The sequence below is a fragment of the Oncorhynchus keta genome, chromosome 32 (genome assembly GCF_023373465.1).
Source record: "Oncorhynchus keta strain PuntledgeMale-10-30-2019 chromosome 32, Oket_V2, whole genome shotgun sequence".
Classification (NCBI taxonomy): domain Eukaryota; kingdom Metazoa; phylum Chordata; class Actinopteri; order Salmoniformes; family Salmonidae; genus Oncorhynchus; species Oncorhynchus keta.
Genome location: NC_068452.1, coordinates 17,629,492 through 17,773,670, shown reverse-complemented (window position 1 = coordinate 17,773,670; position 144,179 = coordinate 17,629,492). Strand labels below are relative to the sequence as shown.

The window sequence follows — 144,179 nt, the reverse complement described above, 5'->3', positions numbered from 1 at the left end:
AGCCAGTGGAGAGAGCGGAGGAGCGGGGTGACGTGAGAGAACTTGGGAAGGTTGAACACCAGACGGGCTGCGGCGTTCTGGATGAGTTGTAGGGGTTTAATGGCACAGGCAGGGCGCCCAGCCAACAGCGAGTTGCAGTAATCCAGACGGGAGATGACAAGTGCCTGGATTAGGACCTGCGCCGCTTCCTGTGTGAGGCAGGGTCGTACTCTGCGGATGTTGTAGAGCATGAACCTACAGGAACGGGCCACCGCCTTGATGTTAGTTGACAACATATACATATATATATACACATCATGACTAAAAGTATGTGGACACCTGCTCATTCGAACATCTCATTCCAAGATCATGGGCATTAATATGGAGTTGGTCCCCCCGTTTGCTGCTATAAAAGCCTCCACTCTTCTGGGAAAGCTTCCACTAGATGTTGGAACATTTCTATGGGAACATGCTTCCAATCAGCCACAAGGTCATTAGTGAGGTCGTACACTAATGTTGGGTGATTTAGAACTGGCTTGCAGTCGGCGTTCCAATTCATCCCAAAGGTGTTCGATGGTGTTGAGGTCAGGGCTCTGTGCAGGCTAGTCAAGTTCATCCACACCGATCTCGACATAGCATTTCTGTATGGACCTCGCTTTGTGCACAGGGGAATTCAAAAATATATATAAATATTTGAACCTTGATTTAACGAGGCAAGTCCGTTAAGAACAAATTCTTATTTACAATGATGGCCTACCCGGGGTGACCCTGGGCCAATTGTGCGCCGCCCTATGGCACTCCCAATCACGGATGGTTGTGATGGCAAAACGTGGGATGGTAAAACATGATTCATCACTCCAGAGACCACGTTTCCACTGCTCCGGAGTCCAATGTTGTCGAGCTTTACACCAATCCAGCTTGACTCTCTACATAGCGCGTGGTGATCTGCGGTGTGCGTGCGGCCATGGAAACCCATTTCATAAAGCTCCCGACAAACGGTTATTGTGCTGAAGTTGCTTCCAGAGGCAGTTTGGAAATTGGTAGTGAAAGTTACAACTGAGGACAGAAGATTTGTGTCCGTTACGCGCTTCAGCACTCAGCGGTCCCCTTCTGTGAGCTTGTGTGGCCTACCACTTCGCGGCTGAGCCATTGTTCGTTTCCACTTCACAATAACAGCACTTACATTTGACCAGGGGCAGCTCTAGCAAGGCAGAAATTTGACGAACTGACTTGTTGGAACGGTGGCAGACTATGACAGTACTACGTTGAAAGTCACTGAGCTCTTCAGTACGGGCCATTTTACTGCCAATGTTTATCTATGGAGATTGCCTGGCTGTGTGCTCGACGTTATACACCTGTCAACAACGTGTGTGGCTGAAATAGCCCGAATCCACTCATTTGAAGGGGTGTCCACATACTTTTGTATATATAGTGTACATGTCATTTCAGATTGTCTAGACAGGTGTACTAATGTCAGACAGTGACCTTCCCAGGTGTGAAGTGGGTACTCCCAAAGAATCACGTGCTAAAGGAAAGTACCATACAATCCTAATACATAAACAACGTTGAATACAGTCCTTATGGACTCTACACCTCAGTTTCACAGTTTCAGTGTTGACTTTGAGTCTGCAATTCTAGATGTTATGGATTTTCTACAGAAATAAATCAATATCGGTAAATAAATATTTAATGACTTCACCATTTCAAAAACCAGATGTTTACTAGATGTAAACATACATTGATTGATTGGTGTTTATTGTCCGTCAAGAGGAAATTCTTTCCACAGCTCACCACAAGCCTACATACACAACAAGAAAAGAAACATCCCTGATTCCTTACATGTAAACATATGTAATTGTGCCCTGTCACTTCTTGGGTTTCACTGGGTGCTGAACGCTTGGCATCCCATGGTCCATTACCATGGCACTCCCAACTTGACCACAGCTAGTCATTTCCATGTCAACAAACCTATACTAGGCTGGGTAGGGGGGAGAGGGGGTTGTTTTTACTGGGTGAGAGGTCGAGGGAGAGGGGCTTTCTAAGAAGAGAGATCAGATTACTCGGCCAATCTTTGCCAAGCAAGATGCGATTAATAAGTGTTCGCCAATTTACAATCTATTAACACATGGTTATTCATGTCGTATTAATATATTAATACCGGTTATTAATACCTGTTTCTGTTCGTCAGCTAATTTGACGATTAAACGTGTTGAAATGTGTGCTCTTAGAGTGCTGAGTGATGCACTGTGAGAAGGATCTTTCCAAGGAACAGACGTTTGGACAAATTGGGCAAGACCCGTCTCATCTCATTTGACATTATTTCCTGTTAACCCTGGTCCAGTACAACACTGTTTCTACAGCAAGAGGAGGGTGAAGGACCATGATGAAGGACCAGGAAGATGATTGCCATGGGTTTATTTTATTTTATTTTTTACATTCATGACTAATAAAAGTGATCTAATCTAACGGGTCATCAGACGTCCGTAGTACTAGCTATTTCTACTTAAAACAGCTAATATATTTATATATGTAATCTGTATTACTATGTGATGTCTTTTAAAAACGGTTGAAATGACCATCTACAAAAATTTTATTTCGATAGTGTATATAGCATAGAACGTCTGGAGTCAATGCGTCTGAACCGTTGCTTCACCTGAATGCCGTGTGGCCTGTGGTGTAACGCATAGCGATCTAATCGGCCTGATGCTAGCGAAAAGCTAGTTAATACACTCCGCCTAGTTTATCCAATCGACTGTTCACTCAGATCTAATGTTTTTGTCACCCCCCCCCCCTGCAGGCCACGGGTAAAGCAACAGGTTGGTTGGTGCATTGCTTGTTGGCCTGGAAAAGCGAGTAACCATTGACTGGCAGTGGGCCATTGTGCTATGTGCTTACACAGCATTTCAGTCTGAGGGCATTAGGCAGCTAGCACTCTCTGTACTGATATATACTGTGCTATGTAATCAACATATTCCTATCTCTCTCTCTTGTTTGGGCCCAGAACAATGTAACCTAATTGAGCAACATTGTGTATATTGCACTGTATATTTCCTTGAATTTTGGCCTTCTTTAGTGTATATATGACACCACTGGTGAACTTTAGACAGTTAGGATACTATTGTAGTACCAGGCTACACAGTTTGCACACTAGTAGGCTATACAGCGAACACTGTCAAAGCAGCAGAGCAGTATACTATTCCCTGCACAAGGTTCACCGACCCCACCAATACCAAGATGGAATCCAACGGATCGTTATATAATTCTGTACTTTGAGCGCGGTCCCTCATGTCTACTGGTCCGATTAACTGGATCACTGCCCTGTGTTTATAGTACACCACCACAACAACTAATCATTCCAAATCACACATGACCCTTCAACTCAGACTCTTCCTCTCCTTGTCTCTCTGTCTGATCACGTCCCTTCACAAGCCAGCCAATGAGTAAACACTGGTATGTAAAAGCTACATTAAAAGACAGGTGCTGGTCAACTGGATTTACTGTGCCCTCTTGTCTACATGCTGAATTAGCATGAATCATCAACATCACTACGAACCCTCTGCCTCTGGTATAAGCAGCCCACTCTAACCATTTGATTCCCTTCCCTCACTGCTGCTGTTGTCATTGACCATCAACCCAACCAAGCCTGTTCTCCCTCTCTCTCCCTATCTATTCCCTCTATCTATGTTCTGTACCGTGCCTCACCTTGTTGATGGAAACGCATGCTCTGTCATGTCTATATTGTGATCTTAACCTTGTTATGGAAACACAGTGGCACGCCCACTCCAACTCTCACCTCGTTGTGAATGAACACCATAAAAGGATTATGGTGGCGTGTTTACTACTATAGCATACAACGGCACCACTTGATTTTTACTGTCCTGTCTTAGATGGTATTGTCTGAGGGAACATATTTTCTAGATGGTATAACAAGCAGGAAGAAAAACAATAACTTTCCAGTTATGTACTTCATCATTTTTTGTTGTTGTTGCAAAAAGACTGAAATTCCTTTTGAAATTTTCTGCATGGCCTAGTTCACCAGACATGTATGCTTGTTGTTGTTTTGTTTACCCCTCTCTGACCTGAATGGAGGTGTGAATGGAAGCTGAGTGAAGCTCAGTGCTCCTTGACCAAGTATTGATACCATTAATGTAAACATGTAAAGTATTTTTGTGTGTCGGACCCCATGAAGACTAGTTGTCTGTTAATGGGGATCCAAATCAAACAAGTTACCATGTTGTTGTTTTTTTTTGGGGGGGTTGGACTTGGAATGTGAAAATATTGAAATGAACTATCAATTATAATAAAATTACCTATGCCCTGCATTCACAGTAACATTCAGATTGAGCCCTTGTTTTCTGGACAGCAGTAGGCTACCATCCCTGAACGTCACCTTGTTGAGGTTGTCAACCGCATAACAGAGATTATTTCCAGACAGACGTAGACTACAAGTAGGTTCATTTTGGTTATGTAAATTAGAGATGGCACACACAATCTGTCAACACCATCATCATGCCCCTGTTGGGTTGTTGACTATGTCTTGTGTGTGGGGGGTTCCTAGCACTGCGCACTGACCGCCCACTCTCATTGGCCAGCCCTGCGCATAAAGCAACGCTATTGGCTGGAGAAGTCTACTTCAGGACAACTCCAACTATCGCAATCTTCAGAAAATCAACATTGAACGTAAACACTCGAGACAGACCTAAACTGACAGGAGCTATACATCTTGTGTTCTGACCGGACATTTCGATTTTTCTTGACGATTTTGAATTGCCTTGCATAATGAAGTTTGTCAGATTCCTGATGAAGAACGCTGCTTTGGCCAACGTGCCAAAGCATATAGATCATTTCTCTAAATTCTCACCATCACCTTTGTCTATGAAGCAATTCTTGGATTTCGGTGAGTAGAATACAAACTCAACGGCATCATTTTGAATTCCAATGCCATGATGTTGCTCAGCAAATAATTCGAGCGCACAATGTTTCAATATTCATTTCAACGTCGTGCACACTGATAGAGGGATATCATTGTATGTTTTGTAGGCTTGCAGAGTAACAACACATGGTAGGAAATGTAAAGAAAATGGTAATTAAACCATACCAGACACAAGGGTATAATCTAAATCTAAACTACAACACTGACTATGGTAATTAGATATCATTTTTCAATATTTTTACACTGACTTGTCCCATGTGCAAACAATACTACCTACGGATGTCGGCTGGTTCAAGTTTGACCACAAGCAGCAGTCGCATGTACTGAACATGTTTATGTAAGGAAACGTGGTTGTTCCAGCTATTATTATTACACAATTGCTTTGATATATCCTCGAGCACTTTTGCTCTAGCTTATCTAACTTTGACACCGACCATCTCCAGGTTCTACAAATGCCTGCGAGAAGACATCCTTCGCCTTCCTCAGACAAGAACTCCCCGTCCGGTTGTCCAACATCATGAAAGAGCTCAACCTCTTGCCGGACCGGTTGTTGACTACACCATCGGTGCAGCTGGTGCAACGCTGGTAAGAGACAGCTAGAGCAATCAGGAACCTATCCGAAAACGTATACTTTTAACGGGACAGTAGCATATATTGTCGTCCTCTATATACTATAATCGGGATATGTTGTGCCACAGTGTCAGCACAAACGTGTTTATTGTTTGCAGCATAGCGCACATACCCGGGGTTTGATTAAGCAACGTTGTTGTCATGGTCATTTGGCCAATGCATAGCTCTAGTGTCCCAGCTGTGCGCCACTCACTCGCGCTGTGAACTTTGTCCCAGTTCCCTCCCTCCCCTCGTTTTTGACTCAGTGTTGTCTTGGCAGGAACAGTTGAGTTCATCGTGGCCTTTACGTCTCTGACCGCTCCGCGCACTCCAGAGTGCGAAAGGGGAACTTCAAGTGCAAACTGTACCATTGCACTTGTGTAATAGCCAACGGAAGTATATTGCACTTTGGGTTTTGATGAAGGAAGTCACAAAATACCTTTACAGAAAAAAAATAAACTGCAGAAATCTGATGTTTTAGAATGTGCATTGGATTGCCATAACTCAATTTGATCATGTTATTGCACTTCTACGGTATAACATGATTTGAATCCGTATGGTATTATTTTGTGTATTTTCTTGGTATGACTGAGTTTTATGACCAAAAGTGTCCACCGATAACACATCGGGCGTGTACGTAGCTCTGTAGGATGTTTATGCTAATGGTCTGAATGATGAAAAGTGTCTCCAGTTTGCGCGCCCCGGCTACAAACGGGAAGATGTTTTTCTTGCACGTGGCTGCGGGAGCACAAGTTCCAAAAGTAGCTGTGTACTGCGGTGATTGTAACGATCTGCCTCTGGTGGAGTCGGGAAGACGTCAAATGAACGTTGCTGTGAGCAGGGAACATCACACTGAAACCTGAGAAAGACATTCAAATGAAGAAAAAACACACTTCCCTTATTCCTGAGGTGAAAATTTGATTTAGTGGCCATAGTTAGATCACCATTACAATGCACATTTACACATAGCTCTAATTACACATCTAGTCAATGGGATTGATCATCTAATAATCTAACAGCTGTGTAGCAAACGGGTAATATAATGTGTTGTGTCAATTTGAACTGCCATCATTAATATGATAACTGGCACATGATAGATAGTAGGTTCCCGCTATATAAAGAAGACATGGTACGCTGCCCTGATATGTAATCTTGTTTTCCCTTGTAGGCAGGTAAAGGAAGTGGTTGGAGCTGGGGGTGGAATGTTCTTGGCATACTGCCCTCTGATTGGTGGAGGAGAGGGGCTGGGACTGCAGAGTTCCCATCTCTTGTTGTGTGGAGGTCAGATAGGGGTGGCAAAAAAATGTTCCCCGACACACAAACAGGAGTGAGCCACACCCAAAGTGACAGGGACAGGGATGCAGGAATGGCACCTAGCTGGTCCAAAAGCCAACTGGAAAATTACCCGTGCAAAAGTACCTTCCCTATCTACTAACAGTCTCTTTTGACAGAGCCTGCGACCCAATAGCCTTTTGCATTACTATTGCGAGTCAATGTTTTTTTTTTTCCATCTCAGTATTTAAACAAATGTTGACGATGGCTGTTTGATTGTAATGTGGCAATACTAAGGTCACCTAATCAACTCTTCCTTCTCTCTCTCCTAGGTACATCAAAATACTAAGATCACCTAATTAACCCTTCCTTCTCTCTCTCCTAGGTACATCCAAATACTAAGGTCACCTAATCAACTCTTCCTTCTCTCTCTCCTAGGTACATCCAAATACTAAGGTCACCTAATCAACTCTTCCTTCTCTCTCTCCTAGGTACATCCAAATACTAAGGTCACCTAATCAACTCTTCCTTCTCTCTCTCCTAGGTACATCCAAATACTAAGGTCACCTAATCAACTCTTCCTTCTCTCTCTCCTAGGTACATCCAAATTCCAAGGTCACCTAATTAACTCTTCCTTCTCTCTCTCCTAGGTACATACAAAGCCTTATGGAGATCTTGGACTTCCTCGACAAGAGCCCAGACGACCACAGTGTCTTGGAATCGTAAGTTTGCACCTCCATATTGTGGTCCTGCGTGGCTCAGTCGGTAGAGCAGTATAGCATGGCATTTGCAATGCCAAGATGGATGAAGGGTTTGATTCCCACTGGGGCCATCCGTACATGAAATGTATGACCTGACTGTAAGTCGCTTTGGATAAAAGCGTCTTCTAAATAGCATATATTAATAATCTAATACTAACTCTGAAAACCTAGCTGGTTATTTTTGTATTTTCTTTGGGGGGGGATTGTTAAAGACTCAGATTGACAGCCCCCTTTCTCTCCCTCTCTCCAGGTTTGTTGAGTCCCTGGAGACCATTAGGAACAGGCACAATGATGTGGTGCCCACTATGGCGCAGGGCGTCATCGAGTACAAAGACGCCTTCGGCCAGGACCCGGTCACGAGCCTGAACATCCAGTACTTCCTGGACCGATTCTACATGAGCCGTATCTCCATCCGCATGCTCATCAACCAGCACAGTAAGTCCCGCCTCTGAGGTCACAGGCATTCCACATGGATTAGTTCAAAACAAGCTTGTCAGTTAAAGCGATCTGTTTATTTTCTAACATAGTTTAGGGGATGTGTTTTTGGGACTTGCCAACCTCTCACCAATTCCAGGGGAGCAATTCTTAGAAAATAGCTGTTGCTGATGGTTGACAGGGATTCGCCTATATCAGTTTGGCCTTGACCAATCCAGTTCCCCTTAACTGAACCTGCAACTCAAGCAGAAGGCAATGCAACAATTTGGCCCTGGCATTGAACAAGCCGTTTGAAGCTAAGATTAATGCTTACACTGTTAGTCTTGACACACATCCAAGTAGTGTTCTAATTGTGCTGGCAACTAGTTATACAAGGGTTGTAATGGAAAGACTGGCAGAGATGCTTGCACATGCTGAGGTAGATTTTTTTGACAGTCTCAGCCCAGAGGCTTGACTATAAGACAGGAAATAGGGTTCTTAAGAGAATAAAGAACTCATTTTACTCGTTTTTGCCTCTAGAATTTTCCAACTGTAGTAGGATAAGTAGTGTCCATGCTGTGCTATGGGTACAGCGTTTTGTGTTGTCAGCTCTTATGCAACCAATGAAGAACAGGTTCAAACTGCTCTTAGAGTTTGGACCACTTTTTTTCCACTCCACCCACCTCAGCCCTATTTGTCCAAGGTCATTCAAACAGAACTGGGCCTTGCCAGTACTCTCCTGCCCAGTCTTTTCCTTTTTCAATCACTCACCGAAACATTTTGGACTTGGTCCACCACATGTAACAGTCTAACTCTTCCCCCCCTTTTCCTCTCCTCCTCCCCTTGTCCCCGTTTTCTCTGCAGCACTTGTTTTTGACGGGAACACCAACCCAGCCCACCCCAACACCATCGGGTGCATTGACTCCCTGTGTGATGTCACTGAAGTGATTCGAGGTTAGAGAACCTTTGGGGCATTGGGGCTTGCTCATTAAATTGGTCTAAGGTGAAAATGAGGTGTTAGGGTGATAGAAAGACCCAGTTTTTGAAGTGCTTACCGGTAATTCTGTTTATTTGAAGCCGATAACTCACAAAGAGTGGCTCTGTCTACATTTGGCCATCATGTTCATTTTTGTTTGCGGAGTGACAGCTGGAAACAGCTAATCACATTTCTTTCTTTCTTTCCTCCTCCTCTCTTTCTCTCCAGATGCGTTTGAGAGCGCCAAGATGCTCTGTGAGCAGTACTACCTCGGGGCCCCTGAGCTGGAGCTAAGGGAGATGAACTGTAAGCCCAACACACCCACACCCTTAATGTGAATTTGAAAGAAAAATAAAACTCACAGATTATCTTAAAAGCTAAATAGCGTTAATAGGGAAATAAACCGACGCAACTATGGGGATTTCATAGTCTTATCATTTCCCTTTTCAGCCAACAATGTCAGAGATCCAATCCAGATCTCTTATATCCCCTCCCATCTCTACCACATGCTGTTTGAACTCTTCAAGGTGAGTCCGTGTAATGATATCTTAAAACTCAAAGTGGATGATGGGGAGAACATTGGCTGCATGACTTTAGGGCAGTAATATCAAATTATGATGGCGTGTGGTCAGATGTCATGTGTTGACAAGTACCTGAACGGTCTCTTTTGATGTCCCCCAGAATGCCATGAGAGCTACAATTGAGACCAATGAAGTCAGCAACAACCTCCCACCCATCAGAGTCATGGTGGCCCTTGGCGGAGAGGATCTGTCAATCAAGGTGAGCGGCAGGGCAGACATCCAATCACAGCGCTCATCTAGCCTTGCAGGAATTAGAATCAAGATTTATAAAATTTGACCTTTATTTAACTCGGCAAGTCAGTTAAGAACAAATTCTATTTTCAATGACGGCCTAGGAACAACTGCCTTGTTCAGGGGCAGAACGACAGATTTGTACCGTGTCAGCTCGGGGGTTTGAACTTGCAACTTTCCGGTTACTAGTCCAACGATCTAACCACTAGGCTACCCTGCCACCCCAAGATGATGAGAGAACTGGGGACAAAGTGTAGAACTGTTGGAAACTCGGTTTAAAAAAAGTGAACGTTTCTAATCCAGTTAAACTCCATGAAACCGCAAAACAACAAACCCAAAACGCCTGTGTGACCTCTAACCGTAAACCCAATCCTGTTATTCAATTGAACTCCCTCATTGTGTAACCACTACAAATCCTTATTTGAAACAACCCAACGGTTTGTAAGAGAAAGAGGATGCTGGCTGTAATGTTGTGCCACAGCTTAGCTCTCCTCTATTGTGCCCACCGCCTAGTTCACCCCCGAGTACAGCCTTGATTGAGTTATCCATGGCATCATTCTCATCAAGAGCCACTTAAGCCATGCTCTCATTAACAGGATTGGTCAAAGTATGTTTAGCCATATTTAGTAAGGGATGAACTACAGCTGCTATTGGTTGATGTCGTTAACCTTTCCCCCAATTAGAATCTTAGCAGTGGTGAATGTGAAACTTTGGCTGTCTCAATGAATTTGAGCTAAATCCTCTCATGATCTACCTCCACCAGGTCCATCTGCTCACCTCTGCACTAGATGCCTTGATTATTTCTAATGATTTTAGCATTTTCTCCTCTCTGGCATTTGTGTTCATGTATTCTTTCCCCAATATATAGTGTTAATCAGTGATAACTCTACTTAAATGGACCCAGATTGTCAATAAATGGGTGTGAGCGTAATCTGTGTGTAATCTCGCTCTCTTTCTCTCTCTTTTTAGGTGATGGATAGGGGTGGTGGTGTCCCCTTAAGAAAGATTGAGACGCTCTTCAGCTACATGTACTCCACAGCTCCCAGACCCGACTTCGGTGACAATCAGCGGGCCCCACTGGTGCGTGATACATACACATCTACTTATATAACCTCACAGAACCTAAAAACGCACAGAAGCCATACTTACGAATAGATGACCTTGTTTCTTGTTGCAGTATTTCTGTACCTTGAGACCAAGGATCCTATTTATTTAACCGTGCTAATAGTTCCAACTATGTCAATGTATTTTCATTAGCCGTAACATTTCCCCTGTTGTGTGTCCCTCCAGGCTGGTTTTGGATATGGGCTTCCCATTTCACGCCTCTATGCGCGTTACTTCCAAGGAGACCTGCAGTTATACTCAATGGAGGGTCATGGTACCGACGCTGTCATTCACATGAAGGTAAGAGGCAACGACCTACTACCTCCGTATACATCTCGGATACTAATAACCTGTCAAGTTGTCACATTCCTAGACATGCTAATTGCTAACTCTATCTTCTATCCCCCGCTCTCTCCCTCAGGCATTGTCCACAGATTCAGTGGAGAGGCTTCCTGTGTTCAACAAGACAGCTCTGAAACACTACAAAGTCAACTTGGAGGCAGATGACTGGTGTGTTCCCAGTAAAGAACCGCTGGACCTGGCCATATACAGAGTCGCCAAGTGAACTTTGACCTTTCAATTACCTTAAGCCCTAAGGAGAGAGAAAAAGGGCCAAATCTCAATGGGACCTAATGTTGATGTGGTGGTGGGGGGAAAGACATCACGACCAATCCTGGAGATCTAGAAGAGAGGAAGCTTCTGATTGCACAGCTTTAAAACCCCTAGTGGTTTCCTGTTTCAGGAAGTGGGTAAACCCACTCACTTCCTGTCCCCACTAATGTTGTGTTCCTAGGAAGGGGGGGTTCAGGGAGAGGGGACCGAACCAGTTGCCTTAGAATGGCCATCTTCCAAAGTGCAAGTGATTGTCCATCTCAAATTAAACTGCTCCCTAAATACGAGTAGTCTGATCTGTATGCTCCATCCCACACCAAGGCCCTTAGCGGGAGCCTCCTGCCCCGCTTACAACACCTGGATTTGGGGTTGACAGTGGAGGGGAGCATGAACGTGAAGGAGCGGTGGCGGAGAAGGAGAAAAACCAAGGCGGAAGTGGGAGATCTTGTCATTCCGGTAGAACATGGGATCGACCATTTCAGAGTTGAGAAGGTTTAGGTGAAGTACGTGGTCATGACGGTATTCACTGTGAAGAATAGCCACTTCATTTGAGTGTTGTTTCAGTGGAGGTCGCATCATTTCAAATCCTTATCAGAGTATGGAGAACACACAAAAAGGGGGTGTTACTTATCAGTTATCAGTGTTGTAAAGCACGCTGACAGCCAGCGACTGGTTAGCCTTGTTGGCACCTCCCTTTGTTAGTCAGATCAGCCATGTCCGGTTATAACCTGTTATGAAGGTTGAAGTTGTAGCAACATAACTACTCGACTGTATCACATAGTATGTGAAACGTGTGTTAAGTTTCATGAGTGCCTATTGCCAAGTGGCCCACATTTCAAACATCAAACATTCTAATGTCCTTGATAAGTGCCTATGAATGCAGACAGAACAGATTGGGCACAAATATTAGCCAATTGGACATTGTTTTCCTGGTATAAAAATCCTTTATTGTATATGGACCTACTTTTGTTTGGATTGGTCAGTGAGAAAAATGTATACGCAACATTGTTTCCATTAGCTTGAACAAAATGTCCAAAACGCGAGCAAGTGCAGATGGCCGACTGTAGTTTGTAATTGTGTTTGATGGAATTCCTTGCCTGTGTGAATAGCTTGAGGTAGAAGGAAAATGTGGAGATGTATTTCCTAAGATGGACGACTGCACTATAGAAGTTTGTTAATGGTACCACCGTAGTGACAGTTTGTCCTGCTTTGCAATAGCATGAAAACTATTGGTCCAGGTGTGTGTGCATCCCTAATTGTAGCTGACCCAGTCCACTGATTATCTTCTAATCAAGCCAAAACACCAGTTTGGTTTGCATTATACTTGAATTGAACAAAATGTACATTTCAAATGTCTTATTTTTAGGAATAAAGTGATTATGTAAAATAAATTGTCAAATAATGAAGTTATTTTTCTTGTCTTGATTAAATAACAAACACATGAATGAACAACAACTGTGGCAGTAGTTCGATGCTGTACTTCACAGCTAAGTCAGTCATATCTGCTAAATAAGCAGCCTTTAGGCCAGCGTAAACATTTATGACTGAGTTAAGGTCAACGCTGTGCTGATCCAGAGTCAGTCTCAGCATTTCAGCTCTACTGCCTGATCTTCCTCGAACAGTTAAACATATGCATACTATCAAAGAACAAGGGGCCGGTATGGAGAGAGCCTGCTGCAGGAAGCAATCAATCTTAACCCGTCAGGCGGCGCCCTTGGAACCAATCAGAGAGGAGAGCACAGCCCAGCTTTATGTAACTGTCTCTTCAAGAGAGAACAACAAGTGTAGGAGCCAGGAGCCAACCATTCATGGAGATATAGACCTGAGTTATGCCAAGTACTGTTTTTCTGAGGTCGGCCACTGCCTTCAAAGGCACCTTTGTGGGACTCACTACAAATCTACAGAATTTGAATTTTGGGCCTCAGTTGTTGCTGATACACTATACAGTATATATATATATATAGTATGTACAGTACAAAATGAAATCACCTTATCACATTTTTTTACATCGCTTCGTGTGAGATTTCAACTCCGGGTAACTTGGGATGGTTTCATAATGCGTTTCTTCTGCAGATGTTTATTCCATCACTGTCAAACCGATTTCCCCTTCTTGGAAAGAGTACATTCCTGGAAAGTGTGTATGGGTGTGCCTTTGTCCGTGAGTGCGAGTCTGCGCACTGAGTCCAACTGCTGTGCTCCTCTCATTTTAGAACATTTTGTACAGCAGCCGTTTGTGGACGTGGTTGGTCAGGCCTATATGTTATTTGAGTCGGCGGTGAACACAATGCCTGCGCCAGTCATGACGCTCGATCAGGGAAGTGATTCAAAATATGATGAACCTCTGCAGTCTTCTTGGAACCCTTTTTCTAAGAGTGTGGGGGACTATCTTGTCCCACAGATGGTCGTCAGTGTAAGATCGATGAGTTGACGTTCAATTCGGACAACATTCCCTTTTCTATGCTTTTATAGCGCAATGGTTCTCAATTTTCTAATGACAATGATACAAGGAATCCAAACTAAAAAGATGGGTCAAAACAACTTAGCATAGCAACTGTAACAACAAACTTAGTTGTACATAGGAACCTAATACTCATGCATAGTATAACTAGGCTAATGTGTTCTAACCTAGCTAAAAACAAGCATATACAAGCAAATTATCTTCCACATTGCCACCTCCCTGTATTTACGACCGGTGTTGTGAAAAGTACCCAGTTGTCATACTTGAGTAAAAGTAAAGATACCTTAATGGAAAATGACTCAAGTAAAAGTGAAAGTCACCCAGTAAAATACTATTTGAGTGACAATAGAAAAGTATTTCGTTTTAAATATACTTAAGTATCAAAGGTAAAGGTAATTGCTAAAATATTTGTGAATAGGACAGTTTTCCTGTCCTGCTAAGCATTCAAAATGTAACAAGTACTTTTGGGTGTCAGTGAAAATGCATTGAAGTAAAAGTTGCCAAGAATATTAGTAGTAAAGTACAGATACCCCCCCAAAAAACTACCTCAGTAGTACTTTAAATATTTTTCCTTAAGTACTTTACACGACTGTTTACGACCTGCTATAGGAAAATGAGGTAGAAGACTAGAGAGAGGTGGGGTGCATAGGGGACTTTCTGGAGACTTTGCCCACCATGCAGGGTGCTTGTGGGGACTTTGGCAGCATTAGGTCTTTATGACTGCAAACATCCACCCGTGTCCATGTCTGGTACACTGACACACCTCAGTGAGATAAGAGCTGAGTGGGCAGACTGGAAACGAGGGAAGAATAAACAGACGGGTAGAGGCAGAGGAACTCTGACGCACAGACAGACAGGTTACATAAAGCCCTGGTGAATCTAGTGTGGGCAGACTGGTTGGGGTGAAGGTTGGGTATGCGAAGCACCCGAGTCTTTGCCAATGGCTCATAGCACCGCTGTGTTAATGTAATTTCCCCCGGCTCCTGTTCATCAGTACTGTATGAATGGACCAAGCACCTGTCTTGAGAATGACTGAGTGGTGGGTGTCCCAAAGTAGTAAACCATATCTGGACAGTAAAGGCCCCACACTTAAATGGTTGAGTTTTAGAAGGCTATATCAATGGGTTGACCACGTTTCGATAACATCTTGACTAACTTCTGATCACAAAACGCCTAAATGACATGTGTGTCCTTTCAGCTGTATGCCATGTAAAATCTCATTGATGGCTTTATATAAATATACAATCCATACTGCAATAGGACTCTAAGGTGAGGACATAGCCACTGGAAGTAGAGGTGCGAAGGGTAATGCACCCCCTGATAAAAAAAAATACATACAGTATATACAGTGCATTCGGAAAGTATTCAGACCCCTTGACTTTTTCCACGTTTTGTTATGTCACAGCCTTATTCTAAAATTGAAGAACGGAAGAAATGAAAGACATTTGGAACCACCAAGGCTCTTCCTAGAGCTGGCCACCCAGCCAAACTGAGCAATCTGGGGAGAAGGGCTTTGGTCAGGGAGGTGACCAAGGACATGATGGTCACTCTGACAGAGCTCCAGAGTTTCTCTGTGGAGATGGGAGAACCTTCCAGAAGGACAACCATCTCTGCAGGACTCCACCAATCAGGCATTTATGGTAGATTGGTCAAACAGAACCACTCCTCAGTAAAAGGCCCATGACAGACCGCTTGGAGTTTGCCAAAAGGCACCTAAAGGACACTCAGACCATGAGAAACGAGATTCACTGGTCTGATGAAACCAAGATTAAACACTTTAGCCTGAATGCCAAGTGTCACGTCTGGAGGAAACCTGGCACCAACCCTATGGTGAAGCATGGTGGTGGCAGCATCATGCTGTGGGGATGTTTTTCAGCAGCAGGGACTGGGACACTAGTCAGGATTGAGGGAAAGATAAACAGAGCAAAGTACAGAGAGATACTTGATGAAAACCTGCTCCAGAGTGCTCAGGACCTCAGACTGTGGCGATTGTTCATCTGCCAACAGGACAATGACCCTAAGCACACAGCCAAGACAATGCAGGAGTGGCTTCGGGACAAGTCTCTGAATGTCCTTGAGTGGCCCTGCCGAAGAACTCTGGAGAGCTGAAAGTAGCTGTACAGCGATATTCCCCATCCAAACTGACAGAGCTTGAAAGGGAGAAACTTCCCAAATACAGGTGAGGTTTAAAATAAGATTTGATGACTTTGTGGCTGTGCCAGCTAGTACCACTCTGAAAAGCTGCCTCCAAAACAAGAATCATGACAAAAAGCGCAAACCTGCATCTGGGGCGCCGTGCAGCCTAGTGTCAGCTGCTGATGACTCGGCAAAGGCTATTTGCTGAGAACGCACACAAAAAGGGAAGGGAAGAGGGCTGCCTGTTCTCTGACTCCAGACAGTGTGTGTGTGTGTGTGTGTGTGTGTGTGTGTGTGTGTGTGTGTGTGTGTGTGTGTGTGTGTGTGTGTGTGTGTGTGTGTGTGTGTGTGTGTGTGTGTGTGCGTTCATGCGTGTCAGTGACCTCTTTTCCTCAACACTAAAGCACACCATGGCTTGCATCACAAACTGCCTCTCGTTGTTCATATACACTTGCGTTCTCTCTGCTTGAGTATCTGGGTTTTTAAAGATCAGTATCAGCGTTTTCTGATTGTGTCCCTGACTTCACGGAGCCTGACTATGTACCCAGGTGGTAACCAAGTCTGTATGTGTAAGAGACATGCCATTTAATACACCGGGTGTGGTGGACATGATTGGGGCTAGCATCACTGTTTTAGTTCAAACCAAAGTTCAACAAGACTTCTATCTATAGTAGCCTATCACACGGAATATTGCAAAAAACACAACTTTATGTGAGTAGTGACCTGGATGTGACATAACCTGTTTTGGAGACTGGATTGTGTTCGGAATTTCGGATGACATTCCCAAAGTAAACTGCCTTTACTCAGGCCCAGAAGCTAGGATATGCATATATTCGGTAGCATTGGATAGAAAACACTCACAACTATTAAAATAATGTCTGTGTATAGCAGAACTGATATGGCAGGCGAAAACCTGAGGAAAATCTATCCGTAAATTGCAAAAAACACAACTTCCTGTGAGTAATGACCTGAATGTGACATAACTAAAACACATACTGTACACATTAGATTAGATGAGTTTATTAGTCATGTGCACAGGGTCGCAGATGTAATCGCAGAGTACAGTAAAAAAATCCTTATGCTCCAACAGTGCAGGTTAAAAAGGAGGAAAATAATACAATTATATATACAAATGTACAATTGTAGCAGTGTAGAATGTCCATAGTGGAAGCAGCGCGGGGGGTGAATGAAAGGTGAGAAGTGAATAAAAATTATAATTTAAAAATAGCAAATATATTTACAGCTGTAACAATGATAAATGTCCATTGGGGTGTGGGGCAATGTAAATGTGGGTGGGGGGGTGGAATATCCATATGGGGAGCAGCAAGTGGGGGGAGGGTAGTCTGACAATTTTTGCCGTGATGTAGCCAGGTACGGAAACTCAGTATGCTCCTGTAGAACACTGTGAGGGTCCTTGGGAACAGGCCACATTTCTTCAGCCTCCTGAGGTTTTATTTTTTTATTTTTTATTTCACCTTTATTTAACCAGGTAGGCTAGTTGAGAACAAGTTCTCATTTGCAACTGCGACCTGGCCAAGATAAAGCATAGCAGTGTGAACAGACAACACAGAGTTACACATGGAGTAAACAATTAGCAAGTCAATAACACAGTAGAAAAAAATGGGCAGTCTATATACAATGTGTGCAAAAGGCATGAGGAGGTAGGCGAATAATACAATTTTGCAGATTAACACTGGAGTGATAAATGATCAGATGGGCATGTACAGGTAGAGATATTGGTGTGCAAAGAGCAGAAAAGTAAATAAATAAAAACAGTATAAAAACAGTATGGGAATGAGGTAGGTGAAAAAGGGTGAGCTATTTACCTATAGACTATGTACAGCTGCAGCGATCGGTTAGCTGCTCGGATAGCTGATGTTTGAAGTTGGTGAGGAGATAAAAGTCTCCAACTTCAGCGATTTTTGCAATTCGTTCCAGTCACAGGCAGCAGAGTACTGGAACGAAAGGCGGCCAAATGAGGTGTTGGCTTTAGGGATGATCAGTGAGATACACCTGCTGGAGCGCGTGCTACGGATGGGTGTTGCCATCGTGACCAGTGAACTGAGATAAGGCGGAGCTTTACCTAGCATGGACTTGTAGATGACCTGGAGCCAGTGGGTCTGGCGACGAATATGTAGTGAGGGCCAGCCGACTAGAGCATACAAGTCGCAGTGGTGGGTGGTATAAGGTGCTTTAGTGACAAAACGGATGGCACTGTGATAGACTGCATCCAGTTTGCTGAGTAGAGTGTTGGAAGCCATTTTGTAGATGACATCGCCGAAGTCGAGGATCGGTAGGATAGTCAGTTTTACTAGGGTAAGCGTGCCTTCTTCACCACGGTGTCCGGCCCACTTGATGAGGATATACCCAACCGGGTTCCTTCTGAAGTCCACAATCAGCTCATTTGTTTTGCTGACGTTGAGGGAGAGCTTGCTTACCTGGCACCACGCAGTCAGAGTGCCTACCTCCTCTCTGTAGGCCGTCTCGTCGGTAATCAGGCCTACTACTCTCGGCCTACTACTATCAGGCCTACTATGCCAATTTATGCTGCAATGATACATCTGCCTCTCCCTTTTCAGGATGATCGGGCTTCTGATCTCTATCAAAAGATAGCAGCTATGTCAGAGATGGGAGGATGAATCCTTTTTTGTCTGTAAAGAGATGGTGTAGCTTCATTGGAAGGTGCAGTCCTCCGACCCACTAACAGTAACAGAACCCATATTGATTAAGGGATTGATTGGATGAATCTTTGTACTAGACTAGAACAACATTGAATTATTATCCAATGGTATTCATTGCAAGCTCAGTGGAAGAAAGGAGGGCTGCTTTGGTGACATCTGTTGAGTGTAATGGCATGTCTCACATGCCTATTATTTAGCTTTAAAGTGACGATTTTAGTTAAAAGACTGTCCGTACCAAATGAGGCTAACACTTCCCTTTGGGACATGTGACAAAAAGGACACCTGTAACATTTTAATTACACGGGCTGTCACAGTTTTACATGTCAATTCAAGGAAAAGCATCTACTGAAGTATCTATTCCTGTCAGCTTGATGTTAAAGTCACTATCGTAGTATTTACGGAACCCTTAGGGTGGATTCAAAAGATACAGTGCCATAAATATCACTTCCTTGATGGGTTGACAGGAAAGGGCAAAGGGATTCCAGGAATACAGCGTTGGGTCCCGTACTTGCCTCTCGACATAAGACAATCTCTGGAAACTACCAGGTCTGTGCTGTCAATAAGGGGACATTCTATGCGGTATCTTTCCATTGCTACTGGGAGGACATGGTGCGGTGAAAATAGATGTTCCCTGATTATTTCCACCACTCTACATAAGGCTTGTCGGGCAAGTGTTTACTGCAACGCTGGACCAACTTGTCAAGGGAATTTTTCGGAAGGCCCCGCGAGGTGTGCCAACGGTGTACCCAGAGCATGTGTCCCTTTCATCCAGTTGGCTGAGACACTGATGACCTCAAAGACGCACGTCACTTTGTCACTATGCCGACAGCTACACTGTAACAGAATACCTGGACCGGATCACTCCATGTGGTGTCATGTGCAGGTTGGGTTGGGTGCTAAAAGTAGCATCTGAGCCTTGTAGCCTATCGTGGTTAGCCAGGCAAAGAAAACCCACCAGATTTAGATTCAGATCAACTTTAGTATCCCACCAGGGGGAAATTCATGTGGTCATGTGCTTATACCAACAGGGATAGGAAAAACTATGTACTAACAGGCCTACTCTTCATGACATCATTGCATAATTGTTCCTTTGCCTTTTCAACACGTTGCAGGGAGAGACAGGGGCAGGTTGTTAGTAGGTGGGAACACTTAGTCCTGTTGACTTGATTTGGGGTGCTAATAAAAATTCAGATTGATTTTAATTTAATTTTCACCATTCATGGGAATGCAGTATGAACAGCACCCATAATTAAATCCAATACCTTTAACACATACGCTTCATACTGTACATTGTACATTACATCAGGTCCTACGGGTAATTTATCACTAAGTAAGTTTTGAAATGTTTCTAGTGATTTGCACGTAATTGACAGCAAAAGTAAATCGGACCATGAGTATTGCAAGCGTTGATTATCAAAAGTGTTTATTACTTGTTGTTGTTACTCAAAGTTAATCAACTCATCCCTGGTCATACAAAGAGTAAATCCTGTTTAGTCAAACCTTTAAAGTAAGAGGGAAAGAGTCAACTTTCACAATACTTTACTGTATTATAGAGGTTCCCATTGACCCTCAGTCACCAACTGGTGAAAGAACGTAGATATTCTATTCACCTGCAATGCATGGACCCTGGCAATTATGAGGGGGTGGCACACTCATGTGGCTGTGATCTAGAATTGCAGAAACATTTTCTGATTGCCACGTAACATTACTATCCAGGGGCCATGGATAAGGCATTATATTAAGAAACAGTAAGTGAGGGGATGGAAATATTATGGGGACATTATGGGAATATTAGAGGGGTGTTATGGAGACGATATGGGGATGCTATGGTGATATTGGGGGACCTTGTATGGATATTAGGGCGACTTTATACTGATACTAAAGGGGAGGTCATTCCCAAGCTGAAAAGCCACATGAATGTTCTTCTATGCATTTATGAGTGTTGACTTATTACATTTGAGAGACATGTTGTTGAGTCCATGCCTAAGATATTAGAAAGACACACGATAAAATGGAATGCAATAATAATATGACCTTTAGTTAAAGAGTCGAGTGAATTAGATGGTCTTGCTGGAGAACTGCTTGCATGTGTTCTGCAGGCCTTAGTTGATGGCGGAAAGCATCCTCACAAAGCGGGTGAATTTGTGTGGTTTCGTCTGTGGTTGAGGTAGATGGAAAATCCTCCTCTAGCGGCGACATGGCAGATGGCGAAACGACGCGGGGTGCTGAAGACAGAACAGTGAGATTGACATGAACGCGATTGTGTCCATCAAAGTTTTTCACTTCTACTTTTCCATTTACTGCAATTGAGTATCCATGTTGAGGCATTGAATATACACAGTGATGTGCAGTCAGGGTAGATAGTGCACACCCTTGTAATAGTCTAATACAATAAAATTACATTGTCAATGATTCTGGTGGTTTTTATGCTCAAAATCAAAAGAGTGTGCTAAAACTGCATCAACCAGGGTATGCATGCCCATCCATTCAAATCATTGACCTGCACGACCGTTTATGAATCCAGTCACTATCTATGGACAAGGTCAGTCAGTATAAGCTTTGCCTAACATCATTCGTTGCATTGAGACAATTTCATATTTTGCGCATGCGTATTGCCTAAACATATTGCGTGGGTAAGCCTGGGGTAAACTCTGCACATTTGGACGTGTCGACAAATACTGAGCCGAAATATAAACGCAACATGTAAAGTGTTGGTCCCATGTTTCATGAGCTGAAATAAAATATTAAAGAAATGTTCCATAGGCACAAAAAGCTTATTTCTCTCAAACTTTGTGCACAAATTAGTTTACATACCTTTTAGTGAGCATTTCTCCTTGGCGAAGATAATCCAGACAGGTGTGGCATATCAAGAAGCTGACTAAACAGCATGATCATTACACAGGTGTACCTTGTGCTGGGGACAATAAACGGTCACTAAAATGTGTTGTTTTGTCACACAACACACTGCCACAGATGCCTCAAGTTGAGGGAGCATGTAATTGACATGCTGAATGCAGGAATGTCCACCAGAGCTGTTGCCACATAATTTAATGTTCATTTAGCTACCATAAGCCGCTTCCAATGTTGTTTTAGAGAAATGGCAGTACGTCAAACCAGCATCACAACCACGGCCCACGTGTAACCATGCCAGCCCAGGAACCACATCTGGCTTCTTCACGTTCGGGATTATCTGATTGGCTGTGCATGGTTCCCCAGTGGATTGTCTTTGTTCCCAAGTGGATAGGCTTATGCCCTCCCAGCCCCACCCATGGCTGTGCCCCTGCCCAGTCATGTGTAATCCATAGATTAGGGCCTAGTGTATTTATTTCAATTGATTGATTTCCTTATATAAACTGTAACTCACATCTTTGAAATTGTTGCAGGTTGTGTTTATATTTTTGTTCAGGATAATTTGGCGCTCACATCCCTGGAACAGAATTGAACTAGCTAGCTAGAAAAAACAACCTGACAAATGGACTGCACCTCAAACAATATTCCAAGAAAACTTGGTATAATTTACAGAGGGAGACCAACACCTGCCCTTCCTGACCTTCATCAGAGGAAGGGACAGAAAATCATCCGATCGGGACAACGACACGCTGCTGATGGCCTCCGGATATGATACCTGACTGTCAGATCCTTCGACCTGCTTTCTGCTGATGGTCGATGGGAAGATTTTCAGAGAAAATTATGTACTCTTTTGTGTTCTCCAGAATAAAATAAATGGACATGGGGTTCCTCTGTTTACGGTTCAGCAAAACAATAATGGCACGAGACAAGACTGACACTTTCTATGATCAGTTTGAGGAGAAATGCACCACACTCGAACTGTCAGACAGAGTAACCCGAGGGAGACAGCCGATGAGAGGAATGTTTTTCAACATTTTGGACAATCTCAGTGTTCAAATGAAAGCCAGGCTTGATTATTTTGTCATCCTTGCCCCTCATGTCAATCGAGACAGACTTTTCAAACTCAAAAGGAATAAAGAAAATGTCTACAACGTTGTCACCGAAAGGTTCATCCTGAAGGACAGATGAATGGACTTCATTTACAAGTAAAGGTTGGCCTAAATGCATTTTCCTTTGCAATTTGCAGCTTATGCTACTGTTGAATGAACAAGAGAATATACATCATCTCTTTGGAGCATTTGAATTATCAAGCTCTAATTTTGTTTTGATGAGGCACTTTTATGACGTTTTGAACTGCATTTTCCAGTCATTTAAATTCTTGATATGGACATTTCAACCTCAATTTATTATACACACTGAGTATACCAAACATTAGGAACACCTTCCCCCCTTTTGCCTTCATAACAGTCTCAATTCATTGGGGCATGGACTCTACAAGGTGTGGAAAGCACTCGACAGGGATGCTGGCTCATGTTGACTCCAATGCTTCCCACAGTTGTGTCAAGTTGGCTGTATGTTCTGAGTGGTGGACCATTCTTGATACACAAAGGAAACTGTTGAGCATCAAACACCCAGCAGCGTTGTGTTTCTGACACAAACCGTTGTGCATGGCACCTACTACCATATCCCGTTCAAAGGCACTTCAATCTTTTGTCTTGCCCATTCACCCACTGAACGGCACACATACACGATCTGTGTCTTTTTAAAATTTTATTTCACTTTTATTTAACCAGGTAGGCCAGTTCCGAACAAGTTCTCATTTACAACTGCGACCTGGCCAAGATAAAAAAAAAGCAGTGCGACACAAACAACACAGAGTTACACATAGGATAAATAAAAGTACAGTCAATAACTCAATAGAAAAAATCTATATACAGTGTGTGCAAATGGAATAAGGAGGTAAGGCAGTAAATAGGTCATAGTAGCAAAGTAACTACAATTGAGCAAATTAACACTGAAGTGATAGATGTGCAGATGATGATGTGTAAGTAGAAATACTGGTGTGCAAAAGAGCAACAAAAAAAAATATGGGGATGAGGTAGGTAGTTGTGTGGGCTATGTACAGACAGCTGCAGCGATCAGTAAGCTGCTCAGATAGTTGATACTTAAAGTTAGTGAGGGAGATATAAGTCTCCAGTGTCAGCGATTTTTGCAATTCGTTCCAGTCATTGGCAGCAGAGAACTGGAAGGAAAGGCGGCCAAAGTGGGCGTTGGCTTTGGGGATGACCAGTGAGATATACCTGCTGGAGCGCGTGCTACGGGTGGATGTTGTTATGGTGACCAGTGAGATGTGATAAGGCAGAGCTTTATCTAGCAAAGACATACAGTGGGGAGAACAAGTATTTGATAACCTGAAAACTCGGCAGTGTTTCCTCAGAATGTAGAGGTCTGTAATTTTTATCATAGGTACACTTCAACTGTAATTTGCATTTTATTGCATGGCATAAGTATTTGATCATCTACCAACCAGTCAGAATTCCAGCTCTCACAGACCTGTTAGTTTTTCTTTAAGAAGCTCTCCTGTTCTCCACTCATTACCTGTATTAACTGCACCTGTTTGAACTCGTTACCTGTATAAAAGACACCTGCCCACACACTCAAACAGACTCCAACCTCTCCACACTGGCCAAGACCAGAGAGGGTGTAAGGACATCAGGGATAACATTGTAGACCTGCACAAGGCTGGGATGGGCTACAGGACAATAGGCAAGCAGCTTGGTGAGAAGGCAACAACTGTTGGTGCAATTATTAGAAAATGGAAGAAGTTCAAGATGACAGTCAATCACCCTCGGTCTGGGGCTCCATGCAAGATCTCACCTCGTGGGGCATCAATGATCATGAGGCAGGTGAGGGATCATCCCAGAACTATCATCCCAGAACTTAAAGGAATGAGGAGAGCCAGAGTATTGTAATGTTTTGGTGCACCGTAGAGTCAGGGCCTACATTATTGCTGGTGTTTTCTGCTGCAGATGTGTCTTCCAGATCCCTTTGGTGATGACAAAATGCAGACTTCTTAATGCAAGTTCTTGAAGCAAGTTCCTAGGCCGTCATTGAAAATAAGAATTTGTTCTTAACTGACTTGCCTAGATAAATAAAGGTAATTATATATATATATATATATTTTTCAAAGTTCTTGGTTTCCAGATGTGTTGCTGCATCCTCCCATTGTGTCAACAATGACTGCCAGGACCTGTCGTTGATCAAGGAATGACTCAATGTCTGGATCGGGTTCACAAGGAGTGAGTGATCTTGCCTTTCGTCACTGCCTCTTCAATCTTCTGCATTGTGTCAGAGATTACCTTCTCAGCAACCGCCATGGCATACTGCTTTTCACTCATCAGTGGGGAAGAATTCCCTGAAGGTGAATTGGAGAGGACTACTAAGAGGGAAGAGTTAAGTTGATGCACAGCCTCCCCCACGAGAGCTCTGGTCAATTCACGTGAGCTACAAGTCACCCAGTGACTGCAAAGTTGTGTCCTCTGTGACCCAAAGATGTCTTTTAGGGGCTCAGTGATTGGAGCCTTTCCTTCATGCGCCCTTTTCAATGAGATCTAGGAACTTTAAAGCATTGATCTCTGATTAATTCTCTCATTTTACAATTAATTATAATTTCCAAACGGTGTTAATATTTCTGGTTACTGTCTCCTTTTCTGGACATAATAATTTCAATGAGGGCAGTTTTCTTGCCCTTAGAATTTGTATACAGTGAGTATTTGTCTGATTTAGGATGATTTTGTAAAAAACAAAAACATTTTGCGTAGTTGAAAACTTGGTCTCATCAGTACATTTATTTAAAAACATATGTTTAGAAATGTGATAAGAATGTGTGAGATAGACACACAAATCATACAGTAAATACAGTAACCATTGATAAAGGTATGGAAATGAGTTTGTGGGACCTATAGCAGTGTGCATTGGTGCCACCCTTTCACATCTCCCTGGACAGGTGGTTGAATTCCTGCATCAAGCCCACCATCTTCTGCTAAAAAGCAGCCTCCTGTTCCTCAAAGTTTCAGGTCAAGCTAAAGAATGTGTGCAAGGGTTGGAAGGAGAATGTGTAATGCTATAACAGAAACCACTTCTCTTTGGCAGAGTCTGACAAACTGTACTCTGGTCATCTGTGTTAAACAAAACTAGTGCATAATGTGTTTTTTGAAGTTGTGATGTCAAATGTTTTATATAATGAACAAAGTAACATTTACATTTACATTTAAGTCATTTAGCAGACGCTCTTATCCAGAGCGACTTACAAATTGGTGCATTCACCTTATGACATCCAGTGGAACAGCCACTTTACAATAGTGCATCTAAATATTTTAAGGGGGGGTGAGAAGGATTACTTTATCCTATCCTAAGTATTCCTTAAAGAGGTGGGGTTTCAGGTGTCTCCGGAAGGTGGTGATTGACTCCGCTGCCCTGGCGTCGTGAGGGAGTTTGTTCCACCATTGGGGGGCCAGAGCAGCGAACAGTTTTGACTGGGCTGAGCGGGAACTGTACTTCCTCAGTGGTAGGGAGGCGAGCAGGCCAGAGGTGGATGAACGCAGTGCCCTTGTTTGGGTGTAGGGCCCGATCAGAGCCTGGAGGTACTGAGGTGCCGTTCCCCTCACAGCTCCGTAGGCAAGCACCATGGTCTTGTAGCGGATGCGAGCTTCAACTGGAAGCCAGTGGAGAGAGCGGAGGAGCGGGGTGACGTGAGAGAACTTGGGAAGGTTGAACACCAGACGGGCTGCGGCGTTCTGGATGAGTTGTAGGGGTTTAATGGCACAGGCAGGGAGCCCAGTCAACAGCGAGTTGCAGTAATCCAGACGGGAGATGACAAGTGCCTGGATTAGGACCTGCGCCGCTTCCTGTGTGAGGCAGGGTCGTACTCTGCGGATGTTGTAGAGCATGAACCTACAGGAACGGGCCACCGCCTTGATGTTAGTTGAGAACGACAGGGTGTTGTCCAGGATCACGCCAAGGTTCTTAGCGCTCTGGGAGGAGGACACAATGGAGTTGTCAACCGTGATGGCGAGATCATGGAACGGGCAGTCCTTCCCGGGAGGAAGAGCAGCTCCGTCTTGCCGAGGTTCAGCTTGAGGTGGTGATCCGTCATCCACACTGATATGTCTGCCAGACATGCAGAGATGCGATTCGCCACCTGGTCATCAGAAGGGGAAAGGAGAAGATTAATTGTGTGTCGTCTGCATAGCAATGATAGGAGAGACCATGTGAGGTTATGACAGAGCCAAGTGACTTGGTGTATAGCGAGAATAGGAGAGGGCCTAGAACCGAGCCCTGCGGGACACCAGTGGTGAGAGCGCGTGGTGAGGAGACAGATTCTCGCCACGCCACCTGGTAGGAGCGACCTGTCAGGTAGGACGCAATCCAAGCGTGGGCCGCGCCGGAGATGCCCAACTCGGAGAGGGTGGAGAGGAGGATCTGATGGTTCACAGTATCGAAGGCAGCCGATAGGTCAAGAAGGATGAGAGCAGAGGAGAGAGAGTTAGCTTTAGCAGTGCGGAGCGCCTCCGTGATACAGAGAAGAGCAGTCTCAGTTGAATGACTAGTCTTGAAACCTGACTGATTTGGATCAAGAAGGTCATTCTGAGAGAGATAGTGGGAGAGCTGGCCAAGGACGGCACGTTCAAGAGTTTTGGAGAGAAAAGAAAGAAGGGATACTGGTCTGTAGTTGTTGACATCGGAGGGATCGAGTGTAGGTTTTTTCCGAAGGGGTGCAACTCTCGCTCTCTTGAAGACGGAAGGGACGTAGCCAGCGGTCAGGGATGAGTTGATGAGCGAGGTGAGGTAAGGAGAAGGTCTCTGGAAATGGTCTGGAGAAGAGGGGATAGGGTCAAGCGGGCAGGTTGTTGGGCGGCCGGCCGTCACAAGACGCAAGATTTCATCTGGAGAGAGAGGGAGAAAGAGGTCAGAGCACAGGGTAGGGCAGTGTGAGCAGAACCAGCGGTGTCGTTTGACTTAGCAAACGAGGATCGGATGTCGTCGACCTTCTTTTCAAAATGGTTGACGAAGTCATCTGCAGAGAGGAGGGGGGAGGATTCAGGAGGGAGGAGAAGGTGGCAAAGAGCTTCCTAGGGTTAGAGGCAGATGCTTGGAATTTAGAGTGGTAGAAAGTGGCTTTAGCAGCAGAGACAGAGGAGGAAAATGTAGAGAGGAGGGAGTGAAAGGATGCCAGGTCCGCAGGGAGGCGAGTTTTCCTCCATTTCCGCTCGGCTGCCCGGAGCCCTGTTCTGTGAGCTCGCAATGAATCGTCGAGCCACGGAGCGGGATGAATGATAAGGATGTTAAGCTTGAAAGGGCTGGTAACTGTGACAGCATGAAATTCAAAGGAGGCGATAGACAGATGGGTAAGGGGAGAAAGAGAGAATGACCACTTGGGAGAGATGAGGATCCCGGTGCCACCACCCCGCTGACCAGAAGCTCTCGGGTGTGCGAGAACACGTGGGCGGACGAACAGAGAGCAGTAGGAGTAGCATTGTTATCTGTGGTGATCCATGTTTCCGTCAGTGCCAAGAAGTCGAGGGACTGGAGGGAGGCATAGGCTGAGATGATCTCTGCCTTGTTGGCCGCAGATCGGCAGTTCCAGAGGCTACCGGAGACCTGGAACTCCACGTGGGTCGTGCGCGCTGGGACCACCAGATTAGGGTGTCCGCGGCCACGCGGTGTGGAGCGTTTGTATGGTCTGTGCAGAGAGGAGAGAACAGGCATAGACAGACACATAGTTGACAGGCTACAGAAGAGGCTACGCTAATGCAAGGAGATTGGAATGACAAGTGGACTACACGTCTCGAATGTTCAGAAAGTTAAGCTTACATAGCAAGAATCTTATTGACTAAAATGATTAAAATGATACAGTACTGCTAAAGTAGGCTAGCTGGCAGTGGCTGCGTTGTTGACTTTGTAGGCTAGCTGGCAGTGGCTGCGTTGTTGACACTACACTAATCAAGTCGTTCCGTTGAGTGTAATAGTTTCTACAGTGCTGCTATTCGGGGGCTAGCTGGCTAGCTAGCAGTGTTGATTACGTTACGTTGCGTTAAAAGAACGACAATAGCTGGCTAGCTAACCTAGAAAATCGCTCTAGACTACACAATTATCTTTGATACACAGACGGCTATGTAGCTAGCTATGTAGCTAGCTACGATCAAACAAATCAAACCGTTGTGCTGTAATGAAATTAAATGAAAATGTGATACTACCTGTGGAGCGAAGCGGAATGCGACCGAGTTGTTGAGTGCGGAAGTTCTATTCAGTAGACGTTGGCTAGCTGTTGGCTAGCTAGCAGTGTCTCCTACGTTAAGGACGACAAATAGCTGGCTAGCTAACCTCGGTAAATTAAGATAATCACTCTAAGACTACACGCTCTAAACTACAAAATTATCTTGGATACGAAGACAGCAAAGACAACTATGTAGCTAGCTAACACTACACTAATCAAGTCGTTCAGTTGAGTGTAATAGTTTCTACAGTGCTGCTATTCGGTAGACGGTGGACGTTTGCTAGCTGCTGGGCAGATAGCAGTGTAGACTACGTTAGGACGACGAAATACGAAGTTGCAATAGAAGTGCTGACTGTTTCACTTTGTTGTCCTCTTTCTTTTCCTTTTTCTTCTGTCCTTTTGTCCTTATTTTGTCTTCCTTTCTTCTGTTAACTAGATATTTTTTGTTGTTATTCTTTGTAAGCTAGCTAGCTTCTTCCAGGAGAGTCCCTAGCAACTGCTTAGCATCAAGTAAACAATTCTGCTAGCAATTCAGCTAGCTAAGATAACTGTACAATTTTATGAAAAAATAGTTATTTTTTCAACTTTTTCAAAAGCCTGTCTTTTTTGGTTTGTTCCTTGTTTTGTCTTCTATTGAGTCTTGCAGTTCTCTTGATTTTTTTCGATGTACTTCACTCTAAAAAAAACATTTAAATCTCAATATATACAGGACATTGATCTAACATTGATCTACTATTTAACTCCTACATCCAATGCAGTCAGAGTTGTCTTATCAATTAATTAAACGTTGACAGATTAACCTACAGGGTCTTTCTTCCATGATTTCATTGATCATTTTCCATTGCCTGATGAAGAAAAACACATTTGCATTCATTTAGCAGTTTCAGAATAATTACAGATGTAGGATCTTAATTTGATCACCCCTGTTGCAGGAGAACTTTGCTGCAATGCAGGACATTTAATACTTGTAGTGTATTGAAGGTTTCAAAAGGCTTCTGAAGTTTGTAATTTCCACTTTAACATTTGACTTGATATTCCCATATTAAAAAATGTCTCAACCCTTACAAAAATTCCCATTAATTATTATTCACATTTCCTGTAGCTGCAGGATGATTTTCCTGCTGGAGAAAACCGACTCAATTTAAGATCCTACATCTGTAGATCTGGTGAAGACATCCATCGAATTCAACCAAAACAATGGAAATGCCATGTCAGGTGCAGGTGGCCTATGACGTCATTATCATATGTATTATTGATACGTATTATTATATTATTATTATATATATTATTATCACACTTGTCATGATTATCATGCTTGTCACAGTTTGAGACAGAAAGGCAAACTCCTGATTTTGGATATTTCCATCAACTGAAATAACAGCTGTAGGCTAGATGCAGTGATTCAGGTACTGTATGAGGAAAGGGATACACGAGTTGAAAAAGTAGAGGATTGGTTAAATGTAGGCCTATTCAATATGGAAAAACGACATAACTTTCCAACCTGCGTGCTTGTGTCATTCGGGTTAAGTTGGGATCAAAGCAGAAGATGTATTTCTGTGGACTGCAAAGATTATGGATCAATAAAATATTCTTCCTTTTCTATTACCATATTCCTTCAACCTATTCAACCCTTTTCAGATCTGCATGACAGTCTAAGTGTAGGGCAGAGGTGCTATCAAACATTAGGGGCTATGAGGTGCAATTTGGAACTCAGTAATTCGTTTAAGTGCACAATTCAATATGTATTGCTGAAGCGTTACATACAGCGCGCTAGAAATGTAAAGGTAATGCCCTATTGAGTGAAAATCTGCAGCATTTACCGTGAATGCAGTCTCCACTAACGGGGAACATTGCCTTTAATTTTCAATCACACGTTTCCAAACAGTTTTTATGCAAGTAAAGTTATATCATATATTTGTTTTTAAATCACAACAGCTGTAATGGAAACAGGAAGTTTCGGTGTAATTTTTGACATGCCAACATAATTTGTTCGTTCAACATGGTAGGATATTTTGTGTCAGTAAAATTACATTTACATTTACATTTAAGTCATTTAGCAGACGCTCTTATCCAGAGCGACTTACAAATTGGTGCAAACACCTTATGACAACCAGTGGAACAGCCACTTGCATCTAAATCTTGTTGGGGGGGGGGGTGAGAAGGATTACTTACCCTTACTTACCCTATCCTAGGTATTCCTTGAAGAGGTGGGGTTTCAGGTGTCTCCGGAAGGTGGTGATTGACTCCGCTGTCTTGGCGTCGTGAGGGAGTTTGTTCCACCATTGGGGGGCCAGAGCAGCGAACAGTTTTGACTGGGCTGAGCGGGAACTGTACTTCCTCAGTGGTAGGGAGGCGAGCAGGCCAGAGGTGGATGAACGCAGTGCCCTTGTTTGGGTGTAGGGCCTGATTAGAGCCTGGAGGTACTGAGGTGCCGTTCCCCTCACAGCTCCGTGGCGAGCACCATGGTCTTGTAGCGGATGCGAGCTTCAACTGGAAGCCAGTGGAGAGAGCGGAGGAGCGGGGTGACGTGAGAGAACTTGGGAAGGTTGAACACCAGACGGGCTGCGGCGTTCTGGATGAGTTGTAGGGTTTAATGGCACAGGCAGGGAGCCCAGCCAACAGCGAGTTGCAGTAATCAAGACGGGAGATGACAAGTGCCTGGATTAGGACCTGCGCCGCTTCCTGTGTGAGGCAGGGTCGTACTCTGCGGATGTTGTAGAGCATGAACCTACAGGAACGGGACACCGCCTTGATGTTAGTTGAGAACGTCAGGGTGTTGTCCAGGATCACGCCAAGGTTCTTAGCGCTCTGGGAGGAGGACACAATGGAGTTGTCAACCGTGATGGCGAGATCATGGAACGGGCAGTCCTTCCCCGGGAGGAAGTTAACCGCGGTGGAAACAACTTTATGCGCAAATATTGTTATACAGTGCATTCGGAAAGTATTCAGACCCCTTGACTTTTTACTAATTTTGTTACCTTACAGCCTTATTCTAAAATGTATTTTTCCCCTTCGTCAATCTACACACAATATCCCATAATGACTAAGCAAAAGCAGGTTTTTAGATGTTTTGTTGTTGATGTAAATAAGGTATTTGTTGTATTTTTTAAAATTTTATCTAAATACGTGTGTTCGCTTTGTCATTATGGGGTATTGTGTGTAGATTGATGCTGGGTAACAATTGTATCCATTTTAGAATAAGGCTGTAACTTAACAAACTGTGGAAAAGGGGAAGAGGTCTGAATACTTTCCGAATGCACTGTAAAAATCTTTTAAAAATTGTATTGGTCACATACACAGTTAGCAGATATTGCGACTGTAGCGAAATGCTTGTGCTTCTTGTTCTGACAGTGCAGCAATATCTAACATGTAATCTAACAATTCCACAACAACCACCTAAAACACAGTATATACATGTGAGATGAGTAATGCAAGATATGTAAACATTATTAAAGTGGCATTATTAAAGTGACTAGTGATCAATTTATTAAAGTGGCCAATAATTTCAAGTCTGTATGTAGGCAGTAAGGGCCTGGTCTTTGTAGTTAAATCTGTGCTTGAAATTCAGTACTTGACTGAGGGACCTTACAGATGTCGTATGTATGGCGGAAAGCGGAAGGTGTAGACATTCAAATATCATGTCAACCACTATTATTTCACACGGACTGAGTCTATTTAACGTATTATGTGATTTATATTACAATTAAATATATTTCAATCCAACGTTGTAAATAACAAACATGAGCTGGCACACACCCAGAATAATATATTTTATGTAGAGGTGCTGACTAACGGCGAATAAACTATAAGCTATGAAATAAAGAGAGTCGCACAGTACATATATAAAATCCCAGTCATTCACTGGGAAAAACTTTGAAACAACAAATGTGAAAGGCACTGTATCTGAACAACTCCAGTTGTGTTGGCAGGGCAGAGGTGTAGGAGCTTGATGCTCTCTCTGCAACTGCTTGGAGAAGACGGAAAGGAATTGGGATCTGGAACCCAAGATGACTGCCCCTAGATCGGCTGACCCCAAGGTGTGTTAATAAGGCATCTGACAACCTGGTCCCTAGCAAACAATCGACAGAGTTTGTCTTTGAGATGGGCTATGAGACGGGCTGCCAAGAGTCACCGGCAGGTAATTCTGTAGCACCATTTGTACAGCCGAAATGTGTATTTGGGTGATGACTTAGGTCAGTTCCATTGATTGTCTTGTTTTAATCATATGGATTTAGATGGATGTTTCTACGATAATCCATGGAAAAGCTATAGCATAGAGATTTAAATGCAATTTATGTGATCAATTATTTCTATAAAATGAATACTTCACTTTCTATGCAAACCAAAGGTTGTGGAAGTAGGCCAGATGTTTTTAGAACAACGTGCACTTGTTTTGATGTTTATAACGAGGTTTCCATCCAACCACTTCATGCGGATGAATTACCTAATGACTGAAAAAAGTCACGACCCGGCTGATGGAAATAGGATATGCCGGTACAATTTGATAAATGCAGACTGATAATTTGTTCTTTCGACAGGGTGGGATGTTTTTTTGTGTCGTAAAATTAATTATGCGAACAAAAATTGCGGTAGAAACGCCTTTATGCGCTAATATTGATATAATAGCCATATCGAAGTAAACTTGGATTCACGAGATGATATGTTGTGTGATCTTCCCACCACTACCCGGGAAACCATGCAGTTTCGGCTACAGTACATATTAAATACATTTGGATGAACTTATGATTGTTTTAAAATACAAAATATAAACAATTTAATTGGTGGAATTAACCACGTCACTGGGAAACTCAAGGGCCATAGCGATTGCACATTCACCCCAGTCAAAAAAATAATAATAAATATATATATATATCCTTCGTAGTAATCAGAGAGGAATGGACATTGTCAACATTTAAATAGGCTAACGGTGAATGTCTGAAATAAAACGTACTTTACCTTGGCGAATCACCGTCACAACTAGAGTTGGAGTGAACGGACCCTGTTTATGAAGCTGAGTGGTGTCTATGGCAACCACATTGGCGAGAGTAACGTCCTTCCGTCGTCTACACTAGTTAAATCCCTCTGCCTGAAACCTGTCTGTCAGTAATATTTTTATGCGTGTTGGAGGTGTAGAACCAGTTTAGTTACTTGGCTAGTTATAAAACGACCTCCATTAGCCAGCAAACATGGCTAAAGTCAACAGTGGTACCTCCAGTTGCAGAGTCATGGTAATGGCTGGTAAATACTTGACGAACCCCTCACCGGGGCTTGTCCCGAGCACATGTCACCGGCGAATGTTAAAACTTCAGCGACGCTTGGCGAGTTCAAAGGCGGCCGGCCAGGGAGGCAAAACCCCGGCGTTGGCCCAGCAAGAGTTCCCTAACTCTTTCTCAGCCTCTGACCGCTACGTTCTGTCAAACCGCACGTTAATTTATCGGGATGTGAAAGCGTTTCTCAATGAAATTGGCGGAGACCCTCGAGAAGCTCGGTACTGGTTGACCCAATTTCAGAGAGCCAGTTTGGCACAAGCGCCAGCATTTGCAGTGCTCCAGGTAAGTGGCTAACAAGCTAGGCTAATGCCAGTGTAACTTGCAAAAAAATTATAGGGGAACAATGAATGAAAATAACTGTCTAACGGAATAGCGTGGTTCGTTAAAGTGATTTGAAGCGAACTAATAATTGTGTACAGCTGTCAGAATTTAACTAGTTACTGCCTGGCATCTGTCCAACAAGTTTAACTAAAAAGCTCATGATAACCTATCCAATTCTAATTATGCTATAACTAGCTAACTGTAACTAGTAGCTCATACATAGGCAAATATCTCCTCCGTTTAACGTTCTGCGCAATGCTCATGTGCTACACACAAACAATAGTCGCTAGCAAAAATCGCTGGCGCTGCATAGCTTTATGGGCAGGAGGAGTGTACCGCTTCACATTGTGAGGTGACTGTATAGCTCAAGGCGTGGCCAACCCTCCTCCTGAACAGTTACTGGGTGTACTGTCTGCAGGCTTTTGTTCTAGCCCTGCTTGAACACCTTATTCTAATCAGCCACTCAGCAGGACCATGTTTACTGAATCAGGTGTGTTAGAGTGTATCTGGAATAAGACGTCACATCAGGGCCGGTTCCGGACACTGCCGATAATAATCAAATTGCCTCCTCTACTAGAATAGTCCCAGTAAGCAAAATTATGTTTAAAATATGTATTTTCCAGATGTTGAAATCGGGATTATTTTCAGTTCTGAATGAAAGTTTTTCAAATATGTAATTTATATCAGCTACCCAACTGAGCCTATTTGCAATGTGTTTACACAGCGGGAAATGCAGAATAATTTTATTTTTCACTATGATCAGCTCGTAAAAAAATGTAAGGCTACAAACTTGAAGCTACTACTGATCATGACAATTTAGCCCGCTTGGATGCAACTCCTGAACACCACGTACTTCTACATCTGCATTGCTTGCTGTTTGGGGTTTTAGGCTGGGTTTCTGTGTAGCACTTTGTGACATCAGCTGATGTAAGAAGGGCTTTATAAAACCATTTGATTGTTGATTCCATAGTGTCCATTTTACTTTGACCTGTCCTGTTTTTAGGATATGTTTAACATGTCAGAGCATTGTTTTATTCGATTGGGTGCCATTTAGGTTAGGCTATTTGACCAGAGAAACCTGCATGATGTATAAAGTTTCCATCTCATTACACTGACATACATTTTTATCTCCAGCCTGTAGGCTACAGAAAAGGCCACATACTCTTTCTACCACAGGCTATATCTGTTACATAATTTGTGTTAGATAATTTTGGGGGGGGGACAGAATGTTGGTGGTGCGCTGCAGCAATGCGTCTCTCCAACAGCACGCTGTAGAGGTGCACTGGGAATGGACAGGATAAATATGTTGCGTCCCTGCCTTTGACAAAGCGGACACTGCTTATCACAGGGTGGCATCAGCTCTCACATAAAAAGCCAACATGCCACTTGAGAGAAATTGTCATTGTTTTTAGGCAGAATTATGTGATGTTTTATGTGTTGTTGGAGGTGCATCTTGGTCAGTTTAGCTCAGAAAATGACGCCCTAGTCAATCTGCCGCGTTATCCTGCCTAATGAGCAGTCCGGCTCTGCTACACACCCAGTAGCTCTCATCATGGAAGGTTTTAGATCGTGTGAGAGCCTTATTATTATTATTATTATAAAAAATATTTTATAAAAGACAAGCAAACGCTTGGTAATCCTTCTGTGGGAAGATGGCAGACAAAGAAGAAATGAAGAAAGTGGAGCATATTATAAATATAATATGTAAATATGGAGTGGGGGTATTGCACAAGCCTTCTGTAAGATCTGGTGAAGGAGAAGATGGTGGATTGGAGGAAATTGGATTATGTTTTGAGGGAATATGGAATTGAGGATCGCACAGAAGTTTGCTAGTGAAGGAAAGTGAACGTGAAGAGAGTGGCTGAATTAGTTGTGGTGGCAGGTGCAGTGATGACCACCGAGAAGGAGCTCAGTGTGGTGAGGGAAGGAGCTCAGTGTGGTGAGGGAAGGAGCTCAGTGTGGTGAGGAAAGGAGCTCAGTGTGGTGAGGAAAGGAGCTCAGTGTGGTGAGGAAAGGAGCTCAGTGTGGTGAGGAAAGGAGCTCAGTGTGGTGAGGAAAGGAGCTCAGTGTGGTGAGGAAAGGAGCTCAGTGTGGTGAGGAAAGGCGCTCAGTGTGGTGAGGAAAGGCGCTCAGTGTGGTGAGGAAAGGCGCTCAGTGTGGTGAGGAAAGGAGCTCAGTGTGGTGAGGAAAGGAGCTCAGTGTGGTGAGGAAAGGAGCTCAGTGTGGTGAGGAAAGGAGCTCAGTGTGGTGAGGAAAGGAGCTCAGTGTGGTGAGGGAAGGAGCTCAGTGGTGAGAGAAGCAGTGTGGTGAGGAAAGGAGCTCAGTGTAGAGGGAAGCAGTGTGGTGAGGAAAGGAGCTGAATGTAGAGCGAAGCAGTGTGGTGAGGAAAGTAGCTGAGTGTAGAGCGAAGCAGTGTGGTAAAGAAAGGAGCTCAGTGTAGAGCGAAGCAGTGTGGTGAGGAAAGGAGCTGAGTGCAGTGTGGTGAGGAAAGGAGCTGAGTGTAGAGGGAAGCAGTGTGGTGAGGAAAGGAGCTGAGTGTAGAGGGAAGCAGTGTGGTGAGGAAAGGAGCTCAGTGTAGAGGGAAGCAGTGTGGTGAGGGAGGTTGGTGTCAAGTGCAAAAAGAGGGATTACGTCCCATAGTAGCTCAGAGATAGAACCTGACGAGAGGAAGGCTGTAGTACCTGCAGTGAGGACTGCAGAATTTGTGCGAGGATGCAAAGGATGATTCTGGCCCAGTGGGAGTGAGATTCGTGGAGAGAATGGATCCTTGCATTTTGGCTAATCCATATGTGGTGTCAGGTTGGGTGGAGAAGAGGTTGGGGACTGTTGAGTTAGTGAGATTAAGTGATTGGACTAGTGGTGATTTTGTGTTTCTTCAGGGAGCGGGGGCTCCGGGTCACGTGATTAGGAACAAGAAATGTGACTTGCTTTGCCTTCCAGAGCAGGGTGCCGTTGAAAGGAGTGATAACGGGGAGGTATTAAGTGTTAAGGGGGATTAGTTGAAATGGAGGAGTCCCGTTGTCTGCGACGCCAGCCGCTTGGTGCGATGCATATCCGGAGGAGAGTGTGGGGAAACGGAGAAGACTCAGTCTTGCAGAGTCTTTGCCAGATAAGGTCAAGTTAGGAAGTTATCCCGTGAGAGATGCCGTTCCGAAAATACTACAGTGTTTTAGGTGTCAAGTTTATGGGCATGTTACAGCAGTGTGTAGGAGGGAGATTCCTTGATGTGAGAAGTGTGCAGGAGGAATGTGAAGTATCGTTGGAGAAAGTGGTTAGTTGTGGGGGTGCCCATAGGGTTGGAGATGGGAGGTGTGAGGTTGAGGTTGCCATGGTCATAGTAGTACAGAAAGTGTCGTATGCAGACGTAGTAGAGGAAGATGGTTACAGGGTGAGGGATACTGAGAGGATTCCTGTGAGTAACCACAGACCAATAGAGAGGAATGGGAATAATGTGTTTCAGTAAGGTGGGTTTCTTAGCATTCATAGCCACGGTTGTCAACTGTACTGCGGAAATGGATTGGAATTCACAGAAAATAAAGATTGAGGCAGCAGAGAAGTACTTGGCATTGCGAAGATTTACCTTTTCCCATATTTTTTTTATTATCGTATCAAGAATGTAATGTAGATAGGCTGTGACTGGCCTCACACACCAGTACAGTAGGTGGCGGTGTATGCGCCTAAAAGTTGGATGCGATCCGCCACACCAAATCCGAAAGAAGAAGAAACTCTCGTCATGGTTTTCGTCGCCTTTTATGTGTTTTGATAAATTATTGATATCTAGCACTTGTTCACTGACATTTGAAATCTATCTTCATGTCAGGTGGACAAATCTGTATTCGAGAGCCGAGAGATGCTGCAGAGTCTGGCGTTTGGGCTCTCGTTCCTGCAGCGGATGGACATGAAGCCAGTCGTGGTGATGGGACTGTCACGGCCTGAGGATGACGACGCTCCAGACGGGTTTACTTCCAACTCCAGGGCTGATATCGTTCAGCGGTGCCAGACCCTAACAGAGGTCCTACAGCACCACTCAGCCAGTGTCATACCTTTCTTCAGCGCAGAGGCCTTGCTGCTGGTGCAGGATCCACCCCAAGGAAGCAGGTCTCCCCTACCACACTTACCCTATCCTCCTTTGCATTACGATATTACTCGTTTGTTTTGACTTCTTTTTAAGAGGAATAACGGCCCTATGTGTTGTCAGTGCAGGGTCCTCCATTGCAGTGGACAAAGGCCTGCTCCAGTGGAGCCTGGACTGCGGGGCCATCCCCCTAGTGTGCCCTGTGGGGCGGGACACCACTGGCCGTTCGGTGGCCCTGGACTCGGTGAATGTCACGGCCTCCATCTCCAAGGTCCTGCAGCCACTCAAAGTCATGTTCCTCAACAGCTGGGGAGGCCTCCGCAATCAGAGTCACAAGGTGGGTTGATTTGGGGTTATTTTGGGGGGTGTTGGGTGGCAGATTGGAGGTTAAGTATTTTCTCAATGCACGTGCATTCACGGTACTTGACCTACAGCATGTAGTTAAGGAGCTTGTCGCTGTCTTCTTTGCTCTTTGAAGGTAGGCCCATCAGACTTCTCACAGCAGATAAGTCCGTACATTTCCTGTACATTAGAAGCAGTAGGCTATTTACTCCCAATCAAAGAGGCCTAACACCTGCCTGCTCTCCAGTATAGGACTACAGGGAAATGCCAAAATAAAGGAAACACCAACATAGTGTCTTAAATAGGACATTGGGCCGTCACGAACACCAGAACATCTTCAATGCGCCTTGGTATAGATTGTACAAGTGTCTGGAACTCTATTGGAGGGAGACATGAGAAATCTGTAATTTGGTGTTTTGTTGATGGTGGTAGAAAACGCTGTTTCAGGTGCTGCTCCAGAATCTACTATAAGTGTTCAATTGGGTTGAGATCTGGTGACTGAGACGGCCATGGCATATGGTTTACATCGTTTTCATGCTCATCAAACCATTCAGTGACCTCTCGTGCACTGTGGATGGGGGCATTGTCATCCTGGAAGAGGACACTCCCATCAGGATAGAAGTGCTTCACCACAGGTTGAAGGTGATCACACAGAAGGGCTGTGTATTTATTGGTGTTTACCTTTCCCTCTAAGGGGATGAGAGGACCTAAACCATGTCAGGAAAATGCACCCCACTCCATAACCGAGCCTCCAGAACCCTCATTTACTCAAGTGTTTCCTTTATTTTGTTCACCTTGATGTGTTTCTGTCCCACTCTCCTGTCCACATATCAGGTGCTGGATCTAGTGTCTCTACCCGGTGATCTTCCCAGTCTGTCGGGGGCGCCGTGGCTGAGCTTGGCCGAGCGTCAGAGGGTGGGCACTATCGCCCAGCTCCTGAACCAGCTTCCCTGCGAGTCCTCTGCAGTTATCACCTCTGCCAGCACAATGCTCACAGAGCTGTTCAGCCACAAGGGTGAGGGAGACCTGTGTGTGTGTGACCCCCCACTGACTAACCCCTATGTCTAACCAATGCTCTCTACACACTCACTCACACTCTGCACCTGTCACTGCTGCTGTTGATGGCACGTGGGGATCACCTCTCATGTTGCTGAGTAGAGTTTCGGCCCCTTAAGGCAGGCATAGGCGTTCCGCAACTTCAGTCCTCTGGAGTCAGTCCCTGCTCTCTCCCTTTCTACTGCTTCCCTTTTATCTCCCAGGGGCTTTTATGTATCAAGCATCTCAGAGTAGGAGTGCTGATCTAGGATCAGGTCCTTCCTGTCCATATAATCGTATTCATTATGCTCCGAGACACTTCATACATACGGCCGCCGGTGTCCCAGTTCTTAATTACTCGCTGAATTGAAGTAAAGAACAGACCCCAGCAGACACTCTGGCCCTCGAGGTGTAGTAGACCACAGGAGGTTGGTGGCACCTTAATTGGGGAGGACGGAAACGCGTTAATGGCTGGAGCGGAATGAGAGGAATAGTTTAAAAATACATAGTTTGATGCCATTCCATTCGCTCCGTTCCGACCATTATTACGAGCCGTCCTCCCCTCAGCAGCCTCCACTGTAGTAGACTGTATGTCCATGCATGCAGCTCATGTTGTGCACGGCATCTATGTGTATCTGTGACACCTGAAATCCAACCAAGGGTCATGTTAAGGTCCTAGGATGTGTATTTTGAGAAGTGACCTTAGCACAGCAGTGGTTTTAAAGATGCACTCGTTGACCTGGGTGTCTCCATTTCTTTATCATACAGCACAGATATGTAAATGTGAGTCACTGCATGCAAAGTCTCCACGACAGGTAATCAAGCCTTCACTGACCTAACTGGTTAGATTTATCCCATTCCGTACACTCAAAGTACTGACACAAGGAAATGGCAGACTCCTCAACAGTCCTTGGGTAATTCACTTTTCAAGCTAGTTCACCTTGTCCTCAACATTGTATCGTGGCATGTGTGCTTCCTGATTTGACATGCTTTGTGCACACAATTGTTCATTTTCACCCCTGCTGTTTTCATAGGTTCTGGTACACTGTTCAAGAATGGAGACCCCATTCACAAGTGAGTATTTCAGTGTCTTGTTGTGGAAATTCAGTACTGTGAGAGACTTGGTAATTTCTTCACACAATCATCTTTATTTAATATCGATTTAATTATTGCAATGAGGCTGGTCGACCGAGTAACCTAACCTTTACACAAATGCAGAGTACTATATATAGCTGACACTAGTAATGCTCAGCCATGGTTGGTTCAATCCCCTCTCATGCAGACCAAGGAGCATCATAAGCCACTCTGGGTTCATCCTGTCGTTATCTGCACTTGGGTTGTTGTCTTAACCCCTCCCTGGCTTAGTTTCCCAGATGCAAGGATGATTTAGAGACAATGAGGAATTGTTCTAAACTCCTCCTGGCTATCTCGGTTACACCCACCACATCTTGTCTATGTAATGCAGTCTTTAACTCATTTGTCAACTCAAGCTGTCTCTAGTGACCATACGTCCAGATTAGCTGCAGGGAACTAGTGGAGCCCATGAAAACACAGACACTAACAGGACAGTGTTACTATTAGTTAAATATGAATTGTTAACCATTAATATAAAATAAACCAGCTAAATATGTAAGTTCTCTATCATACTCTCCTCTGTTAGCTTGCAATTATGCTTTCAACTTGGATGTGTTCACTGTGGGCGGAGCCTCATATCTTGAGTCGTGCATGTTTAACCTGACTATTACGCAAACTCTTCCATTGACGTCAGTGCAAGATTTTTGTGTGAAATTTAGGAACAGTTAGGCTACTTGCTCATGCCATTTACTTCTGACATTATATTGCTTAGTTTCCTCACTAAGCCTTTCGTATCGGCACCATAATAATAATTTCACCTGTCACAGTGATAGCTCTGGAACCATAAGTCTAGGGAGACAAGTGTCTGTTCACACACCACAGGTGGTATTTTCCACTTCTAATCGCACGCAGGCTGTGCACAGAGTACTCCCTCATGACAAGCCCGTGCAGATGGCCGTTGTGCTATCTGATGTGAAACAAGGACATTGGAACAAATACTCTCCTACAACCACAACTCCTTAACTAGATGTAGAATTAGCAAGTTAAGGTTTGCGCAGGAAGAAAAAGATCAACTATAGATTTATCGTGTTTGATAAGATCAATTCTGACTTCAGTCTTTTGTGCACTGCATGTGTGCAATTAGGCATGGGGAAAGGTGACTTTTCCCCCGTCAGCCAATTAATTAATTCTGACTTTGAGACGGGTGATGCCTGTCATCCCAAGGGTCTTGTCATAGATAGTTGAGCTTGTCAGGTGTCTGTTAAAAGTGATGCAAAGTTAATCACAACTACAATTACTGTGTGCAACTACCATTTCTCTCTCTATCCTTTTGTTTGTCCAGGTACAGCACTCTGGATGACATAGACCTAGACCGCCTACTGGCCCTGATAAACAAGTCTTTCGAAAAGAACCTGAGGGAGGACTACATTGAGTCACTCAAAGGCCGCCTCCACTCCATCTACCTCTCTGAAGGGTAGCCCCCCCCACACACACACACACACGTCTTCATGTGTGGCATCCTTTTTTCCTTTGCATTTTCCTGATCTGTGGCTACATTCCGATTCTCTACCCTTCTCCAGATGTGTAAACTTGTACAATCCGCTCTCATAGATGAACAAAAAAAAATATTGTGAGGAATATGACAGTGGAAGGAAACTTCCTCCAGCCATGCTTACACCAACCCAATGATTTTCAATGCATGAGGAGGAGTGAACGAGTCCACGCTACTGGAGAAGGGTAGGTAAAGAACGGGAACCTTGCCCGTGTCTCAAAGAAACCGCAACATGGAATGTTCTATCACCTGCAGGTACAGTGCAGCAGCCATCATCACCAGGGAGCCTCTGAGCAGCGATACGCCCTATCTGGACAAGTTTGTGGTGAGCAGCAGCAAGCAGGGTGAGGGCACCAGCCAGATCCTGTGGGAGTGTATCAGGCAGGACCTGGGCAAGCTCTTCTGGAGGTCCCGCGCCACCAACCGCATCAACCCCTGGTGAGGAGAACATGACACTGCACAATGGACACAAGAAACATGACTTATGGCTGTTTTGGCCCCACATAATGGCTGAAGTATCAGTCAAGTTGAGAGTATCTAGAAGATTTTCTCTCCAATTCTGCGGGGCAATTTGTCAAAAAAAAATTCACTACCAAAAAATGCATAAAAAAATAAATATTAAACTGTGAATTAAAAATAAAAGTCAAGCTCTGTCTTTCTAATGTAGATGTTTTGGATACTAGTTGTCCCTGCCTGAACCAACACCTAGACTCACTGCTGTGTACAGGGTTGTCTCTTTTTAAAAAAAATGTATTTTTCCTTCCTTTTCTCCACCTATCCTCAGGTACTTCAAGCATTGCGACGGAAGCTTTGTCAACGGCAGCTGGATTGTATTTTGGTTCGGCCTCTCAGACATCAGGGAGTCGTACCAGCTCGTAGAGTATGCCAAACGCGTTCCAGACTCCTTCCACGGTCCGATAATGGGGGGAGCCCCCCAGCAGCCACCCCCAGGATCCTGAATGAACTCTCCCAACATTCCTCCTCCAAGCCTAAATAAATGGTTGCAGAACACCATGCTAAAATAAGCAGTTCCTCCCATTGGAGGACAAACTGTTTTGTGGTAAATTTGATGTGTTATTGCTTGGTGGCTTGGTGCAGTAGGTCATTGTTTTGAGTGCCAGAGAGCATCTTGGGTTAGACTGCAGTGGTTATATTTGGATCTGGCAGAATTGCAGTAAGCGTGCCTTCAGCACTCTGGCTGCTGAAGGTTTGTTTGGTGGAAAAGGTTGTACATTTAGTCTGGATTCACCCCCATCATGTAGTTGATTTCACTACTGTGCTTGGGCCAAATCCCAAATTGAGGTACATGCTCAAAACTCACACTCTGTGCACCTTGGATTGATGTCATTGGGGGATATGTGAGTGTTGAAGGCAGATCTCAAGTTATGATTTGGCCCTTAGAAAGCACTGAAGCAAAATCTAATTTAAGAAATACATGATGAGAGATTAATGTCTTCTGGAGTTTATAGAGTGGCTTCCCTTTTTCATCTTGGAGCTTTTTAATTATTATTATTTTTTTTACATTTCAGAAATATGTTTCAAATACAAACATTTCAAGATGGTGCTTTAAGAGACTTGTGCCAATGTTTACATTTCAAGGGGTATTTCTTCAGTGTATATCCAGCATTCGGTCACTTTCATGCTGGATTAACCACAGTGGTCAATGCCAGTATCATATTATTATTATTTTTTTTTACACTTTTGTCTTAACTCTACAACAAATGTGAAGTTTACATTTTTATGTGACATTTTTTTACTTGAATCTCAAGAATTTCAAATAGACTCTGCTGGTTTTGGAGTTACGGTAGTCCATTCAAGGACCAAGGTAATTTTAAAAATGCAGCTAGCCTTTTACATGGCTGACCTCCACTGTTAAATGCACAAAAGATTGCCAATCAAATTAACTGACTTAAAATGGGCATGATTTTAGTCATCTGGGGGACAAAAAACAGTAATTGACTTCATACATTCTGGAGGTTTACAACATGCATATTTTGAACAATAGTTGAAATGTATAAAAATGATCAGCCATTGGTTCAACGTGTAATTTTACATGGAATTAAAGTTTACATTTTGAAACACACAGACCTACTGTGGATTTTGTCTGGAATTCCATGAATGCCTTAAATTCACTGCAACAATCCAATGGACAAGTTAAAACATCAGCGCACGCTCTGGAAAGGCAGCTTTTCAGTTACAGCAGCGCGTCCCCTGAACAGTGTTGCCATCTTAGTGACTTGGTTGCTATATTTAGTGAGTATTCAGACCCCTCTAGCGACACAACATGAAACGTTACATAATACAGAACATTAGTAGACAAGGACAGAACTACATCACATTGTTTTTAAGGCACACACAGCCTACATATCAATAGGTACTCACAAACTACCTAGGTCAAATAGGAGAGAGGCATTGTGCTGTGAGGTGTTGCTTTATCTGTTTTTTTGAAACCAGGTTTGCTGTTGATTTGATCAATATGAGTTCCATGCAATAATGGCTCTACATAATACTATATGCTTTCTTGAATATTTTCTGGATTTGAGGACTGTGAAAAGACCCCCGGTGGAATGTCTGGTGGGGTACGTGTGTGTCAGAGCTGTGTGTAAATTGACTGCAAACAATTTGGGATTTTCAACACAATGTTACTTATAAGAAGAAGTGATGCAGTCAGTCTCAACTCAGCCAAGAGAGACTGGCATGCATAGTATTTATATCAGCCACCTGAATACAATGAAGAGAACGATGTTCCGCTCTGTTCTGGGCCAGCTGCAGCTTAACTTGGTCTTTCCTTGCAGTACTCGACCACACAACTGGACAATAATTAAGATTAGACAAATCTAGAGCCCGCAGGACTTGCTTTTTGGAGTGTGGTATCAAAAAAGCAGAGCATCTCTTTATTACGGACAGACCTCTCCCCATCTTTACAACCAATTAATCTTTGTGTTTTGACCATGATATTTTACAGTCTCTAGGGTAACGCCTAGTAATTTAGTCTCCTCAACTTCTTCAACAGCCACACCATTCATTACCAGATTGTGTACCAGAGATGTTCGGGACCAGTTTATTACTGGCCACCCATTCCAAAACAGATTGCAACTCTTTGTTAAGGGTTTCAGTGACTTCATTAGCTGTGGTTGCTGATGCGTGTCTGGTTGAATCATCAGCATACATGGACACACGTGCTTTGTTTAATGCCAGTGGCAGGTCATTGGTACGCCATGCTTTACATGTTTGACATTAGAGAAGCTTCCATTAAAGAAAGATAGATCTGAATCCACGATACGTTTTTTTTTTAAACAACAGGTTATGGTCAATAATATCAAAGGCTGCACTGAAATCTTGCAGTACAGCTCCCTCAATCTTATTATCAATTTATTTCAACCAATCATCAGTCATTTGTGTCAGTGCAGTACATGTTGAGTGACCTCTTTAAGCATGCTGAATGTCTGTTGTTAATTTGTTTACAGATAAATAGCATTGTATTTGGTGAAACACCATTTTTTCCAACAGTTTGCTAAGAGCTGGTAGCAAGTTTATAAATATGCTGTTAGAACCAATAAAAGCCTCTACAACTCTTGGGTAGTGGAATTACTTTGGCTTCCTTCCAGGCCTGAGGTGAAATACTTTCCTCTAGGCTCAGATTAAAGATACGACAAATAGGAGTGGCTATAGTGTCAGCTACCATCCTCAGCAGCTTTCCATCTAAATTGTCAATGCCAGGAGGTTTGTCATTATTGATTGATAACAATACATTTTCCACCTCTCCCACACCAACTTTACAAAGTTTAAGGTTGCAATGCTTTTCTATCGTTATTAGGTTTTTTTATGCATGGATACGATGGCTCACTGTTCGTTGTTGGCATTTCCTGCCTAAATTTGCTCACTTTGCCAATGAAGAAACCATTAAAATAATTGACAAAATCAAATAGTTTTGTGATGAATAAGCCATCTGATTCGATGAAATATGAAGTTGAATGTGTCTTTCTGGAAGCGAAAGAAACGCACACCAATTTAGGCGAGGTGTTGGCTAGCGGAGTGGAACACTTGAAAAAATAAAGGAGTGCCGCACACTCTAGGGCACATATGTCAGAGTCAAGGCCCGCGGGCCACATCCGGCCCGCGAGAAGGTTTTTTACGGCCCCTGGGATGATCTTGATTTATTATTAGAACCGGCCCGCAGACCGCAGCAAGCCGGCAGCCCGCAGATCTTTTACACGCACCAATACTACATTTCCCACAATGCAACGGTGACGCACCGAGCAGTAGGCTGCTTCATTTCAATATTTATTGGCACAGCAGTTGTCAGCATCACAGTAAAATTAACTTTCAGATACCCATCAAAAATGGCAAAACGGAAGGTGGACACTGAGAACCGGGGTTTCAAACAAGGTGGGAGTCGGAGTATTTGTTCACGGAGGTAGCTGGAAAACCTGTGTGTCTTCTGTGTGGAGAAAGTGTGGCGGTACTGAAAGAGTATAATCTGAGACGACATTATGAAACGAAACACGCGGACAAAAACAAGAATATGGACATGGAACAAAGGCTACAAAAGGCAGAGGAATTAAAACGAGGCCTCAAATCTCGACAGGCTCTGTTCAAAAAGCCAAATCACAAGGCCAGGCTGCTGTCAAGGCCAGTTTTATTTTGGCAGAAGAGATCGCTAAATCAGCCCGGCCATTTACGGAGGGGGATTTCATCAAAAACTGCATGATTAAAGTTTGTGACGAAGTTTGCCCAGAAAAAAGGCAACTCTTTTTAAATGTGAGTCTGAGCAGAAACACCATTGCCGAGAGAGTAGACCAGTTGTCCATCAATCTAAAAGAGCAGCTTGTGAAAAAGGGAAAAGATTTCATTGCATATTCCTTGGCTGTGGATGAGAGCACCGACATTTCTGACATTGCCCAGTTGTCAATTTTCATCCGCGGAGTGGACTCCAGCCTAAGCGTGACAGAGGAGTTTTTGGCTTTACGTCCTATGCATGGCACAACTACGGGGCATGATTTGTATGAAGAGGTGTCAAGATGTGTAAATGAGATGGAGCTGCCTTGGGAAAAACTCGTGGGTTTGACAACCGACGGAGCACCTGCGATGTGTGGACACAGGAGCGGACTGGTGGCGAAGATACGGGAAAAGATGCAAGAGGAAAACGCGACAGGTGAGCTGACAGCTTATCATTGTATCATACACCAGGAAGCGTTGTGCGGTAAAGCCTTGAAAATGGAGCATGTAATGAGCATCATCACGCGCACAGTTAACTTTATCAGAGCCAAAGGTTTGAATCACCGCCAGTTCAAGGCATTTCTGACGGAGTTAGAAACGGAGCATGGTGATTTGCCTAATCACACAGAGGTGCGATGGCTAAGCCAGGGAAAGGTGCTTCAAAGATGTTTCGAGCTTCGTGAGGAGATTTGTCTGTTCTTGGACAGCAAAGGGAAAGACACAACACAACTCCGAGACGAAATGTTTCTGTGTGAAATGGCTTTTCTGTGTGACATTACGAGTCATCTGAATGCAATGAACTTGCAGCTGCAGGGTCGGGATCGTGTCATCTCTGATATGTACAGTACAGTGAAGGCATTTAAAACCAAACTGACTCTGTGGGAGACGCAGATGCGGAAAGAAAATTTGAGCCACTTTCCCAGCTGCCAGACCATGAAAGAGAAGCTCTCTACCAGTGCGTTCCCGAGCGCACAGTTGGCTGATAAAATAGGTATGCTTGCCGCTGACTTTCGACGCCGATTTGCTGACTTTGAAGCACAAAAAAGCAGGTTGGAATTGCTCGGTAACCCATTTGCTGTTGACGTGGAAAGCTCACCACCAAACCTCCAAATGGAGTTGATTGACCTCCAATGCAATGATGCACTGAGGGCAAAATATGCGGCAGTGGGTGCTGCGGAGTTCGCCCGTTTCCTCCCCGACACAATGCCCCAGCTGCGCATCCAGGCTGCTCAAACGTTGTCTATGTTTGGCAGCACATGCCTGTGTGAACAACTGTTTTCTTTGATGAACTTGAACAAAACATCACACAGAAGTCGACTTACTGCTGAACACCTCCACTCAATTCTGAGGATTTCCTCAGCTCAGAGCCTTACCCCGAACATTGATGAACTTGTGGAAAAGATGGGACACCACCAAGTATCACCCTCAACCTCAAACAAGTGAACATTACTGTGCAATCACATATTTAGAGTTTTTACTCAGTTCAAGTTTAAAAGTTAAAGTTTAATATTTGTTTTCACTGCATGTTACTTCTCCTTAAACAAAGTGTTGTTTTTGATTAATAGATTTTTGCACTTTATTTTATTGTATTTCAATCCAATTATATTTTAAAAATATTTCAGTTGAGTGGATGATAGAAAATTGCTATTATTGTTTTTTTCTTTGAAGTAAATTTAGCCCACTTTTGCTAAAATAGAAAATATAGGCTACTGATGGTGCCTTGAATACCGGTTTCTTTCATTTAATGTTCATGTTATGGGGATTTTTATATAAAGGAAATTTGTCTTTTGTGTCTGTTGAAAATTAAAGATTACTGACAGAGCCATAAGAAAATATTGCTTTATTTATCTGATCATATTGGAATATATTTGTTAGGTTTTCAGTAGGTTCAATTAGGTTCACTAGACTATATGCGTCATTTAAAATTTTTTCAATGAACATTCGAACAGTCCGGCCCTCGGCTTGTAGCTAAATTTTTTATTTGGCCCTCCGTCCATTTGACTTTGACACCCCTGCTCTAGGGGCTCAGATGCATCAATATTTATATAGGTTTCGACAGACAAGGTGTCTTCATCAGGGTATAACGACAAACACTGCGGGATGACTAATTTATATAGTGTCAAAAGACACACATAGGCAGTGTTGCCAACTCCTCAGTAAGGAAAGTAGCTATTTATTTTTATTTAAAAATAAATAAAATTGTTGGCAGATTCATTTTATTTTTTAAAGTATTTTTATTTTATTTTATTCAAAATACAGATCAACTATTTACATTCTTACATCAAAACATTACATCAAAACAGAACGCAGGTATTAATGAGAAAATACTGGAACAAACAACAAATATTTAAATAAAACAAACAATTCTAGTGCAATTGTAATTACTCTGAGAAAATCTTATTGTAATAATTTAGGAAGATGTTATTCTTGTTATTGTTTACTATGGTTAATGTTTTAATAAAATAGTTAAATTCAATCCAAAAAATGTGTAATTTTGGAATATTTGCTTGTGTATGAAGTATTTGGCAACAAGAATTTTAAAAAATCACAATCATTTCAGTGGTCTTGTTATCATTGCAATAGTAACATATATCTTTCATGTCGAAAACATAGGTCATTTTCATAATGGTAAGTAAGTATTTTGCAAGGTTTTCCCAAAATGACACAAATTTACATCCAAAGAACAAATGAGACAGATTCTCACCTTGTTTTTCACAGAAAACGCAGATATCATCAATAGCCACAAATTTGGATATTATAGAATTACACGGATATATCTTATGTATCATTTTGAAGTGCACTTCCTTAACTTTGTTTGGTATACAGTATTTTTTAAAGTTCTTAACCATGCATTTTTCCAGGCAATGTCAGGAATAAGCATGTTCCAGAAAAACTTTCCTCTCGGTGTGAGTTGGTTTTGTGAATGAAGGATTTGTCTTATATATTTATTACCTCAAGATCTCTCAAGTAAGCCGACACTTTCCAATCTGAGTTCTGGATAACTTTGTGATCATTACCAAAACTAAGATGAGTTTTCATTAGTGTAGTTAGACCACCGGGAACAGCTTTGATCACAGAAATAAACTCTCTGAAAGGTATTGGAAACTCTTTCAATGTTATAAATTGTTCATATGTGAGAATATTACCCTTGTTGTCGAAAACATCAAGAACAAAGTCAATATTCCTCTCATGCCAGCTGGGGTAGAACAATGACTTATTCCTTACAGTTATGTCTGAATTATTCCACAAAGGCGCTTTATGTGGGGGAAAAAAATGTGCAGGAAACATATTTTCCAGGCCATTAAAGCATGTTGGTGAAACCTAGCCAATTTAGCAGGTATGGAAAGTAGCTATTGGCTGTCCTAAAATTCACGAAATGACGTCATCTGTCAATTTGCATAATTTACCATGTGAATGTAATTGTGATGGACGCTGCAGGAGAGAAGAATAATGTCTTGGGAGAGACAAAAGGTGAGTAAAAAAACACCCTAAATATGTTTAGAATTACAAATGAACTTTCTACTGTCGATTCTTGTTTTTTTTTATGTCACAATTCCAACCCTCTTCTTTTATCCGGGCTTGGGACCGGCAAAAGTGACCCAAAATAGACACTGCCGGAGTTACTTCGGTTTTTATTTTCATTTTTTGGTTTATTCTTCATTTGTTTTGGTTTTGAACCTTATGGAGCTTAGGAGCCGACAACAAGTCACAGTAAAACATGAACATTTTTAACCATAACATGTTTTTATGTATACAATCTAAAAACACAATAGAAACAAACTGTCAATAGCAATGTGAGAAAATGATGGTAACTAGTCTGGCCCTAATCAGGTTAATTGTCAAAAATAAATAATAATGTAATGTAGGCCAAGGCGGGATCAGCCAGCGGCGGCTTCCCGCATGCGCGATTCATTTCCAGTCTGGACGCGGAGGGGTGAACATGCTCTGACTGCAGCGCGAATACTGGGCGGCTGAGAGTGCTTTGGGACGGGGGTGGACGGGGTTGGGCACCCGCTGCTCGTTGAAATGAGTAAGAACGATACGTGTTTTCACGTCAGTCTCCAATAACACCAGAAAAAGTAGCTAGATTTGTCGCTAGTCGCTTTAGGTTCTGTTTTTCTTTTGTCGCTAGAGGGGTCTGAATAATCGCTAAATATAGCAACAAAGTCGCTAAATTGGCAACACTGCACACCGATGCCTGTAATCATGGCCGGGTGTGGCCTGATATCATTGTTTAATTATCATATATTAAAATGGCATACAAAGAACATCAATGGATAGCGTACGATCATAGATACCATTTGGCTACATAGGCCTACAAACATTTACAATAGCAAAATCACACGAATGGCTTCAGATCAAAGTCTACGTTGAGACCGAAGGGAGCAAGGGTCGAGGTCACCCCCTCTCCTGGGGAGGGTGACATGTTCGAGGCCAATATAACGTAGAGACGAAATGGAGTGGATTTGTTCCAAAAAGTGGGCCGCAACTGGGTGTCTAGTTTTTGCACCTAATGATGCTCCGAGATACGTACTTTTAATTCGCGCTTTGTTTTACCCAGATCATTTTTACCACAAGGACAAGTTATAAGATAAATAACTGTCTAAATGGAGCCCGTGACGACTCCTTTTGATTGGGATCTGTTTCCCTGTTTGGGGTTGTTTTAAAGGATCTACATTTACAAGTGCCATTGCATTGAGCACAGCCATTGCACTTGTAGTTTCCATCCAGTAGGGGAGCAAATAGACGTTGTGCAGGGGATATCTTGGTGGTAAATCAGAGTTTACCAATTGATTTCTGAGGTGTCTGCCCCGCGAGAATACGACCAAGGGAAAGTATCGGAAATGTGTTTTCGAACCATCATCGGTTCTTTGAATCTGCCAATGTTTGAACAATTCCCTTAATTTGTTCAGAGCACTTTGATTAGCGGGTAGTTAGAACGCAAGAATGCTTATTTTTGCTACAGTCACCTTGAAACGGGTCATGTTTTGAATTTATCTGACCATTTTTGTACCACCTCTACTTGAATTTTCTTTGCATCTCAGCCATATTTCTGTCGAAATCCTTTTTCTTTTTTTTAACCAATTATTTTGACTCGACAGAATTGGCTGTAGGGCACACTATTTTTCAAGGGAAGTGGGTGACAACTATCAGCCCTCAACAAACTGTTACGATCAGTAGGTTTCCTGTAAAGATCAGTGTATAGAACATGATCTTCACACAAGATCTGAAGATCAAGGAAACTGATTTGACATGTATCAGATGCTCAAAACAGGAGTTAAGAAAAGCATGGAACACCTGGAACTGTTTTACATCACCCCTCCATTGAACAAAAATATCATCAATATACCGTTTCCAAATAATGTTAGGCAAGAAAACATTTGAGAGAATTGAAAATGGACTGTTTCTCTATGTAACCCACATACAAATTAGCGTAGTTAAAAGCCATTGGGGGATCCCATAGCAGTACCCTTCGTCTGAATAAAGAAATAATTTAGAAACATGAAGTGTGTGTATGTGTGTGTGAGTGAGTACTATTTAGACCAATGCTATAATGGGTGCACTGGAAGGTAGTTCATTAGGATCACGTTGCAGAAGGAAATGTTCCATAGCTTCAATACCGCCCTCTTGTGGAATATTTGTGTAACGACTCAACATCATAAGCAACTAACAAAGTATTCTTCGGACACTTCTATTGTCCTTTACAAAGGAGTGGAGCCGTTTTGCGAGTGGTCTCATAAAAAGTCAATAAAAGTCAATAGAGGGGCTGTTAATGCATCAATGCCTGCCACAATAGTGCACCCTGGAGGTTTTATAACACTCCCCATCTTTACAACCAATTCATCTGTAAGTTTTGAATATGACAGTTTACAGTCTTTGGTAATTTACCAAATACAATGCACTTAGTGTTAGAGATGTTCAGGACCAGTTTATTACTGGCCACCCATTCCAAATCAGATTGCAACTCTTTGTTAAGGGTTTCAGTGACTTCATTAGCTGTGGTTGCTGATGTGTGTCTGGTTGAATCATCAGCATACATGGACACACATGCTTTGTTTAATGCCAGTGGCAGGTCATGCTCTTATAAATTTCTTTCAATAGTTGGAATTGGCTAAACTTTGATCGTTGAGGTAGTAAATGAATGATAGAACCCAGTCCCTTTCATTTCCTATGTCGGAAGTTAATGGTTCCCTGAAGAAAGACTGATTGCTTCGGAATGTGTTGTTGTGGGGGGATGAGAGGAGAGCAACGTGTCCCTCTGTTTCCTGATTCACATCCGTGTATTAGATGGAGGAGGGGAAGGTGAGGACATATTTTCTTAAGGGAGTAATATAGGTTTATTATTCTGTTACATTTTATGGCTCCACACAAAGATAATAAAGAGAGTTTTAAGTAGGATTTGTATAACTGATGAGATGTGTATTTTTTATTTTTTGCTGTCTAATTACAGCTGTACAGAACCTTTGGGAAGACTTAAACTTGGTTAAAGCTTCTCTAGTGTCCGTGAATCATTTACTCTGAAAAATAAGAACCTAACACAACAAATCGTCATTTGTGTCAGTGCAGTACATGTTGAGTACCCTTCTCTTTAAGCATGCTGAATGTCTGTTGTTAATTTGTTTACAGATAAATAGCATTGTATTTGGTGAAACACCATTTTTTCCCAACAGTTTGCTATGAGCTGGCAGCGAGCTTATAAATATGCTGTTAGAACCAATAAAAGCCTCTACAACTCTTGGTTAGTGGAATTACTTTGGCTTCCTTCCAGGCCTGAGGCGAAATACTTCCTTCTAGGCTCAGATTAAAGATATGACAAATAGGAGTGGCTATAGAGTCAGCTACCATCCTCAGTAGCTTTCCATCTAGGTTGTCAATGCCAGGAGGTTTGTCATTATTGATCGATAACAATACATTTTCCACCTCTCCCACACTAACTTTACAAAGTTTAAAGTTGCAATGCTTTTCTATCGTTATTAGGTTTTCTATGCATGAATACGATGGCTCACTGTTCGTTGTTGGCATTTCCTGCCTAAGTTTGACAACTTTTCCAATGAAGTAACGATTAAAATAATTGGCAAAATCAAATAGTGTTGTAATGATTCGATGACGTAATGGAGTTGAATTTGCCTCTCTGCCCATAATTTCATTTGAAGTACTCCGTTTTTTTCCCCATCATTCTTTATATCATTGATCTTGGCTTCATAATTCAGTTTCTTCTTCTTGTTGAGTTTAGTCACATCATTTTCACAAGTCAGCCAGTCTTATTATCCACTCCTTTTGCAACATCTCTTTCAACCACACAGTTTTTAAATTCCTCATCAATCCACGGAGCCTTAACAGTTCTAACAGTCAGTTTCTTAACGGGTGCATGTTTATCACTAATTGGAAGAAGCAATTTCATAAATTCATCAAGTGCAGGATATTAATCACATCAGACCAACAAACATTTTGAACGTATGGTGGGGAAATTACTATATTGTTATTGCATCAAATGGTTGTTTTATGCAACAGAATGCAGTGGTTCTCAATCCAGGTCCTGGGGACCCAAAAGGTTGCACGTTTTTGCCCTTAGTCAAATCATCAGAGCCTTTTGATGAGATGATAATTTGTATCAGCTGTGTACAAGTCCTGGCCAAAAGTTTTGAACGACACAAATATTAATTTTCAGTCTGCTGCCTCAGTTTGTATGATGGAAATGTGCAAATACTCCAGAATGTTATGAAGAGTGATCAGATGAATTGCAAAGTCCCTCAATGCCATGCAAATTAACTGAATCCCCCCCCAAAAGGACCAGCTGACATCATGTCAGTGATTCTCTCGTTAACACAGGTTTGAGTGTTGACAAGGCTGGAAATCACTCTGTCATGTTGATTGAGTTTGAATAACAGACTGGAAGCCTCGAAAGGAGGGTGGTGCTTGGAATCATTGTTCTTCCTCTGTCAATCATGGTTAACTGCAAGGAAACACGTGCCGTCATCATTACTTTGCACAAAAGGGCTTCACAGGCAAGGATATTGCTGCCAGTAAGATTGCACCTAAATCAACCATTTATCGGATCATCAAGAACTTCAAGGAGAGCAGTTCAATTGTTGTGAAGGCGGCTTCAGGGAGCCCAAGAAAGTCCAGCAAGCACCAGGACCGTCTTCTAAAGTTGATTCAGCTGCGGGATCGGGGCACCATCAGTACAGAGCTTGCTCGGGAATGGCAGCAGGCAGGTGTGAGTGCATCTACATTCACAGTGAGGCGAAGACGTTTGGAGGATGGCCTGGTGTCAAGAAGGGCAGCAAAGAAGCCACTTCTCTCCAGGAAAAACATCAGGGACAGACTGATATTCTGCAAAAGGTACAGGGATTGGAATGCTGAGGACTGGGGTAATGTCATTTTTTTCTGATGAATCCCCTTTCCGATTGTTTGGGGCATCTGGGGAAAAAAGCTTGTCCGGAGAAGACAAGGTGAGCACTACCATCAGTCCGGTGTCATGCCAACAGTAAAGCATCCTGAGACCATTCATGTGTGGCGTTGCTTCTCAGCCAAGGGAGTGGACTCAATCACGTTTTGCCTAAGAACACAGCCATAAATAAAGAATGGTACCAACACATTCTCCGAGAGCAACTTCTCCCAACCACCCAGGAACAGTTTGGTGACGAACAATACCTTTTCCAGCATGATGGAGCACCTTGTCATAAGGCAAAAGTGATAACTAAGTGGCTCGGGGAACAAAACATCGATATTTTGGGTCCATGGCCAGGAAACTCCCCAGACCTTAATCCCATTGAGAACTTGTGGTCAATCCTCAAGAGGCGGGTGGACAAACAAACCTACAAAATCTGCCAAACTCCAAGCATTGATTATGCAAGAATGGGCTGCCATCAGTCAGGATGTGGCCCAGTTAGTTGACAGCATGCCCGGGCGGATTGCAGAGGTCTTGAAAAAGAAGGGTAAACTCTGCAAGTATTGACTCTTTGCATCAACTTAATGTAATTGAAAAAGCCTTTGACACTTATGAAATGCTTGTAATTATACTTTAGTAACATCTGACAAAAATATCTAAAGACACTGAGAAGCAGCAAACTTTGTGGAAATTAATATTTGTATCATTCTCAAAACTTTTGGTCACGACTGTCGTGCTAGGGCAAAAACAAAAATGTGCACTCCTTCGGGTCCCCGGGACCAGGATCGAGAACCAGTGGAATAGGGTTCTTAGAACTCTATTGTGTCTGTGTGAACTGAGAGAAGCTTCTGAGCTTGAACTCTAGCAACTTATTTATGATAGTCTTGTACTCTCTCGGAGCTCACATTCCATAGACAGTTGGTGTTTGTGTAATGGAAGGTACCAGGGTGTAGATGGCTTGAGTATGGATAATGATGTTCCCATTGTGTGGAAACAGTCTTTACAGCAGATACTGTCTGCTATGAATGATTCATTTCTTTCATATGAATCCTAACCTTTTTAGACCCATTCCACACATCTGTCATGTAGACTAAGGTGGTGTGTCTTTGTATTCTTTGTCAGGACTCTCAACCCAACAGTCAAGCGTTGTGTCGACCAGCCATCGTTATTGCAGAGCACTCACATCATTCACTTGTGTGTGGTGTAACCTGCTTTCCTTTAATACGTTTTGAATAAAGTAATATCCTGATTGGTGATATCTTGTGTCTCCTCATTATCGATTTAGAATTTCCACAACACACATCATCCACATAAGAGTTACAGCAAAACATACAAAAGATGATCTTATACACTATTTTAGGCCCAGCTTTTGGAACTTAGGCTTTCCTGGTTATAGCCACTATATTGTGATCACTGCATCCAATGGGTATGGATACAGCTTTAGTTCAACAGTATTAGAAAAAATGTGATCGATACATGTGGATAATCTTGTTCCCATATCGTGGATTCAGAGCTGTCTATCTAATAGAACTCAAAGGTGATCTTCAATGGAAGCTTCTCTAATGCTCAGTCCCCTCCTGTACTCCCTGTTCACCCACGACTGCATGGCCAGGCACGACTCCAACACCATCATTAAGTTTGCAGATGACACAATACCTGATCAACGACGAGACAGCCTATAGGGAGGAGGTCAGAGACCTGGCCGGGTGGTGCCAGAATAACAACCTAACATTTACATTTAAGTCATTTAGCAGACGCTCTTATCCAGAGCGACTTACAAATTGGTGCATTCACCTTATGACATCCAGTGGAACAGCCACTTTACAATAGTGCATCTAAATATTTTAAGGGGGGTGAGAAGGATTACTTTATCCTATCCTAGGTATTCCTTAAAGAGGTGGGGTTTCAAACCAAGACCAATGAGAAGATTGTGGACTACAGGAAAAGGAGGACCGAGCACGCCCCCATTCTCATCAATGGGGCTATAATGGAACAGGTTGACAGCTTCACGTTCCTTGGTGTCCACATCAACAACAAACTATTGCTTAAATAAACAGCAAACTTGGTTTAAGAAAACAGTAACACCTCACGGCACAATGCCTCTCCCTTATTTTACCTAGATAGTTTGTGTATATGAATTGATATGTAGGATATGTGTGCCTTTAAAAATGTTCTGTATTATGTTTTGTGTGGACCCCAGGAAGAGTAGCTGATGCTTTTGCAACAGCTAATGGGGATCCTAATAAAATATAAACCAAGATTCTCTGGTCTGATGAAACCAAGCTTGAACTCTTTGGCCCGAATGGCAAGCGTCACATATGGAGGAAACATGGCACCATCCCTAAAGTGAAGCATGGTGGTGGGAGCATCATGCTGTGGGGATGTTTTTAAGTGGCCAGGACAGGAAGACTAGGCAGGTTTGAGGGAAAGATGAATGGTGCAAAGTACAGAGAGATCCTTGTTGAAAACCTGCTCAGGACTTCAGACTGGTGTGAAGGTACACCTTCCAACAGGACAACGACCCTAAGCAAACATCCAAGACAGTGCAGGAGTGGCTTTGGGATAAGTCTCAATGTCCTTGAGTGGCCTAGCCAGAGCCCGGACTTGAACCCAGTCTAAGATCTCTGGAGAGACCTGAAAATAGCTGTGCAGAGCATCTGCAGAGAAAAATTTAAGAAACTCCCCAAATACAGGTGTGCCAAGCTTGTAGCGTAATACCCAAGAAGACTTGAGGCTGTAATCGCTGCCAAAGGGGCTTTAACAAAATACTGAGTAAAGGGTCTGAATACTTATCTAAATGTGATATTTCTGTTTATTTTCATAAATTTGCTAAAAAAAATATAAACTGGTCTGTTTTTGCTTTGTCACTATGGGGTATTGTGTGGAGATTTGAATGGGGGGAAAAAAACAATTTAATACATTTTAGAATAAGGCTTAACAAAATGTGGAAAAAGTCAAGGGGTCTGAATACTTTCCGAATGCACTGTAAATACTAACATATTTTCACTAATCACTTTCACACCATTTAACCATGAAACTACGTTTATATAAGTGCATATAAAACAGCTCACAGAAGTATTGCTTACCTATGTGACGTTTTTGATCCACAGTAGTGTATGATGAGCATGGATGCCACTACGTGTCTCAGCAGCATTCCTAAATCACATCTAATTTGAATAGCCTAGGTACATTAATATCAGGGGGCGGAAGGATATGGACTGTACCGCTCAAAGCACCAACATAACAAGGGTTACAATAGTATCTCTCTCCATTGAATAGAGGCGGTTGACGTCAACAACCTTATCGAATATTCGAAAAAGGGTTACAATAATGACCTCTACAGCCGTTGTGCTGCTTTGCTGACAACGACTCATTGTTAGGGCAGAGAGACGCGTGTCTTGTCAATATATCCATAATCTTTGGTCTAACCCCTGAACAGATCTGCTGTAGATTTTTTTTTTCTTTTTTTTTTCAGTTAAATGACTGGACCATCGTAGAACTGTGCAAAAAGGTTTGTACTTTAGCCTTTTCACTAAGCAGTTTTAAAATGTAGTTCGCATAATTGATATGCTTTCCGTTTGGGTAGGCTAGTATGCGTCAAGGCATATATTTAGCCCAATAGTAGACCTACGGAACTTTCATTAAATGAATAGTAAACATTTGCATATTGTCTTATCCAAATGTAAATGTTTATTAATATCATGAATTTGGCGTAGCCTACTATTTACATGGCTATGGCTATATTATATATATTTTTTTATTTACATTAGGCTATACAATTTACATTTGGGGTTTATCCATCCAATAAGTATCTGCAAACCAGTCTTCAAAATCGGTAGATTAAAAAAATCATATATACACACACACACAAACCTAAAATAAGATTGTAGCATACCACTAGAAGTGCGCGGAACTTAACTAACTACTTTTCCATCCAACCTTTTTATGTGATTAGCCTGTGTCGGATAAAAAATGATGTTGACAGGCAAATTTGCCGGTAAACTTTCCAAATTTCGACAAAAACAAAATACACTAGACATGGTAGGATCTTTTTGTCTCGGTAATTTTGCGAGAAATGGCGGTGAAACGCCTTTATGCGGCAATTATTGATATAATAACCATCATATTAAACATGGGGTCACGCGATGGTGTTGTACCCCTACTATGACTCATGAAAGCATGCAGTTTATTAGCTTAATATGTTATGAACTTCACAGGGTGGTGAAAATGTTGTGATGGAGTTTTATACTCTAATAAATATCGAGGGTGAAATCTTATTCTGGTGAAATTATGATCGATCCTTGGCTGCCGTTTGACAAATATCGGCTTCCATTTTATGTTACTTTGTAACTATTACATTATATAAACGAGTCTTATTTTTGTCATATCCTTCTGGTGAGTCAACTTTTTAATGCAGAAGGATTGTTATTCAATTATGAGGAATGGTTTATCTCGTTACAATATAGCTCACACCTAGAGATTTCGCCATAGTCTTTGACGCTATTCCATCTGGAACTCTTGTTGTTTAGAGGTGGATCCAGACCTCACCTTCTTGAGCTACCCTCACTTAATCCAGTTGACTCTCCAATAGGAAAAATGGTTTCTCATTACTTCCTCAGAACAACCGATCCACACGTGCCTTATTTCAAAGGGATACTGTATATATTCCTTATGTTACAATTTACTAGAATACATTTGTCAATAATTTCGGTTGGGGAAAAGTATGGTTATTACCACCACATAAGAACCTGCTTGTTAACATGGTCAAATAAGTCTCAGAATGATCCATAAGTATTACCCTGCGAATCATTACCTGAAGAAACTAAAAAAAAGACATTAACAACACGTGTTGAACATCCAGAAACTGTTTTGGCATTACGGCAAGATATTTATAATTGTTAATATTCTTGATGACTTTTGTTTATTATGGGCGAATGTGCTGCTCGGTTTCCTTAACTATAATAAGGATGAAGGGAAAAACCATTTGACCTCCATAAATCTAATTGTGCTAATGGTAAAAATGTCATATTCGTAAATGTTTTTTTTTATGAGTGACCTCTTCCATGTTTTCTATAAGGAATCCGAGCAGTATATGAAGACCAGTCTTCCTATAAGAAAGCTGTTAAAACAGTCAATACTGTGTGTATCTTTTGAGGTCTTTGTATAATCTGTAATGTGTTGTGCCCCCTAGCATATGTTATCATTGTCTGTTTGTATACTTATTGTACGTATACTAATGTTTTTGCAATAAAATCTGCAAAATATGTGGATGTGACCAATAACATTTGATATGAGGAGGAAATGATAGTCATCAAACCACCTTCCAGTTTCAATGACTGCCAAAAGCCTATCTCTCTCAAGATAGGCTTTTAATCATTTTTTGTTTCAGCAGGAGCCATTTGCTTTCCAACCTGTGCTATCCCACAATTGCATTTGAAATATTGCAAAAGGCCTGTTTTGGCTGCATGCTGTTCACTGAAAGATTTGCCATGCGTTCCCAACTATAAGTAATGCATTGTGATTGGGTTATACACAACCCACAGCTAGGCTACACTTGATTTATTTTGTAATCTATTGATCCTCTGTGGCTAAATTACAGGCAAATGTATTTCAAAGTATCCGGGGTGCTGCTGCAGCACTACCAATGCCCTTCCCATGGCTATGATTCTCTAATTAAATAAATGAAGTACAACTCTGGAGAGATGGTAGTTGCAGGCTCATGTCTCAGAGCAGAGGGAGGGAAAGATCATAGAAATTCTGGTTCTGTGAGAGATACAGCCAATCTACGTTTTCACATATATATTTTTTGTGTGGCAGGGTAATTACAGAGGCAACTGAAATACATTTTGATCGTTTTGATTAAAATGTTTACATTGCAAACAGTGAAAATTATTATTCATGCCACGAGAGGTACCGGATCCTGGCAAAGAGATTCCGGAACGAAACGGTCCAAAACTGAGGGGTGCATAGGGATCAAATTTAAGCCCCGAACGGCAGTCAAGCATCGACCGTCATGTCACCAGAATAAGACTCTCAATACTTATTGGAAAGGAGCATCAAGCTGATCTCAGTGTACTTTCACTGACCTGTGAAGATAATTTATTTAATCTGTATCCTAATGTAACAGTACTCTTCTGGCGTTGTGTACAATCAGTCATCGACACGGAACTCTAATATGTAGCACCAGTCATGTAGCTTTATTCTGTTAGGAACGGCACAAAATTGCACGTCATGCAATGCACGTCTCACCATCCAACTCTGCACTCACGCACGCTGGTTTGGTGCTTGTTCACTAGGCTAGTTACCAAAATAATACAATTACAATATACAATATAATATCTTTAACAATGTACCTGTTAGGAACGGCACAAAATTGCACGTCATGCAATGCACGTCTCACCATCCAACTCTGCACTCACGCACTGTACAAAATATATTAACCCCCCCACCAGACACAGTAAGTTGCTAGCTAGTACTTGCGGGAATTCTTCACAACCAAATGCACAACAAATATTCTCCAAAAACCGCTGCATCTTGTGTGTGAACATTTACAAACAATTTGATATAAATTGTACATTTAAATCATCACTTGGGAGCATAAAATCACTTTTGACGTACGGTGCTTTGCAACCAACAACTTACCGCTGGTTTGGTGCTTGTTCACTGGGACGATTCTAACGGGAACATCCCCGCTCGTAAGCAAGCTACGCAAACCAGCCAATAAGATGCCATGTTGAGTAGGTGAAGGCAAGACAAACTCAAACCAAAAACCCATTGTCTTAACAATAAAGTGGCAAGGGGAATCACCAATATAATAACCCTGTTACACTAATAAACTGGCTGGTTTCCCGAGTCGTTGTGGGAGGACAACACACCATATCCTCGCGTGACTGTAAGATGACTTTCTATATGATGGTTATTATATCAATATTTCCGCATAAAGACGTTTCCACCGCCATTTCTTGCTTAATTCATTTATAAAATTGTATCAATCTCCTGTTTTCATCCCATCTGTCATTTTATATATATATATAGTATGACTGTATTTGCAGAACTTGCATGGTGATTGAAACTTTTGGCAAAAAATAATAATAAGCTGCCCTGTGAAGTCTTAGTAGCAGAGCTGTAATTTATGAGTGAGAAAGCATATTACCCACGGGGCCCAGATGTCTAGTTTTGATGTACATGTGATTGAGTTTGTCAACAAGCTATTTGGAAAGTGAAATCAACAAAACGTGGAACCATGTCATTGGATTTAGGTTAAGAAATCCACGAAATGTCTTTCTTTAGATTGATGACTTTTTGGAAATCCTATATGTATGATGACCATAACGTTGATTCAACCAGTTTGATCCCAGTGGGTAGCCACTTCAAGATTTTACATTGCTTCCCCGGTCAGAATATGATGCTCTTGTCTTCTACAGATGGACAGTCTTCTACAGATGGGCAGGTGCAAGCAGGTACTTGTCCTAGTTATTTTCTGTCTGTCCGCATCAGTGATGTACTCCTTCATATACCACTATAGCACAACTGAAGAACACACCGATCAATTAGTTCCTCAGCAAATAAGGTACCTTTTTCTTTATCAGCAACTGTTTGTTTGAACTTGTAGTTGGAAGACTTTCACCGGTTATGGTGAAGCCTGAAAACAGTTTTTTAAAGACTGTTCTGCCATCGCGAAAATCAATAAAGTACTGTACCAGTTTTAAAATTGTATATTGGTCCTCTATCTTCAGCAATGGAACCTTTTCAGTTCTTGCAGATTGTGTTCTATTTGTCCCTGCGAATCAATAGAGCCGTACCATCCATCAGTCTCAGACAACCCAATTGCACCTGTCAGGGAGGCGGAGTGTTGGTACTGAAAGACCACCTTCCAAAAGACCGGTATGATGACATAGTCAAACGAAGAGCTGAGGAGTACAGGAAGCATCATATCAGGTGGGTGAAAAAACTACAGATGTAACCTGGTGTTACGGAAATCACGTAGCTTAGCGAGTACTCCCCCCGGCACAAACACGAGACCTGTGCTTCGCAACACTCGTGACCGCCACCCATTAAACATTTCAAGCCAACTGTGGAGTTAGTTTATTGTAATTCCGTTACACTGGCAAGCAGGTCATTTCTGGACATGATATTCTTCCATTTCAAGAATGGTAGAATACTCACCAAATGGATTGGTATGCCTTAGATATGCGCACGGCCAACTGTACGTGCTGTACTCAGGAAACATTAATGGGACCATTTGATCATCCCCTTAGGACAAGCTCCAGTCTGAACAGGCTTATTTTAGCTCCATCCAACACACCTCTTCAATATCCAATCCAGGGGTTCACTGTTGTCCCTCTTCAGAAGACATTGATACCAGGTAGCCTATGCAATAGCCATTTGTTTATGTACCGTCCATCAATATAGACTAACTGTGTGTATATATAGTATGTTCTTTGCAAAGAAGTTACACAATAGATTTAGTAATTCGATATTTAAATTGTGCAATAAAACTATTATTTCAGGTTTAGCTCTCCATGCAGCAAAAAGACAAAGTTACAAGGTTGGTTCGAAACGCTTTGAATGTATACTGGGGTTATTGGTCTTCTGTTCTCCATGTTGTAATGAACACCTCTTTGTTGGTGTTTGATTGGACTCTCTGGTAAGACTTTACAGTTAAGGATATTTATTGACTTTTGCAGTGTATGTTATGGCTAAAGCCAGTGTTCAGACAAACGCAGGATACAAACAAAGTCAATTTTACCCTTAATGTCAAGAGTTACCTGCTCTTTTTGGTGGTGGTTCTTTACATCCGGTGTCATATCTACCATTTTCTGCTTAGCTTTTACTTCATGTAGGGGAGAACGGGGATGAAAGTAACACTTTTTAATTTTTTTTTGCTATTTACGCAGATTGATAGTGCTAGAAAACATTTTATGATAAACAACTTACAGTATATATGACCTATACCATTATAAACTCTAATTAAATGTATAGCATACATTATTTTATATTTATATATTATTTATATATTTTAAAATATAAAGACCGAAAACGAAACTATCACAATACTACTTTTGTACCTGCCAGGCGCGTCTAAACTAAAACGGGCTTGGGGGGTTTGTAATGCTACTTACTTTCAACAAAGGTACTATCAGCCATAGTTTCTTGTTTGTGTCGCTTCAATAATATATTGGTTCGAAATTCATTAAAATGAACCATGCGTCAGAATCGCAATGTCGCACAACCACTATTTAAAAAAAAAACTTATTTTGCCTATTAATCGGACTAAAATGATCACATAATAGCTATATTAACCAACATTTATTTAATGAAAATGTTCAATGACTATTCATGTTTAGCCCTACAAATCAGATGTGCGCCAGTTGGCTTTGTCATGCGTACTCCTCGTGATTTAATAGAAGAGAATATAAACTCCTCATGCTTGAGGTAATTGACCCCCAGAATCATAGCTATACACTTTTTTTAACCACTAACCTGTCGATAAAATCATATTGTGAGAAGCTAATCAAGTAAATGAAGGCATTATTTTAAAGATGTCATATCATCTTTAAACATTTAGATAACATTATGAAAGCAATATGAATTATAAGAGGCAATGGCCAGTGCTTGAACGTGTTTATTTTATTCCAGGTCATCAGTTGAAATTTCGTCTTACCCAAGACTAGCTAACATGATACTTACAAGCTATGCTGTCGTTTAGTCACTAGATGGGTTAAGAAAATGACATATGTAAGCACATCTTTACAACCAAAAAAACAAACATTTCTGGGTCCGATGGTCGCGCTGACTTCACTACAGCATTCTAGCTTCTGAGTTATCTGAGAAAATGGGCATGATACTTTCACCCTGTGTAACTTTAATCCCAGTGTTATGATACTTATGATTTGTCCCACAGATGGTTTGTTTATGCTTCTACCGTTGTGACTGGATGGAGTAGGCCTACAACCGCTTCATTTAGTGGACCCATGACAACTGTAGCAAACCCTAAGCCATTCTAACTTGCTCCGTTTATTCACCTAACCTGCCGCGTTAGTTATCCTAACCTGCTATGTCAACAAATCATCCGTTTTCTTTTCTTCTCCCCCCACACTGGTTCATTCCTCGTTACCGGTATGTCTTTTTGAGACCGCATTGAAATGAACAGGATTGACAAGTTGTTTTTTTCCCCCAAATGTTTTCCTAGCTAACTGCCTACCCGCAGACCGTTTCACAAATATTAAAGGCACATGTTCAAATGAAAGTTTTACCATGTAGAACAAATCATCCACCTATTTTTCACATTTGTCTACAATGACAGTAATGCTTACACGTTTTGTGCTCCAAAAGATGCAAATCATTTTTGAACTGCGTATCTAAACGCTAAATCTCAATTCAGTGTTTTTCTGCTTCAATCTAACATTTAACAACAAAATGTACTTTTAATACACCCCTCAGGAACTTCATTGATTAGAGAAAGAGGTATGCAGATGCTAACAGGAACCACATTGATTCAACAACTGCACAATCACATAAGTTCCATAGAAGTGGAAAATGGTCCATCTGCTCAACCTTTGGCCTGAGTCTATGAAAACGCTATGGTGTTATGTACCTGCAGGTGACTCTGCGTGTGTCCAGTGGTGTCCTGGCCATCAAGGCCCTTGGAGAGGGAGACCAAGAGGGACAGGGAGAGAAAGAGATCACTGTCCAGTCTACCAGCCTATCTGACCTCAACAATCTTCTGGGACGAATGACCTACACCAGCACTGTGTACCGGATGAGGACTGGAGACTTGGGTAAGGCCATAGATCCAGCTTTCCTACCATACCCATGTCTTCCTCTCCACATGTCCTGAGACCCTCATATGACGCCACCCGTCCCTGCTCTTTCACCAGCTCACTTCACGTTTGAACACCATGAGGCTGTCTTCCCCGTTGTCATCCAGCAGACATCAATGCCTGTTTTATATGACATAGGAAATGGTGAGAGCCTCCCTTTTATTCCCTTGTATTGTAGACAGTATCTGAAGAGTGAAATTGGGGATAATTAATCAACCGTAGGGGCAGGATCAAGACTCGGGATCAGAGTGGTGGGATAGACATAAAGGGTAAACTAAAGATAATGTGATTGTTAATTTGTTGTTTTTGGTCATGAAGCTTCTACAGATGTGTGCAAATGGCTGCGTCTTTAAAACGGCAAAACTTAGCGCTATCGTCAGGTACCAAGATTAGGTTATCAGGAGGAATTATGACATCACCCATTGTATATAATGAAAATATGAAAGCAGAGCAAACATGCTGTCAGCGTGCCAAATTCAACATTCCATGACCCTACTTCCTCCATTCCTGAAAAGTGGAGCTTTTAAAGCATCTTCATCATGAGCCCAAACTCTGCTGGCTTACCAACTTCAACCTGCCATCACCTAACTGCTATCAGCAATGTTGCTGTATTGACATAACCAGGTCAAATTATTGGCACCTTTTTGATAAAGATTAGCTAAAAATACAACAAAAAAAAGAGTTCCTGTATATTGTATGCAAGAAAATAGAGATTGTTATTTTATAGTAATACAACTGCTCAGAAATAGATTTAAGAAGTAAAAAAAGACTCAAGCATAATGACAGACTTTTTCTAAAATGCTTTGTGAGTTTGGAGAACGCATTGGGAGGGATCTTAGACCATTCCTCCATACAGAATATTTTACAGATCCTTGATATCCGGTAAAGTTCATGATGCCACTGCTTCTTAAGCAACAAAAAAAACATAATATATAACAGTCCGTAGGAACAGTCTGTGTGGAAGCCAGATGTTAAATAAAATTGAAGTTGTCTGGTAACATTTTTGTTGTTGAATTTTTCTCCCCAATTGTTAGTAGCTACTATCTTGTCTTATCGCTACAACTCCCATACGGGCTCAGGAGAGACGAAGGTTGAAAGTCATGCGTCCTCCGATACACAACCCAACCAAGCCGCACAGCTTCTTAACACAGCGCGCATCCAACCCGGAAGCCAGCCGCACCAATGTGTCGGAGGAAACACTGTGCACCTGGCAACCTTGGAGGCTGGGTGCACTGCGGGCTGGGTGCACTGTGCTCAGCCCGCCACAGGAGTCGCTGGTGCGCGATGAGACAAGGATATCCCTACCGGCCAAAACCTCCCTATCCCGGACGATGCTAGGCCCCACGGACCTCCCGGTTGCGGCCCTTAACCACTGCGCCACCCGGGAGGCCCTCTGGTAACATATTATTATATAGACTTTCCTAATGTAAAGGTCAGTGAGCAGGGTTTGTGCATGCAGCAACAGTCATGTATGCTTATTTTTTATTTTTTTTACATAATAGTGTAGGTTAACAGGGAGAATAAACCAATATGAAAGTTATCATAATCTTATTGAATTATCAATATTGGTGCCTACCACTTGCAAATATTGTGTATAAAACCTTAAAAGAACCCTTGATACGGGATTTCACATGACTGAGAATACAGATATGCATTGTTGGGCAGAGATGCCTTCATTTAAAAAAAAAAAAAGTAGGTAGTGGATCAGTAAACCGATCAGTATCTGATTTGACCACCATTTGCAATTTGCAGCGTCACACATCCACTTTGCTTAGAGTTGATCAGGTTGTTCATTGTGGCCTGTGAAATGCTGTCCCACTCCTCGTCAATGGCTGTGCGAAGTTGCTGGATATTGGCGGGAACTAGAACACGCTGTCGTACCCGTCGATCCACAGCATCCCAAATATGCTCAACGGGTGACATGGTGAGTATTCAGGCCATGGAAGAACTGGGGCATTTTCAGCTTCCAGGAATTGTGTACAGATCCTTGCGACCATGGGGCTGTGCTTTATAATCCTTGTTACATGGGGGCTGTACATGATCAAACATGAGGTGATGGTGGTGAGTGTCACGACAATGGGCCTCAGGATCTCGTCACGGTATCTCTGTCCATTTAAAATTTCCATCGATAAAATGCAATTGTGTTCGTAGCTTATGCCTGCCCATACCATAACCCCGCCGCCACCATGTGGCACTCTGTTCACAATGTTGACATCAGCAAACCGCTCGTCCACACAACGCCGTCTGCCCAGTACAGTTGAAACCAGGATTAATCCACGAAGAGCATACTTCTCCAGCATGCCAGTGGCCATGGAAGGTGAGCATTTGCCCACAGAAGTTGGTGACGACGCCAAACTGCAGTCAGGTTGAGACGCTGATGAGGACAGCGAGCATGCAGATGTGCTTCCCTGAGGCGGTTTCTGACAGTTTGTGTAGAAATTCTTCAGTTGTGCAAACCCACAGTTTCATCAGCTGTCTGGGTGGCTAGTCTCAGATGATCCTGCAGGTGAAGAAGCCAGCTGTGGAGATCCTGGGCTGGCATGGTTATATGTGGTCTGCTGTTGTGAGACCGGTTGGATGTACTGACAAATTCTGTAGAATGACTAAGGCGGCTTATGGTACAGAAATGAACATTTAATTATCTGTCAACAGCTCTGGTGGACATTCCTGCGGTCAGCATGCCAATTTTACGCTCCCTCAACTTGAGACATCTGTGGCATTGTGATGTGTGACAAAACTGCTAATTTTAGTAGCCTTTTATTGTCTCAAGCACAAGGTGCACCTGTGTAATGATCATGCTGTTTAATCAGCTTCTTGATATGCCACACCTGTCAGGTGGATGGATTATCTTGGAAAAGGAGAAATGCTCTATCAGGGATGTAAACAAATTTGTGCACAACATTTGAGAGAAATACTCTTTTGTGTGTATGGAAAACTTCTGGGATCTTTTATTTCAACGCATGAAACATGGGACCAACACTTACATGTTACGGTTATATTTTTTTCATTATACAAATCAAACCCATATCCACCTCCAATTGCAGTAGGATCTCGGATGTCGCTGCATTAAACCAGAGATTCTCTCATTGCAGATATCAACGACCGGGTGACCATCATCACCAAGACGTTTCTGAGATACACCGAGCTGCAGGTCCTCATCAGTAGCATAAGGACCTATTACAAGGACGTCAAAATCATCATCGCCGACGACAGCCTGGAGCCACAGAAAGTGAACGGCTCCAACATTGAGCAGTACATCATGCCCCCAGCACAGGTACAAGCTGGTTTTGGTCAAATTGAAAACCTCAAAGTGGACATTCAACGTGAATTGATGATGGACATAAAATGCATGTGTGATTGAATTTCTGAGTTGAAAGGAATATAATTAACATTTTATTGAAATGTTATTGTCAGTTATTAATTAACCCAGGTGTATGTATTTGTCTCCAGGAGCAGATCCGTGCAATAAGGGCAATCTGCCATAGACTTACACTTACAGATGTAGGATCTTAATTTGAGTCAGTTTGCTACAGCAGGAAAATAATCCTGCAGCAACAGGAAATGTGGATTATAATTAATGAACATTTTTGTAGGAGTTGATGTTTTTTTTCTTCCGTTGGGGCAAGTTTTGAAGTGCAAATTACAAACGTTAGCTGTGCAGCAAAATTCTCAGCAACAAATGAGTAATCAAATTAAAATCCTACATCTGTAACGAACTCCAGTCGGCCACACTGGATTTGAATAAAAATACACTTGAGAAGAACGCAGACAACCACCAAAGCCTTGAAGTTTGAATTGTCATTATCCCAATTTGTAAGTCGCTCTGGATAAGAGCGTCTGCTAAATGACTTAAATGTAAAATGTAAATCAGCAGCAGTCAGTCAAATGAGCAGGTTTAGGCAACATCCTTCGTAAGCATGCACGTTTATTTACATGACGTCACATACGTTTTCTCATTGACTGTCAATATATACTGAACAGTGGAGGCTGGTGTGAGGAGCTATAGCAGGACAGGCTCATTGTAATGGCTGGAATGAAATTAATTAGTCCAATTATAGCTCCTCCCATCAGCCTCCACTGACACCTAGTGTACAAAACATAAAGAACACCTTCCTAATATTGAGTTGCACTCCCCCTTAATATAATAGTTTGATTAAGACATTCACATGCTTTGTAAGAACGATTTCCATAACAATCCTGTTTACATGGACACACCTGAAATCAGGCTACCTAATGCTACTTTGATGAATGCAGACAAAGGCCAATCAAAGAAAAACGTTCTACCACAGCGAGCATCCTATTTTTGGGAAGCATGTTTTATTCGGAGTTCTGACATACAAACTTTGTATGTGAACTACTTCCTAAGAGCCATACATTGTTGTTCCGAACACACTTTGCTCGCGCTAAAGAGGAAGGCTTGCTCGGCTGGTGGTATTCCTTGCACAGATCCAATACCTCTGGTACGCTGAAGGTGTTTACATGTCCTAATCATTTGAAAGATTGCTCAGAAAACCAGGAGTCTTAATCGGCGTATGCTTACTTCGATTTTGACCTGATGCCGATTTTAAGATAAAGAGTAAGGTGACTATTTTACATGACTATTGCATAATCTGCCTACTACCATAATCAGTTTAATATCAAATTATTAGTGTGCATGTAAACATACTCGTGGATTTAACAAGTGACCTCAATAAAGGATCATAACTTTCACCTGGCCAACCATTGTGAAGCTGTTATGGAACTGTTAGTCTTAAAAAGAAATGCAGTAGGACAATGTGGCATAAGCTAGAAATAATAGGTGCATGCCAATTGTTCTCCTACCGCTAATGGTTGTCGGCAGAACCCGTCCATTTGTTAGACATCTGCAGCTGCTAAAGAACATTCTGTTTCAGTAAGGGCAGGGTTTCCTTTCCTATGTTATACAGGTGAAGGATCTTAATTTGATCACTGTTGCTGTGAATTTTCACACACCATAAGAAAATACAGATGAGCTTTGGGATTTGCATAAATCCACTGAAAACCCGTACTAACACATGGTTTTATTAACCGCGTTGCACTTCTTATGTAGTGTAATTTTAGCCAGCTAATAGCCTAACCACATATCAAGCAACATTTTATGTACTAAACGATCAACTCCCTTTGCTACAGGACTATTTTGCGACGACAGTGCTGGTCAAATTAAGATCCTACATCTGTATGCCTTTAGAACCCTGCACCCACAGACTTTTGATGATGAACTGTTGAGTCGGGAACACCATTCTTTTTATAGGATATTTTCATCACAGATTACAAAGTAATTTTGAGGACATTTTCCTTCCCAAAAGGGCTGGTTTGCTGGCAGGAACCTGGCTGTCTCTCAGGTCACGACCAAATACTTCCTCTGGGTCGATGACGACTTCCTGTTCACAGACAAAACCAAGATCGAGAATCTGGTGGAGGTGATGGAGGCCACACCAGAACTAGACGTGGTGAGCAGCGTAACTGTAGCCTGATTCCCCCGATATGTCACCAGGCTAGAACAAGTATGACCTGTTTTGCTTAGACTGGGGCTGGAATTCAGTGGTAGCACAGCTCTCAATCAACACTTTCTCTTCGCAATATTGATGTTGTGAATTTATTATAAAAAAAAAAAAATCCTGCTATCCACAACTCTGGATCCAAGTACCTGTCTGATGTCATTCTACCCTCCTGCCCCACACGCACATTTCCCTACTCCAGGTCCCTCTCCCTTCAGCAGCCCTTCAGCAGACTAATTACTATGTGACAGGGCTTTCAGTTGAGCGGCTCTGTGGCTGTAGAACGTACTTCCATACACTGTCAGGGCTGCAGAGTCTCTGTCCTCATTTAAGGCACAGGTCAATAACCTGCTGTTCAGAAAAGCTTTCAAAGACCTCTGCTAAATCTATTTTCATGCCCTCTGGATCTGACAACACATGAATATAGCATTGCTTGTTGTCTGTGTTCCACACTCTTGGGGGGGGGGAAAAGGATCCCAAAAGGGTTATTCAGCTGTCCCCATAGGATAACCCAATTTGGTTTCTTGTAGACCCGTTTTGGGTTCCATGTAGCACCCTCTGTAAAACTGTTTCTACATATAACCGAAAAGGGTTCTACCAATAACTAAAAATCGTTACTCAAAGGGTTCTCCTATGGGTACAGCAGAATAATTATTTTAGCTTCTAGATACTCTTAGCACTTTATTTTTTTTACATTCCTATGTTCTGTGTATTGGATTGTTTATATTCTATTTTTTTTCTACACATTGGGTCTGAGATGTGCTTTACAAATGAAATGAAGAATAATACGTATTATTACTACATGTGGATCTGCTCTGTTCTCTGCCTCCTGTGATCAGGTGGGGGGCTCTGTGGCGGGCCACGGCCAGTTCTACTTCTCTTTGGTGTACGAGGAGGGTAATGGGGAGGACGGGGGTTGTCTGAACAGAAAGGGTTCAGTGAAATACCAACCTGTTCCAGGCTTCCCTACCTGCTCCTTCACCAGCGGAGTGGTCAACTTATTCCTCGGCCGCACCGACGCCGTGCGCAAAGTGGGCTTTGACCCCCGGCTGAAGAGGGTGGCGCATTCAGGTTGGCTTTTTTTTTTTTTTTTTTACATATATATTTAACCTTTATTTATCCAGGAAGTCTCTCTGAGGTCTGAAGAGCTCCATTAGATGGGATACTTTTAAATGTTATTTTATATACATACAGTACCAGTCGAAAGTTTGGACACACCTACTCATTCCAGGGTTTTTCTTTATTTTAACTTTTTTTTTTTACAACATACAATAATAGTGAAGATATCAAAACAGTGAAATAACCAAAAAAAAGTGTTAAATAAATCAAAATGTATTTTATATTCTTCAAAATAGCCACCCTTTGCCTTGACAGCTTTGCACACTCTTGGCATTCCCTCAACCAGCTTCCTGGAATGCATTTCAATTAACAGGTGTGCTTTGTTAAAAAGTGAATTTGTGGAAATCAAATCAAACTTTATTTGTCAAATGCGCAGAGTACAAACGGTGGAATGCTTACCTACAAGCCCTTAACCAACAATGCAGTTCAAGAATAGTTAAGAAAATATTTACAAACTAAAGTAAAACAATTATAGAAAGTATCACATAAAATAACAAAAACAAGCCTATATACAGGGGGTACCGGTACCAATGTGCGGGGGTACAGGTTTGTCACGGAAATTTGTACATGTAGTTAGGGGAAAAGTGACTATGCTGCTACTTACTGTTTAATGTCTATGCAATGTCAAAACAAATGGGGGGGGGGGTCAATGTAAATAGTCCACATGGCCATCTGATTTATTGTTCTTAACAGCTTCTACCCCCAAGCCTTAAGTAGCCTTTTGGTCCCTGACATGGTACAGCTTGCCCGGCGGTAACCGAGAGAACAGTCTGACTTGGGTGACTGGAGTCTGTGACAATTTTTGGGACTTTCCTCTGACACCGCCTAGTATATAGGTCTCGGATGGCAGGAAGCTTGGCCCCAGTTATGTATTGGGCCATACACACTACCCTCTGTAGCACCTTACGGTCAGATACCGAGCTGTTTCCATACCAGGCGGTGATGTAACCGGTCAGGATGCTCTCGATGGTGCAGATGTGGAACTGTTTGAGGATCTGGTGACCCATGACAAATCTTTTCAGTCTCCTGAGGGAGAAAAGGTGTTGTGCCCGCTTCACAACTGTCTTGGTGTGGTTGGACCATGATAGTTCGTTGGTGATGTGGACACCAAGGAACTTGAAGCTCTCGACCCGCTCCACTACAGCCCCGTCGATGTCCCTTTGTAGACTGAATTTCTTTCCTTAATGCGTTTGAGTCAATCAGTTGGGTTGTGACATGGTAGGATTGGTATACAGAAGATAGCCCTATTTGGTAAAAGACCAAGTCCATATTATGGCAAGAACAGCTCAAATAATTAAAGAGAAATGTCAGTGCATCATTACTTTAAGATATGACTGTCAGTCAATAAGGAACATTTCAAGAACTTTGAAAGTTTCTTCAAGTGCAGTCGCAAAAACCATCAAACACTGACTCTCATGAGGACCGCCACAGGAAAGGAAGACCCAGAGTTACCTCTGCTGCAGAGAATAATTTAAGTTCAGTTACCAGCCTTAGAATTTGCGGCCCAAATAAATGCTTCACAGAGTTGAAGTAACAGACACATCTCAACATCAACTGTTCAGGGGAGACTGTGTGAATCAGGCCTTCATGGTCGAATTGCTGCAAAGAAACCACTACTAAAGGACACCAATTAGAAGATGTGGGACCAAGAAACACGAGCGATGAGTTGGACCGCAGAGTGAAGGAAAAGCAGCCAACAAGTGCACAGCATATGTGGGAACTCCTTCAAGACTGTTGGACAGGCATTCCAGGTGAAGCTGGTTAAGAGTGTGCAAAGCTGTCAAGGCAAAGGGTGGCTACTTTGAAAAATATATTTGAATTTGTTACTACATGATTCCATATGTGTTATTTCATAGTTTTGATGTCTTCGCTATTCTACAATATAGTAAAAACTACAACTTGAATGAGTAGGTGTCTCCAAACTTTTGACTGGTACTGTATACATATTAGTTGTTTAGCTTCTTGATTATTTTAGGAGAGAGACTTGGCCAGTATGTGTTATGTACAGTTGAAGTCGGAAGTGTACATACACCTTACCCAAATACTTTTAAACTCAGTTTTTCACAATTCCTGACATTTAATCCTAGTAAAAATTCCCTGTCTTAGGTCAGTTAGAATCACCACTTTTATTTTAAGAATGTGAAATGTCAGAATAATAGTAGAGTCATTTATTTCATCACATTCCCAGTGGGTCAGAAGTTTACATACACTCAATTAGCATTTGGAAGCATTTCCTTTAAATTGTTTAACTTGGATCAAAAGTTCCAGGTAGCCTTCCATAAGCTTCCCAAAATAAGTTGGGTGAATTTTGGCCCATTCCTCCTGATAGAGCTGGTGTAACTGAGTCAGGTTTGTAGGCCTCCTTTCTCGCACACGCTTTTTCAGTTCTGCCCACATATTTTCTATTGGATTTGAGGTCAGGGCTTTGATGGCCCCTCCAATACCTTGACATTGTTGTCCTTAAGCCATTTTGCAACAACTTTGGAGGTATGCTTGGGGTCATTGTCCATTTGGAAGACCCATTTGCGGCCAAGCTTTAACTTTCTGACTGATATCTTGATGTTGCTTCAATATATCCACATAATTTTCCCTCATGATGCCATCTATTTTGTGAAGTGCACCAGTCCCTCCTGCAGCAATGCACCCCTACAACATGATGCTGACACCCCCGTGCTTCACGGTTGGGATGGTGTTCTTCGACTTGGAAGCCTCCCCCTTTTTCCTCCAAACATAACAATGGTCATTATGACAGTTCTATGTTTGTTTCATCAGACCAGAGGACATTTCTCCAAGAAGTGTGGTCTTTGTCCCCATGTACAGTTGCAAACCGTAGTCTGGCTTTTTATGGCGGTTTTGGAGCAGTGGCTTCTTCGATATAGGACTTGTTTTTACTGTGGATATAGATACTTTTGTACCTGTTTCCTCCAGCATCTTCACAAGGTCCTTTGCTGTTGTTCTGGGATTGATTTGCACTTTTCGCACCAAAGTATGTTCATCTCTAGGAGACAGAATGCTTCTTCTTCCTGAGCGTTATGACGGCTGCGTGGTCCCATGGTGTTTGTACTTGCGTACTATTGTTTGTACAGATGAACGTGGTACCTACAGGCGTTTGGAAATTGCTCCCAAGGATGAACCAGACTTGTGGAGGTCTATAATTTTTTTTTTCCTGAGGTCTTCGCTGATTTATTTGGACTTTCCCATGATGTCAAGCAAAGAGGCACTGACTCAGAAGCTTCTAAAGCCATGACATCATTTTCTGGAATTTTCCAAGCTATTTAAAGGCAGTCAACTTCGTTCATGTAAACTTCTGACCCATTGGAATTGTGATACAGTGGAAATAATCTGTCTGTAAACAATTGTTGGAAAAATGACTTGTCATGCACAAAGTAGATGTCTTAACCGACTTGCCAAAACTATAGTTTGTTAACAAGAAATTTGTGGAGTGGTTGAAAAACGAGTTTTAATGACTCCATCCTAAGTGTATGTGAACTTCCTACCTCATCTGTATGTAGATATACAGTATGAGAAGTGAACAAAGTATGGCGGCGGTATTGTATAATGTGTGTATTTTTCAGTCTGTTTGTACTGTATATAGCAGTACTGTGTGTCTAAGACTATTTTTCCCACCAGTGACATTAAAGTTCATCCTATGCTAAGAGGGCCGGTAAATCCCAGTATAAACCTTTGCACATATTTTACATTTGAGTAATTTAGCCGACACTCTTATCCAGAGTAACTTGCAGGAGCAGTTAGGGTTAGGTGCTTTGCTCAACAGCACATCGACAGATTGCAGCAAGTCTGTAAACTATGTCAGTAGGAAATCTGGAAAGCTGTGTCAAGACAAATGGACAAATTCGGTTACGTGTGGTAAGTTTTGAAAAAGTCAATTGTTTCTATAGATGTTGCTTTTTTTTAACCCATGTTGCTTTTTTTTAACCCATGTTGCTTTTTTTTAACCCATGTTGCTTTTTTTTAACCCATGTTGCTTTTTTTTAACCCATATTGCTGTTCTTACGCTTAAGGCACTGCTGTTTTTGGTAATTAATCTTTTCTCCATTCCATTTTCCCTGTCCATATGTCTGTTTCAGAGTTCTTCATGGACGGGTTGGGCAGTTTGCTGGTTGCCAGCTGTAGTCATGTCAGCATCGGCCACCAACCCAAAATTGCAAACGCAAAGTACTCGTCGTTCCGACGTCAAAAATCAAAAGATGTAGAAGACAAACTAGCCCAACACTTCTTCAAGAACCACCTGAAATGTATCCGTTATGGATAGTTTGCAAAGAATTACAGTGAAAATAGAGTTGCAATACTGAGGTGCACGATTCCAAATGTGTAATCGCGGCATCCCGCGAGGAGTATATAGTAGACAGTTGTGGTCAAAAAGTGATTTCTGAGTTATTCCTGTGTCCTGTGTTTATGCCCTTTTTTAAGGATATCCTGTCTGGATGTTCTCGCTATTTCTGGTGTGCTTGTGTAAATTGATAGGGCACCTGTCTCTCTTTGAAGTAAAGCACATGTTTGAAATAAAAAGTAATGGACTGGTGATTTGATGTGTGGTGAAGTGACCTTGTTGAAATGAAAATGTGTTTGAACATTTGAAACGGTTGGGAATTTTTGTAGTGAATGAGGGAGGCCTGAGTTTCAACTGTTTGACATTTTTGAAACGATTTGGAATTTATTTAGTGAGCTTGTGACCCTTTGTAGAGTGAAAAAGTCCTTTCTAGGTAGGTCTGCCTGAGTATAAGTAAGTGTTAGACTTGTCCTGTGAACACTACGAGTGACAAGAAACCCAGAGAGAAACTACAGAAAACATGTCTCCTAGACCAATTCTAGGTGTATTGTGTCCTTCATGTCTGGGTCACGATGACAAAACCATCGATGCCATTCTTTGTGACGCACCGGATCATTTTAATGGTGTGATTGATATGAGTGAAGGCCATATGGGTTACATTTTGCAACCGAACGATTCATCAGTGAAGATTTTCATACACAGCTGCCTCAACACCCTTTTTTTTGCCAACAAACTGGAGGTTTTCTCCTGTGTTTCGCATGAGAGAATGGCTTAAGATCAGTCTTGCTATGTCAGCTCGAACAGGCCCAGGAATGAATTAGCTCTTCCTCTGGACCTCTCTCTCCACCCCCCAAAGGTGTGTGTGTGTGTGTGGGGGTGGGGGGGGATATCTCAGATAGGGAGGAGTGAGGCCTAAGAGGGTTTTTATAAATTAAGCATCAGCCAGTGGGTCTTGCGACGGGTATACAGAGATCAGTTTACAGAGGAGTATAGAGTGCAATGATGTGTTCTATAATGAGCATTGGTGGCAAATCCGATGGCCGAATGTTAAAGAACATCTAGCCACTCGAGAGCACCCTTACCTGCCAATCTATGAATTATGTCTCCGTAATCTGGCATGGGTAGGATGGTCATCTGAATCAGGGTTAGTTTGGCAGCTGGGGTGAAAGAGGAGCGATTACGATATAAACCAAGCCTAGATTTAACTTTTAGCCTGCAGCTTTGATATGTGCTGAGAGAAGGATAGTGTCATCTGCATATAAATGGCTAAGGAACTTCCTACTTAGCTATGTTGATGTAAATTGAGAAGAGCGTGGGGCCTAGGATTGACCCTTGGGGTTTTTCCTTCGCGAGTGGCAGTGGCAGTCTTTGAGATAGTTAGCAAATCAGGACAAAGACCCCTCAGACACCAATACTCTTTAGCCGGCCCACAAGAATGGAATGGTCTACCATGTCGAAAGCTTTGGCCAAGTCAATAGAAATAGCAGCACAACATTGTTTAGAATCAATGGGAGTGGTGACATCATTGAGGACCTTTTTAAGGTTGCAGTGACACATCCATAACCTGAGCGGAAACCAGATTGCGTACCAGAGAGAATACGATAGATATCAAGAAAGCCAGTAAGTTGATTACTGACAAGTTTTTCCAACACTTTTGATAAACAGAGCAAAACAGAAATAGCCCTATAACAGGATCAGCTTGATCTCCCCCTTTAAAAAGAATGAACCGTGGCTGCCTTCCAAGCAATGGGAACCTCCCCATAATGGAGAGACATGTTAAACATGTCTGAGATAAGGTTGGCGATGATGGGGGCAGCAACCTTAACTTCTTGGTGACAGGGGGCAGTATTTTTCACTTCCGGATTAAATGCATGCCCAAATTCATCTGCCTGCTACTCATCCCAGAAGATAAGATATGCATATTATTAGTAGATTTGGATAGAAATCACTCGGAAGTTTCTACAACTGTTTGAATCATGTCTGTGAGTATAACAGAACATATTTAGCAGGCGAAACCCTGAGGACAAACCATTCAGATTTGTTTTTAAGTCACTCTTTTCAATGGAGTTTCCATTGGGAATCCAAATTTCTATGGGACCTTCTTGCAGTTCCTACCACTTCCACTGGATGTCACCAGTCTTTAGAAATTGGTTGAGGTTTTTCCTTTGTGTAATGAAGAAGTACGGCCATCTTGAAAGAGGGTAGCTTGAAGTGTACTGTTAGAGGCGCGTGACCAGAAAGCATGCTACAGTTAGTTTTCCTCCTGTATTGAACACAGATCATCCCGTCTTTTTTGTATTATTTATGTTTCATACCATGCTAATACATAATATATAATACCAAGCAATGCAAGCAGATGTGGAATTAACCCCAAAACAGTGGTGTGTCTTTTTGTATCGAGAATTGATCAGGAATTCCAGTAGGCTTGATCCTATTCCTATTCAGGCATCATACAGTGCCTTGCGAAAGTATTCGGCCCCCTTGAACTTTGCGACCTTTTGCCACATTTCAGGCTTCAAACATAAAGATATGAAACTGTATTTTTTTGCGAAGAATCAACAAGTGGGACACAATCATGAAGTGGAACAACATTTATTGGATATTTCAAACTTTTTTAACAAATCAAAAACTGAAAAATTGGGCGTGCAAAATGATTCAAAATATAGAAGAAGCTCCTTTCTATACTCAGCATCTTAATTAACTAATTTATGAATGTTTTTTTTTTTAAGACAACTTAACGTCTATACTGACACACCATACTAGGTACATACATTTCAATCATTAGAATCATTTTTTGTGCCCTCACGAAATCAACATATACTTAGTTTTGCACGTATTCAATAATAATTTAAGGTCAATAAAGGTTTTCTGTAAAAAAAATGAAAGCATACTGTAGTTCAGATAGATCATCAGCGAGGCGGGGCAATAGAATACACAACTGTATCGTCTGCATAAAGGTGCAGGTAAAATGTTATTATTATGTTTATATATTGTCAATGTCTACAATATAGTTGTTTATCAGACATTCTAACATGTAACTCAATGCCTATGTACTTAAAGATGTATATGCAACATTTAAACAACAATTTCGACCTCCCCTGGGTTATGATGTATATGACATGACAAGATACATTGGCTATTTTAGTCATCCTTTTTTGATTTACGTGTTTTATAATCCAAAAGTATGTTTTTAGAAGGGAGGGAAATATTGTTCATGTTAAACTGTAGAGAGCGAGAACCTTCGGTGAATCAAGGAGTCACTGATGTTTTATATACAGTACCACACATATCGAGAAGGCGCGTTCTGACAATAGACAAGAAGCTTTATTAAAGTTTCAAACGAGACTGTCAAGACAGGACCGTACTGTAGTACTGCACTATTACACTGTTACGTACTACTAATGTACTAGAATCTAAGATGTTATGGAATATCTACAGGGGGAACATGTGCACACTATAACACATTCCCCACATCATCTAAGGATGAATACACTGACACTGACGTTGCATTTAGTTATGTGAAATTAGCACAAGTATGTGTAAAGAGTTTACAATTTTGTTTAAAAGTTTAGAATATGTCTCTTGTGAATATTGAGATGTGGTACATGTATATATTATTATGTATTTCAATTTGTTACACATTTTTAATAGCACTTGTGAGTTGTAGACGACATGTTTTTCAGAGGTTATAACACAAATACATATTTGGATTTAGTTATTATGCGTTGAGTTGTTTTTTTTTTACATGTAAACTATGATCTTATTAACCTAATACATATACAACCTTTTTCAGTCACCTCATTGTTATTTAAACTGAAGTCTAGGTTTCATACTTTTTTTAAAATGTGTAAATCAGTATTTTAAAAACGAAATAGTTAATTGCATATTATGTCATTGTTGATTCAATACTTTTTGTTGATATGATACGTCACATTTTTGATACGTCACATTTTTGGGTATGTCTCACCTGTAACATTATTATTATGATTATGATAATAATAAGATCTGTCAATCAACCAAATGTATTTCTTAAAAACTATTTTTGCATCAGCAGTTGTCACAAAGTGTTTTACAGATAACCAGTCTAAAAACCTAAGACCAATCAATGCATATGTCGAAGCACAGCATCTAGGAAACACTCCCTAGAAGTCATAAACCTAGGACTAAAATGAGAGAGAAACCCTGCTCCGAGGGCTGTGCTGAGTACATGTGTCCCTTATTTTTTATTCAGGATGTTCCTACGTTTGTAATGACCAGAAGGGTCAGATAATTGCCAGGGTGGCTATAGAGTGGGCATAAGTTCAACACTCAGGAATCAACAGATGGACACTAACACTTGTCATGACTGTCCTGTGAGGATCACAATGGGTCAGATGCGCTTGGCAATTGCTGACAATAACCAGACCTTCTCCCACCCGCAGAGGGGAGGATAGAACTGGTGTTGGGGCTTTGACACCTCCACACACGAGGTGAAGAAAGAAACTCACCTTCCTTTAGACCAGAGAGACAAAGAGCTGCAGCTCATGTCCATCGCGGTTTGAATCCTGAAGACCAACACGAGGAGGAAGAGGCGAGATGCTCACCTCAGACAATCACTGGTACAGCTGATTAGCTGTCCTAAGTACGGTATCTAGGAAAGTGAATTCAAGTAGGACCATCCTATTACTCTCTTCAGACCATCGTCTGCTCTCATCACCCCACAGGGGATCATCGACACGGCTGATTAGCCTGTCTTCAAAGGACCACTCTTCCAGAACGAGAGGAAGGGAACACCATCTTTTAGTTCTGCTCCAGACTACATGACATGTCATTGAAGCCACAGACAACTAAGAAGAAGGACATCTTGACCTCTTGTGGACAATCAGAGCCTTTACACTCAAGCCCGAGAGAAGGCAAACCAAACCCCTTTCCGAGAAGGCTTGGCTCCGTGTGGGGGGCATGTTGCATGAGGAGGTGTCAGGTTACAAGCTACACACACACACACACACACACACACACACACACACACACACACACACACACACACACACACACACACACACACACACACACACACACACACACACACACACTCATAGGGGGGAGAGACAGAGGTCCAGAGGAATAACTATTTTATTTATTTTATTTTCTTTCAAACATTTTATTTTCTTGGAAAACTTTAGTACAGAAATGCATACATATTAAAATATTTTTTATTAAGTTTACCATGCAATATTAAACTATAACTATAACCTTAAAACCTTTGTCTAAATCATACATATTACTATTATTATATAAAACTACAATTTAAAACAAAATAAATGTTTATATGTATAATTATTATTTTAGGTGTAAAGACTGTTTGTAACTGTAGAAAGAAGTATTTTCCTCTGCTTGTAAACCCACAGCTTTTAACCTGACACCTCCCCATGCAACCAAGACCCACACAGGTTAAGGTTAGGGTTAGGTTAAGGTATAGTCCCATACACCTTTAAACATTCAACCTCCCGCTGTGTACTCCCTCTAGCACCAGGGTCAGCACACTCTCAAATGTTGTTTTTTTGCCATCAATGTAAGCCTGCCACACACACACTATACAATACATATATTAAACATAAGATTGAGTGTGAGTTTTTTTTGTCACAACCTGGCTCGGTTAGAGGACCAAGGCACAAATAATAATATAATAATTATCAATAATGTTGCTCTTTATTTAGCCATTTTACATGTTAAACCTTATTTGTTCATAAAAAATTGTGAATAACTCAAAACAGGTTAATGAGGAGGGTGTGCTTGAAAGGATGCACATAACTTTGCAATGTTGGGTTGTAATGGAGAGTCTCAGTCTTAAATCCTTTTCCACACACAGTCTGTGTCTGTATTCATGCTAGTGAGGGCCGAGAATCCACTCTGACATAGGTACGTGGATGCAAAGGGCATCAGTGTCTTAACAGCCGATTTGCCAAGGCAGGATACTCTGAGCGCAGCCCTACCCGGAAATCTGGCAGTGGTTTCTAATTAAATTACATTTTCACAGAACCGCTTGTTGCAATTTCGATGAGGCTCTCTTTTTCAGATATCGGTAAGTGGACTGGAGGCAGGGTGTGAAAGGGATAACAAATCCACTATTTTGTGTCATCCGTTTCAGGAAAGTACCTGCGTAATTGCGCACCCGGCTCACTCAGGTGCTTCGCTATATCACATTTGACATTGTGCATAAGCTTGAGTTCATTTGCACACAATGATGGAAAGACGGGTGTGTTGTCCTTGTTAATGCAGACAGAGAAGAGCTCCAACTTCTTAAACATAGCCTCAATTTTGTCCCACACATTGAATATAGTTGCGTAGAGTCCCTGTAATCCTAGATTCAGATCATTCAGGCGAGAAGAAACATCACCCAGATAGGCCAGTCATGTGAAAAACTCGTCATCATGCAAGTGTTAAGATAAGTGAAAATTATGGTCAGTAAAGAAAACTTTAAGCTCGTCTCTCAATAAACAACAAGTGTCAATACTTTGCCCCTTGATGACCAGCGCAATTCTGTATGTTGTAAAAGCGTTACATGGTCGCTGACCATATCATTGCATAATGCAAAGTTAACCATTTTGACTGTAGTGTCCAAAACATCTTTCAAGCTGTCAGACATTCCCTTGGCAGCAAGAGCCTCTCGGTGGATGCTGCAACGTACCCAAGTGGTGTCTGGAGCAACTGCTTGCAAAGCAGTAATTGTTTCAAAACATCTCCTACCATGTCACTGATGAGCTGTGAAACAGTGTTGTTTGATGAAGGAATTGTCTGTATAGTTCTTTTGGTCTTTTCCCACAGCCATATCTGCGGCAGCAGGAAGAATTAAGTCCTCCACAATAGTATGGGACTTGTGTCACGTTCTGACCATAGTTCTTATGTGTTTTCCTTGTTTTAGTGTTGGTCAGGACGTGAGCTGGGTGGGCATTCTATGTTGTGTATCTAGTTTGTCTATTTCTATGTTTGGCCTGATATGGTTCTCAATCAGAGGCAGGTGTTAGTCATTGTCTCTGATTGGGAACCATATTTAGGTAGCCTGTTTTGTGTTGGGTTTTGTGGGTGGTTGTTTCCTGTCTTTGTGTTTCCTGTGTCAGTGTTTGTGCCACACGGGACTGTTTTTGTTTTTTCACGTTTCTTGTTTTGTAGTTGTGTTCATGTTGAGTTTTCCTATTAAAACCATGGACACTTTCCACGCTGCATTTTGGTCTGATCCTTGTTTTACCTCTTCAGAGGAAGAGGAGGAAATCTGCCGTGACAACTTGCCTGTCCAAACGAATAAGTTGCAGGGTTCAGTCATTAATCTAATGGATTAAGACAGACAAGACTCTGAAATGGGATTGGGAGGATTTGACTCAGGAAGTAATTTGTCTTTAGGCTAAAGGGGTTGGTAATTCAGGATGTGGCCTTTAAAGGGACAATCTGGGATTGATTCTTAATTTTGGATTGATGATATATAGCCATTGATTTTTGAAGAATGTCAATAATAAATGCCTCATGAAATAAGTTCAGTGGTCTTTCTCCGTCACAATTCAAAATATTAGATTGTTGAACTAAATTATCTGTAAATAATGTGATTGCAAGCCATCAGTGTAACGCTTCAAAACATGGTTAAAACTATAATTTTGATCTCATAGATAGGCTATGGATGCAAGAACTGACCGTCCATACATATGACAGTGTTTCATTTCTCCAGCCCTACAGATGGAGGATCTTAATTTGAGCCAGTTTACTACAGCAGGAACATAAGAGGGGTTGATACACTTTTTTTTCATTAGGGCAAATCAAGTCTGACATTGTAATGTGACAATTACAAACATTAGAAGCCTTTTTAAACATTGAATACACTATAAGTTTGCATTTCCGGCTGTGCAGGAAAATTCTCAACAATAAAAGACTGATCAAATTAAGACTCTACACCTGTATCTGTCCGAGATTGCTCCTTTAATAAGAGGTGACATGGGGCCAGATACCAAATGTGCCAGGCCTCAGGTTCAGATGGGACAGAAGCAGACAACCAGGAAGATCACTCTTAAGAGGCAAAACAGGGATGAAGGATTGGAATTGTTCGTGCAAGTGAAGTCCAGAAGGATCTATAGTGTATTCAATGTTGAAAAAGGCTTCTAATGTTTGTAATTTTCACATTAAAATGTCAGTTCTTGCATCCATACTCATAACATGCCTGAACAATCCTCTTAAGGATCCACCCCTTTTTTATTTTCTTTTCCATCTAAAATGACATACCCAAATCTAACTAACTGCCTGGAGCTCAGGTCCTGAAGCAAGGATATGCATATTCTTGGTACCATTTGAAATGAAACACTTTGACATTTGTGGAGATGTGAAAGGAATCAAATCAAATTTTATTGGTCACATACACATGGTTAGCAGATGTTAATGCGAGTGTAGCAAAATGCTTGTGCTTCAAGTTCCAACAGTGCAGTAATATCTAACAAATAATGGCATTATTCAAAGTGGCATTGTTTAAAGTGACTAGTGATCTATGTATTAAAGTGTCCAGTGATTGGGTTTCAATACAATATATACAAGTGATATGAGTAATGTAAGATATGTAGACATTATTAAAGTGGCATTATTTAGAGTGGCATTGTTAAAAGTAACTAGTGATCCATCCATTAAAATGTCCAGTGATTGGGTCCCAATGTGGGCAGCAGCTTCTCTGAGTTAGTGATGGCTGTTTAGCAGTCTGATGGCCTTGGGATAGAAGCTGTTTCTCAGTCTCTCGGTCCCAGCTTTGATGCACCTGTACTGACCTCGCCTTCTGGATGATAGCGATGTGAACAGGCAGTGGCTCGGGTGGTTGTTGTCCTTGATGATTTTTTTGGTCTTCCTGTGACATTGGGTGCTGTAGGCGTCATGGAGGGCAGGTAGTTTGCCCCCGGTGATTGGCATTGTGAGCATTTGTCTGAAGCTGATACTCTCTCTCTGTCCTCCTGTGACACTCAAAGGTCATATGTGATTTGAGGTTGACATTTGGCGCAGCTAATTATTATAGACTAATCCGATTAGGAAAGGGGGGGGGTTGTGCAATAGTCTCCTCCCAATCTGCCATCGTGCCATCTGGAGAACGCCCTGAAGAGGAGAGGTGAGGGACAGGGTAAGCCAGTTGAACTCAGGAGGGAGACAACCCAATCGCAGCGGTTCCATAGAGGGCGAGAGACTACAATTTCCCTGCATCGACTGTCCCCACAACCAATAGGTGAGTGTCGGCCAGGAGAGAGGATGTAGCGACTAACTCCAATCTTGGCCATTAGCCTGGACCAGTGTTCAGGGAGATTCTAGCTCATCTGAGCAATTCATTGAATTAAATAGTATGCATTTAGAACAACTTTTAGATTTTTTTAGAGGGATGGATTTAAAAAAATTGACCAGAGTCAACAAGCCACACTACTACATTTGATGTAGTATCACATTTCTAATACAATCAATTATTTGTGTAAACGACCCCCTTTGAGTTGTTTTCACTGTTGTTAGACATAACTCTGTCTCTTTTTTTTTTTAGATTGAATGATGTCTGAGGTCTTTTTTGGGGGGGACTGAATTTCTGTCTGTACTCTTCTATTTCTGTCCCAAACAATGGCCTTGTTTGGGACAGAAATGAATGGATGAATGCAGTGTGTGTTTGCTCAGCGTGGCTAGAAGTCACAATGTAATAAAGCTGTTGTCTGCACCACCCACTGTCACAGTGGCTCCCTTACCTGCTGTGATTGTTCATGTGACATGTAATTGCTCGTTTTGGGTTTGGTTGGTTGCCTGATTATGTTGGCAGAGTGTGTTGGTAGAGGCTCGGATTGAAGTAGGACCCAACAAAGAACACCAACCACATAGCCTTCATGTATTTCAAAAGTTCAGTTGTATGATAGATTCTTTCAGGATAGGGAAGAGTCAACAAGGACTACAGATAATGTCAAAAGTTCATTGGTTTGTTCATACAGTCAGATATCTAAGGTTCCCCTTTTGTAGGCCAGCGGATGAATTTCCCTCCCCCAAAAATATAATATAAACTGTATATATTTTGGAACTCAGTCGGTGTATTCTCACCCCCCACCCCCCCCATCCCCCACGGCAAAATGTTTAGAATTGCTGGAAACTCTACAACTTAGAAAATGTCTCTCTGCTGTCAAGAGACCCACTGTAAAGGGACCAGTGAACCACTGCGGCCCCTCATGATCAGTTCACATTTGTTGTGGCCCCTACCCCATCAAAATTGCCCATCCCTGACCTAAGACATATTTTATTGTGTCAGTGCACGCCCATAGCGATCAACTCTACTTAAAAGCAAGATATTATTAGAGTAGAATTCCTGGCAACTAGCCATACAAAGTTAGACAATGTATAGGGTGCGTTCTTATTGGATAATCCTGTTCTGCAACCTTCTTTAGCTTGTTGTGACATCATAGGTTTATTTTACCACACATGCAATAGAAAACAGGCCAGGGTGCCTTGGACCGGTCATCCCAGCATGAGATTCCTAAGAAAGGAATTACATGGATTTGAAAGGTGAAGATTAAGACCTGGGTTCATGGGCTTACCCATTGAAGCACTTTGTTGAAGACAGATATAAGAATTTCAAACAAGTATGCCAACCTGTTCAATTAGTGAAGTCATTCGCAAATCCCAAAGACCCTCATGTGGATTTGGATGAATTATACTTGTTATAGCATGGTGAATGTTTGTTGTTTATTCTGTGTGCCCTCTCTCATGGGTCCTCTCCCCTCCTTCCTACTCAGGGAAAGATGGCTCGGGATATGTCAGACATTGACATCCTTAAGATGGAGCTGGAACAGCTGAAGAAAGAGGTCTCAACGCCCAGGGAGCCTGTAAGTACCATCAAAGGGTCCATGTAGAGAAGCTCTGTAGTATAACAAAGGCATCCCTGCAAACTGACACAGTCCCATTGAACTGAATTAAAATGTTGCATTGAAAGAATCCAAACTTCTATTGACCCCTCTCCGTTTCTCTTAGGTGTCCAAGACATCCAAGGACATCATGGACTGGTGTGAGGCTGCGTCTGGTACCGACCTCCTGATAACAGGAGTACCAGACGATAAGAACCCCTACAAGCCCGAGAAGGGAGGCTGCATAATCACCTAGCACACAGGGACACAGGGAAAAACATCAGATGTATTTGTCAGTTTCAGCCTTTTCAGCACTGTAAAGAGTGGTACATAGCTGCAGTAAGTTAGCCATGTGTTCCCACGTGACTACCCACACGAGAGACTTCCACTAGGTTAGCCAGTTTTGGACAACACAACATTGCACACTGACTGGGCTACGCAAAGGTCAACTCAGGAGGAGGAGATTTATCCGGGGACAGTTCAGGGGATAGGAGGGATCATTTGGTTACGATGGTGTCCTTCCTTTCTCTTTGACGATCTATGACCCTAACCTCCTCACCTGTCAGTTATCTCTGGCGGTTCTAGAGCTTCCAAACAGGCTCCGGAATGTTCCAAGTGCACCCACTGACCTGGTTTTGTTTGGCTTGTAAATAAAGTGTATCCACTACAGCAGTTTCTTCGTCTCTTGGTTCTCTCTGTGACTTCTCTCTGTGACTTCTCTCTGTGACTTCTCCCTTGTTTTGCACCTCACATGAACATGGATCGTCTCATGCTGCACGTATCCCTTGATTCAATCAAGTTGTAATGTATGTTTTAGAAATCAACATTTTGATCAGAAGGTGGGTTGATGTATGATATATGTCACTGTGAACGGATACAGTCCCATTGAACTAGAACGTTGAATTGTAAGAATTCAAACTCACCTTTCGCTTTCGGTCAGACTTTATTCGGATAGTCCCATACAGATGGGCAAACTATCGACAAACTGTCTCTTGATATCCAACAGCTTGCTGAGTTAGAATAAGGATAAGGGTTGAGGTTAGGGTAACAGTTACCTTTTGGGTTAAGGTAAGTGTTAAGGTTAGTAGATAGTTAGTTGAAATGATGTTGAAAGTTAACTACAAACCATCTACTTGGGACTATCCAAATAAGTGGTCACTCTCTCTCGTTCTCTCTCTCTCTCTCTCTCTCTCTCTGCATGAATGGCAAAACTACTTTTGCTAAATCAAAGTGAGATAATGACAACAATAACAGTAAAAACATGAATAATAGAGAAAGGTGATTAGAGAAAGGAAATATATACACAGGTAAAAATAAAATGAACACCAACATAAAGTGTCTTAATTAATAGGGTGTTGGGTCACCCTTCCTCTATCAGAGGGATGCAACACCACTCTTCCACAATAAATTCCATAATTTGGTGTTTTGTTGATGGTGGTGGAAAACACCAATCCAGAATCTCCCATAAGTGTTCAATTGGGTTGAGATCTGGTGACTGAGACGGCCATGGCATATGGTAAACATCGTTTTCATGCTCATCAAACCATTCAGTGGCCTCTCGTGCCCTGTGGATGGGGGCATTGTCATCCTGGAAGAGGCCACTCCCATCAGGATAGAAGTGCTTCACCATAGGTTGGAGGTGATCACACAGAATGGTGTTAATTGCTGTTTAACTTGCCCTCTAAACCATACCAGGAAAATATTTTTATATGAATACAAATTTAAATGTAAAAAAAATATTATAATAATGTAATAATATAAAAAGCATTTTGCTTTGATAAGTAAAGAAAAAATAGGAAGATATGAAAGGTTTATTTCCAAAATGATATACAGTATACACCAATCTTTCACATTTGTGTTTTTTCATCAGTTATTATTGCTTTTGGGTAGCTTCATATGTGTGTAAAATATTACTGTTCTCAGATTATTTTTTTGTGTATGAAAACTTTTTTTTTTGTGCAAAAAGCTACATATCCATTGTTTAGCTGGAATGGAATGTTCATACCCTGTATATTTGACTGTGATATGTGATTGTCTCAACTAGCTATCTTAAGACGAATGAACTTGCTGTAAGTCACTCTGGATAAGCGCATCTGCTGAATGGGGAAAAAAAACGTGATTATTTGTCTCTGAAATGAAACCATCAAGTGATAGATTTTAAACAAACACATGGCTGTCATTGAACAACCCCATGCCATTATTAGGTAGTGAGAAAAACACTCATCTCTTTCCTAGTTTCTTTCAACAAAAAGCTAATTTAGCAACATTTTTAAAAAAATGGATACACGTTTTGGAGAGAAACTTCATACAGTGCCTTCAGAAAGTATGCCTACCCCTCCACATTTTGTTGTGCTACAGCCAATCAAAATTGATTAAATATTTTTTTTCTCAGCCATCTAAACACAATACCCCATAATGACAACACAAAAAAGTTTAGACATTTTTGCAAATGTATAAAAAATATAGTAAATGCATATCTGATTTGGTTAAGTATTAACAACCCTGAGTCAACACATTTTAGAATCCCCTTTGACATAAATTACAGATGTGAATCTTTCTGGGTGTGTCTCTAAGAGCTTTGCACACCTGGGTTGTACAATATTTGCCCATTATTCTTTCTGAAATTCTTAAAGCTCTGTCAAGTTGATGGTTGATCATTGCTAGACCACCATTTTCAAGTCTTGCCATAGATCCTAAGCAGATTTATGCCAAAACTGTAACTCAGCCCCTCAGGTACATTCACTGTCTTCTTGGTAAGCAACTCCAGTGTGGATTTGGCATTGCGTTTTATGTTATTGTCCTGCTGAAAGGTAAATTAATCTCCCAGTGTCTGGTGGAAAGCAGAGAGAACCAGGTTCTAGGATTTTGCCTGTGCTTAGCTCCATTCCGTTTATTTTTTATCATGAAAAACTCAACAGCCCTTAACAATTACAAGCATACCCAGAACAAGATGCAGCCACCACTATGTTTGAAAATATGGAGAGTGGTACTTAGTAATGTGTTGCATAGGATTTGCCCCAAACATAACATGTTGTATTCGGGACAAAAAGTGAATTGCTTTGCCACATTTTTTGCAGTATTACTTTAGTGCCTTGTTGCAAACAGAATGCCTGTTTTGCTATATTTGTATTCTGTACAGGCTTCCTGCTTTTCACTCTGTCAATTAGGTTAGTATTTTGGAGTAACGACAATGTTTGTTGAAAGTGTCATTAATAACTTCAACGTGCTCAAAGGGATATTCAATGTCTGCTTAAAAAAAAAGACATCTTTGCGAAGAATTGGAAACCCTCCCTGGTCTTTGTGGTTGAATCTGCTCAATTAAGGGACCTTACAGATAATAGCACTGTGTGTGGGGTACAGAGACGAGGTAGTCCTTCAACAACCATGTTAAACACCATGATTGCCCACAGAGTGAGTCCATGCGACTTATTATATGAATTTTTAACGCTGAACTCATTTAGACTTTATCATAACAAAGGGGTTGAATGCAGTGGAGGTATAGGCGCGGAACGCACAGATACCACAAAGTGTGTTTCAAAAATCATCAAAGACAAATGATTTTTAACCTAAAGCATTTAATAAAGACATGTATAGTACAATATCACGGGGAAGGGGAAGGAGGGTGCTACTTCCACCATGTGGGAAAGGGATCACAGCAGGGATCGAATGAGGGTATGAGACATGAGTTGAGGTGTTCAGAGGCTTGACCAGTGCAGGACAGGATTTGACTGGGAAGACAAAAAAAAACTGTAAAACAAGACACAGTTGTCACAAATAGCTAAGAATGAGTTAGTCCAAGCAAGGAGTAAAATCGTTGCCGTGTAAAAAAAGGTGATTGTGATTGACTCTACATACAGTAACGAGAGAAAATCAATAGGGTTTCTCACAGTGCTTGGAAGGGAAACATTCAATGTGCCAGTGGATGAGCGGACACATGAGACGTCTTGGCGTCAGTTCACGTCAGGAGAAAGTTGACTCGTCATCACCTCTTAAATCAGGGAACAGGAGGGGACTTAGCTGTAAATACAAATAGCAGGTACAGTAGACTACAACTGATGAACCAGATCTCACAAGGGCTGAGTTTGCTTTATTGCATCTTTGCATCATGCAGGCCTATTTTGTTTTTAAACCCTTATTTAACTAGGCAAGTCAGTGATTAAGAACAAATTCTTATTTTCAATGACGGCCTAGGAACAGTGGGTTATCTGACTTGTTCAGGGACAGAACGACAGATTTGTACCTTCTCAGCTCAGATTTGTACCTTGTCAGCTCGGGGATTCAATCTTGCAACCTTTCGGTTACTAATCCGACACTCTAACCACTAGGCTACTTGCGGCCCCTATGCAACTGTAGGACTCACATCTGCCATCAGTATTATTTTGATTGATTCATTCCAGGTAATAATTTGGGTTTAAAAACGTATAGGCAGCCTAGCCAGCCAAATTTGGAATATATTCTAAATTTGATCACATTCACATTTTCTCCTGACACACAAACAAACTATAAATACATAACGTTACCATTTAGTTTACCCTGACCAGATGGACCGGGCACATAGGCTGTATGCACCTGCTCTTATTAGTAGCATACAGTTGATCAGACGGAAAGATTGTCTCGTTTTCATCCCATACTGCATGTCAGATCTCCAATGTTTAAGGGTAGCCTAGGCTGCTGCAACATTTATGTCATGAGTTTTTGCTCGTGTCTGTCTGGAGTGATTACGTGTCACCATCGTTGCTAAATAAATACCGAAGGAAAGTGCACAGCCTACTTTGTGTGCCGCGTCAACCTCTCTAATCCAACTTTGAATGGATGATGCGATTGAAGCTATCAAATCATTCGGAATTGTTTGACATCCCAGAAAAGATGTTCAGCATGTAAAGCATCGTAACATGCAATTACAGGCAGCTTGATGATAGGCTCCCTGTTAACCAGCTATACATTTGATACCAGTTGGTATTGAACGCGCTCGCACCTTTTCATCCTTCATGAAACTGTTCTCAGGCAGAGGTCGACCTTCGCCTTTAATTTGCACCTTTTCATCCTTCTTCATGAAACTGATCTCAGGCAGAGGTCGACCCTTTTGCACCTTTTCCGCGTATCCCAGAGAATGAAAGGGGTTCCTCAACACATAGAACCCCCATAATGCTCTGTGGCACAATCTCAATACAACACACTAGGTTCAATCTCTGATCCTACATCTATGATTGGATGGACAACATGTCAGGTCATACAGCAAAAGCTTTGATTGGTTGGAGGACGTCCTCCGGAAGTGGTCATAATTACCATGTACGTTTATGGTAATGGGAGGGGGGGGGGGCTACAAGCCTCCTAGGTTTTGTAATGAAGTCAATGTAGCCAGAAGAGAACGGAAGCTAGCTGTCCTCCAACTACAACATGGCGCTACCCCAGACAGTGCTGCTGAAGTTACTGTAGACCTTCATTGCAAACACTGTATTTTGACAAATTATTTGGTGACATATGAATATATTTAGTATAGTTTTATCTAAAAAGGAAAACATTTTTAATGTTTCACTATTTTTACGAAATTTCACTGAGGAGGATGGTCCTCCCCTTCCTCCTGTGAGGAGCCTCCACTGGTTGAATGCTTATTGACTCAAGACATTTCAGCTTTTCAGTGAATTTGTAAAATTTTAGAAAAAACAGAATTCCATGTTGACATTATAGGGTATTGTGTGTAGGCCAGCGATGAAAAATCTCAATTTAATCCATTTTATATTCAGGCTGTAACACAACCAAATGTGGAAAAAGTCAAGGGGTGTGAATACGTCCTGAAGGTGCATCAAACATTAAGAACACCTTCCTAATATTGAGTTGCACCCCCATTTTCCCCTCTGAACAACGTCAATTTGTCAGGGCGTGGACTTTACAAGGTGTCAAAAGCGTTCCACAGGGATGCTGGCCCATGTTGACTCCAATGTGTCCCACTGTTGTGGCAAGTTGGCTGGATGTCCTTTGGGGGCTGGACCGTTCTTGATACACACAGGAAACTGTTGAACGCAAAAAAAAAAACAGCAGTGTTCCAGATCTTGACACAAAGCGGTGCGCCTGGTACCTACTACCATACCCCATTCAAAAGGTACTTAAATATAATATTTTGTCTTGCCCATTCAGTCGATGAATAGCACACGTACACAATCCATGTCTCAATTGTCTCGAGGCTTAAAAATCCTTCCTGTCTCCTCCCCTTCGTCTACACTGATTGAAGTGGATTTAACAAGTGACATCAATAAGGGATCATAGCTTTGACCTGTATTCGTCTGGTCGGTCTATGTCATGGAAAGAGCAGGTGTTCTCAATATCTGTATACTCAGTGTCTATAGACACAAGGAGATCATGCAGTGTACATGGAACCGCATTGCATAGACACAACGAGATAAGCTATGGAATGTAGCCATGCGGGCAGGTCAGTAGTGGGTGTTTGTGCGTGTGTGTGTGTGTGCATGTGTGTGTGTGTGTGTGTGTGTGTGCATGTGTGTGTGCGTGTTGTGTGCATGTGTGTGTGTGTGTGTGTGTGCATGTGTGCGTGCGTGTGGGTATACATGTGTGTGTGTGTTGGCGTGCGTGTGTTATGTGCGTGTGTGCACATGGTTTTGTATGGGTGCGTCTCTCTCGCGCTCCCTTTCTATCATGCTTTCTTGCCCAATCATATCTTTAAACATTGTCTCCGGGACTTAACGAGAGTGTTGCACATTGATATTGAGAGACTAGTCGGCATCTGCTCTGCTGGTCGTACTGAACCACTTAATCCGGTTAATTCATTCCTTGATTCCCAATCAGCCCCTAGTCTAATCATGGACAGGATCAACCCCCTCCCCCTCACTCTCACAGGAAATACTGTACTACCCTTCCCACATGCAAACGTTCTTGAGTAAAAGCGTGTTGAATCATCCCTTTGTCCCTGTCTTCATTTGAATATATTAACCATGGTATGTAGTCGTTTTATACCTACATTGGTTGTATGCGCTGACTGTAAGCCACTGTGGAGTAAGAGTATCTGCTAAGTGACCAAAATGTAAATGTACAAACTCATCAGCGCTCATTGCTGTGGGAACATCATTTTCCATTGAGGTCAAGCCTAACGACACGTTTGTTTGTTGTTTGTGCCTGAAGCTCCCATTGAAATAGGATGACTAAGTGAACATATGTAGCTGTTTGGAAAATGGGAATCGTGCCACCTTGCGACCTGTTTGTTCAAGAACACCCACGTGACCGGAACGTCTGGCTCCACTTGACGTTACATGGGACCAACACTAGGTGGTACTGTTGACCACATTTTCAATGTTAAGCTTCCAGCCAAGACGGACTGTATTGGTGCTGTATGGTTCCAGATTGCTTCAAATGGAAACTCACCCCAATGCTAGATATCTATTGTTGTACCCTTTAACTGAACTCTCTCAAATGAAGGAAAACGGCTTCTCCAGAATGGCTTTAATTTGCAAACCACTCCCAAATATTAGGGACATAATCTAACATGATTTAAAGCTGTCTTTTTAAAAATGTTTGTCATTATTTCTGAAAGCCTCATATGAACTACATCAGTTTTTGATGGTTTTATTATTTTATCCCAGAGATTTTGAAATTGTGTATGTTGTGTGTGTGAGCGTGCATATGAGCGAGCGAGTGTGTGGGCATGTGTGTCTGATGGATGGGGCTGCTCTGGAAACACTTTCTATCCTACTGTATGGGAACTGCAGATGTGTGTATGTGGCAGACCTGTGACTGAGAGAGACAACCTCCTTGAACCTTCATTCACAACACTGCTACATGAATCAAAATGAGTCAAAAACACACTAGTGATATTACTGTAACATTTTCACTCTTTCAACATCCAACATTTCCCTCAGAGGAGAAAGATTCTCTGAATCACAGCAGTCTGTCTGTGAGCGTAATAATGGGATAATGTCTTTATACTATGTATATAGCCAGCCAGGGCTAAGACAGGGTAATTCTATGTTGCTGTGTGTGTGTGTGTGTGTGTGTGTGTGTGTGTGTGTGTGTGTGTGTGTGTGTGTGTGTGTGTTTGGTCATCTGGGCAGTAATGGTGGTGACTACCAGGGCTGAAGCTCCCTCTGCAGGTCAAGCGGGTCAAACAGCCTCATAGCTTGCCGAGACCCCCCCTGTTTAGTGTTTCCAAAGCTGGACTGGTAGACAGGGCCTGCATCCCAAATGGCACCCTATTCCCTTTATAATGCACTACTTTTGAGGTCTCTGGTCACAAGTGGTGGGCTATATGGGGAATAGGGGGACATTTGGGACATAGAGGATGTTAATGCGAAACAAATGCTGAGAGGGTATCTTCTGAGACCTCGCTGGAGGACACAGTGGAAGTGCAATTGAATGCATGTGAACAAGAAACAAGCCCTTGTTGCAGCTTGTATCATAACTTTTATAGCCACACCAAGGGGCCTACATCACAGAAAATGAATTGTACAGAGTTGCTGACTCCCAAGAAGGAAGTTACAAGGGAACAATTAGGTGAAGTGTTTATCGGGCACTAAGCATCAATTGATCCTATATTAGGTGTAAAGTGGACATGGAGCAAAGATCTAAAGCGTGAATCTGCTGAGGGCTCCCAGAAAAGGAAGCGCTAATCTTTGCTTTAGCTCAGGCACATATGGCGTCACGGAGTCACAGTAGGATACACTTCAATCCCCCTTGATACATTTCCTGCCACAGCACAGGCTCCAGGTCAAACCCTGTGGGTCGGCACTGTAGAACCTGACACACAGCGCTTTAGGGTCTGAAATGTCTGTGTGTGTTTGTATGATTGTACTTAAAAATACAATTTTTTTAAGTTTTTGGTTTGGTTTCTTATGCTCCTGCCTCGATTGTGTTTCGTGTTGCCATGCAGGGCTCCCTTGTAAAAGAGACCTTGGTCTCAATGGGACTCCCCTCTCCTCTCCTAAATAAATAAATAATAGATCCCGTGGTCATGTATCAACATCCGTCTTTTCAACACCTATTGGCATTTGGACAAAACCCTACTGTTCACACAGCAGATTCAGCTCTCCTCTTCCCTGGCGATAGCACACGGTTACAGTCCGTTAACGATTGTCACTGAAGAGCTTCAAGTCGTCAAGGAGAAAACAAAAGTAGTCAGGCGCATGCTCGCCTGCAGCCTTAGATTCGTCTTGGCAAAATATTGACGGGGAAAGAAATGGGTGTCTTCTGTGCTGTTTGTTCTGCGTTAAATGCCAGCAATGGGATGACAGATCTGTTTAGGAGTGTCTCTACGTCTCCTCAGCTCTGTAGCTGGGATTGAAGTAGAGATGTATTGTAAGAGTGTAACTCCTTGAAAAAAATTCTTTATTATCTTTATTCTACAGCTACGTCGACCTACGTAATGCATCTGCATTTTGTGCACAAAACAGCACTTGATGCAGAGTGAGTTGATGCCTTTTGCTGCACTGCGAGGTTAAAGGACAAACACACACACACACACTCCGCCGGACCATCTGACGATAACGCATGTCTCATGTTCTGTCACAAGCTCTGTTGTCATTATATGATAAGATTATGGAACCTCCCAATGGCCAATCAATATTCACCAGGTAGGTGGCTACTGGCTAACGCCCTCATACAACCCTATAGAAATATAGTTTTTTTAACCTCTTTTACCTCTCACCGCATTAGATATAGTAGGCCTCTTAACCAAACGTGAAATATGCAAAGTGGTGAAAGTGTGCGGTTACAAGGCTAACATTTGGACATGAAAACAGGTTATCTTTGGAGGTGTCTGAAGGCTTCCTCATTAGAATTTGTCTTCGCCCCGTGCGTTTATTTACCAGCGTCCCCCGGGGTCGCCCTGACCCGTGTAATCACCCCGGCAACTATTTGGACAAGGCCTGAATCAAAGGTGCAGTGGGAAGCCTCTGACTTCCCAGGACTAAGTGGACATTTCCTAAGGAAACACGGAACAGATTGACTGGGCCCAGAGTGAGAATAATGCCCTCTTTGTGAGAAACGGGTCGGGGAGCCAGAGGTAGTATAGTCTAGCAGCAGCTCACCTACTCTTCCTCTCTTTCCGTTACTCACCATATCTCTCTCTGTCTCGTGTGCTCAATCTCTATCTGCCGATGGCTTACAGTAAAGTGGCTTACTTTGTTCGTGTCCTTTGCACTCTTGTAACAGGTGTTGTCGGTGGAAGAAGTTGAGGACCAAAGCACAGCGTTGTAAGAGTTCATCTTATTTAGTGAAAACTGAACACTGAATAACAAAACAACAAAGAAACAACCGGAACAGTTCTGTCTGGTGCAGAGACACAAAGACTGAAAACAACCACCCCCAAAACACAATGGAAAACAGGCTACCTAAATATGGTTCTCAATCAGGGACAACGATTGACAGCTGCCTCTGATTGAGAACCATACCAGGCCAAACACGGAAATAGCAAATCATAGACAAACTAACATAGACAACCCACCCAACTCACGCCCTGACCATACTAAAACAAAAGACAAAACAAAGGAACTAAGATCAGAACGTGACAATTCTTGACTGCTGGCCTGAAAGATATCATGACAGAAAATTCACATCATTGACATAGGTGTCAACATTTCATGTACTGTGGATCGCAAGTGATGTTCCTGTGGGACTGTCAAGTGTTTTGACAACCCCTAATGTTCCATCTTGAGAAGAGACCGTGGTAGACTGGTATAGTCTTTGAAGTGAGTAGACGACGTGCCAAGGGCTAAAGAAGGCAGGACATGTATCTAAAGGCCCAGAGGCGGACGTAATAACGGGTCAGAAATAGTTTCTTGCGTGTACTTTGCCCACAATGGCAGATTGAAAGGTTTCCCACCCTTGAAGATTGCAGAGACGATGGATTTAAAAAAGGATGTTTAGACGTTCCCCAACAGAACTGTTAAACAGTTGCTCTTTTTTTTGGAGGAGTTTATTAATCCATTCCCTTTAATTTATCCAAGGGGAGCTATCAGCTCAAACGGGTCGCCATTATTCCCTAAATCACATGGGCAAGTATGATACTGGATTTGTTTGCAGAAGCAGGATGAGCAGTGCGATATATTACTCATAAAAACTGTAATACTGCAACTAATAGTGTGGGCTCGGACGCACGAGCGCGCACACACACGGGTATGACATGCAGGGTGCATGACCCCTTGTAGTCAGTGAGCAGCCGACCTCTCCCTAGGGAACTCCAGCCAGTCACAGAATAGAGTGAATCACGGTGTGTGGGTGTAAGCAGACTAACCAACACTGGCAGTGAGAGCAGTCAATTATACTGGAACGAGCATTGTGCCCAGACGACCAACACACACACACACACACACACACACACACACACACACACACACACACACACACACACACACACACACACACACACACACACACACACGCACACGCACACACACACACACACACACACACACACACACACACACACACACACACACACACACACACACACACACACACACACACACACACACACACACACACACACACACACACACACACACACACACACACACACACACACACACACACACACAGCAACATAGAATTACCCTGTCTTAGCCCTGGCTGGCTATACATAGTATAAAGACATTATCCCATTATTACACAGACAGACTGCTGTGATTCAGAGAATCTTTCTCCTCTGAGGGAAATGTTGGATGTTGAAAGAGTGAACATGTTACAGTAATATCACTAGTGTGTTTTTGACCAATTGTGATTCATGTAGCCGAGTAGCGTTGAGGAGACAGAAGAATAGTGCCATGGATAGGTTGATAACAGGAATGTGTTTAGTGTCTGTGATTCTGTAATTATACACAGCCATGTTCAGTAGGACACACCCATGGTTGAACTGGGAATTGAAAGGTGGGGGAGCCCTATTTGGAGGGGTTTAGGGTAAGGGTTGAGCCAAGGTTGAACATAAGGCTAGGTTAGGGTTATGCAAAGACTAGGTTTGGGGTTAGTATTTGTATCCTACTCATTTTCGGAACCAATACGATGCTGGAGTTTGGCTCCTACCTGGCTTTCTTTTTGACTCAAGGTGTGGAACAAAATCACACGTTTCTTACTGGACACCATCAAATACCTCCCCATTGCAGTGTGTTTCAAAACCTTTCCTTCTACTGAACACAACCTAGGTTTTCTCAGACTGACATGTGAGCCCGGGAGAGCGGGAGGAGGAAGAGGGAGTCTTTGTCAGTCTTTCCAAAACGAGCTCTGGGCTCCTCTGGCTGGCCTGACTCTGGCTCCGCTCTGACAAGACTCCCAGCTGCAGCGTAGCCAAGATGTCGGCTTGAAGGCCAATCAACCCAACCCCAGCCCTGAGAGAGACGAGGGCTCAGGTTCAACTCACACGTGGACTCTCCATAGAGGTGTAAGGTGAGCTTCCCTGATAACTATATCTATCATTGCGTGTGCCGTGAGTAAACCTGCATTAGTTAAATTGTTTGAGTGGGTGATGAAGATTGTGAGATTGTGGTGGAAATGTTTGATTACTGAAATTATTATGGAGGTGTTATTACCGTAACCGAACACTGAAAATACTGTATATTATGGTTCTGTGTTATGACAATGTGTTATGACACGGTATTAACTAATGAGAGAGAATTAGGCCACATTGTTTGTAACTTAAAATGATTTTTTAAAACATATTTTGGACATAATGTTGCTGCCACCGTCTCTTATGACCGAAAATAACTTCTGGACATCAGAACAGCGATTATTCTCCACAAACTGGCAGAAGCTTTTTTTTTCCTTTAACGAGTCCGACGAGCCCGGCGTGAACGACATACTGCTTTCCAGGGAATAGGCCCAAATCCCCATCATTTGCGTGAAGAGATGACGGATGAAAAGAGGACGAAGGTCAGGCTGCTTTCTGAGAATTAGTAGGCGATCAACGCCTTCCGTTCTTCTAGCTAACGTGCAATCATTGGAAAATAAAATCGACAACCTACGAGTAAGATTAAACTACCAACGGGACATTAAAAACTGTAATATCTTATGCTTCACAGAGTCGCGGTTGAACGACGACATTATCAACGTACAGCTGGCTGGGTAAACGCTGTGTCGGCAGGATTGAACAGCGGCGCCTGGTAAGACAAGGGGCGGCGGACTATGAATATATGTAAACAACAGCTGGTGCATGATATCTAAGGAAGTCTTGAGGTTTTGCTTGCCTGAGGTAAAGTATCTCGTGATAAGTTGTGAACCACACTATTTACCTAGAGAGTTTTCATCTGTATTTTTCGTAGCTGTCTACAGACCACACTCAATGAGCTGTATACCGCCATAAGCAAACAGGAAACGCTCATCCAGAGGTGGCTCTCCTACTGGCCGGGGACTTTAAATGCAGGGAAACTTAAATCTGTTTTACCAAATTTCTATCAGCATGTTAAATTTGCAACCAGAGGGAAAATAACTCTGGACCACCTATATCCACACACAGAGACACATACAAAGTTCTCCCTCACCCTCCATTTGGCAAATCTGACCATAATTCCATGTTCTTGATTCCTGCATACAAGCAAAAATTAAAGCAGGAACTAGATCAATAAAAAGTGGTCAGATGAAGCAGATGCTAAACTACAGGACTGTTTTGCTAGCACAGACTGGAATATGTTCTGGGATTCTTCCAATGGCATTGAGGAGTACACCACATCAGTCATTGACTTCATCAATAAGTGCATCGATGACGTCGTCCCCACAGTGATCGTACATACCCCAACCAGAAGCCATGGATTACAGGCAGCATCCGCACTGAGCTAAAGGCTAGAGCTGCCGCTTTCAAGGAACGCTTTCAAGAACCGCTATGCCCTCCGACGAACCATCAAACAGGCAAAGCGTCAATACAGGACTAAGATCGAGTCGTACTACACCGGCTCTGACGCTCGTCGGATGTGGCAGGGCTTGCAAACCATTACAGACTACAAAGGGAAGCACAGCCGAGGGCTGCCCAGTGACACGTGCCTACCGGACGAGCTAAACTACATCTATGCTCGCTTCGAGGCGAATAACACTGAAACATGCGTGAGAGCACCAGCTGTACCGAAAAACTGTGTGATCACGCTCTCCGCAGCAGATGTGAGTAAGACCTTTAGACAGGTCAACATTCACAAGGCCGCAGGGACAGACGGGTTACCAGGCCGTGTACTGAGAGCATGCACTGACCAACTGGCAAGTGTCTTCACTGACATTTTCAACCTCTCCCTGTCCGAGTCTGTAATACCAACATGTTTTTAAGCAGACCACCATAGTGTCTGTGCCCAACAACACTAAGGTAACCCGCCTAAATGACTACCGACCTGTAGCACTCACGTCTGTAGCCATGAAGTGCTTTGAAAGGCTGGTCATGGCTCATATCAACATCCTCATCCCAGAAACCCTAGACTCACTCTAATTTGCATACCGCCCCAACAGATCCACAAATTATGCAGTCTCTATTGCACTCCACACTGCCCTTTCCCACCTGGACAAAAGGAACACCTACATGAGATTGTTATTCATTGACTACAGCTCAGCGTTCAACACCATAGTCCCCTCAAAGCTCATCAATAAGCTAAGGACCCTGGGACTAAACACCTCCCTCTGCAAATGGATCCTGGACTTCCTGACGGCCCGCCCCCAGGTGGTAAGGGAAGGTAACAACACATCCGCCACGCTGATCCTCAACACAGGGGCCCGTCAGGGGTGCGTGCTCAGCCCCCTCCTGTACTCCCTGTTCACTCATGACTGCACGACCAGTCACGACTCCAACACCATCATTAAATTTGCCGATGACACAACAGTTGTAGGCCTGATCACCGACAACAACAAGACAGCATACGTCATAGACGTGGTAGTGTGGACAACAACCTCTCCCTCAATGTGATCAAGACAAAGGAGATGATTGTGGACTACAGGAAAAGGAGGACCGAGCACACCCCAATTCTCATCAACGTGTCCACAGCACCAACAAACTAACATGGTCCAAGCACATCATCACAGTCGTGAAGCAGGCAAAACAAAACCTATTCCCCCTCAGGAGACTGAAAAGATATGGCATCTGTCCTCAGATCCTCAAAAAGTTCTACAGCTGCACCATCGAGAGCATCCTGACTGGTTGCATCACTGCCTGGTATGGCAACTGCTCTGCCTCCGACCGCAAGGCACTACAGAGGGTAGTGCGAACGGCATAGTACATCACTGGGGCCAAGCTTCCTGCCATCCAGGACCTCTATACCAGGCGGTGTCAGAGGAAGGCCCATAAAATTATCAAAAGTCTCCGGCCACCCTAGTCATAGGCTGCTCTCTCTGCTACCACACGGCAAGTGGTACCGGAGCGCCAAGTCTAGGTCCAAGAGGCTTCTAAACAGCTTCTACCCCCAAGCCATAATACTCCTGAACAGCTAGTCAAATGGCTACCCAGACTATTTGCATTGCCCTCCCCCTCTTTTACGCAGCTGCTACTCCCTGTTATTATTTATGCATAGTGGGTTGTGCCGTGAGGGAGATCTTTGTGGGCTATACTCGGCCTTGTCTCAGGATGGTAAGTTGGTGTTTGGAGATATCCCGCAAGTGGTGTTGGCAAAGTGGGTGGGGTTATATTCTGCCTGTTTGGTACTGCCCTGTGATATCATCGGACGGGGCCACAGTGTCTCCCGACCCCTCCTGTCTCAGCCTCCAGTATGTATTCTGCAATAGTTCATGTGTCGGGGGGCTAGGGTCAGTTTGTTATATCTGGAGTATTTCTCCTGTCTTATCCGGTGTCCTGTGTGAATTTAAGTATGCTCTCTCTAATTCTTTCTCTCTTTCTAATTCTCTCTCTCTTTTTCTCTTTCTTTCTTTCTTTCTTTCTTTCTTTCTTTCTTTCTTTCTTTTTTCTCTCGGAGGACCTGAGCCCTAGGACCATGCCTCAGGACTACCTGGCATGATGACTCCTTGCTGCTCCCAGTCCACCTGGTCGTGCTGCTGCTCCAGTTTCAACTGTTCTGGCTGCGGCTATGGAACCCTGACCTGTTCACCGGACGTGCTACCTGTCCCAGACCTGCTGTTTTCAACTCTCTAGAGACAGCAGGAGTGGTAGAGATACTCTGAATGATCGGCTATGAAAAGCCAACGGACATTTACTCCTGAGGTGCTGACCTGTTGCACCCTCTACAACCACTGTGATTATTATTATTTGACCCTGCTGGTCATCTATGAACATTTGAACATCTTGACTATGTTCTGTTATAATCTCCACCCGGCACAGCCAGACGAGGACTAGCCACTCCTCATAGCCTGGTTCTTCGCTAGGTATCTTCCTAGGTTCTGGCCTTTCTAGGGAGTTTTTCCTAGCCACCGTGCTTCTACACCTGCATTGCTTGCTGTTTGGGGTTTTAGCACTTTGTGACATCAGCTGATGTAAGAAGGGCCTCATAAATAAATGCATGTGAATAATACAATTTGATTTGATTTGATTTAGTTACTGTTGTGTAAATGTTGAATTACATCGATTATGTATAGGTTGAATGGCTTAGACAGACACTGAGCCGAGCTCTATAAATACTAAAACACATACTTAGTCCAGTCTCTCTACTCTAGAGGAAGTAGAACCAGACTGGCTGTTCAGATCTATTTACTGTCCCCCCTCCCATACAGTACACTCACTCACTCACTCACTCACTCACTCACTCACTCACTCACTCACTCACTCACTCACTCACTCACTCACTCACTCACTCACTCACTCACTCACTCACCCCCCCTCCCTATTCTGCCTCTTTTCTCACCACCAACTCTGCCCCCAACAAGTGAAACAACATGACGGCGTTGTTTAGAAGACAGCTGTGACGTCCTCCTGAAGTGGACTGACTCCTCCTGGTTTCAATATGGCTCTCTATACTGTCTGTAGTCCAGAGGAGTTCTCCATAGCTGCAGTGGGCAGTCAGACAAAGGGGACTGGCTCTCCCTGCACTCGCAATGAAGCGTACTACCATTGGGCTCAGCTGTTTGTAATACTGGCAGAGCAGCCCGGACTGCTACACACGTAAATCATGCCACATGCTCCAGCAAGCCCAGATGAGAAGGGAGAGACGGAGGCCCTTCTAGGGGGAGAGGATACATCTAATTTCATACAATCTACTGCTGTGGTAGGGAAACTCGGAAGCACTATAATGGCTAGTCTTGTCATCTTAAATTTGATTGTGTGTCCAGTTTATGCCCGGCTATTGCTATGTTCTAGATATGAGTACACTCTTAGAAAAAAAGGGTTCCAAAAGTGTTTTTCTGCTGTCCCCATAGGAGAACCCTATTTGGTTCCAGGTAGAACCCTTTCTGGTTCCATGTAGAACCATCTGTGGAAAGGGTTCTACATGGAACCCAGAATGGTTATTCAAAGGCTTATCCTATGGGGACAGCTGAAGAAACCTTTTGGGTTTTAGATACACTCTTAGAGAAAAAAAAGTGCTATGTCGATACAGATATAGCAACTCGTAAGATGACTCACTGATTTCAGTTGATCTTTCAGTACAATATATAGAAAATGTGTGAAATGAGCACACTGTGGCCTTTCAGGGATAGAAAAGAATCGCCACATTATCTGTATCATAAATCACGAGATCATCATCGCGATATCCTCCCCTTTCCACGGTGAGCTGTTGCTCCTTCAATCGCCTATTCCTCCCGTTGATGTACCCGTCGGCGTGAAGAGTGAGGTGGAGTAGGTGGGCTGTCAGACTGCTAGGAGGTGCAGCCTTTGCTGGCTGAAGAACGCAGCCTCTTGCCTTTGTAGACGGCTATCTAGAGGAGATATACTGCATCGGTAACAACATGGCAGGGAGTGCAGGTAACACTCATACCCGGAGCACTTTTACTGTTCCCCCTTAGTTGAAGTCTGATTTCATGCCTCCGCATTTTTGGAATCCCTTCTGTCCCCTCTCTGCTGTCACTTGTACTCTCCATGTGTCCTTCCACACACACTAATAGAGATTTCCAAGTGGAAAGCCTTGAGTCTGGGCTTCTCTTCATTCAGAACCATTTGAGATCAACATCTGGAGTGTATATGACGATTGAAAACACTCATCTGTGCTATTTACCTGGTCTCTCATGTTGACAGTCTCCCCTATTGACTGTGAGTGTGTGTACGCGTTTTAAGGATGACTGCTTGTGATGAAGTGTTCTAGGGTTGCAGAGCAGGCCCCTTTGTTTTTCCTGGAAGGGCTTCAGTCAGCTCCTCTCCTATTGGCTGTCTCTCACGGCTTGTCCCAAAGCACCAACCGGACGTGACATCACGAGCCTGGCAGTCTCAGGCCAGACAGACATGGTGGAAGGTAGACTCAATGGCTAATATGAGGCGATCATTTCCCGTTTCATTGCAGGAGTCAGTCAGTCAGTCTCTCTCCCTCCATGTTCAATTCAATTCCATTTGTTTTATTGGCATGATGTAACAATGTACATATTGCCAAAGCTTACTTTGGAGATTTACAATATTAACATAATGAAAATAATAATAATCAATATTGACTGTCCCTCAACTTATGGCAGGCAGCAATGTAGAGCTCTGCCACAGCTATCTGCGTCTTCCCCCAACAGGACGGATGCCTATTCTCATCAGAGAGGTCTTTGTAACCTTGAATAAGGGTTTCGAATTTGGGGAAATGTTTTTTGGGGGAAATTGTGTTATATATATATATATTTTTTTTTAAAATATTAGGAAATGCAGCTCTTTCTCAGGTTCTACTGTGGTAGAGTGGTTGCACAGCTTTTCCTCTACACAGGGAGACAGATTTTCCTGTGTCCACCCTTCTCAATGGCAAGGCCAGTATATTGTCAAGGTCTTTGTCAAGGTTTTTGTTAGGTTTTGATCAGCAACCATGGTCAAATAGTTTGCCACGGTGTACTGTCGACTTAGGGCCAGAGAGCACTGAATTTTACTTTGTGCTTGTGCTTCCCAAGAAGTAATGTAGTTTTGTTTTGACTGTGTAATTTAGTTTATTCTGATTGATTGGATGTTCTGGTCCTGAGGCTTCAGTGTGTTAGTAGAACAGGTTTGTGAACTCAGCCCCAGGACCAGCTGGATGAGGGGTCACTTTTCTTTGCTCGGCTCTTCGCATTGCAGTCCTTGGTAATGATATGAAAGGGGATCACTTTATTTTAGTTGTTTCCAAAAACCACATTTCTTGTTTTTGAGTTTTTATTATTAGTGGATATTGGCCTAATTCTGCCCTGCATACATTGTTTGTAGTTTTCCTCTGGACATGTAGGATACTCTTACAGAACTCTGCATGCAGGGTTTCAATGGGGTGTTTGTCCCTTGGGTGACATTTTGTTTTGCAAGTGGACCGCACACCTCGCTGCCACAAAGTGCAATTGGTTCAATGACACATCAAATTAGTTTTATCCGATTGTTTTTATAGGTATTTCAATTTTCATTCGTTTTTTTAATGGCGTGCTTTCTCTCCTCAGTTCATTTACTGCCTCATTAAAGGTGTCCAGTTCAGCTTATTTCCAAACCTAAGTAATTGTAGTGTGTGCAGGCAGGGGAGTTGCCAGAATTCTGGGGCCCCATGGAAGAAAAAAAATACCGGGCCCCTAACATAGAAATCAGAATGTTTCAGATTAAAATAACATACTGAACAATATGTGTTATCAAATGTACTAACTATAAGCTTCTGCTGCTCTATACTACAATTGTGCAGATTCTAGTTTCCAACTTCATCCTTTGCCTATATTGACAGTATTGCCAACATTGTTTTGGTTCCTAATGTTAACAAAAGCTGTCTGTGTCACAAGATTTGTTATTCTGCTTCATTATAAACAACTACACAATTGGTGACTTGTTTTTTAATATATGGCATTGTAGTCAGTTTTATGAAGATATGACCAATGATCCCTGTTTCAGATGAAATTACAAACTCTTATAAACAAGGCTAACCCTCTTCTGCCCTACGCGCAATTCATAAATATTTGCCTAAATAACATACCCCACCTAAAAAAAAGTTCCTGACTCCGGGCATAAATGGGGTACCTACAGAGAACAGGCATCTGTGAAACTGCGACTGTAGTGTCGAGACATTATGTGGACATTCCTGAGTAAGTTCAACAGGAGATGAACCATAGCAGTAAATACTCTGAAACAGTGTTTTGCCCATCCCCGGGCAGGCTTGGATAAACAAAACTCAAGAGGTCACACTGCACCAAGAGCCCGGCGTCGAGCCTTCTTGTGAGCAAACTAATTTATAATGTCTTTTAGAGTTTCATTTTCCAACTAACTGGTTTTCAATTGAAGGGATGGCAAGGCTGTTCAACCTGTCTTGGCACATTGCATATCTTAGATAGTTCTTTATACGTTTCATCTTACTGAAGGCACGTTCACCTCCAGCAACTGTTACAGGCATTGTACAGAAGATTCGCAGTGCAGTGCACACCTCTCCATAAATACCCTGTAGCTGCATCTCGTGGATGGCAATTCAGGAGCTCTTACAGGAGAAAGACCATCTGAAGAAGTGACACCATATATCGGCTTTAGATGTCGCACATTTTCAAATCCATCTGTGAGATACTTGGAGTACTTGTTTCTCAACTTGTGGCAAGATACACAAGTTTGGTTTTCAGTCATTTTCCTAAGTGTAAGTATTGGGGAAAACTCCTCGCACATAGCTGCAATCGTGTGGAAGCGCATGTCCAAATGACTGATTATACTATCCAGTTTAGCAAAATCCAGTGTCTGACTTCTGTTCGTTTGCTATGTCATCTTCAGTCTCATCGGGGGAAGCGTTTTCTTTTTTCCTGACGGCTCCTCTGTTCACTGTGAAACTGAATAGTAACACCCCATTTATTTTATTCCTGCAGTGCCTTAATGTGAGCTGATTCAGTGTCCGGAGAAATATTTCCTGACTGAAGAATTAGGCTTCTATTCTCAATACGCTGCAAAAAAACGTTTACCCAGAAAGTGAGCAGGAAGACGGCCTTCTCTGGCCACAGTGCTTGGATCATCTAAAGCCTCGTCTTCCTCACTTCAAACCTGTCCATACTCTTCCTTTCCCTTATCACTGGCTTGTTCGATCTACTCTGTCACCCCTTCACTGGCACAGGTGCTCCTCTTTCACTCCTCTTCCTTCCTCCCTCCCTGCTCTCCTCTGCATCAGAGTCTGTCTGACAGCTTTCTGCTGAGATCCTGCCTACCCGGGGCTCTCTAGGCACTAGGAGGTGAGTAAACAAAAGGGATTTTAGGTTTAATGCCATACCAAACATTTACTACTGAAAGAAAAACACTTTCGAATAGTATACATATCAAACAGAAAATGTATTCAAGTGTGCCTAAGTCATCACGTGCCTTACTTTACATATTGGAAAATGGTCTAGTTATGCAGCTGCCGCTGTAAAAACAACTGCCTCAACTCCCAAGGTCCGCTGTTTCAACTGCACAGTAGTAGACACACATTGGGATCTTTGTCTACATTAGTAGTAGTAGCATCTACAGTATGGGCAGGTAGGCTACATGTTAGGTTTGAATTTGAGTCGAGCTCGCTAACAAATATCCTGCAAAAATTGGGGAATACAGTTAGAATGATATCTAAATAATAGCTAATTAGTTGGGTTTTCGATGCTTGATCTCTGATTATGGTTTTAATTTTAATCACAGATGAAATGATAAACAAATATGTTTCTAAACCCCTAAATGGGGCCCCATTCATGCTCCGCTGTAGGCCATGTGCTTTGGGTGACAGCAGGCACAGGTCATCTGCGAAGAGTAGGAATTTAACCTCTGGATTGTGGAAACTAACACCAGGGGCTGAAGATTTTTCTAGATTAGTGGCAAATTAGTTTATGTAAATATTGAAGAGTGTAGGGCTCAGATTGCAACCCTGGCGAAGGCCCTGTCCCTTGTTAAAGAAAGATGTTATTTCCTTGCAAATTTTCATGCTGCACCTATTGCCAGTGTACATTGATTTAATTATGTCATATGTTTTACCCCCTACACCACTTTAATTAACTTTGTAGAAGTATGCCAAATAGAATCAAATACTTTTTGGAAGTCAATAAAGCATGTGTACATTTTGGTATTATTTTGGTGGACATGTTATCTATCAGGGTGTGTATATGTAAATATGATTGGCCGTGCGATGTTGTGGTATAAACACAATTTGGCTTTTACTAAAGAAATTGTGCTTATTAACTCGTATTAACTTGTTTTGTCTTATGGGTCAAAAATATAGTAATACCAGCCACTATAAATTATCTTTTTTCAACTTTAAATTTTAAGACTTTTCCTAGAGTGACCCCAACATTAGTCAAAGTGAAACATCACCTTTGTTCATATTTCCATGAAAGCTGTTCACCACCAGGGTACAAAGATTGTCTTATGACCCGCAGTTTAAAATAATTTACACACCAAAAAAACACAAAACCACAAGACACACACACACACACACACACACACACACACACACACACACACACACACACACACACACACACACACACACACACACACACACACACACACACACACACACACACACACACACAATGACAAATTGAGATTATGTGTGCTACTGATTGAACTCAGCCAGCAGCCCCTGAAGAGGAAGATCACCATGGTTGGCACAGTTAGAAAGAACAAGCCTGAGATCCCCCCTGCACTCCTCGCAACAAGGGGGAGAGAGGCCTTCTCATCAAAGTTTGCCATCACCCCCACCAGCAATCTAGTTTCTTACCTCCCAAAGAGGAACAAGAATGTGGTCCTCCTGAGCACACTGCACAAAACGGCTGAGATCAGTGATGGTGAGGACAGGAAGCCAGCCATCATCCTGGACTACAACCACAACAAAGGAGTCGTGGACAACATGGACAATGTGATTGGAAGCTGCAGGAGGATAACTGCCCGCTGGCCCCTGGTCATCATCCATAACATCATTGATGTGTCCTCATACAATGCCATTGTGATATGAAATAAGATCAACCCTACCTGGATGCCTGATATCGGAACAAGAGATGGCTGTTCCTGGAGCAGCTAGGAAAGGCACTTGTAAACCCACACATTCAAAGAAGGGAACGCCTCCCACGCACAGCAGCCTCTGCAGCGCTTGTGAAAGCTGTTCAGGGGGCTGAATCTTGTCCTGATCCACCTGAGGCTGTAGCTGGGGCAGGCAAGAGGAGGAGATGCCAATTCTGCCCCCCAAAGAAGGACTGCAAAACAAATACTATGTGTTGCACATGTGAGAAAAATGTCTGCAAAGTCCATGCACACACACTTGCATACTGACCTACATGTTCTAATTAGAGATTATTGATTTATGTTGATTTATGATTTTTGTTCATCTAATAGTTTTTTTGCACTATTGGTAGAGCCTGTAAGTAAGCATTTCACTGTAAGGTCTACCTACACCTGTATTCAGCGCACGTGACAAATCAACTTTGATTTGATTTGATTCACCGAGTGTCCCTCAGTGAACGTTTATAGCTTTAAAATCTCACAGTAATTAGGGTGTAAATTACCATTATTTGGGTCTCTGTGCTTTTGGTTTGATGGTGTTCTAAGTGTTAAACCACTCTCTCTCTCTCTCTCTCTCTCTCTCTCTCTCTCTCTCTCTCTCTCTCTCTCTCTCTCTCTCTCTCTCTCTCCCTCTCTCTGTTAAACCAATCATGTTTTGCTTAGTATTCTGTTTCAGAAAGATAGACTTTCTGGAGGAGTGGGTGTAAAAATAATGTAATTTGCTCTGTCAATTCTTTCCTCTTTTCCTTTCCCTCTTTGTTTAGTGTGTAACTGAGAATAATGGTGGGATGTTGGATGATATTGTTAAAGAGTAGCCAGTCCTGCCAGACCACCGCTTTCTCACCATTTCTCTCCCGGTCTCTCTTTATTCTCTCTGCTCTCACCGCACCTCCTCTCTCTCGCTCTGCTCTCACCACTCCTCCTATCTCTCTCTGCTCTCACCGCTCCTCCTCTTCTCTCTGCTCTCACCGCTCCTCCTATCTCTCTCTGCTCTCACCGCTCCTCCTCTATCTCTCTGTGCTCTCACCACTCCTCCTCTCTCTCTGCTCTCACCGCTCCTCTCTCTCTCACGCTCTCTGCTCTCAACGTTCCTCCTCTCTCTCTCTCTCTCTGCTCTCACCGCTCTTCCTCTCTCTCTCTCTCTCTCTGCTCTCAGTGCTACTCCTCTCTCTCTCTGCTCTCACCGCTCCTCCTCTCTCTCTCTGCTCTCACCGCTCCTCCTCTCTCTCTCTCTGCTCTCACCGCTCCTCCTCTCTCTCTCTGCTCTCACCGCTCCTCCTCTCTCTCTCTCTCTCTGCTCTCACCGCTCCTCCTCTCTCTCTCTCTGCGCTCACTGCTCCTCCTATCTCTCTCTCTGCTCTCACCGCTCCTCCTCTCTCTCTCTCTGCTCTCACCACTCCTCCTCTCTCTCTCTGCTCTCACCACTCCTCCTCTCTCTCTCTGCTCTCACTTCTCCTTCTCTCTCTCTCTGCTCTCACCGCTCCTCCTCTCTCTCTCTGCTCTCACCACTCCTCATATCTCTCTCTCTGCTCTCCCCGCTCCTCCTCTATCTCTCTGTGCTCTCACCACTCCTCCTCTCTCTCTGCTCTCACCGCTCCTCTCTCTCTCACGCTCTCTGCTCTCAATGTTCCTCCTCTCTCTCTCTCTCTCTGCTCTCACCGCTCTTCCTCTCTCTCTCTCTCTCTGCTCTCAGTGCTACTCCTCTCTCTCTCTGCTCTCACCGCTCCTCCTCTCTCTCTCTCTGCTCTCACTTCTCCTTCTCTCTCTCTCTGCTCTCACCGCTCCTCCTCTCTCTCTCTCTCTGCTCTCACCACTCCTCATATCTCTCTCTCTGCTCTCACCACTCCTCCTCTCTCTCTCTCTGCTCTCACCACTCCTCCTCTCTTTCTCTCTGCTCTCACCACTCCTCCTCTCTCTCTCTGCTCTCACCACTCCTCCTCTCTCTCTCTCTGCTCTCACTTCTCCTTCTCTCTCTCTCTGCTCTCACCGCTCCTCCTCTCTCTCTCTCTCTGCTCTCACCACTCCTCATATCTCTCTCTCTGCTCTCACCACTCCTCCTCTCTCTCTCTGCTCTCACCGCTCCTCCTCTCTCTCTCTCTGCTCTCACCTCTCCTCCTCTCTCTCTCTGCTCTCACCACTCCTCCTCTCTCTCTGCTCTCACCACTCCTCTCTCTCTCTCTCTCTCTCTCTCTCTCTCTCTCTCTCTCTCTCTCTCTCTGTGTTCTCACCGCCCCTCCTCTCTCTCTGCTCTCACCACTCCTCCTCTCCTTCTCTCTCTCTCTGTTCTCACCACTCCTCCTCTCTCTCTGCTCTCACCACTCCTCCTCTCTCTCTCTGCTCTCACCACTCCTCCTCTCTCTCTCTTCCCACCACTCCTCCTCTCTCTCTGCTCTCACCCCTCCTCCTCTCTCTCTCTGCTCTCACCACTCCTCCTCTCTCTCTCTGCTCTCACCACTCCTCCTCTCTCTCTCTGCTCTCACTTCTCCTTCTCTCTCTCTCTGCTCTCACCACTCCTCCTCCTCTCTCTCTCTCTGCTCTCACCGCTCCTCCTCTCTCTCTCTGCTCTCACCACTCCTCCTCTCTCTCTCTCTCTGCTCTCCCCGCTCCTCCTCTCTCTCTCTGCTCTCACCGCTCCTCCTCTCTCTCTCTCTCTCTGCGCTCACTGCTCCCCCTATCTCTCTCTCTGCTCTCACCGCTCCTCCTCTCTCTCTCTCTGCTCTCACCACTCCTCCTCTCTCTCTCTGCTCTCACCACTCCTCCTCTCTCTCTCTCTGCTCTCACTTCTCCTTCTCTCTCTCTGCTCTCACCGCTCCTCCTCTCTCTCTCTCTCTGCTCTCACCACTCCTCATATCTCTCTCTCTGCTCTCACCACTCCTCCTCTCTCTCTCTGCTCTCACCACTCCTCCTCTCTTTCTCTCTGCTCTCACCACTCCTCCTCTCTCTCTCTGCTCTCACCACTCCTCCTCTCTCTCTCTCTGCTCTCACTTCTCCTTCTCTCTCTCTCTGCTCTCACCGCTCCTCCTCTCTCTCTCTCTGCTCTCACCACTCCTCATATCTCTCTCTCTGCTCTCACCACTCCTCCTCTCTCTCTCTGCTCTCACCACTCCTCCTCTCTCTCTCTGCTCTCACCTCTCCTCCTCTCTCTCTGCTCTCACCTCTCATCCTCTCTCTCTGCTCTCACCACTCCTCCTCTCTCTCTCTCTCTCTCTCTCTCTCTCTCTCTCTCTCTCTCTCTGTGTTCTCACCGCTCCTCCTCTCTCTCTGCTCTCACCACTCCTCCTCTCTCTCTCTGCTCTCACCACTCCTCCTCTCTCTCTCTCTGTTCTCACCGCTCCTCCTCTCTCTCTGCTCTCACCACTCCTCCTCTCTCTCTCTGCTCTCACCACTCCTCCTCTCTCTCTCTGCTCTCACCACTCCTCCTCTCTCTCTCTGCTCTCACCACTCCTCCTCTCTCTCTCTCTGCTCTCACTTCTCCTTCTCTCTCTCTCTGCTCTCACCGCTCTTCCTCTCTCTCTCTCTGCTCTCACCGCTCCTCATATCTCTCTCTCTGCTCTCACCACTCCTCCTCTCTCTCTCTGCTCTCACCACTCCTCCTCTCTTTCTCTCTGCTCTCACCGCTCCTCCTCTCTCTCTCTGCTCTCACCTCTCATCCTCTCTCTCTCTGCTCTCACCACTCCTCCTCTCTCTCTCTCTCTCTCTCTCTCTGTGTTCTCACCGCTCCTCCTCTCTCTCTGCTCTCACCACTCCTCCTCTCCTTCTCTCTCTCTCTGTTCTCACCGCTCCTCCTCTCTCTCTCTCTGCTCTCACTTCTCCTTCTCTCTCTCTCTGCTCTCACCGCTCTTCCTCTCTCTCTCTCTGCTCTCACCGCTCCTCATATCTCTCTCTCTGCTCTCACCGCTCCTCCTCTCTCTCTCTGCTCTCACCACTCCTCCTCTCTTTCTCTCTGTTCTCACCGCTCCTCCTCTCTCTCTCTGCTCTCACCTCTCATCCTCTCTCTCTCTGCTCTCTCCACTCCTCCTCTCTCTCTCTCTCTCTCTCTCAATCTCTCTCTCTCTCTCTCTCTCTCTCTCTCTCTGTGTTCTCACCGCTCCTCCTCTCTCTCTGCTCTCACCACTCCTCCTCTCTCTCTCTGCTCTCACCACTCCTCCTCTCTCTCTCTGCTCTCACCACTCCTTCTCTCTCTCTGCTCTCACCACTTCCTCTCTCTCTCTCTCTGCTCTCACCTCTCCTCATATCTCTCTCTCTCTGCTCTCACCACTCCTCCTCTCTCTCTCTGCTCTCACCACTCCTCCTCTCTTTCTCTCTGCTCTCACCGCTCCTCCTCTCTCTCTGCTCTCACCTCTCATCCTCTCTCTCTCTCTCACCACTCCTCCTCTCTCTCTCTCTCTTTCTCTTTCTCTCTCTCTCTCTCTCTCTCTCTCTCTCTCTCTCTCTCTCTCTCTCTCTCTCTCTCTCTCTCTCTCTCTCTCTGTTCTCTCTCTCCTCCTCTCTCTGTGTTCTCACCACTCCTCCTCTCTCTCTGCTCTCACCACTCCTCCTCTTCTCCTCTCTCTCTGTTCTCACCACTCCTCCTCTCTCTCTGCTCTCTGTTCCACTCCTCCTCTCTCTCTCTGCTCTCACCGCTCCTCCTCTCTCTCTCTGCTCTCTCCACTCCTCCTCTCTCTCTCTCTCTCTCTGTTCTCACCGCTCCTCCTCTCTCTCTGCTCTCACCACTCCTCCTCTCCTTCTCTCTCTCTCTGTTCTCACCGCTCCTCCTCTCTCTCTGCTCTCACCACTCCTCCTCTCTCTCTCTCTGCTCTCACCGCTCCTCCTCTCTCTCTCTGCTCTCACCACTCCTCCTCTCTCTCTCTCTCTCTCTCTCTGTGTTCTCACCACTCCTCCTCTCTCTCTCTCTCTCTGTGTTCTCACCACTCCTCCTCTCTCTCTCTCTCTCTGTTCTCACCGCTCCACCTCTCTCTCTGCTCTCAACACTCCTCCTCTCTCTCTCTCTCTCTGTGTTCTCACCGCTCCACCTCTCTCTCTCTCTCTGTGTTCTCCTCCTCTCTCTCTCTCTCTCTCTCTGCTCTCACCGCTCCACCTCTCTCTCTGCTCTCACCGCTCCTCCTCTCTCTCTGCTCTCACCGCTCTTCCTCTCTCTCTCTGCTCTCACCGCTCCTCCTCTCTCTTTCTATCTGCTCTCACCGATCCTCCTCTCTCTCTGCTCTCACCTCTCATCCTCTCTCTCTGCTCTCACCACTCCTCCTCCTCTCTCTGCTCTTTCTCTTTCTCTCTCTCTCTCTCTTCTCTCTCTCTCTCTCTCTGTGATGGTCTGTGAAGAACCTCTCTCAGTTCTTCTCCTCTCCACTCTGTGTTCTCACCGCTCCTCCTCTCTCTGCTTAAAAAGATCCTCCTCTCCTTATCTCTCTCTCTCTGGTTCTCAAAGTACAGAATCCTGTCTCTCTGCTCAAAAGTCAATGAAAGTGTTATTCCAGTTTAAGTGGTTGATGCTTTTGTTGTCAAAGGTTGAGCACCACTTAACACTGTTAGTTCTACAATCCTTGTAAGAGCATGTGTCAGTTAACAGCTGCACTGTTATTATTGTGCATTTCACAGTAACTTCACAGCAATTAGTTGCCTGGAAGTTGCTGTGAATTTTCTGTCACCTAACTGGCAACCAATCAGCAGTCAGTAAGTTATTTTAAAATCTCTAGTAACTGAACAGCCAGTAACTGCCAGTAGTAAATTACTTGCAACTAGCTTCCACTAATGGTTGGCACAATTACTACATATTTTAGACCATGCCCCCAAATATGCTAATGACAGAATGTCGATTGGTTGTAAATCTTTTAACAATTTCTATCATTCCCACAGACCTGTGGCATAGCAGGACATTTAGATTGCAGCAAAAGAGGTTGTGTTTTCAAATCCCAAGTGAGGTTGACTTCCACAGTGCCTTCGGAAAGTATTCAGACCCCTTGACTTTTTCCACTTTGTTACGTTACAGCCTTGTTCTAAAATGGATGAAATAGTTCCCCCCCCCCCCTCATAAATCTACACACTTGTCACGGTCATTATAAGGAGTGGACCAAGATGCAGCGTGGTTTGCTCCTATCCTTTTTATTTTTAAGAGAAACTCTTTAAAAAAATCTCAAAACCGTGAAGCTAATAATAGTGCTAACAGGCACTACATAGACAAGATCCCACAAAGCACAATGGGGAAATGGCTGCCTAAATATGATCCCCCATCAGAGACAACGATAAACAGCTGCCTCTTATTGGGAACCATACCAACATAGATCATTAATCACCCAGATAACCCACCCTAGTCACTGTCACGCCCCAACATGGTCAGGGCGTAGCAACACTGTAATGAAAAAACATAAACATTTTAGCAAATACAAATTAATTACACACACACATTGTGATGCTGCCACCACCATGCTTCACTGTAGGGATGGTGCCAGGTTTCCTCCAGACATGATGCTTGGCTTTCAGGACAAATAATTGGTTTAATCAGACCAGAGAATTTAGTTTCTAATGGTCGGAGTGCTTAAGGTGGAGCTCTGTCAGAGTGACCATCGGGTTCTTGGTCACCTCCCTGACCAAGGCCCTTCTCCCCCAATTGCTCAGTTTGGCCAGACGGCCATTTCTAGGAAAAGTCTTGGTGGTTCCAAACTTCTTCCACTTAAGAATGATGGAGGCAACTCTATTCTTGGGGACCTTCAATGTTGCAGAAATGTTATGGTACCCTTCCCCAGATCTGTGCCTTGACTCAAGCCTGTCTCAGAGCTCTACGGACAATTCTTTCGACCTCATGGCTTGGTTTTTGCACTGTCAAACGTAGACAGGTTTGAGCCTTTCCAAATCCTGTCCAATCAATTGAATCTACTACAGGTGGATTCTAATCAAGTTGTAGAAACATCTCAAGGAGGATTTATTTTATTTTAACCTTTATTTAACTAGGCAAGTCAGTTAAGAACAAATTCTTATTTACAATGACCGGGGAACTGCCTTGTTCAGGGGCAGAACGACAGATTTGAACCTCATCGATTCGATCCAGCAATCTTTCGGTTACTGGCCCGACCCTCTAACCTGGAGGCTACGATCAATGGAAACAGGATGCACCTGAGCTCAATTTCGAGTGCAATGGGTCTGAAAACTTCTGTAAATAAGGTAAAAAGTTATTCACAGCCAAAAAATGTGTCCCCCCCCCCCTACAGGGACAAAATGCTAAAACTATTTTTTTTTGGTACTAACTAGCACTTTTTTATTTTAAATCGTACAATTCAATCCCCTCTCCTTTCTCTCTCCAGCCCTCATTCCATCTTCTCTCGTTTCTTGTGATATTGTCTGACTAATAGAGGACAGCTGTGGTATGGCAGAGCTGGGAGGTTATTGTTGTAATATTGCCAGGCATATTTGGCCGGCTGTTCTTAGCCATTCCGAATCCGTCTTTCCACAATGAAATATTCAGTCAGAACAGGGGATTCACCTTGCCCCAGTGAGACACAATACAGTGAGACACCATAGACACACACCCTGAGATGTCTGGCACACCCCTCCCTAGACCACCCAGCTGTTTAACCTAGATAACCTGGGATTAGGATGCTTTAATGAATCAGCTGTGAAACCCATTTACCCTTTGGGGGTGATTATGTTTCCTTCTATTACTTAGCGGCACACTGGGTTTGACACAGTGAAAAAGGCTTGTTCTCCAATGAGGCAGGCAAACGATGCATTTGTAGTAGGATTTCCCTCTATGACAAAAGATGGATTAAAACAAAGACCACTCCTAGAGCAGCCGAAGTGCATCGCCAGATGTTTTTTAGCCCTTCCGCGTCACGTTATTAATCGAAGACCTCCGCTAAACATAGAATCAAGATGTTTAGGGTATCTGTCTGACTGTGATTACTGATACTTCAGAACGAAGTTGACTACAAATATAAAGTTGAGAAAGTATTTGGGGGGGGTTTATTGTAATGATATTTGTTGTTTTACAGCAGGGGTGTTAAACTAATTACATGGAGGGCAGTGGGGGCTGCTGAGGGGAAGATGGCTCATAATAATGGCGGGAACAGAGTAAATGGCATGGAATCAAACACATGGGAAACATGTGTTTCTTTACCATTCCACCCATACCGCTCAAGCCCGTCCTCCCCAGTTAAGGTGCCACCAACCTCCTGTGGTGGAGGGCTTAGTGTCCTCAGGTTTTTTCTTTTTCTTTTTCATTAAGACATTGACAACCAGGTGAGGGGAGTTCCTCACAGTCCCTGCTGTTCCAAAAGGTGTTTTTTCAATCTATTTTTTCCAATCTAATTTTACTGCATGCCTCAGTTACTTGATGTGGAATAGAGTACTGTGTGCCTCCCGTTGACTGTTCTGGACTTGGGGACTGTGAAGAGAGCTCTTGTGGCATGTCTTGTGGGGTATGCATGGGTGTCCGAGCTGTGTGCTAGTAGTTTTGACAGACAGCTCGGGGGCATTAAACCTCTCATAAATAAATGTAGTGATGAAGTCAATCTCTCCTCCACTTTCAACCAGGAGAGATTGACATGCATATCATTAATATTAGCTCTCCATGTACATCCACGGGCCAGCCGTGCTGCCCTGTTCTGAGCCAATTGCAATTTTCCTAAGTCCTTTTTTGTGACACCTGACCACACGACTGAACGGTAGTCAACGTACGACAAAACTAGAGCCTGTAGGAATAATGAAATCACCTCTGCATTTAGAAATGCCAAATGTCCGTGGCTTGAGTTTGGTGTTTAACGGGTATTGTCTGTGTGTGTGTGTGTGTGTGTGTGTAGGAGGATATAGCCTGGAGGCTTGTATAGCCCAGAATCCTTTGCAGACCTCAGCTTGCCGAAGGAATGTCTCTAGGCCGACATCTCTGCTGTTGATATATAGCACACAAAGTTCACCTATATCATTAATGTCAGTGGAAGATTTATATGCAGGAGCCCTGTTTATACCCGGTTCTAACATGCATCCTTCGTCCTGTTGTTATGCCCACATTGTATTAAATTGTGTTTTTTTATTTTTATTTAACTGGGCAAGTTAGTTAAGAACAAATTCTTATTTTCAATGACAGCCTAGGAACAGTGGTTAACGGCCTGTTCAGGGGCAGAACAGGGGCAGAACAACAGATTGGCACCTTGTCAGCTCGGGGATTTGAACTTGCAACCTTCCAGTTACTAGTCCAACGCTCTAACCACTAGGCTACCCTGCCGCCCCAGTCCACTTGATCTGATAGGATTGGACTGAATTAGGCTGCCTGTGTAAACACAGCCTTATAGAACCAGGTATCAACCAGGCTTGATTTATGCGCTGATCTCAGGCCAGGTTTGAACTCCAAAATGGGAGTCTTAAGTGAACATTGTAAAGAATGGACGATAAAAGCCAATCCCAACAACGACTTTTGCATGAAAATCCATCGCCAGTTGGACGGAAATGCGTTCGTTCTGGCACCTGTTAAATAAAGGTGTAGAACTTGAAATGTGTTTTGCTTCCCTATTTCTATTCTTTACCTATGTGCTCTTCCTTTGTGAGAACTCTAATCGCTCTGCAGCACGAGTGCAGAAGCTTGTGCTCCATCTTCCTAGACGTGCCACTGAGGGGTTGATGTCTTTCGACCCCTCAGTGGTCGGACACCAGGGAATATGATGTGGAAAGTTGGGAGATGTTCTAATGGACTATTCTCTTTCCTCCAGGAACGACTCAAGAGGAGAGAAAGACCTGTCATCCACCTTCAGAAAGCTTTCGTCCCGATTAAAACTCATTTTCTATTCTTTTCTATTCTCGTCTCTTCTTCTTTCTTCCCTCCTCTCCATTTCTTATGTTTTCTCTACTAACTTTTCTTCTTCTCCTTTTTCTCTCCTCTTATATTCTATTATATTGTATTCATATTATGGATATTTTTTTGGGGGGGCCCAGGACTTAATCCTATTGCATGTATGCAATACAATTTGAGGTGGAACTTTTCACAGCCTTTACTTTTGAAACGTTGTCTTGGAGACGTGAGCAAACGTTTTCTTGCCTGTACAGCGCTCGGCCCCTCGTTGATGGTACAAGTTCGAATGCTGTCTGAAAAGGGTCTTAAGCTAGGCGTGTGTTTACTTTAGAGTCACTCTCCAAGTGGGTAGATAGGGAGGGTGTTGATTTGCCCGCACGCACGCGCGCACCCACACCCACACCCAGCCTAAAGAAATAGAGCCGGTATGATGTGTTTTGCATCATCATATGATAAATACAGTATCTTGAAAACTTGATTGCTGACATGGAAAACATTTTGGGACAATATCAACAATGGACTAATGAAACAAATACCAAAATATTGTTTTTCTTTTGAATGCAGTTAGATTGCACCCTTGGCAGCTGCTCGTGTGTCTCCTGGCAGGCTCCTGTGTCTTGGACTCATTCCGTCATGCACTCTCCAGCCTCAGGGGTAGTACTACTGGGACGGGAGGGAATAGTGAGGAGTCAGAAAGTGGAATGAGGCAGGGTGTGGTTTTAAGGTGCGGAGGGCCTGCTGCTCCAGTGTTGTTGACAGAGAGCGACGGAGGGAGGGGAAGGAAGGGGAAGAAGGGAGGGAAAGAAGGGACCCAGCTAGCACAGTGGATCTGGGCCGATTCCGGCTGAGAGTCGGGGAACTCGACTGAGAGTCAGTCTCAGCCGTCGTCATGTGGCCCAAGTCTGGGGCGCCTTAGGGAGTATTACTTATGGCAAGGATGCAGGGATTGAGCTCGGCGCCGATTCCTGTGTGAGTTATCTGGCCCAAATGTATTACTTGGGGCTCAGGCCGATTGGGGTTACTCTCTGACAGATGATGACACGGGCTGCTTTATATACAATGCCTTGCGAAAGTATTCGGCCCCCTTGAACTTTGCGACCTTTTGCCACATTTCAGGCTTCAAACATAAAGATATGAAACTTTTTTTTTTGTGAAGAATCAACAACAAGTGGGACACAATCATGAAGTGGAACGACATTTATTGGATATTTCAAACTTTTTTAACAAATCAAAAACTGAAAAATTGGGCGTGCAAAAGTATTTATTCTTTAAGAGTCCTGTTTAAGTTGTGTTTTAGTATTTTGCTACTTTGTGGATGGAGCCTCCCGAGTGGCGCAGCGGTCTAAGAAACTATGTTGCTACAGATGCTAGTTCCATACCCGTGCCGGCTGCGACTGGGAGACCCCTGAGGCGACCCCCAGGGTCGCCCGAGTTAGGGGAGGGTTTAGCCTTGTCCTTGTCCCATCACTCTGTAGCGACTCCTGTGGCGGGCCAGGCGCATGCACGCTGACAAGGTCGCCAGGTGTACCTCCAACATAATTTTTCTGGGGGGTGGATAAAATGACTCAAATCTGGTCATTTGTAGACATTTATTTACATTTGCACCCGGCCACTCTGGGGGGATCCTGGCCGGCTGTATTCCGGCGGACAGAAACAGCCCGATGTACGTGGGCCGATTCTGGGCAGTCTTTCATTTTGATTCTGGGCCGAGTCCGACACCCGATTCTGTCCCGATTCAATCGGTTAGCTAGCTGGGGAGGGAGGACGAGTAGCAGTTAAGAGTGACTGAGGAACTTGAGCTATACCCCAGACAGGTAGAGACAGGTAGGCCGAAGGGGAGGATGGGAAAAGAAGGAGGGGAAGAGGAAGAAAGATGGAAATGAAGAGAAAGAGGGGCTGGGGGAGGCAGTGGGGTTAAGAGAAGGAGAAAAGAAGTGTGAGATACATCCCCAGACAAACAGAATCACAGATCAGATAAATACTTTGTGTAGAGAGTTACAGAGGAAGAATGAAAGGTGTCTCCATGCCTTTGCTCTCAGTAGCTGCTCCTTGCTCTGCCTTGTCTAGGAACAGTCGAATTTCCTTGATACATCACATGGCCTGGCTCTGAAAAAGTCTCTGATTAGAGGAATGCTGCCTGGTCAGTGTCGGGAGGGGAGGAGGGAAGGCGGGAGGGGAGGAGGGAAGGCGGGAGGGGAGGAGGGAAGGTGGGAGGGGAGGAGGGAAGGCGGGAGGGGAGGAGGGAAGGCGGGAGGGGAGGAGGGAAGGCGGGAGGGGAGGAGGGAAGGGGGAGGAGGGAAGGTGGGAGTGGAGGAGGGAAGGCAGGGGAGGGGAGGAGGGAAGGTGGGAGTGGAGGAGGGAAGGCGGGAGGGGAGGAGGGAAGAAAGCGTAGATAGGTTTTTTTAGAGGAGTAAAGCTTCACCTATCCTTTATTTCACCGGGCAGGTTCCAGTTGAGATCGATAACTCTTTTGCAAGGCAGTCCTGGTCAAGAGGCTTCGACACAAGTCACAGTGTGTGTCAGAAGATGGACGCATATAATCCAAAACATCAAATAAACCTGCCATAGCAATGTGTCTTGATTTACAAAGTAGGCTACTGCCTGTCCACACATACTTATGTGAGGGTTACTGTACCTAGTAGTAGTAGGTTTTTAAACCACCCCAAATGATTGTGATTTAATTTGACCATAAAAAGAGCTATTGAGTAAATTCAACTTTGATGAAATTGAGCCCTTTCTCTTATGCCCTTGTGGTTATGAAGTAGCCTATTAACAATCATAAGGAGTGTTTGGAAATGGGGTCAAATGGAGTCAATCTTTATATGTACTGCGTCACCGAGAAGATCTCAATTGCATACTCCTCACATCCTCTCTCCTCGTCTCCTTCTCAAAACCCATTGGACGAGAAAGACAGAGGTCCCGCCCCTCTGAACTTCTCCAATGCGGTTTGAGAAGGAGACGAGGAGAGACGAGAGAGGACACGAGGACTGTGCAATTGAGATCTTCCCGTTGGTCCCCCCTTCTCTCTTGAATGCTACCTTCCTTCAGTTTCTAGCAAGCACATGCTCCAGAGCCACTCTTTCCTCCCCCTCATACACCTCCTCCTGCTCCTCCTCCACTCATTGGCTGATCACCCCATCTGGTGAACTCGTTTTATGCTGACCCCGATCAGGACCGTTTCACTTATTTTGCCTACACTCCCCGGGCCACTCTCTTTTCCTCCCTCTGTCTCTCTGTTTATTTGTGTACATTCCCATTTCATTTCTCTCTCTCTCTCTCTCTCTTTGTCTGTTTATTGTTCTCTTACAATCTCTCTTTTTGGTTTCTCATTGTCTCTCTGATTCTTTCTGATTCTGGCCCCCTTTCTTTCTCTATTCCAAAAGTTGTTGTTGATATATACTCAACAGCTGTCTCTCTCTCCTCTCCATATACAGTAATGTAAGCTTCCCTGGCTTATTGCTATCCCAGTGGTTTAAAGTACTCAAATGACTGTTTAGAGGGTGGCCCCTGCAGGGGCCTGTCTGTTATCATGATCATTATCATGTGAATGAATGCAGTGCCGTTAAAGGGGGGTGATCTCATGGGATTGTATGTGAAGTTAATGTGATAACATGTGACAACATGTGTGAAGCAACATGTGATGACCTGAAACTACCCGTGACAACCTGTGATGACCTGAAACTACCCGTGACAACATGTGATGACCTGAAACTACCCGTGACAACATGTGATGACCTGAAACTACCCGTGACAACATGTGATGACCTGAAACTACCCGTGACAACACATGTGAGCACATGATCTCATTTTAAAGGCGACAAGAGGGGGATGCAAAATGATCTGTAAAGGATAACCATCTGTTTTTGGAATACCTCACATATGTGAAATGACATGCAAACGGAGATTACTGTTCAATTTGAGAAGGGCGCTCCTTCCTCAAACGCTTTTTCCCCGTTCACGTCACAGGCCGCAGACGGCTGCACCGTGGCTCCTGCTAATAGAACTTCCCTCTACCTTGTCACGTGCTCACATGTTGTCACTTGTTCACTTTCATGTTGTCACATGATGCTCTCCTTGTTGAAACGGGATCACGTGAAATTGGGTGAGGACCATGGTAAGGTTTCTCGTACGATGTTCAAGACTTTAGTTTTTACCAGTCGCCAGGATGTCACATAGTGGTCCCAAACCAGTAGTAAGGTAATGGTATGAAAGTAAGTGGTACGCTGTTCATCTAAAATATGACCCCACCTGGGATTTGAACTCACATCCTCTGCAAAAAAAGTGCCACCTGCACTGCTGTTTCATTTATCAATGAATCCGACTATTCGCTCATCATTGATTCCATTGAAATCACGTTTTCACACGTGACATGTCAAATGCAAAGTGTTTTCCCAAACACAGTTTCCCTTGATTTCACATGACATTCTCCGTGAGGGGGTACCTACAGTGCTATTTCCATAGACGATTATCCCTGCATTGTACTTGTCCCCTCAAGCCTTTAACCCAGAGAAACTGTCTGTCAATGATCATGACAATTTCATATCATTTCCCCATCTACAGTGCCTTGCGAAAGTATTCGGCCCCTTGAACTTTGCGACCTTTTGCCACATTTCAGGCTTCAAACATAAAGATATAAAACTGTATTTTTTGTGAAGAATCGACAACAAGTGGGACACAATCATGAAGTGGAACAACATTTATTGGATATTTCAAACTTTTTTAACCAATCAAAAACTGAAAAATTGGGCGTGCAAAATTATTCAGCCCCTTTACTTTCAGTGCAGCAAACTCTCTCCAGAAGTTCAGTGAGGATCTCTGAATGATCCAATGTTGACCTAAATGACTAATGATGATAAATACAATCCACCTGTGTGTAATCAAGTCTCCGTATAAATGCACCTGCACTGTGATAGTCTCAGAGGTCCGTTAAAAGCGCAGAGAGCATCATGAAGAACAAGGAACACACCAGGCAGGTCCGAGATACTGTTGTGAAGAAGTTTAAAGCCGGATTTGGATACAAAAAGATTTCCCAAGCTTTAAACATCCCAAGGAGCACTGCGCAAGCGATAATATTGAAATGGAAGGAGTATCAGACCACTGCAAATCTACCAAGACCTGGCCGTCCCTCTAAACTTTCAGCTCATACAAGGAGACGACTGATCAGAGATGCCGCCAAGAGGCCCATGATCACTCTGGATGAACTGCAGAGATCTACAGCTGAGGTGGGAGACTCTGTCCATAGGACAACAATCAGTCGTATATTGCACAAATCTGGACTTTATGGAAGAGTGGCAAGAAGAAAGCCATTTCTTCAAGATATCCATAAAAAGTGTCGTTTAAAGTTTGCCACAAGCCACCTGGGAGACACACCAAACATGTGGAAGAAGGTGCTCTGGTCAGATGAAACCAAAATTGAACTTTTTGGCAACAATGCAAAACGTTATGTTTGGCGTAAAAGCAACACAGCTCAACACCCTGAACACACCATCCCCACTGTCAAACATGGTGGTGGCAGCATCATGGTTTGGGCCTGCTTTTCTTCAGCAGGGACAGGGAAGATGGTTAAAATTGATGGGAAGATGGATGGAGCCAAATACAGGACCATTCTGGAAGAAAACCTGATGGAGTCTGCAAAGACCTGAGACTGGGACGGAGATTTGTCTTCCAACAAGACAATGATCCAAAACATAAAGCAAAATCTACAATGGAATGGTTCAAAAATAAACATATCCAGGTGTTAGAATGGCCAAGTCAAAGTCCAGACCTGAATCCAATCGAGAATCTGTGGAAAGAACTGAAAACTGCTGTTCACAAATGCTCTCCATCCAACCTCACTGAGCTCGAGCTGTTTTGCAAGGAGGAATGGGAAAAAATTTCAGTCTCTCGATGTGCAAAACTGATAGAGACATACCCCAAGCGACTTACAGCTGTAATCGCAGCAAAAGGTGGCGCTACAAAGTATTAACTTAAGGGGGCTGAATAATTTTGCACGCCCAATTTTTCAGTTTTTTCTTTGTTAAAAAAGTTTGAAATATCCAATAAATGTCGTTACACTTCATGATTGTGTCCCACCTGTTGTTGATTCTTCACAAAAAAATACAGTTTTACATCTTTAAGTTTGTAGCCTGAAATGTGGCAAAAGGTCGCAAAGTTCAAGGGGGCCGAATACTTTTGCAAGGCACTGTATATAAAGCAGACAAATGTCGTTTTATTTCCAACCACCTTCCAAACCTGTGCAACCCCACTACTTCATACCTTCTCTCTCTGATCAAACATCTTTACATCTTGCCAGTGGAGATTTACCTGGAGACCTGAAACGTGGCCTTCCTCTCTATCCTCCAACCGGAAACTCTCCAATTGAACTATACCATCCGTCAGTCTCCATCCTCACCTCGTATGCACGTATATCTAGCCACTATGCCCGTGTGTCTCCCCATATTTAGTTATTCATCTTTCAACATTTACTTGACATAACCAAGTACTATAATCACATCCTCTCAGGGTGTCACAATCAGTTATATAAGGTAACCTCTGTCTTAGAAGGCCCAACCAATTGGAAGGGCTTCCTACCTTTATGATATAACCCTGCAGACCGGGGCTAATTATTTTCGTCTGGCTGAATGGGGATTGGGTGGAGAGGCGACGTTTTGTTTGGGTGGGTGTTTGGGTGTAATTGCAGGTAGGTCCTGGAACTAAGCACCGAGCCAGGTACTGGCACCTGTGTGCAGGCAGGAGAAGGCGTCTGCTTCGGCTCTTGCTGTGATTAAGGGTTTGTTGTGTTTGTGTTTGTGTGTGTGTGTGTGTGTGTGCGTGTGCGCCTGCGTGCATATCGAATCAGCGATATTGGACCCTCCCACCACTAGAATAGGTTCATGTACTACCTAGCTTATACATTTCGCCTATGTATACAAATAGATCTCTCACATGGAACCATAGAGTCCTCAGCATTTTTGGCATGCTCTCTCGTTGCCGTTTTTCTCCTTCTCTTTTCTTTTCCTTTTGCTGGCGTGTCCCATCCCCGACACTCCAGCAGCACTCCCCTACTGTTGATGTGGCAGTGAGGAAAAGGGAGGAGGAGGAGGAGGAGGAGGAGGAGGAGGAGGAGGAGGAGGAGGAGAAGGAGATGTAGGAAAGGGTCTTTGAGACGTTACTCTGTCATTACACAATAAGATCCTCACTTGAATGAGTCCTTAACGTGTGTTTCACCGCTAAAGGATTGCTTAACTAATCTTTGCAACCATTTCTTTTGTTTTCAACTGACACAGATTATATGGATTCGTTGAGCGTGACGACGTAAAATAGTGGATTACACTGTATATATAAACGGATAGTTAACAGATAGGAGGACGTGTGTCAGCTAGATAAACAGTGTAGATGCCCAGTCTTAGAGAAGCGCCTGCTAATAGCAGCAGATGTGCAGCTCTTAACATGGATGACTGCTAGGGCTTGTCGGCAGAAGAGGTCACATCATCTCCTTCCATTGTTCTCTCTCGTTCACTGTCTTGCCGTTCTCTCTCTCTCTCTCTCTCTCTCTCTCTCTCTCTCTCTCTTCATGGAAGCAGACACGCAGACACGCCTCAAACTTTCTAGAGATGAGAGGAAGAACAGCAGAGAGAGAAGTGACAGAATAGCAGAATATATGGCTGGCCAGACACCCAAACACATACGTACACATCAAGGTGTCCTGCGCTACGTGGCCTTTGACCCCTGTAATTGAAGGGGTGTGGAGGAGTGGGAACCCTGAGGCTGTATTGGAATAACAGCAACAAGTTCTCACGCTTTTACCAATTTGACCTCAGATTTGAATATTTATCCGCATTTCTCCAAACGTCAAATTTCAAGTTGATCCAAACGTCACATTTTGGGATGGGGTCAAAACATGACTTTTAAACATTCATTCTGAATGGTCAAGGTAAGGCTGAAGGTTTGTGACAGGGTAAAAAAAAAAAAACAGAAACAAGTGTCTACCACTGGGATTGAACACACCACCATCCGATCCAGAATCATGGAATTACGCCATAGAGAATGATAGAGGCCTCTAGATGGCAATATAGGTGGCAATGTGCATGCTTTCAGTTTGCTTGCCAACTCATAGTAGTAGAAGAATAAAACGGACTACTTCAAAATGGAGATGGCCTCAATGGTGCTGCAAGTGCTCTCATAGAAGCCATGAAGGGATAGACACAATGATGCGATGTCTATCTAAGTCTATGGATTACGCCCATCCGCCTTTATGGTAATAGCACATACTGTTGTCCCAGGCGGACGATTTTAAAGGCATTTCCCGACGTCCTCAGGATAGTCGTCCAAATTTCTTAGTCAATCTTGAACGATCTCCCTGATAACAGACAACATTCACCCAAACAGTCTTTGTTTTTACAGTGTGTGTGCGTTGGTACTGTTTAATATGCTTCCATTCCACTGACAACAATGACTGTTCTTATCAAGAAGCACAAGCTTGACATTGAAGGATCAGGTCCATGTTGTCAAGTGGAATGAGATATCCTGTCATGCCCTGGAGAAAAAGAAAGGCCTACATGTGTCAGATGAGTTCCTTCAGACGCAGACTGGACAATGGCAGACGCAGTACAGAAGGAGGTTCTTGCATTTCCAGGCCTTTCTAACTTGGCTGCAGACAGAGAGAGAGAGAGAGAGAGAGAGAGATCACACAGAAAAAGAGAGAAAAAAACTGTCTAACCAACGAAACGACTCATATGGTCATCCTCAACGAGCCAATCAGATAAGAATATGTCTGTCTTCAGCTCCACCCCCCTTTTCACCAAGCCCAAAACCCCGCCCTCATCATGACTCCAAGTTTTCCACTGAGGCGCCACGTGACCTGAGTGGGTCCAGATACGCAGATGAGCCGTTTAGACAAAGCTGAGACAAATCACCCAGTGAGGTGGAGGACGACGGCGGCGGCCATTTTCTTCCACTGCAGTAAAATAAACAATTCTGTGTTGTGAGTCATCCTCCCCCCCCAGCCCCATCGCCTCACGTCACATGACCTGCAGCTGGAGCCATTAGCTTGTTTGGTTTGTTATGGAGCGGCGACCCTCACATCTGGATCTGGACATCTGGATGCTTTCCTTTTCCGCTCCCCCTTTATTCCCCCCCCCCTTCCTCTATGCCTCTCTTTTCTTCCCTCAGTCTGACTTGATTGCCTGGCTGCTTTGGGGGTGTTGCTGACTTCCTTCGGCAGCCACCAGAGGGACATGGGTTGGGTCTGTGCAGCGACCACCACCATCATTTTTACTCAGGACTTTTTGTTGTTGTTGTTGCTAACACTTCCTTTGAATACTCCCCTCATGGACACTGCACATCCTTAGACGTTCCACAAACTATCCGAGGAGGATGACGCAAATGTTTCTACCTGTGAGGTGTGTCAAGTCTTAGGCTAACTAAAAGTGGGAGGCTACTAGGAAGAACTCAGAAAACAGAGGCAGTGGTGCACAGTTTGAGGGGTTATTCGTTTGATTCATCAGGCTGAGGTTAGGGTTCGTGACGCAGGCATATGAAGATTGACTGCTTTTCTCCCGGAAGGAGTTTCCCTGCGAAAAAATGTTAGCAGTAATTGACCCAAACAAACAAGGTTGAAACGGAAGGGTTTAATGATAGAGGGAAAGGGGGGGTGTAATAGGGAGAGAAGGGGGTACAAAGGGAGGGTGGGGAAGAGAGAGAAAGAAAGAGAGAGAGAGAGGAGGAGGGTAGAAAGGGCGTAAGGAGAAAAGAGAGAGAAAAGTGGAAAATAGGCCCTAACTGTCAGAGAGTCTCCCTCCACTCTGCAGACACGATCTAAGTTCTTGTCCTCTCTACGTGACTGTGATATGGCATTTCCCCTAAGTCTAACCCCACCTCAGTTCTGAGTACCATGAGAGTGTACTCTGAGATGGGCCTACACTCTTAGAAAAAAAGGGTTCTTCGGGTGACCCCATAAGAGATCCTTTTTTGGTTCCAGGTTGAACTCTTTACCTTTCCAGGTAGAACCCTTTATGGAAAGGGGATGACATGAAACCCAAAAGGGTTCTACCTGGAGGCAGAAAGGGTTCTCCTATGGGGACAACCGAGGAACCCTTTTAGGTTCTACATAGCACTTTTTGTCTAAGAGTGTATGATGCTGGGTCAAATCTTATAAGGACTGTGTGCATGTCTGTGAGTGTTTGCTCTGTTAACACATTCATACAATACTTGTGAGGGGGGCAAGTCTTTAAATTGTGCAGTATTAGCAATAGTGTGTGTAGCGTGCGCACGTGTGTGTGTGTGTGTGTGTGTGAGTGAGTGAGTGAGTTGCCGCTTCTGTGGCTCTTCTGTGGATCTCATTAGAGACCTACAATGTATCAAGACGCTGGGGGAGCCTATTGGACAGCACCTGCATCGATTCAGAGTCCCGCCCCTCCGCCCACTTCTTGCCAAGGGGCTCTGGGGGATACATACTATTACACCTATTAGCCCCAAGGGGCATACTTCTGAACACAGCCTACAGAAATACTCTATACTCTGTATAAATCCTTTTTTTTTTTACAGCAGTCTAAACTAGAAAAAAAACACATGGAATTGGATATTTCAAGCCACATTTCAAACCACCTTCGTAGGTGGTTTGAAATCAGATACAAATCTGATTCCTGGCCATACAACTTGTGTCTGAAAGGTGACATCTGATTTATTTGCCCTCAAGTGTTTTTTTTTTACTGTTATTTGACGTATCTTGTTACTAGCTAACTGCTCTGTTGACAGTTTGGCAAGAACAATGCAGTAGCTAACTAGCTCGTTAATTGTTCACAATTATCTGCTAGGAAGCAAAACAGCTGCATAGCGAGCTTGTTAACTGCTGTGGCTAGCCAAAAATGACTTGTCTTGAGTCTTTAAAAGATTTCTTACACCATGATGTCGCACATTCAAAGCAAATAGAAAACGTCCATGGCAGGCATTGTTTTCAAAATCAAATCAAGTCAAATGTTATTGGTCACATACACATGGTTAGCAAATGTTCATGCGAGTGTAGTGAAATGCTTGTGCTTCTAGTTCTGACAGTTTCTAACAAGTAATCTAACAATTCCCCAACAAGTACCTAATACACACAAATATACAAGGGGTGAATGATAATATGTACATACAGGTATATGGATGAATGATGGCCGAGCGGCATAGGCAGGGTGCAGTAGATGGTGTAGAATACAGTATATACATGTGATATGAGTAATGTAAGATATGTAGACATTATTAAAGTGGCATTATTTTGAGAGATAATGTTTAAAGTGACTAGTGATGCATTCATTGAAGTGTCCAGTGATTGGGTCTCAATGTGGGCAGCAGCCTCTCTGAGTTAGTGATGGCTGTTTAACAGTCTGATGGCCTTGAGATAGAAGCTGTTTTTCAGCCTCAGGTAGATTGCCCCCGGTGATGCGCAGACCTTGCGGTTGCGCAGACCTTGCGGTTGAGGGTGGTGCAGTTTCCGTACCCGGCTGTGATACAGCCCGACAGGATGCTCTCGATTGTGCATTTGTAAAAGTTTGTCAGGGTTTTGGGTGACAAGACACATTTCTTCAATCTCCTGAGAGGCACAGTTGCGCCGTTTTGACCACACTGTCTGTGTGGTTGGACCATTTCAGTTTGTCTGTGATGTGTACGCCCTGGGAAACTTAAAACTTTCACCTTCTCCACTGCTGTCCCTTCGATGTGGATAGGGGGGTGCTCCTTCTGCTGTTTCCTGAAGTCCACAATCATCTCCTTTGTTTTGTTGACGTTTAGTGAAAGGTTGTTTTCCTGACACCACATTCAGAGTGCCCTCACCTCCTCCCTGTAGGCTGTCTCGTCGTTGTCGGTGATGTTGTGTCATCGGAAAACTTAATAGTGATGTTGGAGTAGTGCCTGGCCATGCAGTCATGAGTGAACAGGGAGTACAGGAGGGGACTGAGCACGCACCCCTGAGGGGCCCATGTGTTGAGGATCAGCATGGCGGATGTGTTGTTGCCTACCATTACCACCTGTGGGCGGCCCGTCAGGAAGTCCAGGATCCAGTGGCAGAGGCCGATCTTTAGTCCCAGGGTCCTTAGCTTATTGATGAGCTTTGAGGGCACTATGGTGTTGATAACATTCTCACATAGGTGTTCCTTTTGTCCAAGTGGGAAAGGGCAGTGTGGAGTGCAATAGAGATTGCATCATCTGTGGATCTGTTGGGGCGGTATGCAAATTGGAGTGGATAAACAGGGCCTTAAGTCTTCCACGTCAACACCATGAAAAAGTGCTTAGAGGGTTTTTTTCTCCTCCCTTTATTGGCTGTTTTTAAAGGGGTCCCCCTAGGTGTTTCCACCTAGCTGGGGACCGGGGTTTTGTGCTCATTTGGGGGCTCTTAAAGCTCCATGTTTCCATAGGCTGCGGAAAGTAATCTCGTTGGCCACTGTCTCTATACTTTACCTGCCCTCTGTTATCTATTAGTGCTTAGCATGTTGGTGGGGGGAGGGGTTATGAGACGCTGGGGGAGGTGAACTAGGGGGATCTGGCCACCTTTGATGTCTCAGCTTACCTGCTAAAAGCCCGGGGGCCGGGCTCCTGGCATGGGCCATGCAGGGCCATAAAGGGCCAGTTAGTAAGGCCCAGGAAATGAAGCCTCCTGTTCTGTTTGAGGAGGGCCCCTGAAAGTGGCCCCTGCTGGGGGTCTTCCCACTTCCTGCCAGCTGGCCAGAGGGATGGAAGAACAGGAGCTGATAAGAACAGGACCAGAGATATGACTTTCTATCATTTTACGGAAGATGGAGGGAGGGAGGAAAGGGATGGAGGGATGGAGGGAGCAGGGGAGGAGAAATAATAATTAATGTGTTCAACTCTGACTTTGAAAGTGCTTTGTAATTGCATGGTGTTAGATGGTCAGCAGTTTGTGGTTCCTGAGCTGATGATGTCACACATACTTGGTCCTAACTGGGTTCTACTTCTCCAGGTTCTGTTGTTTATTTTATTTTATTTTTTATTTTATTTTTTATTTCACCTTTATTTAACCAGGTAGGCTAGTTGAGAACAAGTTCTCATTTGCAACTGCGACCTGGCCAAGATAAAGCATAGCAGTGTGAACAGACAACACAGAGTTACACATGGAGTAAACAATTAACAAGTCAATAACACAGTAGAAAAAAAGGGGAGTCTATATACAATGTGTGCAAAAGGCATGAGGAGGTAGGCAAATAATTACAATATTGCAGATTAACACTGGAGTGATAAATGATCAGATGATCATGTACAGGTAGAGATATTGGTGTGCAAAAGAGCAAAAAAGTAAATAAATAAAAACTGTGGGGATGAGGTAGGTGAAAATGGGTGGGCTATTTACCAATAGATTATGTACAGCTGCAGCGATCTGTTAGCTGCTCAGATAGCTGATGTTTGAAGTTGGTGAGGGAGATAAAAGTCTCCAACTTCAGCGATTTTTGCAATTCGTTCCAGTCACAGGCAGCAGAGTACTGGAACGAAAGGCGGCCGAATGAGGTGTTGACTTTAGGGATGATCAGTGAGATACACCTGCTGGAGCGCGTGCTACGGATGGGTGTTGCCATCGTGACCAGTGAACTGAGATAAGGCGGAGCTTTACCTAGCATGGCCTAGTAGATGACCTGGAGCCAGTGGGTCTGGCAACGAATATGTAGCGAGGGCCAGCCGACTAGAGCATACAAGTCGCAGTGGTGGGTAGCATAAGGTGCTTTAGTGACAAAACGGATGGCACTGTGATAAACTGCATCCAGTTTGCTGAGTAGAGTGTTGGAAGCGATTTTGTAGATGACATCGCCGAAGTCGAGGATCGGTAGGATAGTCAGTTTTACTAGGGTAAGCTTATCAGCGTGAGTGAAGGAGGCTTTGTTGCGGAATAGAAAGCCGACTCTTGATTTGATTTTCGATTGGAGATGTTTGATATGGGTCTGGAAGGAGAGTTTGCAGTCTAGCCAGACACCTAGGTACTTATAGGTGTCCACATATTCAAGGTCGGAACCATCCAGTGTGGTGATGCTAGTCGGGCATGCGGGTGCAGGCAGCGATCGGTTGAAAAGCATGCATTTGGTTTTACTAGCGTTTAAGAGCAGTTGGAGGCCACGGAAGGAGTGGTGGGGGAGTGTCAAGCACTCCCCCAACTGGAGTTTTGTGATGATATTTTTTATAATGTGTACCTGTTCATAGTATAGCAACACATCTGCTTGTCGTCAGCAGACCCTGAGAAAGTGCTGATTAGAGCAACCTGAAAACTACAAAGTGATACCTCTGCATCAACAAAGAATAAAACACAAAACAGTCTCACAGATGGACCATTATTTGGTGGAGATCATTCTCTCTTATAGAAGTGATTGAACTCTGATGAAGTGCAATAGATCACATTGAGTATCACTTTATCTCTAAGGTGGATGTGTTTACTTTCATTATATTACCCACCTCACCTCTCTGTTTTTTGTTTTCCCCACCAACCATGCTACGTGGTTTTATTCTTTTTTCCGAGCTCAGCCTCATATTTTCCCCTGGGTAGGGGGGGGTTCTAGTCCACTCACCCATTTACTGTGGCCCCCAGCTGGTTCCTGGCTGCCCATGAAAGGGTCTGTGAGACCTGGGGACACCGTAAAAGCACCAGGACACCCAGCATGCCCTCCTTGATCCTTCGTAGTGTAGTGTAAAACTGTTGCCGTCGGCAACATCAGGTTCTGGAACCCGCTACTGAGTTACAGTAAGCAACTTGTACTTATGGGTCCCATCTATCCAAGGCAGTGGAGGTTGCTGAGGGGAGGACGGAAGCCACGTGTTTGATATTGTTGATACCTTTCCACTTATTCCGCTCCAGCCATTACCATGGAGCCCGTCCTCCGCATTTAAGGTGCCACCAACCTCCTGTGATCCAAGGGTTGGTTATTAACGCTGTGTTAAGAGGAAAAACATGCCCAGATGCATTTTCTCTGCAGATTACTGGATACCTCCAATAAAAACACAACAGACAGGTACAGTTGGTAAAAATGTAAATCATGGATCGGTAGAGTTAAATTACAGAATCTTGTGGGGATTCTGAATAGTACACCAGTAAACTGCCACATACTGTATCTGCTGTCGTAGTATTCTTATCCCTAACCAGTAAGGACAGCTGTCATTACCCAGGTGTATTATCAGACATGGTGCGAGTCCCAAATTGCACCCTATTCTCTATAAAGTACACTACTTTTGACCCCAAATAGAGGGTGCTATTTGGGGCGCAGTTTGTTCTATATGGGGGTCCAGCTCGCTAACGACTCCACCACACAGTAGCAAAGGTTTAACAATACACCGAGCTAGGTCTGGGCTCCTTCTCTTTAGAGACGCATCCAGCGTAATGCTCTCTCATCGAGTCTCTTCCTGTTTAAGATTAAGAGGAATGCTGGCCATTAAAGAGGGTCGGTGGGAAGAGAAGGGGAGGTGACCGAGGTTCACGGCCCACCCAAAGCAACCACGGCTTCCTCCAAAAGGAATATCACTGAAACGCCGTAACTACCAAACTGCCACTTTTTAATCTGTTGCATTGGTTAAATAGCAATTATGGCAATCATCACATTTGAATTGAGAATTGAACCATCAGCCATAAAAGGTCTGGTCTTTGAGAAAAAGTATTGTTTTTGTGTAGCGAAAGCAGTAAATAAATGGATATCCAACGTTAGCAGCATACTAAGCATACTAAGCATATTAAGCATACTAAGCTCTATGTTGCACTATGAACTGAAGTGTTTTACTGCGATACCAGAATGTCACTTTAACTTCTTAAAGGTCCATCTAAAGCCCGACTTAGATGGACTTTTTCCTAGTAAGGAAAAAAAAAAGTTACATTCCTAGCATTTTGTCCTCGTGTCTCGCTTTTCCTAAATAGGAGGATTCTGGAATCTTAGAAAAGGAATGCAGGTTGCTCATATTTTAAGTTCTGGACTTGGGTTGGATAGGTGAAATTCCCTACCTCCCCACCTCCGTTATAGATTCAGCAGTCTTAATCGTTTTACAAGACTATCTGGTGCGGCTGAAATGCCAGGACTACTGGCTACTGTATATGTGCACAGAGTCTAGAACTTCACTCTGGCTGTGATTTGACGGGTCTCGGCTGCTTGCCCGTGAGCAGCCTCTGCTGTGGGCTCTGTCCTTTTGCTTTATGTCAGCGTGGCCTCTGGAAAAACAGCCCGTCTGCTTTTGTCATCCGGTTTTTACCGCTCCTCAGAGAGTTGGTCTCGGCAGTAATGGGCCCAGGACACTTCCACTCCACCAAAGGAAGAGAGAAAGAAAAGAGCGATGTGGATTGCGAATGTTCGTAATTGTATTTTGTGATACTCACCCTTTTATAGATCTTTTATAGATCTTGAAGAGCCTGTGTACTGATGACAGACATAACACTTAGTTACTTAAACCAGAACATATAAAAGCCAACATTTCTTTGTAACCAGCTGGCAGTAGTCTTAGGGTTGGTGGCCTTACAATTGAACCAGTGGTTAACAGGTGATGAAAGGTGAACAAACCCTTTCTCCTCGAGTCTTAATATGCCTCCACGTGAAAAGGCTGAGGTGTTTGATGATATCACACACCTTTTAGAGATGCATAGGTGATCTATAGTACACTGCACAAAAATTAAAAAAATAAATACAAAAATATAAACGCAACATGAGCTGAAATAAAAGATCCCAGAAATGTTCCATATGCACAAAAACCGTATTTCTCTAAAATGCTGTGCACAAATATGTTCACATCCCTGTTAGTGAGAATTTCTTGTTTGTCAAGATAATCCATCCACCTGACGGGTGTGGCTTCTCAAGAAGATTATTAAACAGCATGATCATTACACAGGTGCACCTTGTGCCGGGGACAATAAAAGGCCACTCTAAAATGTGCAGTTTAGTCACACAACACAATGCCACAGATGTCTAAAGTTGAGGGAGCGTACAATTGGCATGCTGATGGCTGCAATGTCCACCAGAGCTGTTGCCAGAGAATTGAATGTTTATTTCTCTACCATAAGCCACCTCCAATGTTGTTTTAGAGAACTTGGCAGTACGTCCACCAGGCCTCACAACCGCAGACCATGTGTGTGACGTCGGGTGGGTGAGCAGTTTGCTGATGTCAATGTTGTGAACAGAGTGCCCCATGAGGGTGTTGGGTTATGGTATGGGCAGGCATGAGCTACGGACAACAAACACAATTGCATTATGTTGATGGCAATTTGAATGCACAGAGATACCGTGGCGAGATCCTGAGGCCCATTGTCGTGCCATTCATTCACCGCCATCACCTCATGTTTCAGCATGATAATGCACAGCCCCATGTTGCAAGGATCTGTACACAATTCCTGGAAGCTGAAAATGTCCCAGTTATTTCATGGCCTTCATACTCACCAGACATGTCACCCAATGAGCATGTTTGGGATGCTCTGGATCAACGTGTACGGCAGCATGTTCCAGTTTCTGCCAATATCCAGCAACTTTGCACAGCTACTGAATAGGATTGGGACAACATTCCACAGGCCGCAATCAACAGCCTGATCAACTCTATGCGAAGGAGATGTGTGCGCTGCATGAGGTAAATGGTGGTCACACCAGATACGGACTGGTTTTCTGATCCACGCCCCTACCTTTATTTTTACGGTATATGTGACCAACAGATGCATATCTGTATTCCCAGTCATGTGAAATCCATAGACTAGGGACAAATTAATTTATTTCAATTGAATCATTTCCTTATATGAACTGTAACTCAGTAAAATATTTGAAATGGTTACGTTTATATTTTTGTTCGGTATACATTGTTTCTTCTCACAAACAAGACCATTGAGGCCCATAAGGCTCTTGCGATGTAGTCCACTGCATGCACATGCAAGTTTCGTTGATTCAAACCAATTAAATAAAAGCTTTCATCGTGGGGCTCTTCATGCATTTTGAAAAAGTATGTCGGAGCATGTGTTTGCTTTATGATGTAATTCCATTTCTGTGTCATTGTGTCAGGAAATTGGTCATAGTCAAGTGACTGTAGAAATGTGTGTGTGTGTGTGTGTGTGTGTATGTGGTGTGTGTTGGGTCCGTCTGCTAAGCTCGAGGAGAAAACTCCTTCATATTGAAGCACCTGTTCTCCCTTTCAGAAACAGGTGACCAGATATTCGGACTCACTTATTTTCTCACTCCCGCTCGTCTATTTTCCATCTTTCATATTCCAACTTACTCTCAGTCTCTAATTCAAACTCCCGACATAAAAAAACATTTTCATATGCATGACTTACATCTGAAACTAGCAAAACGTTTGACTTATTTTCCCTTTCAGCCGATCATTTTACATTCTTTAGCTCTGTTTTTCTCAACCATTAAAACATACGCTTCCCCGCCTTCTCTTTTTGCCTCACTCCTCTATTTCATCCGTCCTTTCATCTTCTCTCTCTCTCGACACCAGTGTGATCCGAGCGGAGGAAGGGATGGAAAGGAAGAGGGGGGGGGGGGCAGTGGTCAGAAGCCTCGGCGCTCTCCAACGCTGTAATCTGGGTGAGGCAGAAAAGTCCAGCCGATCTCACGGGCAACAACCTCTAATTTGGGATATATTTTGAGAGGTTTATTGGGCTGGCTTCCCTGGTTTGAGGCTGAAACGTGGAGTCAACAATTACATTGTGTGATTTTCAACTCAAGCCCTATTCGCATGCAGGCAGGGAAGCAGGATCCTGTTGGCCTCCGGTTGGTAAGGGCAAAGCAGGATAAATCAAAGCTGCATTTTGGTGGAATGTTGAACTTTCACATTCTTTTTGAGGTCAAAATAGCTCGTCTATGATACAGTAATTAAACAAGTCAAGATGCAAAATTCAACACTTAACAGTTGATAGTAGCTCGTCTTCCCTATACTTAGAATTGAGTGTCCATCCGTCCATCCTTCCATTGCTGTGCTGCGGTTGATTGCTGTTTTGGTGAGGTTCCCAACAGCAGATCACGCCGACAGACCACACTTGATAATAAGGCTGACTTTCACCTAATAATACATTTGACATATTGGTATATAATAAATGCCATCAGTCATCTGCCTACAGCTTGGGGCTACATTACAAAACATGCCTTGCCATGAACTAATTTACCCCTCTGAAGTCGACCACGTAGATGAGCCACGTAGATGAGCCATTAGAATCACCACGTTTAACAGGAGTAATAGGATCAACCTGTAAAACTCACGTCGCTTCCTATGTGCAGACGAACAGGCCCACGGTGGTATATAATAACCAGCCAGGGCCTCGTCCAGGTGTGTGTCCATAATAAATGCCATTCTGCTTGGGGAGCAAGCCAACGGTTAACCGCATGTGCTGCGGTGCCATAAAAAGGTGATGACAAACAAAGAATTACCACTGTATGCAGTTGACCTTTCACCCCCCTCAGAGTGGCAGGGCGGAAGATGTGTCAACAGCTGCCTATGGGAGTTAGCTGTTTATTGTCTTATTTACCATTCATTTTGGGCTGTGATGTATGAAGGTAACATATTTCAGTTTAAAAAACTGCTTTCATTATGTCAAACTGCTTTCAATGTCAAATGTATGAAAATATACAAAGCTGTATATCAATTTAACCGTACAATCTATGTGTACTGTTCACAGCATTTGAAATTACCATTTGATACAAACAGTCAGTGTGCCTTTGCACATTGCAAATTGAGTTCAAAGCTTTTATCAATTTCAGAATCAGGGAAAAATTGGACTAAATATCACAAATCGAGAAAACAGTCAGCTTTGAATGAAATATCTTTCAATAGTGCCCTACAATCTGTATCCAACTTTTCATCTCTTAGGGGCCAATTTTCCACAGAGTGCTGGCACTGGTGCTTCAGGCCAGGAATGAGAGATGGGAGCTAGCTCACTAATCCCAGGCCTGGACCAGGACCACGCTGTTCTGGCATTACTGTAGGACTACGTCCTAAATAGCACCCTATTCCCTACATACTGTTGAGCACTACTTTTGACCAGCTCAAAAGTAGTGTGCCACATGGGGAATAGTGTGCTAATTGGGACATAGCTTAGGCCTCTGGACACATTCCAGCTTCTAGAAGCATCTGTCACTTGAGCCTGGAAAATGACTCCTCCTTTGGAAGGGAGTGGAGGCTACACTTTTCTTCCTTTCTTTTATTGTCCTCTTTCTTTCCTTTTCTTTCATTCATTCCCTATTTCCACCTTGACTTAAGACACTTGGTTAGGAGTGAATACTGTTTCTCTAAAAGTAAACAATTCTAAGAGGGACAATAATACAACACAGACTGAGTGTACAAAACATTAGGAACACCTTTCAAATATTGAGTTGCACCCGCTTTTGCACTCAGAACAGACTCGACCCATCATTGCATGGACTCTACAAGGTGTCGAAAGCGTTCCACAGGGACGCTGGCCCAGGTTGACTCAAATGCTTCCCACAGTTGTGCCAAGTTGGCTGGATGTCCTTTGGGTGGTGGAAAACTATTGCGCGTGAATAACTCAGCAGCATTTCAGCTCTTGACACACTCAAACCAGTATGGTAGTAAGGTGCGCCTGCTACCATACCCCTTTCAAAGACACTTCAATATTTTGTCTTGCCCATTCAACCTCTGAATGGCACATATACACAATCCATGTCTCAATTGTCTCAAGGCTTAAAAATAATTATTTAACCCATCTCCGCCCCCTTCATCTACACTGATTGAATTGGATTTAACAATTGACATCAATAAAGGATCATAGTTTTCACTTGGATTCACCTGGTCAGTCTACATCATGGAAAGAGCAGTTGTTCCTAATGTTTTGTACACTCGGTGTATTTGGCCATAACGTCACATTGTCCCAATCCCAAATTTGTATTAACTTAAACCTGAAGCTCAAATAATTCTAAATAAATATTGCGAGTGTCCGAATGCCCTTACTTCCGTTCTAAACCATAGGGATTTGGGGTATGCAGAATTTTTTTAATTTATTGTATGTGAAATTTTATGCTTTAATTGAATCTTTACACTTGTGGAAATTGGCCTACAGTACATGGAAAGCACTAAACTTAAATATGTCTTACAGAAGAAATATGAAATGCATAAGCATGATAGCAATTGAAAGGGAACCGTTTGGTGATTATGGTCAAGTTCTTAGACCAAAGGTGAGGACACAACAGTTCACCTGACACAAGCCTGAATCCAAACGTTACACTGTTGATTTTGTGATTTTACATTTGCTGTACTTTGTGCCGCATTTGTTGATAACGAAATCAAGAAATACTTTGGATACATTCGATAGCACGACAAGAATATTCCTGGAAAACGTGGGGTAGCTGCAAAATAGGACACAAAAATGACAAGGGTATGAGTGAGAAGACTAGTTGGCCACACACCTCTCCAAAGTGTGCACACTTCCTTAAGTAACCTCAATGCACTTTTATGACTCAGAGTCTTCAGCTGTAAAGGCACTTTGTTGAGCTCTCCTAGCTGTGCCGTTGTGTGCTCGTCGTGGTTTTGTTTGGAACACAACCCTGCATCCCCGCCATCACACAATTACTGTTGTTATTTACGCAATCCAATAACTGCCCATTATAACCGCAATGTGGGTCAAGTGGGCATAATTTGAAAGCTTGTTCTATTTCCAACATAACTTGCTAAGTTATAAAATCGGATCTTACAGCGTTAGGCTTTCACAAGGCAACTGAGAGAAACAGGTCCTAATTCTGGTGCACATAGAAAGGAGAGTGTCGAGAGGAGCCATGAGTTCATTCAGGTTGTAACTGCACGTCAAACATAGTGACCCAAAACGTTGACGCTATATGACACACGTTTTATGATGGGGAAATGTGAAGCGCACATTTTTCCGTCTTGCCTGTATGACATCAAAGCAGTATTTATTGTAATCCTCAACGTCTCATCTTTCAAAATACATCAAGTCCTCTCTATTTACAGCATTTCCTTCACTCAGACAATGTTTTTCTGTTGCTAAAGTAGCCCAATAGTCACAAGGGCTGTGGGCAACTTCTTGTCGCCTTGCGGTGCTCAAGTTCAAAATGGCTGTCATTTACAGCATGATACGACTGAACAGCCACTGCGTTCCAATTTAGGCGCTTATTAGTGCCCAAATCTGCCATTTCCAACCCGTATACTGGTACAAGTCTAAAGGGCTACATGCCAGAATGTCATACTCATTTCGACTTTCCATCTAGTATAATTTGCTGCACACTATTGAGGAAGAGGTCCTTCGAGACCTACGTGTCAGACAACAGCTGATTATCACCTGAGGGGACACGCTGTACCAGAATGAATGAATGGCAATTAGATGACACATTCTCAGTAGGATGAGCTTAGTATGCTGATATTTGTTGCTTACTACATTAGTTCTTACTCAAGAGCACGTTCTTAGTAGTAGGCTAGCCAGATTTTGGACATGGCCGTTGTGTACAATTTAACTGTCATCATTACACCCAAGCATTTCAAACCACAACCTTGATACTAACAATCCCTTCCATTTGTTTTGACTGCCTACAATGTCATCCCTGCTCTACATGGATGTTCAACTCTTATTCAGGTAGCTACTACCACTGCAATTGCTATGCCCTGGGGGAGAGAAGGGAAGGTTTTGTCTGGCAATTGAATTCAGGTGGAAATGTAGATGGAGGATGATACAGTAACAGGTTGGCTCCTCTGGGACCGTTGGAAAAACAAAGGCAGGCATTTCGATCAGGCATGGGGACGCCCCTGCACTGTGGCAGATGTTTTTTTCCCCCTCCGCTCACAGGAGCATCTGGATCCAGAGAGCAGATATTTGTGTGTGTGTGTGTGTGTGTGTGTGTGTGTGTGTGTGTGTGTGTGTGTGTGTGTGTGTGTGTGTGTGTGTGTGTGTGTGTGTGTGTGTGTGTGTGTGTGTGTGTGTGTGTGTGTGTGTGTGTGTGTGTGTGTGTGTGTGTGTGTAGAAGCAGGGTGAAATATGAATCAGTCTTTCCTAGGGTCAAAGACTGAGCGAGCACTAGCGTCTTGGACCTGAGGTCTGCTGGCTTAACAGTGGGCGATAGGAAGAAAGAGAGTTAGAGACGGTGGGCCATGATGTGGCCATTGTGGGGACTGCCTACGTGACTAACTGTGTGTTTGAGCCTTTATTTGTGTTGGGAGTGGCTTGATGTGAATGTTGAAACGGGGAGGACACCGATGAGGATACTGAGGAGTACAGTGTTATTACAAAAGGCTAAATGAATAAATTATCCTGCAAACTTTAAAAA

General features: G+C 43.3%; 4 protein-coding genes and 2 long non-coding RNA genes across 10 annotated transcripts; 5 read left to right on the top strand and 1 right to left on the bottom strand.

The window, feature by feature from the left end:
- Positions 1 to 4,616: 4,616 nt before the first annotated feature.
- Positions 4,617 to 12,878, top strand: LOC118365185 (pyruvate dehydrogenase (acetyl-transferring) kinase isozyme 2, mitochondrial-like). Its single transcript, XM_052490719.1, has 11 exons — positions 4,617 to 4,876; positions 5,356 to 5,497; positions 7,444 to 7,515; positions 7,805 to 7,989; positions 8,833 to 8,922; positions 9,173 to 9,250; positions 9,395 to 9,471; positions 9,626 to 9,724; positions 10,726 to 10,836; positions 11,047 to 11,160; positions 11,282 to 12,878. Exons 1-11 carry the CDS (start codon positions 4,759 to 4,761, stop codon positions 11,423 to 11,425), a joined length of 1,230 nt encoding a protein of 409 aa, XP_052346679.1. The 5' UTR covers positions 4,617 to 4,758; the 3' UTR covers positions 11,426 to 12,878.
- Positions 12,879 to 33,877: 20,999 nt separating this feature from the next.
- On the top strand, positions 33,878 to 44,625 carry nags (N-acetylglutamate synthase). Its single transcript, XM_035747166.2, has 8 exons — positions 33,878 to 34,425; positions 38,285 to 38,562; positions 38,663 to 38,876; positions 39,716 to 39,896; positions 40,951 to 40,990; positions 42,333 to 42,464; positions 42,798 to 42,980; positions 43,327 to 44,625. The coding sequence occupies exons 1-8, from the start codon at positions 34,060 to 34,062 to the stop codon at positions 43,499 to 43,501; spliced, it is 1,569 nt and encodes a 522-aa protein (XP_035603059.1). The 5' UTR covers positions 33,878 to 34,059; the 3' UTR covers positions 43,502 to 44,625.
- Positions 44,626 to 50,601: 5,976 nt separating this feature from the next.
- On the top strand, positions 50,602 to 77,656 carry LOC118365183 (beta-1,4 N-acetylgalactosaminyltransferase 2-like). 4 transcript variants are annotated; one of them, XM_035747164.1, is made up of 11 exons: positions 50,602 to 50,732; positions 63,078 to 63,223; positions 63,448 to 63,591; positions 63,912 to 64,018; positions 64,164 to 64,201; positions 66,257 to 66,434; positions 66,534 to 66,620; positions 69,569 to 69,750; positions 71,801 to 71,944; positions 72,832 to 73,063; positions 77,200 to 77,656. In XM_035747164.1, exons 1-11 carry the CDS (start codon positions 50,712 to 50,714, stop codon positions 77,382 to 77,384), a joined length of 1,464 nt encoding a protein of 487 aa, XP_035603057.1. In that variant the 5' UTR covers positions 50,602 to 50,711; the 3' UTR covers positions 77,385 to 77,656. The 4 variants fall into 4 exon arrangements, with proteins under 4 accessions (XP_035603057.1, XP_052346677.1, XP_052346676.1 ...); XM_052490716.1 differs by lacking the exon at positions 50,602 to 50,732 and adding an exon at positions 59,061 to 59,164; XM_052490717.1 differs by lacking the exons at positions 63,078 to 63,223; positions 63,448 to 63,591; positions 63,912 to 64,018; positions 64,164 to 64,201 and having other exon boundaries at positions 50,689 to 50,732.
- Positions 77,657 to 86,470: 8,814 nt separating this feature from the next.
- Positions 86,471 to 88,933, top strand: gngt2a (guanine nucleotide binding protein (G protein), gamma transducing activity polypeptide 2a). The gene is made up of 3 exons (XM_035746426.2): positions 86,471 to 86,622; positions 88,154 to 88,243; positions 88,389 to 88,933. The coding sequence occupies exons 2-3, from the start codon at positions 88,160 to 88,162 to the stop codon at positions 88,515 to 88,517; spliced, it is 213 nt and encodes a 70-aa protein (XP_035602319.1). The 5' UTR covers positions 86,471 to 86,622; positions 88,154 to 88,159; the 3' UTR covers positions 88,518 to 88,933.
- A 2,889-nt stretch (positions 88,934 to 91,822) lies between these two features.
- LOC118364727 (uncharacterized) lies at positions 91,823 to 98,558 on the bottom strand. 2 transcript variants are annotated; one of them, XR_004821642.1, is made up of 3 exons: positions 98,386 to 98,558; positions 92,149 to 92,278; positions 91,823 to 91,989 (listed from the first exon to the last, which is right to left on the bottom strand). It is a non-coding gene; the product is annotated as an uncharacterized LOC118364727 (long non-coding RNA). The 2 variants fall into 2 exon arrangements; XR_004821643.1 differs by having other exon boundaries at positions 92,149 to 92,249.
- Positions 98,559 to 100,265: 1,707 nt separating this feature from the next.
- On the top strand, positions 100,266 to 104,662 carry LOC127914473 (uncharacterized). The gene is made up of 3 exons (XR_008088504.1): positions 100,266 to 101,125; positions 101,275 to 101,355; positions 104,131 to 104,662. It is a non-coding gene; the product is annotated as an uncharacterized LOC127914473 (long non-coding RNA).
- Positions 104,663 to 144,179: the final 39,517 nt, after the last annotated feature.

Bases quoted from the DNA above. Each gene is read 5' to 3' on its own strand.
- gngt2a (XM_035746426.2), top strand. From the start codon at position 88,160: ATGGCTCGGGATATGTCAGACATTGACATCCTTAAGATGGAGCTGGAA. The intron at 88,244-88,388 runs GTAAGTACCATC...CGTTTCTCTTAG, and splicing joins TCTCAACGCCCAGGGAGCCT to GTGTCCAAGACATCCAAGGA.
- LOC118365183 (XM_035747164.1), top strand. From the start codon at position 50,712: ATGTCTTGGGAGAGACAAAAG. The intron at 50,733-63,077 runs GTGAGTAAAAAA...TGTCTTCTACAG, and splicing joins TGTCTTGGGAGAGACAAAAG to ATGGACAGTCTTCTACAGAT. The intron at 66,621-69,568 runs GTGAGAGCCTCC...CTCTCATTGCAG, and splicing joins TTTATATGACATAGGAAATG to ATATCAACGACCGGGTGACC.
- nags (XM_035747166.2), top strand. From the start codon at position 34,060: ATGGCTAAAGTCAACAGTGGTACCTCCAGTTGCAGAGTCATGGTAATG. The intron at 38,563-38,662 runs GTCTCCCCTACC...ATGTGTTGTCAG, and splicing joins GATCCACCCCAAGGAAGCAG to TGCAGGGTCCTCCATTGCAG. The intron at 40,991-42,332 runs GTGAGTATTTCA...TTGTTTGTCCAG, and splicing joins AATGGAGACCCCATTCACAA to GTACAGCACTCTGGATGACA.
- LOC118365185 (XM_052490719.1), top strand. From the start codon at position 4,759: ATGAAGTTTGTCAGATTCCTGATGAAGAACGCTGCTTTGGCCAACGTG. The intron at 7,990-8,832 runs GTAAGTCCCGCC...TTTTCTCTGCAG, and splicing joins CATGCTCATCAACCAGCACA to CACTTGTTTTTGACGGGAAC. The intron at 11,161-11,281 runs GTAAGAGGCAAC...TCTCTCCCTCAG, and splicing joins ACGCTGTCATTCACATGAAG to GCATTGTCCACAGATTCAGT.